The 144,179-nt window shown below is 36.6% G+C and overlaps 3 protein-coding genes across 6 annotated transcripts; 1 reads left to right on the plus strand and 2 right to left on the minus strand.

The window, feature by feature from the left end:
- Nucleotides 1-19,054: 19,054 nt before the first annotated feature.
- On the plus strand, nt 19,055-84,080 carry LOC145690049 (uncharacterized). 4 transcript variants are annotated; one of them, XM_081764552.1, is made up of 9 exons: nt 19,055-19,075; nt 28,489-28,633; nt 51,650-52,946; nt 59,694-59,885; nt 63,050-63,219; nt 67,437-67,570; nt 68,595-68,835; nt 73,634-73,788; nt 80,919-84,080. In XM_081764552.1, exons 3-9 carry the CDS (start codon nt 52,224-52,226, stop codon nt 81,074-81,076), a joined length of 1,773 nt encoding a protein of 590 aa, XP_081620678.1. In that variant the 5' UTR covers nt 19,055-19,075; nt 28,489-28,633; nt 51,650-52,223; the 3' UTR covers nt 81,077-84,080. The 4 variants fall into 4 exon arrangements, with proteins under 4 accessions (XP_081620678.1, XP_081620676.1, XP_081620677.1 ...); XM_081764550.1 differs by lacking the exon at nt 19,055-19,075 and adding an exon at nt 19,082-19,243; XM_081764551.1 differs by lacking the exon at nt 19,055-19,075 and adding an exon at nt 19,082-19,243 and having other exon boundaries at nt 51,653-52,946.
- A 4,104-nt stretch (nt 84,081-88,184) lies between these two features.
- On the minus strand, nt 88,185-96,698 carry LOC145690050 (solute carrier family 66 member 3-like). Its single transcript, XM_081764555.1, has 2 exons — nt 95,807-96,698; nt 88,185-88,747 (listed from the first exon to the last, which is right to left on the minus strand). The coding sequence occupies exon 1, from the start codon at nt 96,457-96,459 to the stop codon at nt 95,845-95,847; it is 615 nt and encodes a 204-aa protein (XP_081620681.1). The 5' UTR covers nt 96,460-96,698; the 3' UTR covers nt 88,185-88,747; nt 95,807-95,844.
- Nucleotides 96,699-109,239: 12,541 nt separating this feature from the next.
- On the minus strand, nt 109,240-139,595 carry LOC145690051 (solute carrier family 66 member 3-like). The gene is made up of 2 exons (XM_081764556.1): nt 138,747-139,595; nt 109,240-109,804 (listed from the first exon to the last, which is right to left on the minus strand). The coding sequence occupies exon 1, from the start codon at nt 139,448-139,450 to the stop codon at nt 138,776-138,778; it is 675 nt and encodes a 224-aa protein (XP_081620682.1). The 5' UTR covers nt 139,451-139,595; the 3' UTR covers nt 109,240-109,804; nt 138,747-138,775.
- Between the last annotated feature and the right edge of the window lie 4,584 nt (nt 139,596-144,179).

Consider the following 144,179-nt stretch of genomic DNA (forward strand, 5'->3'; position numbering starts at 1 on the left):
TGGTGTTATTTTCAAATTTTCGTACGTCGAATTCTGGCGGGTTTGTTCACGTATCTGGTGAAATGTTAAGCAATCTCATTGATAACAACATACTGCATTTGTTTCTCTTCCAATCTTTCATTATGGTTACTGATTAGCTAGTAAAAATGTAGTTTAGCTATTGGCCATAACTTTGACAAATTCTAGTTCATAATTACCACTTTTTATCCTTTTAGCAGAGTTGAATATTATTTTCCAATGAAAATTTCCCTAGAGAATTATGGATTGAAACAAACAGTAGCTTGCTATTGTCTATTTCTTCTGAATGCAAGAGTACTTATATTGACACATCATAACAGGTATCTTATTTGTATCCTCTCATTTATGAGTCACGACCTCTTCGCAAATCGGGGCTTCTTAAACGCCCACTTCCTATAGAGGAGCCAGCAACAGGTCTCTAACAGTTCGTAGTGACTTTGCCTCTACTCAAATGTCAAGGGTTTTATCGGCGCATCTATAATGGCAATTTAATTAATGGTGTCAGACAGAATGTCCGTGGTTGGTAACACTAGTACCAAAGTCGGGGCTCCATTTTCCCTGCGCATGTGATAAGAAACTTTAAAGACCATCTCTTGTTGGCCCTATTATAGTTCAGTTCAAAGCGCAGTTAATTTGTGTACCGGTATGGTTTGTTTCGTGTGTATTTTCGGCTTGGTCTCTCATAGTTGTAGTGACTCTCTTGCTCAATTATATCAAAATATATCCAGAATAACAGCAAAAATTGGAAACTAAGGTTAGTTTTACACGGAAGCATTTATCGTGGCATTTCTCATAGCAGATAGGCTGCCAAAAATCTCGTATAATATTTTCTGGCATCAAAAGTATATGGTGCTTTTACACCATAGATGTTCATTTTACTTCGACCTCACTCACCCTCGCCCTCACAGTAGCAGTTGGCCCTCGTCCTCGTTCACCCTCGCCCTTGCGAATGGAATTGTCCATCGCCCTCGCGCGCCCTCACCCTCGCTGTCGAAACTTGTCCTCGCCCTCGCGCACCCTCGCCCTCGCCGTCGAAGCTTGTCCTCGCCCTCGCGGTCAAAACTTGTCCTCGCCCTCGCGCACCCTCACCCTTGCCATCGAAGCTTGTCCTCGCCCTCGCGCACCCTCACCCTCGCCATCGAAGCTTGTCCTTGCCCTCGCGATAGGAGTTATCCATTATCCTCGCTCGCCTTCGCCTTCGTGCTCAAAACTTTTCCTCGCCCTCGCGCACCCTCGCCCTCATATCATTGAGGGCGAGGGTAATTGAGGGTGAGGAGGCCTCGAGAGGGCCTCCTTCGTAAGGATCAGAGCATCAATTATTCAACCTATTTGTTGAATTATTTCCTCATCGTCAGTGGCGGATCCAGGGGGGTGATCGGGGCGATCGCTCCCCCCAGAAGAGGAAACTTCTTTATTTTATATATACAAATAAAACGCATCCCAGAGTTTGGAGCTCTTAAAAGTAGCTCTAAGTAGCAGTATTACAACCCACCACCCCCACCAGAAGTCCGTCCTGGATCCGCCCTTGCTTAACATACATCCTAAAGAAAGGAAACTAAACATATCATCGTATAACTTACTGTGGAACACCTAAAATGAAACAACTGTTACAATGGAGATCACGGTCGATAGTGACGTTTACATCATTTATCAACAGTATCCAATGCCTTTACTTCAAAATGTTCCTTGAACTACGATGCAAGCATAAGTATTCAGCCACACAAGGGCGGCTCTCATGAGGGTGAGGGTGAAATCAAGGTTTGATGAGTGGCGGTAGAGTGACTGCCGCGGACTGTCAGAATTTGACAGTCAACGCGTTGGCCATCCCTGATGTATGTAGCGTAACTGAGGAATTTGAACAAATTCAAAGGGAAAGATCTAAAGAGCTTAATTTTGAAACTCCGTCAGCAAACAAATAAAATACTTCAGAACACTATTGTTGAATTATCACTCGGAAATATATACCCACTCTAACCTATAACATGAATGACTTCATTGATTTGAATGTGAATCTAAGTTAATTGGTATTTTAAAATATAAACTGAAATGTGTCAATGTGCTTGTAAGGTTAATTTCGATGCTCAAATATTGTTAATATTCACCACTAATAGAGATACATTTGTCCTACCTTAACAATGTTAAAATTTGTAATTTTTTTCAAAAATTGCCATAAATATGAAACTTTGCCTTAAGAAACTATCCTAGGGGCCAATTTGTGCACTTTATCACTTTGGTCTTGGTTCATTTTTGGCAGCTATCATTGTTGGAAAGTTTATTTTCAGTAATTCCCACAATTATGAAATGATATCTTTCAAACGTTGTCTCAAGGATTCCTTACACTACAAATACGTAAAGGCAAATGAAAAATGAAATCTTTAGTTTAAGATCCCACGATTATGCAAGCTAAATGCTAAAGGAGACAGAAGTGAATGATGAAAGAAATAGTTGAATGAGAATGTGGTAGGAAACTGGAGAATCCCCAGAAAACCCACGAACACGATGTCCTCCACCACGAACTTACTTGGACAAGAATCGAACATGCGACCCTTCGAACAAAGGTAATTTCTCTATCGCTGAGCCACCGTTCCTCCCTAAATGGCACGCTCAGAGCTTAGCGCCTCCAGGGGCCTTGGAAAGATTATCGAGCCTAAAATGATTTAGCACTGACTTTTATAAATCCACCAATTCAACAATTAATAATGTCGTGCAAACTTTAATAGTGCAAACTTTAAGATTGTAGTAATGAAAGAAAAGATGAAATCTTTAGTTTAGCGCCCCAGAGTTATGTAACTGCTAAAGGAGATGGATGAAATTGCAAGTGAATGATGATGAAAGAAATGGTGGAACGGGAAAGTAAGAGAACAAACCTTTATTTTCTTTAGCACAAATAATTAAATGTGTAGATTAATTGATTTCCAGAAATTTTATTATAATTAGCAATTAAAAACTGAAAGGGTGATCACAAACTTTTCTTGCTCAGGACCTCGCAACAATTTGTTACACGCTGCCATACATCATTAAAACAGGAGTAGAGTGACTGAATTATTTTGCTCTGTGGTTGAAAAGTAATAATGCAAAACAGACAATTATTGACTTGAAGAGATAGGATAGTTTAAAAATTCTGACTGGGGAATAAAATCTTCATTTTTACGTCCTACGATTATCGCAGTCTTGTAGCCAACCTGGAACGAAAGAGATTCAGCCCACTGAAGATTCTTCGCGAATATCATTTCAATGTGAATTTCGAACAAAGATCTAAGCTTACCTTCATGCTTATGTTACGTCAAACAACTAACATATAAGGTGGAAATTATTCAACTTTTTTCATAAGATGTAATCCAGCTGATTAAAATTTTATAAGCTTTATATGTTATATGTTGATTGATTAAGTGTTGCACCTAATAATATGTAGTCGTTACTGCTTGTTACATAGTATTAGCGTGTGTAATGGTTGTATGGGGGAGAGGAGTATTTAAACGCTAATATTCTAAAGTGAAATATTTACATAAAAATTAGGATAATTAAACATTTTCAATAACTCCCTCTTAGACTTCGACTCTGGTTATAGGTCGATTACTGGTGATTACTGAAAGTTAATGATATTGAAATATACAAAGGAAGTTAGTATAGTATCTAGCAAGCATGTCTGCTTTGCAGCAAGTCTCAGGTTCGATTCCCTTGAGTGAAGTTTGAACGCATTATGGTGGTTCGAATCCTACCATAAACTATAGATTTACGTACCATTTAGCATCGGCATCGGTGATGAATTATAAAGGGACATTAACTCTAATACGTCAGAATACGACAGATCGACTGATTCCCAGATATTCATAAGTAAAACTTATATTTTCCAAAACAGCAAATTACGCTAGTAGAGTGCTATTTTTTTCTAAATATAGATCATGAACGGTTTGAAATTATGTTTATTCTGTTGTGTGAGAACGTTTCTCTATAGTTAGAATTGAGGACATCTTCGAAAGTTCCCCTTCGGGAGGATGAACACTAAGAATCATGATATATAGGTGTATACCTGAATGCAGTTTTACCCACTTATCTTAATAGTAATCTATGTAAATGTAAGGTCACTTGACAGGTCCAAATGTAAGGTCACTTGACCAAAGGCTTAGATAATGTCCCCACAACCTCCACGATGCGGGGCCACCAACTCCAGGGATGTAAAATATATAGAAAATGTTTAGAAAGTAGAGGCGAATAACTAGGGGCTGCAGCGGGCAGGGGCTGTGTTGCAATAATAGTCTATCAAAAACTTCCTGCTCAAGTTCGAAAATTTAACACGGCGTACACCATAGTCTTAAAATTTTCACAGAGTATACGCTAGTCTTAAAAATTTCACAGGTTATATATGCTAGTTTTGAATATAGTACTACACGCCTTGAAGCAGAAAGTATGCGCAAATGACTAAGATTGAGCAATACACCTTCGTATACTCTCGACTACACCCCTGAATATATGCTTTTATTTTCTTAGTTTGCTTACATACGTGTGACGAAAATCTGGGAGGAACGCGACCACCCAAGCCCCTCTTTCCGACGCCCATGATTAGATGAACCATAGCCGAATACTTTAGGTAGTTTTGCTTCTTTATTTCTAACTTTTCCTATGCTTTGCTGACTAAATATCAGTTGTCAGGGAGCTTTAAAACTTGCGATATAGAACCAAATCATTCTATTTTAATATCCTATTTAGCGAAAAAAAATAATAAAAACGTTGATAATGAAGGGTAACAGATCACAGAAAGAAGCCTACTGGACGCCCAGAATAGTCTCCCTTTTCAAGACTGTGCGCTGCATATTCTTACACTATATTAAAAACGCTTTCAAAGATACTAATCTTAAAAAATAAAAATAAATAAATAAAATAAAAAAATAAATCTTTAGTTTAACATCCAAGAGTTATGCCATCGATGGCTAAAGGAGACTGATGGAATTGCAAGTGAATGATGATGAAAGAATAGGTGGAATGAGAAAACGGGAGGAAACGGGAAAATCCCGAGTCCCTCGCTCCCGTAGTAACACTTGGTCCTCACCCTCGTTCACCCTCGCCCTCTTCGTCGAAGCTTTTCCTCGCCCTCGAGCACCCTCACCCTCGCTGCCGAAACTTGTCCTCGCCCTCGCGCACCCTCACCCTCGCTGCCGAAACTTGTCCTCGCCCTCGCGCACCCTCGCCCTCTTCGTCGAAGCTTTTCCTCGCCCTCGCGCACTCTCACCCTCGCCATCGAAGCTTGTCCTCGCCCTCGCGCACCATCGCCCTCGCTGCCGAAACTTGTCCTCGCCCTCGCGCACCCTCGCTCTCTTCGTCGAAGCTTTTCCTCGCCCTCGCGCACCCTCACCCTCGCTGCCGAAACTTGTCCTCGCCCTCGCGCACCCTCTTCGTCGAAGTTTTTCCTCGCCCTCGCGCACCCTCACCCTCGCCATCGAAGCTTGTCCTTGCCCTCGCGCACCCTCGCCCTCGCGGCCAAAACTTGTCCTCGTCCTCGCGCACCCTCACCCTCGCCATCGAAGCTTGTCCTCGCCCTCGCGCACCCTCGCCCTCGCGGCCAAAACTTGTCTTCGCCCTCGCGCTCCCTCGCCCTCGCGTCACTGTGGGCGAGGGAACTTGAGGGTGAGGATGCCCTCGAGAGGGTCACCCTCGCGAGGGTGAACATCTCTGTTTTACACAGTAGCATTTTGATAAGCATCTTGTCGTGACGTAGCAAATAAATCACTGGAGAAGAGCGCAATTATTGCTCCGAAAATAAAAACAGAGATTTCCATCACTATCTCTTCTAAAGCCCTTTGTCGCATATGCTCATTATGATACAAAGGACTCTTTACTTTGTATAAACAAGGATACTCCTCATATTTTTCAATCAGCATAATAATAGCATCCCAACTCAGCTCATTTTTCTTTACTACAATTCAATTTCCCACACAAAACAAAGAGCATGGATATTTGGCACAAAATCTTTTGCTTCCTTTTAACACACCACGGCACTGCAATCGGACCATAGATGTTGCGAAAAATGCTACGAAATAGAGTAGGTTCTATCGACAAGAAATGCAATGGGATATGCCATGGCATGGGAAATGCTATAATATTTGCTATTTTACACGGTAGGATATCGATGATACGATTTTTGATACGATAAATGCTTCCCTCTAAAATTAGCCTAAAGTAGCAAATGTTATAGCATTTCCCATGTCATGGCATTTCTTGTCGATAGAATTAGAACCTACTCTATTTCGTAGCATTTTCCCCAGCATTTCTGGTCCGATTGCAGCGCCGTGGTGCGTTAGAAGGAAGCGAAAGATTTTGTGCCAAATATCCATGCTCTTTGTTTTGTGTGGGATATTGAATTGCAGTAAAGAAAAATGAGTTGGAGTATGGATGCTATTATTATGCTGATTGAAAAATATGAAGAGTTTCCTTGTTTGTACAAAGTTAAAAGTCCTTTGTATGATAATAAGCATATGCAGCAAAGGGCTTTAGAAGAAATACCGACTGTTTTTAGTTTCGGAGCCATAATTGCGCTCTTCTTCAATGATTTGTTTGTTACGTGACGATAACATGTTTATCAAAATACTACAATGTAAAGACACCCTATACTTTTGATGCCATAGAATATTATATGAGATTTTTGGCAGCACATCTGCTACGATAAATGCTTCCTTCTAAAACTAGCCTAAGAAAAGAGTTCAAAGGATTTTAATACTCTTGGTCAATGAAGAAACAAATATCTTCATAAAGTAAGCATGGCAAACGAGGAGCAACATGCATCAGCCTGTCAGTCATGTACCTTATAGGTCAGTCAGGCTAGCTATTTTACCTCCTACCTAATACTTCGACCACTGTCTGTGAACCAAAGGATTTGGGTGAGCCAACTACTCTATGAACCCAGTGGGTGAGCAACTAGTATTTTAAAAGTAAATAACGAAAGTGTTTTGTTGGAGGGCGTAGTTTTACTATACGGATCCACAGATTGAAAAATGTACGAACAAATTTGGAAAAAGTCTTTAATTAGCGTATTTTATGGGGAGAAAAACCCAGTGAACACCTGCGGGACTTCTAACCCGTTCCTTTCCCTACTCCTACTCCTATTTAGGGCTGTGCGATATCGAAATTTCGATATCGACATTCGATATTTTTCTGATATCGATATCGAATAGATATATCGATATCGACAATATCGAATATGGATATCGATAATATCGAATAACGATATCGACAACATCCAATATGGATATTCAACATATTGATTGGTCTTGAATATTCATGTTGATGGGGGCCGCGGTGGCTCGGTCTAGACGGACTTTTATATACCGAGACGAGACCGAGACGTACTTTTAAATACCGAGACGAGACCGAGACAGACCTCTATAAATCGAGACGAGACCGAGACGAGACTTAGGTCAGTCTCGAAAGTCTCGGTCTCGTCTCGAATATTGATGTTGATAGATACTATAATTGCCTTCACTCAAAATTTGTTTCGTTGCTGTGTTAGACAATATGATAACAGTTGACTGATGGACATTGGCGTATTTAGGGGGTGGTTATCGGGCTTAAACCCCTACCGAAATAAATTTGTAATAACTTTTTGCATTGCACGTATAACGCAAATGTTTCTTACTCGTTCCTCAAGCCTCTCCGGAAACAAAATCCACTGCTGATGCAAATAGAATTTTCTCTCTCTCTCTCTCTGTATATATATATATATATATATATATATATATATATATATATATATATATATATATATATATATATATATGGTCGCGGTGCCACCCAGGTCCGCTCTGCATGAATTATGTAACCATCCCGGGGGCCCAACTTTAATTTTAAATGGAAGCAAGGGGTGAGTGGTACCTCGTTCGATAGACCTTGAAAAACTAAAAACCGTTGTGGCAAAAGATCTTTCATATGGGGCACTGTATTCAAAATGGCCGCCAAGACATGTTGTCTCTATCAGATACAGTAAAACGTGCAGTACCACTAATATGAAAACGGTTGAACATAAATGAACCGAACAAAAACTCAAACAGAAAATGTCATGTGGCACATCGTTTGATATTGTCGCGGAGGCTCCCAGGGCCACCCTTCATGGGGCCCCAGGGCGCAACCTCAAAATTGTAAATGGAAACATGGGGTGAGTGATACCTCGTTCAACATATCTTTAAAAACTAAATAGTCCTGTTGCAAAAGATCGTTCATATGGGTCACCGTTTTCAAAATGACCACCATGACATGTTTACCTGTATCAGGTAAAACGTCCAGTATCACTAATATGAAAACACCGAACAAATATTCGAATAGGAAATCACAGAGGGTATTTATCATTCTGTAGCTCGGGAATGTTGCAACAGTCGAAAAGATGATTAGAGTGAAAGTGCCATAACGGAAAGGAAAAAATCTAACTCCTAGAAATTTACCCTAACCTCACTCCGTAACTGAGTGAAGCGGGAAGGATCGGTGAAATTGCAAATGAGAGCCTTAGTTTTTGCAAATTGTATCTACGAAACAAAGTTATTTGAAATGTGTTTTTATAAGAGATAAATGTCTCTGTAATGGGATAAACTACGTAAAATTCTTGTTAAATGGTACCTTCCATTTTGATTGAGGGCAATGGTTTGATGCAAAAATGAATCAACTGAAATGCGAAACTAATTTGTCGAACAATGCAATTTTAGAACAATGTTTACAAACGTTGGTTTTGTTCAACAGTCGTCTGCATGATATTGGTTCTGCTCTTTTCCTTCTATGTCTTCTTGCATGTGATAGAATATGAGTTTCACTCAGATGTCCACAGTTACATTCCGAATAACTTTCAATAATAATTTCAGTTGTGATCCTTAGTAACGAAACGGTACATACTGATGCAGATATGTCCCAAAAATCTTTCACGCATTGCGTTAAATTATCAGGGGCGGGCAAAATTTTGTTAAATTTGAATTTCACCTTATTTCACTTTATTTTTATTCCTCATAGTACCAGTCATTTGTACACACAAGTGCTTCAGACAAACCATGTCTATTGCAAATACAACCAGGGCCTAAAATTGAGTGGAGTACTCCACACTTTGTGGAACTGTAGGAAAGGAGTGTGGAACTGTAATTTTTAAAGTGTGGAGTGGTATTAATGTGAGTGCCTTACTTTTCTCGGATTATACATTTCAAAGCGTTTAGTGTGTCAAACTAAGTCTTACTGATTCAATACATTCATTATGCAATGGGGGGTTACTCAATTCCATATAACTGCCAGTATAAGACATTAAGCCAGAGTTAATACGTATAGGTGTCTCCTAGATGGCAGGGAAAACCATTGCCAATTTTGAGGTGAAGGAACTTTTTAATTATATTAGTTTTCAAACGTTTTCGGTTGCATTCATATAGTTTTAAAATATGCAACTAACTGCACGTTTATCTGTTGTTTCAATAGGACATTACATTTTTCCGATATAATGAAATGTGTTGTTTTGTAGATAAAAATTACACGATCCTTTGAACCCGTTATAGAAATATGTACTACCAAAGATAACATACATCAATAACCGCCAAAAATTTAGCCGAAGCACAGCGTTACGAAAATCAGTAGAAAGAGTAATGTTTCCCAGAGTGACTTCGATAGTTACTGATAATGGAAACATGAATACAGGAGAACACAAAGGAATGTGGAAAGTGTTAACTGATGAAAGAGTTGCTTCAGGTGAAACGTTGCCTCTGTTGAAAATTTGGTATGCTGCCCATCGCATTAATTTAGCATGGAAAGATGTCACCAAGAATGTCCAAGAAGTTTCATCTCTCATATAAGCAGCATCTAGACTGTGTGTTTTCTATCACTCTTCAGGGCAGCGAACGAAAGGTTTAACGATGGTAGCTTCAGAAAATAACTTAGAAGTTTTGCACTACCCAGAATATTTTGACGTCAGGTGGACAAAATTTTCATTCAGTATGCTCAGTACTCTCCTAAAAAATTGCTATCCAAGCTGCCTTTACTTGTAAACGGAAAGCCATGTATGTAATGAAGCCAATGGTCATCTGCGTAAATGGATAGAAGTAGATCGCCTTCATCTTCTGTGTCTTGTGACAGACGCTCTATATGTTTTCAAGAACTGCCAGCAGAAGTTTGAGAGTGATGAAATGTTTCTTTTGGACATAATAACAAATAAAAATAGAACTATAGCACAATTGGAGAGTATGGAAGAGAAACCTCTGTTAGGCGGGTGGGAAAAAACGTTTTTAAACGAACGTGTGCAAGAGAACGTCAACGAAGAAATACAGTACTCATTACATGGTATTCAACTTCATCATAACACACGTCGCAATAAATCTCATAACAAATATGTCAGTGAGAAAAGAGATTTTACTGTAGTACGCTACGAAGTCCTGGATTCCATAATTAACTTTGTTAGTCAGCGTTTGCTGCATGAAGACAGTATTGTTGCTTTGGAACCTTTGCGTGTTTTGCACGAGGATGTAACTGATGATGCCCTAAGAGAATGCCACAAAGTTATTTGTCCTGATACAGATCTTTTGCAGTTCGCAATGCAATATAGAGAGGCATCATCGTGTAGTATGTTGAAAAGTCTGGACGCTAAAAGCCTTCTCATGAAAATCTGTGGAAATCAGACATTTCATGCTCTGTCAACAAGTCTAGCCCGAGTTGTTGCTTTAAAACCATCTTCTTCCGATGTTGAAAGACTTATAAGTGACTACAAGATATTGAAAACATATAACAGACTGTCTTTAGCTCCCACTACTGTGAAAAATTACCTTCACGTTAATATAAATATGGGTCCGTTGCAAGATTTTAGCCCAACCCCTGCTGGCCAGAAAGTAAAGGCGTTTTGAAGTTGGTAGGAAGTGAAAGGAACAACCCTGGTATAACGGTGTATTTGTCTCGGCAGTAAACAGACTGAGACAGCGTGATGATCACGGAAAAATGACAGTGAAATTCTTATGTAAGAAAGAGTGACTTTTTTCTTCCAATGTGACTATTTTTCTTACCGGTTTGTTTCCTGTATTTTATGGTTTAATACAATACAATTAAATATGTATCCTAATGTGCCTTTATTTTGTTTGCTCTGGATGCCAAAATTTTCCTAAATAATAATAATAATAATAATAATAATAATAATAATAATAATAATAATAATAATAATAATAATAATAATAATAATAATAATAATAATAATATTTTGGGGGTCGCAGGTAAACATGATGTACTGGACAGAACACTGATTATATGTCTAAACAAATGCTGACTAAACTAGTTTTTCTATACTATACAAAATTTTTACCAGTGTGGAGCTGTGATTTCGTTGAATTTTAGGCCCTGAATACAAGTGAGGTTCTCATTTGAGATTTTACCATTCATTCCCGCTTCACCCACTTACGGACAGAGATCGGAAAGATAATTTTCTATCATTTTCCCTTTTGCATCATGTTAATTATACTTAAATAATCTTTTTCTCCGTTGCATTATACTCGAGCCGTGGAATGATAAATACCCTCCTCTGTGCTTTCCTGTACGAGTTTTATTCTGTTCATTTATCTCCAACTATTTTCATGTAAGGGGTCTAGTAGTACTGGACGTCTTATCTGATATAGGCACCATGTCTTGGCGGCCATTTTGAAAACGGCGACCCATATGAAAAATCTTTTGATACAATACTGTTTAGTGTTTCAAAATTTATCCAACAACATATCAATTGACCCATATTTCGGTTCAAAATTTCTAAGTTTGGCCCCCTTGAAAGGCAGCCGTGGGAGTACTGCGAGAACATTACTCGACGCGCCCCATGCCTTTTCTGTTTCACTTTCTGACTGTTCGTTTATCTCCAACTGTTTTCATATTGGTGGTACTGGACGTTTATCAGATACAGGCACTATGTCTTGGCGGCCATCTTGAATACGGTGATCAATATGAAAAATCTTTTGCCACAACGCTTTTTACTTTTTAAAGATCTATGGAACGAGGTATTACTCGCCCCATGTTTCCATTTAAAATTTTAAAGTTTGGCCCTGGTAACCCATGAAGGGCGGCCCCGGGAAGCGCCGCGAAAACACCATTCGGTGTGCCCCATGGCATTTCCTATTTGAGTTTTTGTTCGGTTCATTTATGTTCAACCGTTTTCGAGATATCTCCGTGGAAAGATTAAAATCGGCCATCCTGTATATATATATATATATATATATATATATATATATATATATATATATATATATATATATATATATATAGCCGCGGACCCAGTATATGATCAAGGGAGGGTCTAAGCCATGGTTTGTTGCTTTATCCAGTGTAAAGAAAGTAGGATTGAAACCCATTTTATCCAGTGTATACCTGAGCGTTAAGGGGGGCTATAGTCCCTATAGCCCTCCTCTATGATCTGCGATATATATATATATATATATATATATATATATATATATATATATATATATATATATATATATATATATATATATATATATATATATATATTAAATATGCTGAAATTTTGTACCAAGTTGGGAAATTCTAGATACTCTGCAATATCACTAGATAAACAATGTTGCTAAAAGCAAAATAAAGTTGTATTTTCTCAAATTGCGCTACGTAAAGTATTACATATTTCTAATTTAGTTATTTAACAAAACCACAATAGCCCATATAGTGTTTGTTTTATGGTGCAAGAATGCTTTCAAGAGAAGATGTTTTTCATAGTCTTTGGGCTACTTGTAATGTTAATGTTTAAGTCTTTGTTCCAGCAATATATGTAAATGGAAATTGTAACTGAAATTAAATGTAACTGATACATTTTCAGTAACACTAGTTGTTCCCCCTAAGCCTTAGGCCTGGTGTACACTTTAGATTAAGACCGTGCTTAATTAAAAGTTTTAATTACACACTAATTACATTTCACTTGCTTTAGTTTGACCACCGATCACCTCAAACTCGATCCATACCAAATAGCTATATGCAATTATTCAAGGACTTACAGTTAGTAATTCACAGTGTTCACTTTTCTTTTGTTTTGTTTTAGTTTAATGTCCCACAGTTATGCTAGAGCGGCTAAAGGAGACGTGGAGCTAATGATTATAATGGAATCCGAACCACTTCGGTCTTTCAACTTTACCCCTACCGGAAATCGAACTCGAGACCACGCGAATCGAAATCAAGAGTGCTAGTCGCTAGACCAAATGGGGGTTCTCACATTATGTTGATTTAAATAATTCAGTCAGTGTTGTCAGATCCGAAGATTAAAAAGTAGCGTGTCTGTGCTCCAAAAGTAGCGAATTCGAACTATTTGTAGCCCAAATATATAGAAATGAATACTGATGATGCTAATGAAATAATTTAATATGAACTGGAAAATGTGCTGGACGTATTGCAAGAAGAAATTATGATCGACGGACGAAAACAATTCTAGACTGGACACCACAAGACAAAAACAGCCTAGGAAACCTCTGCATACAAGAAGGTGTGACGAAATCAAGAGCCACTGAGGAGTAACCTGGAAAAGAATTGCCCAAGTTAGATAGTTGTGAAGACTTGGAAAGACCTTCATCCAGCAATGGATTGATAATGGTTGATTATGATGATGGTGATGATTTTGTTATATCTCAACCTCGGAGGTAAACTAAACCAAGTCATAATTTTGTAATTTTACATAAGCGAAAAACTGGTTCCTCAACTAAGACTATATATATAACTTTTACTAGGTAAGGTAGGGTAAAAGTGGATCCAAAATTTAATGAGAGTCATAGAGCGAAAAAAAGTATTTTTGACTATTTAATCCATCATGTTGCAGCAAAACTACGAAAATTAATATAAAATAAAACTAGAAAGTTAAGAATCACTTCTTTTGGCGAGTGAGAAAAAATAGATACAGATAACTCGAATTACCTATATACTTATATAATATGTATGTCCATTTTTCGCAAGTAATTTTTAATCAATATAAAATTTCAACGTAATGAACGCAAGATTAGTTTTCTCGAATAAAGATTGCATGCACCGTTGAGAGCTCAGGAATAAGATTAATCTATGTTACGGCACTGAATATGTGCTTACGTATGTATTACGACCTTATGAACTTGTATAAGAAACAGAATGCACGTAATATGAGACGCGAATTATGCGAAACATCGGACTTTGAATCTAACTTGTTTTGTGATCCAACTCGAGACCTCACATAGCAAAGATGAGTGTAGTAGCTCCAACCACAAGGTTCAGAACGTTCGTGTTATAAAGAGTCAATTAAACACAGAGATGTGAAATGGTAATAAAGCATTTCATCAATTTCAAACAAAATACGTATATTGTAGTAATAATTTACCCTATTTGTTAAGATAATGAAAGTTATATTCTGTTTTTAAAATGACAGCCAATGCAGAATGTATTGAATAATAAATGAGATATGGTAAAGTTTCAATTTCGGTACGATTAAATGCATTCGTGCTGCTATGTGTTGCGTTATCCGTTAGGAGGTATTGAACAATTCTGATTCAAAGGAAGGAAATAAACTACTGTGTAGTACTGGAGTTAATTTAATAGAGTTTAATTGTATATGCAGTACTGAGGCTATATGAGACAAAGTCTATTGCTGAAAGTGAAATATGGGCTCTATTAGGGTTTTAGGGTGATATACCCACTGATCATTGAACCTGGAATACGCGCATGGAAAGCATTCACAAGCAAATTAGCTATGAAGAGGTACACCATACCATAATTTTAATTCAAAATGAAAGGAAAAAATAAGCAGAAACGACAGACTGTACGAGAATAATACTTTCACTATTTGAATTTCACACTATTTATTTCGAGACTTTCGAGACGAGACCGAGACTTGGTACTCGAGACCGAGACCGAGACAAGCATCTGTTGACCGAGACCGAGACGGTGATTTTTTTACTCAGACGAGACCGAGACCGTTATCTATCAACCGAGACGAGACCGAGACTGTACAAAGTCTCGTCTCGTCTCGTCTCGATACCATCCCTAGTTCCGGGTTCGATCCCAGCCCCCGCCAAGTGAACTTTGTGGTGGACAAACACCGTGTGCGTGGGTTTTCTCAGGGTTCTCCCGATTCCTCCCACTTTCTTCATTTCATTCATTTCTCATAATCACCGTCTCCTTTAGCCTAACCGGCATAAACGTGGGACGTAAAATTTAAAGATTTCATTTCATTTCATTCATGTTGATATAAACAATTTGGTCTCAAAACGTTTCAATGGGGGATATCTCAGAATACTTGTTAGTCACAGAAAACAGACTTGTGTTCCTTCTAATCCATCACTCTTTTCTCCGAAAAAGTTAATAAAAATATTTATTGAATTGTCTTTCTTAGTTATATTGGTCATCATTGCGGAAATAATGAGAGTGAAACACGGTGACATAGAATATGCGTGTTTTATTTGTGTGTAGGTGTTTATTTCATGTATATGCATTTGTGAATGTGCACGTGTGGCGGTATGCGTTTGAGAGAGAGAGAGTTCTTTCTATATCATAACACGTGCGTGTGTTGTATTTTAAGCTCACGCACAAACAATACTTGATCCAGATATGAACGATAGAGGCCGTGGTGGCTCAGTGGTAGAGCGTTCACCTCTGGTGCATCAGATCCCGGGTTCAAACCCTGCTCTTGCCAAGTGAACTTTGTGGTGGACAAACACTGTTGCGTGGGTTTTCTCGGGGTTCTCCCGTTTCCTCCCACTTTCTTCATTTCACCATTTTCATTCATTTCTCATTATCATTGTCTCCTTTAGCCCAACTGGCATAATCGTTGAACATAAAACTCAAAAATTTCATTTCATTTCAGTTATGAACGAATGAAGCACCCGATCAACAAAAGCAAAATCGGGGAATCCCCGATTCTCTTTTGTGCTAATCATTTGATGCCTCACTGAAACAGGAAATCGATGCATATCTTTCAGTGCCATCTATAAACAGTGGTGCTATTCAGCCGGTTCGCACCGGTTCGCTAGAACCGGTTGTTAATATATTTCAAGTTTGCTAAACCGTTTGTTATATCCAGGCATAACAGTAAATTTTATTCAGTTATACCGAAGAACGAGCAAGTTTCAGTTTGTTTAGCTTTGTTCTTAGAAATTCTTACAGCTACAGGGTTAGATATATGATCTCTCAGAATAAGGTATAAGCGATTTTTTCTTAATTTCAAATGGGCTGGTTAGATATCAAGAATGAAAACTGGGATCACATGAGTGCAGTGGTGAGGGTTATTTACATTTGAAACGCATACATACCATTATCAATAATTGTTGATCCATTGCTGGGTTAAGGTGTTTCCAATACTTTTTGACAAACATCTATTTTGGATAATTCGTTTCCAAGATATTCGCAGTGCTACCTAATTTTGTCATAACACCTTATATTGGGTTGCTGTGTAGGTCTCTACTTGTCACTTGTGGCATCCAGTGAAAAAATTGCCTTTGTCTATCTTGTATGATTTGCTTCCTAATGGGGCGTTTACACTTAGTCGATCTAGTCGCACGACTAAATCGACTCGCTGCATTTGCCACTAAATCGAAGCAACTAGGCCTAATCAGATTGATGGATGTGTTCAATTATTTCAACCACAGAAAATAGAACGTCTTTTAATTCAGTTGCCAGTCGATTAGTCGCCTTCGATCGACAAGCGATTAAGTTGAAGTCCCGTTTACACGGTCGATTAAGTTGAAAGTGACGTCAATTCAACCGAATCGAACGCAAATCGACTAAGTGTAAACGCCCCATAAGAGAGAGGGAGAGAGACAGGGGCGTAAATAAGGGCCCCGCAGACCCCGCATTGTGGGGTGCCCAGGCCATCACGGGGCCCCCAAATTGTGATGTAGGACGTAGAAAAGGGCCCCATTCCACGTTGTTTGCGGGGTGGCCCCCAAGCCCTTAGTTACGCCACTGGAGAGAGATATCTTTCTATGTATCCATCTACTATCTCTCTCTCTCATATATATATATATATATATATATATATATATATATATATATATATATACTGTATATAAAACCAGTCACCAAGAATTAGAATAGCACCACTGCCTACAGATATGGAAGAAAACCTCCTTCACTGGAGGAAATCTCATGACGGTGAATTTCCAAAATTAGCTCTTCTGGCTCGTAAGTATTTGTGTAGGTACCAGCGTTCTATCAGAAAGAGTATTTAGTTGTGGATGCAATATCATAACTGATGCTCATACTGCACTTACAGTTAGTGCAAAACATGCTAAACAACTGATTTTCTTTCCATGAACAAAAGAGCTCGTTCCTAAATAGCAGTGTCATGAACTTCAATGCATCATACATTTCTAGTTGAATACTCAGTGCTAATAGGCATATTTCTAAACAAGACAGTTATTGTTCATTTTTCTCTGTATGTGTGATGTATGTGTTTGTGTTCTTCTAAGTTAATTCGTTGGCTTTACAAATTTAACACTTGGACTCTATTTTAATATCCAATTAAAAAAAAAAAAAAAAAGCACGCGATCAATCGAGATCTCTTTCATGTTATTATTAAATTGATAATCTTTTTGTATTAAAGAGCTTTACGCAAAGACGTGACATCTCCCACACGAACTTAAGAGGTTTCTTGTTATTGGTTTTGTGCAAACTCATATCTGCTAAGCCTTACGTCTTATACAATCATTCAGTTCTGCTTATGAAATCAATTTAGAAAGGTTCTAAGTCATTCCTAATAACAGTGCACCTAACAATGCATATTCTAATATTTAAGCAAATCCAAAGAAATAGGGAAGTGTTAATACTACTAAACAGAATATGTAGGTCTGTGTAGTGAAATGACAGAGTGGAGGCTTTTGTTTGTTTTAGTGGGCTGAGTTATGTGGCTCAACTTACATCTAGTAACCACATACAAATAAACGGAAAATTACTACTTTGCACAAAAAACTAGTAAATTCTTGTTTCCCTGTCTGTTTAGATTTAAGCAAATTTTAGCACAGGCATTTGATTTTTCACTCGCAATGGCAATACAGCACAAACATTCATTGTAGTGAGGATATCAAGTTGACTCCGATAAGGAATGCAGCCATATTAAGGATGAGAAATATTTTGGAGTTCATAGCTCCCCGGCTCTGCACTGGTTTTGGATTTATCTTCGAAAGGAACATCATTTCTGCCCAATACAATTTTTGCACAAAATTTGGTTTGATTCGGTGAAGAAGTGTAGCCGATAATATAAGTTAAATATACAATATTTAGGTGGATTAAGTAGACGTAGAAACATCCCTACCCCACAGCCGCCGATTTGGACTATCTCCAAAAGGAACCAAATTTTTAACCCATACTAATCCTCTGCAAATTTGGCTTCATTTTGTTAAGAAATGAAGTCAAAAGAGAAAATTAAATATTAACATGGAATGTTGAGAAGCATAGTCCCCAAGCCCTACATTAATTTGACTCATGAAACGGGGCGTTTTTCTGCCTCATACGAGTATCGTGCAGTTTGGTTTCATTCGGTTAAGAAATGCAAATGCTGCTACTATCGCGAGCCAAAAAGCGTTACATATATATATATATATATATATATATATATATATGAAGCAAAACCCGCCGCAATTTTTTCGAGGAAGTGTGAAACACCAATATCGAATATCGATATTGACGATATCGGATATCCAATATCGACGATATCGGATATCGAATATCGACGATATTGATATATCAACATCGAATATCGACGATATCGATATATCGACATCGATATTTTTGCGATATCGATTATCGATTTAAGATGATATCGATATCGACGATATCGATATATCGACATATCGCACAGCCCTACTCCTATTACTACTTATAGTATGGATCCGTATAGTAAAACTGCACGCATTTGAGTTTATAAGAAGAGTAATACAGTAAAAGTATAGAAAAGTTTGGAAATGTTTGTTTCTTTTAATCTTAAATTCTGTTAGCTATAAATTTAGCAAGAATTTGAGCTAAGTTTTAGTAAATCTTTTTAGCTAGATTCTGTGCGTCATTTAGTTACTTTCTAAAGTCACCTGTCGGCAACAGTGTATTCTTCTCTTCAATTGTTTTCAATGTGGTTTGTTATTTACATTGTTAATTGTCTGGATGTAGATGGAATAGCATTTAATTTTTAAGATATAAACGTTAATAATGTTCCATGTGCTTAGTGTAATAATTGGTATTGTGTTCTTAAGCTAAAACACTGAAAGATACAAATGAATTAAAGGATTAAATAAAAATCCAGGTATGATAACGATGCAATACAAATAATACTACGTTAAACTTCAACTATTCAAAGAGTTTGACGGAAAAGCGGGAAGAGGATCAGTTCCAATTTAAACGAAATAACATTCCTGCAATTGTATCATTTCTGTAACAAGACGAGAACGTAGAAAATATAATTGTCATGTGCATTTGTTAACAGAACTGCATATCTCTGTTTTTGTTAGCTTGAGCAGTTTACGAATTCGTGTACCATTTCCTCTGGTGTATAGAGCACATAATTTGCTTTTAAGGGTTGATTTCTTGGTTATTAGTACAGCGATGTGGTGAATAATATCAGGACGTTATAGAACAAATGGATTTTAGTTTGTAGCGGCAAAGCAATTTGAAAGGCGGTCGAGATGTCAATTCGGTGATTATTAACACTTTTATCATTTCCAAAGAGGACAGTGTCAAGTTCGGAACGCAAAACCCAAATCAGTGCAGTTGAAATAATGAATTTCAGTCTCAAACAAGACGAAATATTAATAGAATTTGTGAAGAATCATGAGATATTGTATAATTCGAAGAACAAAGGTTTCAGAAATACCCAACTAAAACAAAATCTTTGGTGTGAAATCGGCAATATTCTAAATAAAACAGGTATATTTTTAAAGTTAATTTAGGATAATTCTCTACATATTTTTGACTTGAAATAACTATTGGTGCAGGTTCAGAATGTCCCAACTAATTGCTTTCCTTCTTTTCCCTTTGAAATCTGGGAACAGTGTTTCATGTCTCACGTGATTGTTGTTCTCATTCACTGCTTCAGTTACATGTGATTACGTAATGAATCAGGGGCAAGTCTTTACTTTGACTCCAACTGTGACTTTAATCGGTTCTTATAGGTTTAGTAACATTGTGGCCCTTGTACTTACAGTATAATTCTTAACTTCGTATAGTAACATTGTGGCCCTTGTACTTATAGTATAATTCTTAACATCGTATAGTAACATTGTGGCCCTTGTACTTATAGTATAATTCTTAACAGAAGTCACAGTTGGAGTCAAAGTAAAAATTTGCCGAATCAGGTAAACAGATCGCGGTGCTATTCTAGTTAAGGCAAGCATACATGAATTTATGATGTAGTCCTATATGTCATTCATCATGAAAATACACTCCTTCCTCTATTGTTTCTTTTAGGAATTCAATTACCGGACAAAAGATTCACGTTAGGAGAGCTTAATTGTTACGGGTATAAATACAGCACACGGACAACTGCCATAAAAGCTTCAATTGAGAAAAAAAAAAAAACCCTACAAGCTCTAATTGTGTCTAACATACCTACAGTTGGGAATGCGTCCGTAGGAAACATGCTCATCAGCTACGGCGGTTATACGCATGAAGTAAGATACTGAACAGAATACATACCGGTACACATAGGAATTCAGATGATCATGGTTCCTTTATGGATTATTACGTGGTTAGAAGCATATAGTCCAGGAAATCTAGAGCAATTTTACCGTCAACCTGGGCAAAATTGCAACACAAGCTTTTTAAACAGTTTTCGATTAGGAATTACTATTAAATAACATATTCAAAATCCGACAAAATCGGACCACGGGAACACCCCCAAAAACGGTTTCAAAATGGCCGACCATGTTTTTTTTTAATAAATCGTAGACCTTTACGTTGGCGGCTCTAGTAGCCCTCTTAATTGACACAGAGACATGAATGATACCTCGTTGGAACGCTCACAGACCACAAATTCGAACGAAGTGACTTTTGTACCCATCATGTCCAACTCGTAGAAGAAAAGAAGAAGAAAGTCGATTTTTTTGTTTTTAATTGATATTTCTTGGACCCTGGCAACACTGTACGTCCTCATACGCCGGCAGAAAAATTCCCACGCGTAGACCAGACATTGGTAACAATAATATAAAAAAATGAAGGACGTAGGTTCAACGGTAAGCAGGGTTGGCAAAAACCATGGTTTTTATTAAAAAAAACAAAAAAACCCGTTTTTTTGGTTTAAACCAGGTTTTTTTGGTTTAAACCAGGTTTTTATGGTTTAAATAATTTGCTCTATATATTCATATCATATATGGACAGAAATAAGTTTGTTTCGCCTTGATGTTATTATGTAACAACCGGGTTATGCTCGAAGGGGTCACATAAGCTTAAAGCGGAATAAAAACCGCTTCTCGAGTTACATCCGAGAGAAATTGTCCTCCACTTAAACTCGGAACTGGGACTAATTGGCCACAAATGCGATACGTCTGCCGACTTACTTACGAAGGAATCCTGATAAAAATACGTTGTACTGATCTTTACATGCTTCTTAATATAACTGTCAAGAGTCATTTCAGAAGGACAAAAAGATAAACAGTTGCACAAGTGAAACCACTATACAGAATTACATATGGACAACTTCAAAGTACTACGGAGTACAGAAGAACTAATTTAGTTCAAGTTAGTTAACAACGACTTTTATTGGTCCAAACTAAAGAAATACACCGACTTAATCAATAAGAAAAGTGAATAAAGATACGAATTATTTGAGTCCACTTTGGCTCAGACTCATTTATACATAAATAGATACCAACGATACTTATTTCACTAAATGCCTCTCTTGGGGTCTGTATGACCCCCCCTCACACACACACACACAAAGTACGGCATTTTCGATGTATTTTATCAATAGTAAACATTGAAACGAAACAATATTTAGAATTTTTCTTTGATTGCAATTACATAACAATAATGACAACTACAAAAAATCACAAAATAAACATTTATAAACTTATAAAAAAAAAAAGTTGCTTTTGTAGTATAATCTTTTTGAGTAATGAATGGGGAATTTAGGTCTGAATATAATACGAATAATATACGGGAGTGAAACGTGATAACCCACAAATGTGTGTTCATCATGATTTTACAAACACTTACACTTTTACGAACATTTTTTTTTGTTTGTTTTTTTGGTTTAAACCAGTTGGTTTTTATGAAAAAACCAGCTGGTTTAAACCTTGGTTAAAACCATGGTTTAAACCACCTTGGTTTAAACCAGCCAACCCTGACGGTAAGGGAGATAAAAATTCGGAACCGCGGACAAAGAAGGGTCACTCTGTATATTTTTTACTGTGGTCTAACTTCTGTTCCTTAGATCTAGATCGTCCCTAATTGTCACAGAGACATGAAGCATACCGCGTTGGAAAGCTTATGGAACCCCCTTGCCAGTAGCGTATCATTTGTGCCCCCTGTGCTGAACCTGTAGAAAAAGAAGAAGAAGAAACCTTGAAAAAATTGGGAAAATCTACACTTTTACCTTTCTTGGGCTCTGTCAACCCTGATAATCATTGGGTATAGGGGGCACAAACGATACATCGTTGGAAATGGGGTTCCATAAGCTTTTCTACATATCATAGTCTTGCATGAACCTAGGCACTGAAGAACCATGGCTGATTCCCTTACACGTTTGTGTATCATCTGCAGAAGCCTAGATTCTGACGATAACCTCATCACACTTCAAGAAAAGGGAGCTGAAGGAGTGAACAATGCCAGTAAGGCTCGCGGTACAACATCTCGCCGCTACAAGTATGGTGGTTCATGTCTCTTGTCGCAAACGTTACATTGATAAAAAAGATATTGCGATTGCCCTAAAAAGAAAAACGTCATCGCCGATTCAAAAACGAGTTACTCGCTCGTCGGATGGGTCCTTCAACAGTAACAGTGACTGCCTGTTTTGCGGAACGCCTGTCTTATTTGATGACCGTCACGTGTTGAAATCAGAAAATGTGCGAGTGAAAACACAAGCATTGCCACACAGCATTTTAAAGTGTTGCAATGAACGAAACGATACCGGGTCATAAACTGTCCGAGGTCGAATTGAGTCCTCATCTGATCTTCATGTAGTAGATTGTCTATCACAGATCATGTAGTATCAACTTTCGAACAGGTAAATCAATTCCTCAACAATACAGCACCGACAATCAGTCAGCGTGAAAAAAATTCCGGGCTGGCCGACCTACAAATGATGAGAGAATCCGAGCATTTCAGTGCATCTGTAGTTATTTGGAAGAGCACGATGATGAGCAACTAACTGTGGGAGAACTTGTTACAAAAATGGGCACATTTCTCGAAGGGACTGATCACATTGCATATGACAGACGGCACATGAAGCGTCAACTAATGGACTACTTCGGTGAAAAAATTATAATTTCTAGTGACAGTGGAGAAAACGACTTCATTACACTTCGAGAAACTGCCAATCACATTCTACGGGCATATCGTGATTTACCACGAGAGTATGATGAAGAAAAGGAAAAATTAAATAATAGAAACCGTAGCTCGACTGATCAAAAGCGACATAAAATCTAAACTACAAACTGGAAGTGATACATATTTTTCACCCAGCGACTTGAGCATTCAGGAATTTCTTCAGTACATTCCACCTAGCCTTAAACTATTCTATGCCATACTTTTTGCCGGAAAGGACAATGAAACCAAAATAGCATCGATTGGCCAGTGTTTGATGCAAGCAGCCATACCAAGATATATGTTAGCTCCTCTGCAGTTAGGTGTTGCTGTGCAGCTGAACCACCACTATCGATCGAAACACCTGATTGACACGCTGCATCACCTGGGATTTTGCTCTTCATATGCAGAAGTGCAGCGGTTTGAACGCTGTGTTGCAAGTACATTTGGTAATCGTGTGATCGAAATGCCAGCAGACCAGACTCTCCTCTTTGCAGCGGATAATGTGGATCATAATCTCCAAACGCTGAGTGGTTTAGGCACATTCCATGGCATGGAAATGTTAGCGACCATTACTCCATCCACTACTACCAGTCTAACCATTCTTCGGAAGCCCGTCTCTGATGCTGATGTGAAGTCCCTTGGCAGTGTTCCCATTCACGCATACACTGAAGCCAGGGCTATTCTTGAAAAGGTCAACTGTGAACTGGTAACAGCACTATCACCGAACGAAAGCTCCCTGGATATTTTGTGGAAACTTTCCTGGCACTTTCCGTCACGCACACCAAACTGGTCAGGAATGATGCAGGCCATTCACGCAGATCCATCTCTTCATCATTCAGGGAAATCCACTGTTCTCTGCTTACCGATTATTGACCTCCATCCATCTGATATGTCATGAATCTATTCCACTTCAGTGTACCTGAATAATCTTGCGAGAAAATATAAAGTCACACCAATCATCACCTTAGACCAACCACTGTTTTGGAAAGCTTCACGTATCCTGCATGACAGAGCACATAACACCAGTATTAAGGACACGGTTTTCGTGTTGGGCTCATTTCATACTCTGATGAACCTTCTAGGAGCAATTGGTTCCCTGATGGATGGTTCAGGCTTACGTGAAATCTTGCATGAGGTTTTATGGAGAAAATTCGGTTGTACATATGTTAAGTGGCAAGTCCGTAGCAAGAGTCTTCCGTGCGCACATGACCTAACATTAAGTGTATTGCTTGGGGAGAATGTTTTTCTGGAGACCGATAACGGAACACACAGAACTATCAACGATGCTTACTATCTCTACCAGAGTCTGATGTCGGGTGAGATTACTGTAACTGGAGCTATTTCTTCACCTCTTCTTCAAGAAGCCTGAGAAAAATAGAAGCACGAAAGTCAGAACTTATTAACACATCAAAAACAAGCATACCAGCATGTTGACTACAGCAAGGAAATTTGTGGCAGCAGACCGAACAGGAAGCTGGGAGGATCATCTTGATGCTATAGCAGAGTGCATTCCCATATTCACTGCAGCAGGACACTTCAATTATTTGAAGTCGACGTGCTTGTACGTGCAAACAATGTTAACGCTGCCATCGGTTAATCCAACGTTCACGAAAGCTTTCAAAATGGGTTCGGAGTTATTAGAAGAAGCAACCGTTATTGGGCTGGGTTGTCCTCTGATATAGTCATAGAGCAGGTTCTAATGAGATCGCTAAAATCCACTGGAGGTCTAACGCATGGGAGTGGAATGTCGGAGATGCAACGATCTTTGTGGGTGCTCTCAATGCCAGCATGCTCCGAGTACAATCTGGCGATGCAAACTCTTACTCACACAGCATATGTCACTAGCGAACAACATAAAAAAGCCGAAACGTCAAGAATGTCACGTGATATCAGTGACACACGTCGCATTCTTGCAGGACTACAGCCCATTTCACCATTTGACGGAGACAAATCGTTGAGAAACATTGCCACTGGCGTCAAAGCGGATTCCTCTATCAACGTCCATAATTTATTTTCAGTTGTAGAAGAGCTTGCGAAGAAACTATCTGGCAAAGACCTGTTCACTGTGAAGTGGAAACGTGCAGATAAAGTCAAAACTCTAGCATCCCCGAGTAGTGTTAAAATCAGCAGCGGTATCTCCGTCGATTCGAATCTTTTGTTTCAAAGACTGTTAGTTGTCGCTAATGCAGGCAGCACATCTTTAGAGGAGACGTTAGCGCATGAATTATGTGCCTACCCACCAGCTTTATTTGAGTCACCCAGCATGATGCGTAAGGCAGACAAAGCCCCACTGGCCCATGCGATACTAGAGTTCAGCAAGCAGCAGACTGCATAGTTTGAGGAAACGGAGCCAGACAATATTCTGTATGTCTTAGACGGAGGATCTCTGTTACATAGACTATCATGGTGTAAAGGCAGTTAGTACGACAATATCGCTGCATCATTTGCTGAGTATACGGTTCGTAAATATGGCACATCAACCATCGTGTTTGATGGGTATGGAATTTGCTCACCATTGTTCATTGCAACTGTGCTACCGGGTGTGTAAGAACGTATTGTACTTGCAGAAAGCATGCCCTTCCATGTATTATTGCTAGTGGTGTGTGCAAAGAAACTGAATGTTTTAACTGTTTAAATGAATATGGTGAGGACAGTGTTAGCGTAGGCGATGACGATGACGATGTAGATGTGTAATTTGCCTCCCAAAGTATTTCGTCTTCCCATTCTTTTGCCTTAGAATATTTTAGCTTTATACATAGGTGTTATGTTTCTATAAAACGAATTGACTTGTACACTGTATTATGGTATGATCTTCTATTTGCTATTGCTTGTGGCGTATGCCAAGAAACTGAATGTTTTAACTGTTTAAATGAATATGGTGAGGAGTGCTAGCGTAGGCAATGACATGTGTAATTTGCCTCCTAAAGTCTTTCCTTATTCTCATTCTTTTGCTTAAGAATAGTTTTGTTTTATGTATAGTACTTATATTAAAGCGACCTTTGATTTAAAGAAAGAAACAAGATTTTTTCGTGCGTAGAACGATTATCAGGGTTGCCAGAGCTCAAGAAAAGTAAAAGTGTAGATTTTCCCAATTTTTAAAGCTTTCTTCTTCTTTTTCTACAGGTTGGGCACAGGGGGCACAAACGATACGTCGCTGGCAAGGTGGTTCCATAAGCTTTCCAACGCGGTATGTTTCATGTCTCTGTGTCAATCAAAGAGGATGCTAGATCTAAGAAACAGAAGTTAGACCACAGTAAAAAATATATAGTGACCCTCCTTGGTCAGCGGTTCCGAATTATTATCTCCCTTACTGTTGAACCTACGTCCTTCAGTTTTTTATATTATTGTTACCAATGTCTGGTCTACGCGTAGGAATTTTTCTGCCGGCGTATGAGGACGTACAGTGTTGCCAGGGTTCAAGAAATATTATTAAAAAAACAAAAATCAACTTTCTTCTTCTACGGGTTGGACATGATGGGTACAAAAGTCATTTCGTTGGAATTTGTGGTCTGTGAGCGTTCCAGCGAGGTATCATTCATGTCTCTGTGTCAATTAAGAGGGCTACTAGAGCCGCCAACGTAAAGGTCTACGATTTTTCCCAAAACTATGGTCAGCCATTTTGAAAACCGTTTTTGGGGGTGTTTCCGTGGTCCGATTTTGTCGGATTTTGGATATTTTCATCAGGTGAGTTACCTAAACAAAATACAGGTGTAAAACTAAAGGTTGCAATTTTGCCCGGGTCAAACCGTATTTTGACTCGACTAATAGACTTCGTATTACATTTTGAGACACTACTACATAGTCCGAGGTAAAATTTCCACATATTTTGATTATTTGGACATTCCTCTTCTGAATATGACATTATATATTGCTTACGTGAATTTTACAAATCTCTGGTGGTCTGATTGTCTAAACTGGAATGGGCATCCAGATCACAGTGAATGAGAACATAATAAACCAATGAACAATTACCTACTAACCGATAATTTAATAAATAAAATTTTTGATATTTTATTTGACTGACACTTAAAACACACGGTCTGGCATTTATTTCCAGTTGTACTATTTCGGGTAATTATTCTTGCGTTGTTATAATGTTATATTTCAATATTTAACAATTAAATATTGTTACAAGTAACAGCTTGATTCAAATTCATATTGTTGCAGATTAACAATAGTCTGTCAAATTAAAGTAGCGTTTATATATTACTTTTCTTGCTTGAAATGATTTCTTAGGACGTTCTGGACAGTTCCTACCCTAGTCCAAATCATGACGTGTAAATTTGTAAAAGAGAGACGTGTAGATTTATAAAAGAGAACTGACATGCTCTGAAAATAATTACATGCTATCCTATTATATGCATTTATTTTATCAAGAAATTCATTCTTAGTGCCTTAGAAATTGTCCCTTAGGGTGAGAGTTGTATCCATTGGTGCAAATTCACTTTGCGAGGACTTCCAGTTGCGTGCGCTTCCAGACATAAGCCATAAAAACGACTATGCAAAGAATAAACACAAACCACCTTGTGGGAAGTAGCCAATAAAAGAAAATGTTATCTAACTGGGGCAGGAGCGCAGCAAGGATGCGTCCGTCACGGAGCGAATCCGTCAGCGACGGAGAGTGTGCGCATAGACGAGGATAAGTGAAAAACCGTAATATCACGTTAAATCACAAAGTCAGAGCGCTTGTAATGGTTTCTCACATGTAACTCTATACTTGTAAACATAAAGTACGATTTTCGTGCGTCATGCAGAAATACTCCGCTGGTGAAAATAAGTAAGTAGCTCCGTTGTCTTTCGTACATATCCATTAATTTTAACACTAGTATAGTCCTTGTAATCGTCTCACACTTGTAAACATGAAATTCTGGGCTCCTGCGTTGTGAAAAATTTCTCCAATAGTGAAATTTAATCTTACACGATTTTCTTTCATATGCATTCACTCATTTTAACCATTTTTATGACAGACTATTCTTAATTAGTAGCTTTATAGAGAAAGTTGTAAATTTACGAAATTATATTTTGCAGATGGTGAATGCATCAAGAGGTGGACCTACATAAGAGACTGTTACGTTAGACGAAGAGGAAAAGTTAACATTGGTACTCCAAGTGAAGCAACGTTGAAGAGATGCAGTCTTCTGACGTTTTTAGATGACTTTTTGTTAAGAAAAAGGTAATAAAAGGAACATACATGCGTAGACTGGTAAACCCATGTGTCATTTCGTGCCAAGTATCTAACTTGCATGTACACCTAGTCACAACTTCGACTCTCGGTGGAGGTACGAGGGCGTTTCTCTCTTAATCTCCGTTAAGTTACCGGAGGAGAATTATATGAGATGGCGAAACGTGGATTAGGCATATTTATTCATTGCAGATTGCACGTCCATCATATCAAAGGACAGATTCTGGTGTTCAATCACTGTGGAATAGCAAACGTGAAGTGTCGAATGCAATCGAAGCGCCCGCCAAGTGTGAACTGCATGATGTAATTCGATTTCTCGAGGCGGAAGGGCATAATGCAGCCGCGAGATATCGTTGATTGATTAAGGGTTATGACGGGAATTTCAATTGATTGTGTGCATAAGTACTACAGAGTGCTTAAAAAAAAAAAAAAAAAAAAAAAGTAGACAGGGCCGGATATATGTTGCGGAAGACGACCTTGATGAACGCGTGAATCATGTGGTTCGTAAAACGGATTGGAATATGGTTGCTGAACTGTCTGATCTTCGAATTACGGATCTCAGCAGCCGCCTGGAGAAATCGAATTACATTACGTAGTTCACACTTGGCAAGCACTTCGAGTACACACGATATGTTTGTATGCTTACTACTCTGCAATAATTGAACGGCAGAGTCTGTCTTTTGCTATAGGAGATGCACGACATCCAATGAAGAGATTTGGCTTTTCCGCGTTTCTCCATCTCACGTGCTTCTCCTCTGATGGCTTAATGGAAGTAGGAAAAAAAAAAAAAAAAGCCGCCCTCGCATTTGCCTCGTATAAATATCCAAGTAGTGTTTCGGGTCCGTCTTTAAGCAATAGACTTCGTCTCATGTAAAGAGACATTGACAATGAACGGTAAGCTTCATTCAGACATAATCTGTTTTCTTTCATTGGTCCGATGGAACAGTTATTTTTTTCCCTAGAACTTACTGAAAGTTGTTGCCCTTTTCGTTGAATAGTATTTCTGGGTTTTAGAGTATCTTCGTAATAGGATTTGATCCACATAGGAGGAGGCAAAAAGAGGAGATGATGATGATGGATTGATGATGATGATTGATTGATTTATTATTATTATTATTATTATTATTATTATTATTATTATTATTATTATTATTATTATTATTATTATTATTATTAATAATAATAATAATAATAAGAAGGAAAGTAAGAAGGTTTCTCAAACATGCTGTGAATTAGTACGAGTGAAGTCAGGTAGCTACAGAAATTAATTCTGGCTGTATCTTACTTGTATCAGTCTCTAGATTTAAAGTTTGGAAATGAGCGCTAATCTTTTAAGTTATAGTTCCAATTCGTTGAAAAATGAGAGATTATTCGATAGAGCAGAAATCAAATTTGAGATGTTCATTTTAAAAATAAGATCCCATAAAGGTGAACACAATTCTTGGGGGCATGTGGTCTGGAGATATTTTAGTAACTTTTGATATATGATTATTTCTTCCCAGAGTGCCGGCACAAGAGAACAAATCGTAGAAACTATAGTTCTTGTATGGTATAATCCTTGATCGAAACAAAATACTAATATGTCCGTTATTTTCTTTCTTTTATTATTATAATTGTATTATGTCTTAAGGATTGTATTTCACGTTTTTATATTTATGCAAAAAAATTAAATGCATGATGTCTTTGAATACATGGAAATTCGCCGTGACCATAGTACTGCAAATTATGAATATGATAAACTATCAAGTGATACTTTCGAGTAAGTGGATAATTACAGTCATCTAGGGTCAACAAACACGACAGACCCTTAGGACAGACAAAACCACTTAGAAATTAAATGTCAAGTGAAAGCAGGTTATTATTCAGTTCTCCTTTTTTCTTCGCAAATTCTGTCTAAGAATTTGAAGCTTAAAATATATAAAGATTATAATTATGCCTTTTGTACTGCATGGTTACGAAACACAGTCACTTACTTTGAAGGAAGAACGCAGCATGAAAGTATTTGAAAATAAAAGAGGAATATTCGCAACCAAGAGGGACGGGGTTGGGGAATGATGGAAACTTCGTAAGAGGAACAGCGTAATTTATACCGTTTACCTGTTGTTCTCACTCTTCTAGTGGCTAGCGCGTGTGTCTGGTGCACGTGGTCTTGGGTTTGATTCCCGGTGAGAGAGTAAAAAATTCTTTAGTCTAAAGAAATAATCGTTGTACGTTAAACAAAAAAAAAAAAAAAAAAAAAAAAACGTTTATCTAACATTGTTTGGGTTATTAAGTCTAGAAGGGTCAGATGGATAGGTCATGTAGGCAGATTGGAAAAAAGTAGGAACGCTTTCAAAACTTTAACTGGGTACCCAGTTGGAAAAAGACCCAGGTGCAGATGGGAGATAAGATGGATCTTGTAAAATTAGAAATACAAAGTAGAGACTGAATCCAATTGGCTAAGGACAGAAGTCAATAGGAAGCTTTTGTGAATGAGGCATTGAATGTTTAGGGTACATAGACCATTGAGTTAGTTATCTCTGTGATATATTAGTAAAATTAGCCACTCACTGCTGAAACCCAAATTCCGTTTCTGAATTCGAAATTTGATTGAAATAATTGCTTATTTATTTATCATACACATTTATTGTATATGTATACAAAAGCTAATGGGCTTCCATTAGATGAAATACAATGGATACAGTACGGCGCAAGCGCAGTGCATATTTATGAAAAGTACACCACTGAAGCAATTACTGTTTGCTCTGTCTGCTAGTAAAGTTGTCCTGTTGTAAGTCTAATGACAACGAAGATAAATTGATGCATAGTAGCCTATAGTGAAGCACTGTCTTGTGGAGACTTTTTTCTGTAGTGACCGCAGCTGCTCGTGAAGCCTTATCTCTGCATCAGTCATAGAACTGTTTTGCTTCATGTCTTGACACATCAGAAGATTTAAGAAGGCTTCGTGGAGCTGCCTTCCGAACGCACATTTAAGATAACATCGAACATCAGAAGTGTACCAACAATGCAGCCAAACTTTAAAGACATGATGGTAAACAAGCGACAAGAAAGCAGCATTTGAAGAACTACAACACGAACGGTAACAAATGTTCGAATTAAAGAATAACAATAATAACAGCGAAATTAAAAAAAAAAAAAAAAAAAAAAAAAAAAAAAAAAAAAAAAAAAAAAAACCGAAACTTTTCGACAATCCGAAATTGATTTTTAAACGTAGTTACCACCTGACCCGAACCGGGTTTTTGTTATGTCATTTTCATTAGAAAGGAATTAAACAGACCGAAAATTAAACATCTTATGATCTTCTCATGGTAGATGAAGCTCTGTATATTAAGGTCCTCACTGAAAATAAGTTGACACATACGACAGAAACGGTTTAAAATGAGTTTTTAAACATAGATCTGGGATCTCACTGTGTATTGCGAGTTGCGACTATGTTCAGGAAGATAAGTCAATAGAAAGCGAATACATACAGCAGACCAAAGTATTCCTTGTAAGTCCGCTTTCGGAAAATCCGGTTTCCATCTTCAGCTTAAAACAGTTTGAAGTGAATTGAAAACATTGGAAGAGAAATATGGATGGGTAAAGAAGCTAAAAAGGAATATACAAGATATGAAGCACGTGGACTCCTGTCAAACAAAAGCCACTGTGCACATATTACTAGCCACTTACTCATCACTGTTCACTGCTTTTATGTTTCCTTCCAATAGGAGAAAATACGTGATAAAAGGATCACCCCAAATCGCATTTACAGAGGTTGTTCAGCCTACGTTTTGCCGATTTCGATCCTTCCTCCTCCCGGGCAGAATGGACTCACCCGACCTGGCTCGTGGCGTCCTGCAGTGTTGTGCAGTGGCTTCCTGGGAACGGAGTTGTTTTTCCGGACGACAATAACGCACAAAAGAGGACCATTGTTGTGAGTGTTGTGTTAAATTTGTTTCCAAGTGTGTTGGGTCCGCGGTGGCTCAGTGGTAGAGCGTTCATCTCTGGTGCTTGAGGTCTCGGGTTCGATCCCAGCCCCCGCCAAGTGAACTTTGTGGTGGACAAACACCGTGTGCGAGGGTTTTCTTGGGGTTGTCCCGTTCCCTCCCACTTTCTTCATTCTACCATTTCATTCATCACTCATCATCACCGTCTCTTTTAGCCTGACCGGCATAACTGTGGGACGTAAAACCCAAATATTTCATTTCATTTCAAAGTGTGTGGGTTTCCGCTCTGTGACCAAAATGCCGCCCAAACTAAGTAGGTTTTTCGAAGGCTATGTTGCGGCTCTTTATGACGCCCACTTTAGTGTTTCTGTCATTAGAAAACAGTGCAAGAAGAATGGTTGCAACATCAGTTTAAGTGGAATAAAAAATGTTATTAAGAAGTACAAGGGCAACGAAGCTCCACCATTTGGATCACCAACGAAGTTGCCTAGGAAGCGGGAATGCACCAAGGCCACCTCCACCATGCAGAGGAAACTTCGGAAAATGTCAATGCAAGAAAATCCGCCAACACAAAGGTGTATGGCTAATCGTCTTGATGTGTCTTTGGGGACTCTGAGCCGGACGTTACACCATCAACTCAAGCTGGAAAAAGTCATGAAAGCTCGCAGCCATCTTCTCACGGATGCCCACCAAAAGAAACGAAAGTGTAACGCCCGGAAGCTGTACTAACGGCATCTGCCAAAACAAAGGTGGATGTACGTCGTAACGCTCGATGAAGCGTGGATTTACCTTTCCGACTGTGGCAAACCGAGAGCCATCATGTACCGAGGGAAAGGCGCCAAGAACTTCAGAAGATGGGTTCGTGTCTGTAAAGAATCCTTCCCAAAAGGGTTCATGGTCGTTAATGGCTACTGTTACCGAGGTAAACTGAAGATTTGTAGGGTGGCGAAAAACTGCAAAATAAATTCGCAGTATTTTCAGGAGCAGACCATGCGGCCGATTTACGAGCATGAGATTCCAACACTGTACGGAAATGAAGCCAATCTGGTGCGCATTCACATGGACAAGGCTTCATTACATACCTCACGATCGTCCCTCGCATTCTACAGGGAGATGGAGGAGGCAAGTGGTATACAGGCGATACCTTTCAATGAGGTACCTGTTAAATCCCCAGATGCAAGTCCTATGGACTATTGTGGATTTGGATTGCTGAAGCGGGCTTTGGGAAAACGGCGTGTGACAACTGTGGAAGGACTTTGGAAAGCTGTGCAAAGGGAATGGGACAAGATTCCCCTCCCAGTTGTTCAGAGGAGCCTATTACAGTGGAAATTACGCTGTCGGGCTATTGTTAGGAACCAAGGGAAACACATCGAGCACTTACGGACCTGGCGCCATGGATTCTTCTAAATTTTTAGATAAGTCGAAATTGGCCAAATGTAGACTGAACAACCTCTGTATGTCTACTCTGTCTAAAGAATGACAGAACGTAGAATTAAAGAAGTCTGCTATATTCATAAAGAGAGACCTGCACCTAATTTAGACAGCTGAGATATAAATGCAATTTGGAGTGATCTTTTTATCACGTATTTCCGCCTGTTGGGAGGAATCAAAACTCAGTGATCAGTGAGTGCTAGTAATGTCAACAGTGATCAATAAGTGAATCTTGTTTGACAAGAGGTCATGTGTTTTTTGTACCATCCATATTTTAAATTCACTTCGAACTGTTTTAAGCTGAAGATGGAAACCGGGATTTCCGAAAGCGCTACTTAAAGGAATACTTTGGTCTGCGGTAAGTAAGTACTAGCTTTCTACTTATTTTTCTTTCTATGGACCCCTCGCGCCAAGTGAGCTTTGTGGTAGACGAACACCATGTGCGTGGTTTTCTCGGGATTCTCCCGTTTCTTTACACTTTTTTCATTCCAACATTTAATTCATTTCTTATCATCACCGTCTCCTTTAACCTAGCCGGCATAATCGTAGACGTTAAAGATTTAATTTTCATTTTTTCTTTCTATAGACCTGAGAATTTAACATTAGTTCTACACTTTGAAATGCGTTTCCTAAGGGTAGAAGGAATGCAGTAAATTTTTCGCAAACAATAACGGCTGCACCATGTGAAATGAATTTTTCAAGATTTGGGTCGAGCTTTTTCATTATTTCATTTTGGTTGAAGTACGAATCTTAATGGGTTCAAATATACCTTTTGGTGTTTCCCATAAACCTATTCTTCGCGTTCTAAGAACGGTCATTTAAGCGTGTTGTTAATAAACGAAGAGAAAGTTAATTAAACAGAAATAAAAATGAGAAATATGAAAAGAAAAGTAATTCTGGATTAGAAATACCTTACTACTAATAATCTATTTATTTTCATTTCATGATATTCATTCTCATACTAGTACTAATATTCATGATGAGAAAGTTACGATAAAAGTAGTATGTAAAAAAAGTCTATATACTTGCTTTGTAACGCAATGGATTATTTTTTTCAGTTTGCAAAATGGTAACGTTCTACATTGCATATTTTACTTCGGTTGTTTACTGTTTTTGGCCGATCTCGCGTGACAAGTATTGCTATTTTTATTTCTTAGAGGATGAGCTACTTGCTCATCAAATTTGGTTCAAATCCGACTAGTAGTTAGGGCCGCGGCGGTTCAGTGCTGTAGCGTTCACCTCTGGTGCAGGGAGTCTTTGGTTCGATCGCAGCTCGCGCCAAGTGAGCTGTGTGATGGACAGACACTGTGTACGTGGGATTTTTCGGGTTTCTCCCGTTTCCTCCCACTTTCTTCATTCCACCATTTCCTTCATTTCTCATCATCACCGCCTACTTTAGCTGGCATAATTGTGAGACGTAAAACTTAAAGATTTCATTTCATTTTTATTCCCTACCAGCAGTTTCTGAGAAATAAAGTACCACATGCATCTGGAGTGAAACTTATAAGCTTCCATGTGCTTACACCGGGAGGTAAAAATGAAGATTACCATATCGTCCAGTCGTTGTCAATTGAATTCGCACAATTACGGCGACTGCTGCTCCCGCTCTTAGATTTTGTGTGAATAATACTGCACTACTACTGAGTAACTATCACGTCTGAGAAACGCCTTGGAGAAAACAGAACATAAATGACGGGAAATTCCTGATTTCCTCTTATTCTAACATCACTTAATAATAATAATAATAATAATAATAATAATAATAATAAACCGAAACCTTAACAATTAACAAAAGGAACATAATTTAAATTATTTCTTTATTATCTGGTAATAGGTAAATTATACATACAATACATAAGTTGCACATGCAGTCGAAAACAAAATGTTAACTTACAATATACTTTAAAAAAATTAACATACAAGAAACAGTAACGATATTTAAATAATTCTTCATACAGTTATATCAACAATTATCAATTAAAAATCTCAAATGGATAATTTAACAATTTTGACGTACGGTACAGCATTCATGCCGTAATTGTTCATATAAACTTATGGACTTTGAGCTGTCTCTCCATGCTCCTTGCTCGGTTGCTACATAAATTGATGCACCAATGATGTCTGTTTTTTACTCCTAACCTCCCTTCTCCATAATTACAGAAGAAAGACTTCTTCTAGTTCTTTACTAGTGGGTAACGTTCTCATTATAGCCGACACGTTTCCACGTTGAATGGCTATACTTATGCGTTGAATCAGGAAACTTTTTGCTCGATTATCTCCTGATTTAATTGATAGACGGTGGCCAATTAAATCCAAAAATCAAGATTTTTTTAATAGCATTTTTTTCAACCCTGTACTCTGTAAGAACATACTAAAGTGTTCTAGTGGTCATCGCGTACTTTACTATGTCGAATATTGATCTACATATATAAAGAATGTCTCAAAAAGACGAGAGATTTTGAACCATAACCTGGCAACAAGTTAAAGCAAGTGGCGCTGTGCAACATACCAAACTGTCCAAGATACATCTTATACATCTTGTCATTTGGTTATGGAGCAGAAGAGTAGTCTCAGTGCGGTTTTTTTTTTTTTTTTTTTTTTTTTTTTTTTTTTTTTTTTTTTTTTTTTTTAAAGCAGTGGGTTCACAATTGCCGTAATGGCTAATCGCTATGTTGCAATTCTGGACACATTTGTTTTCGTGGGAACTAAATTGCGTTTCCCAGATTCATCACTATATCTTTTTCAACAAGAGAGAACAGTGTGCCATACTGTGCGCAACTGTGTAACAGTTATTTGGCACCGAGTAATTTTCTCGATCCGGTCTCGATCTATAACCTCGTAGATAACACAACTTGACCATGTATGATTGTATGAGATTATCCTAAAACAAAGTGTATCATAGTCAGCCTTCTATAAGTGAAGCACTGAAGGAAAGAATCCCTGAAGAAATCGCAACATTCCTGCCGATATGTTACGTTGAGGTATGGAGGATGCCTTTAAATAACTAGAGAAATGTTTATGCATAGACAGTTGCCATTTACTGGAAGACAAACATACATATCATATAATACTAAATGTTTTCAGCTATTTAGTATATTCTCTGTGTATCCGCTTCAAAATTTCCCGTCTTTTTAAGAACCCATTTTTGTTAATATTGAATTTTAGTGTACACAATTTTAACAGTAGTATTTTAAATGTCTCTTGGCTATTATAGTATGTTATTTCACATTTCAGCACTGCTTCCAGTGTTGTGATAGATGAGAAATGTGAGGACAGCAACAGCATCGAATTTGCGGAATGTGATACACAGGTTGTTAACGAAGAAAGTAACTTCACCCAAAACGAGGAGCTCTTCGAAGAACATGAGAATAAAAATGAGAAGCTCTTTGAGAGACATAAGACTGAGAATGTTTTATTCGTGCAGGAACATGAGGATGAGAACGAATTGCACTCGGAGGAACGGGAAACTGAGAATAATGAGCTCTGGGAGAGATGTGAGACGGAGAATATCCGTATTGCAACGGAACAAAATTTGAATAACACTCAGCCACCAAGAAGGCGGCAAAGGTTGTCATACGCTAAAGATCAATTAAAGTTGCTTCAACAAATAGTTCAGCGCAATTTAATTTCAACTCAAGATCAGTTGGATGAAACCGATCATTTTTTCATGTCTATGGCAAAAATTGTGAAGAAACTTCCTCGATATGAGCAAGCAGAACTGAGGATGCAAATTGCAACGTTGGTTGGCAATGCTGAATTACGACATTGTTCAAGGGAATAAAGAGACTGAATATCACGGTGGACTTCCAGTCATAAACCTAAGTTTCCTCGAGTAGCTGCATTATAATCAAGTGGCCATAATATTACAAAATGTTATCATAGAAAGTAAGTTATAGTTTTCTAGAAAGAGTTACGTCATTGTAAAACAGCAGTGGGTGAGAAGATGAATATATCTTTTAGTTTTTTTTCTCTTTCTTTCTTTTTAGCTTAACGGCATTACAATTAAGCGATTGTAATATGACGATACCACTATAACTTCCCATAGAAAGAATCATGGTTTTCGAGAAAATGTTGATTACTATCGTCATGAAGTAGCACCAGTGCCATTTGGAGGGCAACAGTGTATGTGTCGAGAATTAGTGCTTTCGTCTTTATCTCCCCCTTTTCTCAAACAGAATTTGTCACGGGCATGAGTTTCAGTGGCAGACACGTTGTTCTAATACTCAGGATCTTGCCGCGTAATTGCAAAACAGGAAAGGCTAAGATTGGTAATTGTGTAGAAATCTATTGTGGGGAAAATGTTATGGTGCACACTTAACACTGTTTTCCATCTTGTTTGTTTGTTGATTGAAAATTTATTTTAAGCGCCTAGGCTATGAAATATGGATCTATAGTTTAAATTAGAATATGAACAACTGTAATGTGTTCAATATGCTCTCCCACAGAGAATCGAACCTGCTACCTAGTGCACCAAAAGAATGCATGCTAGCCACTGGACCATTGAGGGGGAGATGTTTTCCATCTTGAATACTTAGAAGTGTTCAGACGGAAATAATGCCTTAGGATACATGTTTATTGCTAGAGATAGGCGCGAGGGAATTGAATTCGTAGCAACTCAACCGGTGGTCAGTTTTCGACAGTTTTCTTTTGAAATTTGGGCCATAAAACTTAAAGCAAAGGTAAGCAAAGCTACTGTTCAACCGTCCATGCACAACGAGTGATGAGAGAGCCACTACAGCAGTGCCGCTAGTGTACTAAGGACGTTCTATTGGTCCCCAACCGGCTTCCTTTGTACTCAAGCAGAAAATTTGCCCTAATCACTTTCAAGTAGCTCGTGTGTGGTGTCGTGGTGATGCGTTGTTGTCATCGCTAAACTTATATTAACGATGGATACATCATGTAATAATAATAATAATAATAATAATAATAATAATAATAATAATAATATCACTAACATAACAATTATTAAAGGAATCCAATATAGTAGTATCGACAGGGACGATTCAAAGACGGACTTCTGGGGGTGGCAACGAAAAATTATATTTTTTTCTCATTGGGCTTTTGCAGCACTGGTGTCTATACGTTAGGGAGGAAGGGAAGGGGGGGGGGGCGAACAACTTAACATCTTAGTTCGTATAAATGTTATCGTTATGCAAGTTATACGATATTAACAATATGTTGTATTTAAGAGTAAAATAAAATAAAATGAAATGAAATGAAATCTTGAGTTTTACGTCCCACGGTTATGCCGGTTAGGCTAAAGGAGACGGTGATTATGAGAAATGAATGAAATGGTGGAATGAAGAAAGTGGGAGGAAACGAGAGAACCCCGAGAAAACCCACGAGCAGGGTGTTTGTCCACCACAAAGTCCACACGGCGCGAGCTGGGATCGAACCAGGGACCCCAAGCACCGGAGGTGAACGCTCTACCACTGAAGAGTAAAATAAGTACTCACCATGACACTAATGATTGATTTTTTTCTTCATGCAAATTAAATTGAAATGAAATAAAATATTTCAGTTTAACGTCCCACAATTATGCCCGTTTAGCTAAGGGATGCGGAATATTAAGGCAAGTGAAACATGATGGAAGACTTGGTGGAATGAGAATGTGGGAGAAAACGAGTACCTCGAAAAAATCCACGGCCGCAATATTGTTCACCACAAACTTGGCCACGGATCGAACCAAGGACCCCATGTCAAAGGCAAGCGCTCTACCACTGAGCTGCCGTGCTCCTTATATGCAAATTGAAACGAAGAAACAATATAGTAACTCAAGGATCATGCGCAGCAAAATTTGCGGGAGGGATTATTTCATTTGTATCCTAAGGTCTCCACATGTTTTCTAAAGTAGCAGCCAACTACCAACAAAATAACGAAAGAAAAAAAAAAGAGTGAAAAAAGTAACGAAAAAAACTAGTTATAATAGATCTTGAAAGTCAAAAAGCACACACGCACTGTCTTTCTGTCAAGATTATAGCGAAGAATCAGTAAGCAAGAGGGTGAAAATTGCAACTGCAGATCAACTGGAAGACTTGTTGAAATATCCTTCTCATATAACAAAAAACATTTGTTTTTCTTCAATGGTGTTCCGCTTTCTTTGAAGCCACCTGAGAACGGTTTAGACGATCTTGCTATAATGAAGTGTAGTCCGTTGGAAGGTACCAGCCAACTGTCCCAAATATATGACGTTAGTCGGATTAGTGTGCGTGGAATATGACAAAACAAATTGCACATGTAGCATATTGCAACTGCAACAATGCAATTGGAAGAGAATTCAGTTCTGTGAATGGTTGTTTGCATAACAGGACATTGATCTCCAAATTCCTCAATCATTTTTTTACCCATGGGTAGGTGAATAAATCAAAGCTTTGATACAGCATTGAAAATGTACTAGTTTCAAACTTGTAAATTATTAGCGTTTCGCAAATAGCTGTCTCCATCATAGGTTAATGAAATAAATGCAACAAAAAATTAAGACAACTATAATTCCAACTTAAGGATCCGTTATACTGTTGTACTGCTTTTATATCAATTATACAGGTATATATAGCTAACTGAGATGGACTAAAATTAAGCTGAATAGTGGTGCCACCTTTTCCAACCTTGATGTATTATTCTTAATTGTCAAAGTGCCTGTAAAATGAATTTGCCCTGTCTACGAAGGCACTAGAAAATAGAGGTTACGCGCAGGGTTGGCTGGTGTAAACCAAGATGGTTAAAACTAAAAAAACGAAAAATGTTCGTAAAAGTGTAAGTGTTCTTAAAGTCTTGATGAACACATATTTGTGAATTATCACGTTTCATTCCTGTATATTATTCGTATTATATTCAGATCTAAATTCCCCATTCATTACTCAAAGAGATTATACTACAAAAGCAACTTTTTTATATGTATATAAGTTTATGAATGTTTTTTGTGATTTTTTTATAGTTATTATTGTTATGCAATTGCAATCAAAGAAAAATGCTAAATATTGTTTCATTTTAATAATGTTTCATTTCACTATTAATAAAATACATCGAAATGCCGTAATTTTGGGGGGAAGGGGTCATACGAACTCCACGAGAGGCATTTATTGAAATCAGAAGTATCTTTGGTATCTATTTTTATATAAATGGGCCAGAGCCAAAGTTGACTCAAACTTTATTCACTTTTCTTACTGATATCCAAATTAAGTCGTTGTATTTCTTTAACTTGGACTAATAAAAGTCATAATAAAATAACTTGGACCAAATTAGTTCTTCCGTACTCTGTAGTATTTTGAAATTGTCCGTATGTAATTCTGTATAATGGTTTCACTTGTACAACTGTTTATATTTTAGTCCATCTGAAATGACTTTACAATTATATTAACACGCATGTAAAGATCAGTACAACGTATTTTTATCAGGCAGTGAGTGAATCGGCAGACGTATCGCATTTGTGGCCAATTATTCCTGGTTTCGAGTTCAAATAGAGGACAATTTCTGTCGGATGGAAGCCGAGAAGCGGTTTGGATTCCGCTTTAAGCTTACGTGACCCCTTCCAGCATAACTCGGTTGTTGCATAATAACACCAAGGCGAAACAAACTTACTTCTGATCATATGTGATACACATACATAGAGCAAATTATTAAAAAAAAAAAAAAAAAAAAAAAAAAAAAAAAAAAAAAAAAAAAAAAAAAAACCAAAGAAAATTTTTTTTCAATAAAAAACATGTTTCTTGCCAACTCTGGTTGCGCGCAAACCCGATGTGGAACTAAGAATACGTGACTACAACCTAATAATAGAAGAATACACATCATGAGTCATTGATCAAATCTTTATTCTACACATTTAGGATTCATACGTAATAATGGTGGTCTATTATAATAAACTACTAATTCGCACCGAATACGACCTTCATACAATTCACTAATTACTGTCAATGTAGATACATCTTTCCATAATCCTACATTGATTAACATATACTGTTAAATCCGTTCAGCATGTACCAGATTGTATGACGTTTCCTGCCGTACTACTCCAGATACTTCATATACCTATACCTTCACGTAAATCTATTTGGGATTTTCTGTTTGCGAAGTTCCATATACACAAAACCCACTGTATATGGAACTCACACTAGTCCACACTAGTCATTAGCTACATCTACTTTTGATCTACCGACGTAATGGTATATATATATATATATATATATATATAAAGATAAGCGACATTTTTAAATTTTTATATTGCGATTATCTTTTTATTTTACACAGCACACTTAATCCTGAACCATCATAACACTTCCTGTTTTCCAGTTAAGAGTTTCTGGGACACACTGTATTTGTTTTTCTTCATTACTGAAATTCTGTTTTGTTAGTCACCGCACAGAACTGAGTTTCTCTTTACATTCATGGACTCCTTTCAAAATACCGTTAACGCTTCTTCACATGGCTTGGTGATCAACGCTTTCTAGGAATCCCTGCTTTTTATGTTTGTAACATGTCATTGATGTTATTCAGTGACACTATACAAACACCATAGTCACACTGGAATATTACTACTTGTGAGATCAGCCAAGTCAGTCAGGAAAAAGATGGGTGACTATCGGTAGTCATCAGATGATGATGTCATAATGACGGTGAGGCCAATTGAGGAGACACCCGAAGAAAGAAAAAAAAAAAAAAGCTAACTACGGTCTAGAAAGCCAGCGTTAACGGCAAGGCGAGTCGATGTAGTAACCACATATCACCTCAAAGGAATGAGTGCCACAAATCTGCTGGTAGCTCCTAAGGGCTGTTGCGCTAAGAGTTTAGTTTTTATTCACTGTCATTTTACAGCTGCTTGATTAAGATGCTCCTTTAATAATAATAATAATAATAATAATAATAATAATAATAATGCAGTACACCCCACTTATAACAGACTCGGAAATAGCAAATCATTGGATATTTCGAACATAAATGAAATTCCCGTTACACCGCCTATTTAGAACTTGGAAGAATGACTGTATATTACGAACATTATTTTCCGTAAAGACCGCTTATAGGGAAGTTTTCAGAACGGGATCGTGGTTTCTTTTCTTCTGCTTGTGGATAACTCAGGTACCGCAAAACTGGTTTTCATAGCTGTTGTCGCTGTGCAAGCCAGGCATGACTTACTCCTTCCCCTCCCAAGGGTCCAGGGTTCAAACCCTGCTCCCGCCACGTGTACTTTGTGGTGGATAAACACCGTGTGCGTGGGTTTCCCTGGAGTTCTTCCGTTTCCATTCCAAAATTTCATTCATTACTCATCACCGTCTCTTTTAGCCTAGCCGGCATAACTGTGGGACGTAAAACTCAAAAATTTCATTTCATTTCCCTTCGCCCCCCACTCGGGTGACAGCTGAAATTGCCTCAGGTGCAGATATTTCCGGCAACGCGCGTCCACCACAGTTCAAGATCAAGGTTAAAAATAAATCAGTTTTCTCTGGAGCTCATTGTGTTAGACACGGAGAGAAAGTGAGGCGCGGTTTTCGGTAGCTGTAAGGTGCTGCAAGTTGATTTTTTTTTTTTAAACTAGTGTTTGTGCATCACTAAATTGAAGGATGGTAAACAAAAGGAAACAACCCGTGAGTTCCAAAGAAGCGATCCGAATTTTGGAAAACTTGCAACGCTAACTTTTCGAACAACACGGTGCCGGACAATGCATTTTGGACATTTGAGGAAGTGGAAGCGGCGGTGCTGCGAACAGCAGCAGCAGACACGGTTTAGAGGCAAATTATAAACTTCTTCAAGCGTGCTTGAACAGAAAGGGAGAACTGCAATATGTACGATAGGCTACATAGCAACCCAATTAATAAAATTATCTTCAGATGTAATGCTATACTGCTGTATATATACAGGGTGGTAGGAAACTCCACCGACACACTTTTGGAGGCGGTTCCTAATACGAAATGAAAGAAAATAGTTCTAATAAACATGGGTCGAAAAACGTCTCCTTTCAGAGTTATGAACTACCGAGAATTCGAAATATTACGTTTCAAAACATCCTGGCTTAGAAACTATAGAGCGTATCCCAAGCGGTTTAAGGAATTACACATGAACTGATATACGCTCTATCAAAATATTCATGTTTCAGAATTCACCGGTACCAGCGAAACGAACGCACCATTAAAGGAGTTCAACTTCCTTTTCACAGTTCCTTTCAACGATAACGGAAGATGGTAAAACGGATATTTAGATAGAGTACATACTAGTTCCTGTGTAATTCCTTAAACCGCTTGGGATAGGTCGTATGGTTTCTAAGTTAGGGAGTTTTGAAAAATGATTTTTCGAATTTTCAATGGATCATAACTCTGAAAGGAGGCATTTTTCGGCTCATGTTTATTAGAACTCTATTCTTTCATTTCGTATAAGGAATCACCTCCCAAAGTTTGTCGGTGGAGTTACCTACCACCATGTATATATATATTTTTAAACGTATCTGCTTGTTATCTAATCCTTTGCTTTTTCCATAATTCGAAAAAATACATGAGTTTGTTTATAATGAAGTTCAGATATAAAAAAAACTCATTGTGTTGGTCCCTTGAAATTCGTTATAAGTGGGCTGCACTGTAATAATAATAATAATAATAATATAAAGTTGCTAAGATTTCAAGAGCTGTTGATTACCCCATTCACCTTCGTCTTGCAAGAGAAGTCCCTGTTCCGTTATAGGGAACAATATTTTTGTCTTTTTAATGCCGAAGTAAAGCTTTATTTTACTGCTGTGTGACGTCATTCACCATCACATTGCGGTTACTAGAATACGGTAGTTCTATCCAGGAAACCAAAGCTTAACTTACCAAACAGTATACTTAAAATTGGTGAATTATTTCCAAACTTGTGGCAGAAGGTATGCACTCTTTTTGATAACTTTACAAATTATTTCTATATCCATTCGCAAATTTTCATTGACCAACATGTTAAATTCATTACGTTAAGGTAGGGATAGTCATCGTAAAGATGTACTTTCTTTTTCTTTTAACAAATCTGCTGGGCGACTAAAATCCATTGCACTATGTTTCTTTTCAGGTTAGGATAGATAAACTATATCTAGATAAAAGGTACACACATTCTCTCACCTTCTTGTATCCTTTAAATTTCTACTTAATTACTTATCTAAGAACGCCGTTTCTACATATTAATGTTTCATGCTCAACAAATGATAATATGATTGGTTATTTAGTGAGTACACAGAGGCAAATAGAACTCAAGAACACACTTTTGGCATACACCTCACATTAATGAGTTCTCTTCCAAGTCGATTTGAACGCACATCTCCCATCATTTCACACATCTCCCATTTAAACCCTATGTACCCAAGCGGTTACTTTTACTTTCAAATAACTTCTCGAAACCGGATTATAGTCCAATAACTTGTATATTTATAAGTAAGTTGTCAGGGAGTTCCAATATATGTTATATCACAGATTGTGTTTGCTGATAAGAGAAACAGTGTTTGGCAATGTAATGAGTGGTGAAGCAGTTACATTTTGTTAATTAATATCTTGTTTAATGGTTTCTAAATAGAAAATGTCTCAAGATTATTGAATGACAAAGTATTATAGAGACGTACTATTTCCACTATATCGTCATCAGTAATGAAGGTAAATTTTATTCGAGCCTATTAGTTGCCAGTTTGTCACAAAAATATCTATTATTTAAGATCACTACAGTACTATAATGTGTATAACGTGGTAAGAAACAACACTAAGATATTTGAATACTTCAATACATACTAAAAGGCCTGCAGCAGAATCACGTGATCGGATTCCTTCTAACAAACAAGTAAAATCTAGGTTAACCAGACGGCAGTTCGTAAAAACAAATTCATTATGACATCATACAAAAATTAAATTTAATGTATTAAAGATACAATTATATAATTATGTTAGGTAATTAAAGATACAATATTATAATTTTGCAAGTATTAACAGTATATTACTTGAATATTCGAATTTGATAAATATCACTTATAATAGGCACTTGAAACTTGTGTGAAGGTCACGTCAACAATGGAATTGGAAATATACTTACTCAGGTCTACAACTAACTTGCTTTGTAGCGTCGCGTTGCTTTATATGATATTCACACTCCACGCAACCGTAAACTAATGCAACGTAAATGTTATTTAGGATAGAAGAAAAATATAAGAATACTCTAAACTCCTCCTGCATTCTATTTACAGTACCGGGTTATTCAAAAGCCAGGAGCAGAGTTATAATATTTATTTCTAATGATCGACAATAGGCAGAGACACGTACAATAAATTACTGATTAGAGGAAAGTTTAAAGTTTCAAACCCCCACATTTTCCATTCAATTCCTACAGCAGCGCTGTTTATATATATATATATATATATAAACGACGCCTCAAGGAAGGTCGTTTTGTGTGCTGCAGTATACAAAGAGTAAAGCCATTTTTACAGTGCAGTATGCATTTCTTTGTAAGTTCAACATAGAGCCATCACGTTGTAAACAGATTTACAATTGGTACCAGAAATTCGTAGAAGATATTTGCATATCCAAAGAGCCAAAGAGAAAAGCACTAGTCGTCCTCGCACGTCAGATAAAAATGTTGAGCGTATAAGAACTGCCGTCGAATGTAGCCTAGGAAATGCACAAGCAAAGGAACAGAGAACTTGGAATTCTGCAACCAGCAGTATGACGCGTGCTTCAATCATGAATAAAGATTAGAAGTTTGCTCTGCAATTTTGTAAGATTTGGAAGATGACACTTTTCCTGAAAGGCTATTTTTTTCCGATGAATCATTTCATATATCTGGTAAAGCGAACGCCACAGTGTCAGAATTTGGGGGATTGAAAATTACAGCGAAGTTATCAAACATGAAAGAAGGAAACTGTGAGTGAATTTTTTTCCTTTTTACGGAGAAAACTGTGATTGGAATTACATATCTAGACATGCTCCAGAACTGACAGTTTCCAGAAATTCAACAGGATTAGGATGATTTTATCTTCATGCAAGACGATGCTCCACCTCACTTCCACGATTTTCGGACAAGGCGTGTGTCTTACACGCCGGGCAATACGGTAGTTTTATGCTAGTTTTTTTGTCTCATGCAAAAGCACGTGTTGCAGATACTGAGTGCCGGGTCTGATTAGGCCAGCAGAACGTGGAAGTACAAGCTTCGAATTGTAACAATCGAGATGGAAGCAGAAATTCCAGTCTCGTTAAAGAATACATGCCTTTTACTATCGTTGAACTAGGAGTTGTGTATGCGTATAGTCGGAACAGAGAAATCCCAGACTGAGAGTAGAAAATGAATTAGTTTCCATAAAATAGTGAAAACATGATCACATTCATTAGATATTATATTATGTACGCTTTTCGCTAAAACGCTTAATCAAATAGGGAGTGAAAGAAGTATAAAAAATATACACCATGTCTTATCATAAATACTGTTCCAATTTTTTGAGAATGGCTGTACTTGTGCCCGTACAAGCGAACGACGGCAAGAGCGGTGTCGTGAAGCGTGAGTCATTGCTGAATGAACTGAAGAAGTGTAAAGGTGTCCAGTTGCAAGTGTTCAAGATGGAATGGGGCGAGTATGAGAATCTTGTGGCCGTGATAGCGTTGCATAAGGTAGGAAGATCACCAGAGGAGATTTTCAAAAACCCTCCAGGAGCTGCAAATTAGTTAAATAAAAAAAAAAATCATTTACCAGGGCTCTCATGGCTAAGCGGTTAGAGTACGCGCCTTTGGGGTGGGAGACAATTTCGATTTCTGGCGGGAGCTCATGTTGTTCGGATTTGACGGTAATCAGTAGGTCCACGTCTCATATAGCCTTACTTCTGAAAGAGACGCTAAACTAAAAATCAAATCAAATTCGTTTACTACACTATCCAGCGCTTTGTTGAGACTGGAGCTGTGAAATATCGCTCATACACAGTACGAACATCAGAACTTGTGAAAGTAGTGCTGGCGCGTGTCCGACGAAATCGCGTTAAGAAAAAGTCAGTCATGGCTCGTGAGCTAAAGATGTCAAAAATGTGTATGTCTCACACGTTAATCAGTGACCTGTGACTCTATGCTTACAAGCAACGCAAAGGAATCTAACAAATGAACTGAAGTGCCAGAGGCTCTTAAAAGCAAAACGCATACTTAAGCGTTACGCAGCAAATGGGTACTGATGAAAAGATTTTCAGTGTTGATGAGACTTCCAATGTCCAAAATGACAGGATATATGCCACATCCTCTAGAGAAGCTGGTGAAAAGGCTCCAAGAATCCAGAGGGGTCAGAATCCTCCCTCAAGTCATGGTGTGGTGGCATGTGAACTACGAGGCCAAAATGAAGCTCCATTTCTGTAAAAAGAGGATCAAAATGTCAGCTGTCACTCACCAATACTCTCTTCCATGGACAGAACTGGAGTTTCCAGCACGACTCAGCCCCAAACACAAGGCACGGACAACTCAGTAGTGGCTGGAAGCAAATGTTCCATACTTCATTTCCACTTCAGATTGGCCTTCTGCAAGTCCAGACCTAAACTTTTAGGATTACATTAGGATTTTAGGATTAGGACATTAGGATTGTGGTCCAAGCTTCAGGGGATGGATTACAATTAGAGATATCCCAGTATTGCGTAATGCAATTGATAAGTGGCCACAAAGACTTAACGACTGTGTGCATGCTAATGGTGAGCATTTTGAATAATTATTTGTGATTTTTTTTCATAATGTATCCATATAACTCATGTTATTAGGATATTAAAATATCTGAAACCATTTTGTGTTAATCTACTTTGGGACAGTATTTATTTTAAGACTAGGTAAATGCTTTTTTTTTTTTTTTTTTCACGGGTTGATAGTGTTGTGGGAGGAAATCGATCATTGGTTTTCATATTGTAATACATTGAACATAAGTGAACTCTTATAGTTCAAAGTCCTGTCATCATGTCCTGTTTGCTAAAAGAGTCTGATGAAAAATGATAGAGAACTACCATGAAAAAATAAGACGAAGATAGTGAGAGGATATGTTAGAATTCTGAGAAAACCCTGGAATACTTTGGTATCCACGACAAACTTACAGCGTCTGGGATCGTGTCACACTTCTAGTGTAAAGTGTAGTAACGTTTATGTAGAATAGAATATCTGATACCTGGATTTCGTTAAAGAAAACAAGTTCGTTTTAGAACGCGAGTCATGCTTATTTCGGGATATACATCACATCATTAAGGTTGGTTTAAAGAGACAAGTTTTGCCGATAGATGACAGTACAGTCTTAGTATCTCTCCCATATATTTTTTACCTTTCACGATTTCTCTTACAAATTTCAACCTAGAGACTTCAAATTTTTAGGAAAGGAACTTCATAATCTATCAAAGGCAATAATCCGTGCCGATTTTTTATTTAGATTTTTGTTCATTGTTGAAATTGCTTGATTGTTGAAATGGTTATCTAAATCTTTAACAATGGAATTGTTTCAACAATAAAGAGAATTCTAAATAAAAAATCGACACGGATTATTCCCTTTGATAGGTTATGAAGTTCATTCTCTGAAAATTTGAACTCTCTAGGTTGAAATTCGTAAAAGAAATTGTAAATTTTCGTGAAAGGTAAAAAATACATGGGAGAGATACGAAGATTGTAGTGACATCTATCGGCAAAACTTGTCCCTTTACACTAACCTTAACGGACTTTCTCAATATTACCCATCTATTCTCTTACTTCTTATTTGCATTGTCAAATCCAGCAGCAAATGACTTTTTTTTCTTTCAACTTAAAAGGTAATCATAGAATTAATTACTGAGGTATTTGTATGTGTATCTTTTAAATAGAGGCAGACAGTTCATGAGTTGCGTAATAGCTAGAAATTTCCGACATAACTAAAATTTACGAACTGTACGTACATCTAATGTAAGAAGTAGTATAGAATTTCTAAATTCTATTTTGAGAGCCGTTTGGTGAGTAAGCATGCTTTAATTAGGTAATTAACTAGGTTTTAGTTTAACATCCCACGGTAATTAACTAGTGTTGATCTGTAATTAGTTACTTTATTACTATCAACGATTTATTCACGTAAGTCAAGAAATATCTGTGTTTGTGAAATTCTCTGAACAACAATTGTGATTGTTCTTTCAACGTTGTAGTGACTTTATTATGGTCACTAAATGACTAGAGAAAAAGAAAGAAAGAAAGAAAAAAACGTATAATCCATTCATCTGAAGTATTCAGTACAACATTTCGAATGTGAGTGTAACTCGTCGACACCGTTTAGAAACATACCTAGTCTTAAGAAGCTCAAAAAACTTTTAATGGAAATAAGACAGGAGGAAAGATACAAGAATGTGGTAGGAAGATGATAAGTACGAAGGCACTGGGCACACACTGTATGTAGTTATTGCACTACATTTGAATGAGTTTTTATACCACTTACGACTAGTGCTAAGTAATATACTACTTTTAACTATCCGGAACATTCGAAGTGTCCAGTAACGCTTAAAGTCAATACGTTGTATTGAATACTTCAAACGAACGGATAGCAAGTAGTTTTTTTCTTATTTAGTAAATTTAAACAGCCATCAATATCTTAACATGGATTTATTAATGTCATTTATTTTATTGTTATTGTATCATTACAAATCTAATCTACTATACAGGGCTAGCATAAATGATTTATTCATTTTGAAAAGGCTGTATTTTCAAAAATATTACACGTACCCACATGGATGATACATGAAAACCACAAACTCACCAAGTTTATACACCTTCTATAAGTGTTCAGTATATGCCTTTTTCGTGACACGACACGTCTAGACGATACTCGAGCTCATTCCATATATTTTGTAGCATACGAGTAGTCCTGTCAATTGTCTGCACTGCAGCACTGATGCGTTATTTGAGCTCGACTAAAGATTGCGGTTGTGGGGGTACCTAAACATGGTCATTAACGTACCCCCATAAAGAAGAAGTTGCAGGGCGTTAAATCAGGAGATCTAGAAGGCCAGGTGCTTTTCCCTTTCAAGATAATGGACTCGTATGCCACACAGTACAAACTTGGTCAATTTGTGGTTCTTTTCAGATATATCTTTCATGTGTGTACCTGTAATACTTTTGAAAATATAGCCTTTTCAAAATGAATAAATCATTTATGCTAGCCCTGTATTTAGGTAATACAGATTGACATTCAAAACTCCGACAATGTCCGAACTTAAGGAATACCGGATGTTGGATAGTTACATATGCTGTAAATATTTAACAGAAAATAACTACCTGTGCAGTTCTTTAAAGAAAGAAAATTAACCATTAAATGAAAACCAAATGAAATGTTAATGTTCGCGAACTAAATAAAACAGTTCTACAAAATTTTAGTTGAACTGAATAAAATAATTCTGTAGAATTTTAATACAACTAAATAAAATAGTTTTCAAGAAGTTAAAAATGAATTAATAAATAGATCCTCAGAATTTTAATTCAGTGTCACAAAACAGTGTTGCGCCAACGTGCTAAATTTGAAGATGCACTACAAAACCCATGGCGAAAATTAAAAAGAACAAGATAATCGATGATCGGATTTTTCCGTGTCAACCTGTACTGGTGAGTTATGTTGTATTTAGGTTATTTTGTTTAATAATGTGTAGTTAGGACCACTAGGCGATTCTATATTACTTGGAATATATATATTTTTTTATATTTCTTTTCAGCAGTCTATTTGAAACGACACAACCAGAAACAGCTAGAAAGACAATGTTACATTGTGCAGCACTTTGAAGAAATAAATAAATAATAATGAACTTAGTAGTGTGAATAAGAGATTTGTAAATTTACAAAGGAGATGCAAGAAGAGAAATTTTAAATGAAGACTTCCGTTGCATAAACAGTTTCGTATTATTATGAGTTGCAACAAGTACACACAGCGTAGTGAATTTGTGAATAGTTCTAATTAACGTAGTTCCAAAACAAGCATAATGAGTGCAGATATATCTTCTTCAGACTTTGAAAACCGTAGTGCTCGAAGAAATGTTTCAAAACCGTGTACCTGAAAACATTGGAATCACACCGAGAACAAGCAGTGGGGTATTTTGTGTGAAAATGGAGATCTAGTTGCGTTTAATGATAATGATAAATTTGTGATATTTATTTTTGGAAATTTAGACACTAAAGATGAAGGATCGCAATGACTAGAAATTAGAATAGATATAATGGTAATAAAGAAAGAAAGAAAGAAAGGGGAAAAAAGACGTATTGAGTATAATTCCGAGTGTATAGTATTGAAAGATGAGTGGTACTAGTGAACACAATAAGAAAAAACAACGAACCAGATTCTGTGATACATATAATAATGAAGAATTACTTGGAGAAAAGTGGAAGAAGAAAATTAAATGTAGAGATTTAAACAGAGATAGTTTTACCGAATTAAGTGAACTTGGTGATGAATCTAGAAAGGAAAAAAAGAAATGGAAGCAAAAGGAAAAACGTAAAAAGAAAAAACGGAAAACAAAGGAAAGAGACAGTGATGGTGAAGGTAATTTGTCAGTTATTACTGAACTGCAGGAATCGAATCCCTGCAGATCTGATGGGACCAAAAAACGCAAAAAGAAACGCACACATTTAGAATCTGTCGATCAGTTGTTAAATTTATTGATAGAGAAGAAGAAGAAAGAACTTGAAGAGCGTGAATCAAATGCAGCAGATGATATTTTGGCCTCAGGGAGTAATGTTCCTTCAGTTCGTACTATTGACAGTTCACTAATTGCTAATAATGAGGCGAATTCCAGTTCACAAAAAGGAATTAAGCGTGACGAATCAACTTCTAAAAAACGAAAAAAGAGGAAATTCCGATCTATTGATGATTTGGATGATCCTAGATGCGAGACATATCATTCAAATTGTTCCGAGGAACAGCAAGAGAATGAGGATTTGGAAAGTATGATAGATGGTAAACCTGCTATAGATGACGAATTCATTACTGGACATGAAGTAACTGATGACGAGAAAGAGGTACGCTATATTTTGTTAAAAGTTAGTTCGCTTTCTTTTTTTAGGTATAAGGAAATTACAGTTTTGTTCTGGAATCCCAACACTGCCTTTGAAATCCGAACTTCCAGTATGTTATTTGTATGTGTTGTGTGCGTACGTTTCCCAATCGCTCGGGCCACCCATACGCTTTCTCGTTTAGTTCGTTGTCGGAAGGTGAAGTTTAAAATTATCTCGTGCGATTTTCGCTGCTAAGTGTATGTGCCTGTTTTGTGTCTTATTTAAGCTCTGAAGTTCCTATATTTTTAGTTCCATTAGTTTACATTTTTATTGAAATACAATAGTAATATATTGTTATTAGTATTTGTTTACATTTTACTTTAAAATCCAATGTATTTACTGATAAAATCCTTTAAATAATAAAGTAAATAACTTCTTTTCATTGATATAATACTTTCATAGATACCATGTAACATTGTCATCAACAAAGCTTAATCGAACCTTCACTTCCTGCTTCCACTCTCTACTTACACAACACAGCTGACTTTCTTCTTTTTCCTTTAGCTCAGTTGCTGCAAAACTGTATTAGCCTCCTCAGCTTTTTCAATAACGTAGAAATGAACTTTCATCTACATGCTTCTTCAGGAGTTCTAACCATTTCTTACTTGTTGGTGCTGTTAGTTTCCACAGTTTCATTCTTGATAACATTTTGAAATTTTAAACACTTTCCATTCGACGAATATACTATTTCGAATGCATTGTAACTAATTCTTTGCCAATAAGTGTATGGAGTATGATATACTTCACACAATGCAGTTATTTGTTTATCCAACAAACTACTCAGTTTATATTGACAAAGGAATACTAAGTTACTTTCACACAGTACTCGCCTCGTACTATGAGATGTATTAAGCTTCTCATTTCTCAATAACCTCTTTTCTTCTCAAATCTGCCACGATTAATATACCATTCCAATCGATACCTTCAGTTTCTTCCTTTTCCGGCGCAATATCGAAATGAGCTAACAAATTCTTCTGGCTTTGTGTTTAGATGTAATTCTCTTGATGCAACTCCGAAACTAGCACTAATAGTATAATTCAGCAATAAACATACTTGCGCAACATCTTTTTTAGATTCCTGTGAAAACGTTCAGTAACATTACTCGAAACGTGATACGGCATTGTATAATGAATCTTAATGTTATAAACTTCCATAGCTTGCACAAACTGCCTTCCAATGAACTACAAAGCCATTATGTACTAAGTGTTCATAAAAATACTGGGATATACAGCTCAGTTAAGTATCGTGGAATTGTAGCATTTATTCCTTTTCGAAGAAGAGAATATGCCGCTAGGTATCGAGAATATATATCACACACAATATGTATGTTTCCCTTATGACAACAAACTTACAAAGTCAATTGACCCCAAATATCGTTTCTGTTTAGCTGAAATGCTGTGCATTAAGTACTGAACAAAAACTATGTGCTTTGGTTTTCATACACATTTCACAATCATTGATGTGAAACTTGATATACCTTCTCATAGTTTTTCAATAAAACATTAAGAAAATAATATTGAACACTTTTAGAAAACCATAGTGATTATGAAAATCAATTAAAATGTGATTCGCTAAACTCGGTGGTACACACACCTTGAGTCTGTCTGGGAAATGAAAAGTACGAACCATCAACATTTCATTTTCTTAGGTATAGTTTTGTTTCGGATTTTTAGAACTACTTTGAAAAGATGAAGTTTGCATGTCACTTTCACTAGATGCACCACGTAAATGCTTAACGATGGGATCAAGCACGTAGCCAGGATTTCGTAATAGGGGGGGGGGGGTGACGAAATACTGTGATTATCACACCAGAGACTCGATCATTATACCTAGGTAAACACTTTTACTTTCAATATATATATTGGTTTGTTTAGCCAGGATTTCGTAATAGCATCCTGGCGTGTGACATGGTTATACACACGGGATTTAATCAATCTAAACTATTTTACTGGCAACATATCCATATTGGTTTGATAAGACAATAAAATGAAGATATGTCAGTAAGTATTTTAACAAACTATGAAGAAATCTCGAGTAAAAGAATAAGAAAAAAATTAAAAAGATATAGTCTTCCGAGGTCATTCGAACTCGGTTCCAGTATTTCTTTCAGAAACAGTGTTCCGGGGGGAGGGGCACTGCTGATTATATTCTATTTATTATATTATAGACGTTTTATTTTGGTCTCGTCCGGGGGGAAGCAGTGTTCCCCCCAAAAACATGTCTGGAAGAAACACTTCTCGGTTCTCCTTTTCTTCTTTTTCTTATCTTCGTTTAATGCCGTTCAAAGATAGCAATGAGATCTCTTCCAGCAGTAAAGACATCCTATAAAATAGATTAGCGTTGCCGCGAAATCGAAAATTTCTTTTAACAAGTGTAACTGGAATCTATGTTGCCATGCTCATATTATTGGTGATTGGGGGCATTTCTTAAGTTCTACCTGAGAGCCTAGCTTTATATGTTTAACGGTGATTCTTCATTTTCTCGTTTCTTTTTGTTTCATTCTTTATTTTTTCCATTTCTGGTCTCGAAGGTGGGGGAGAGTTCCGGACCCTCCCCTTGACCACGTGCCTGGATGAGATGACACACAAGTTTTGCAAATATTTCAGGATTCTAATCGAAAACTTCAGATTAAGTAGCTTGTGTGAAAAAATACACGAATCGGCTTAAATAAACAATCAAGAATAACTTAAACATACAAAGGTCAGTTCTTCCGACTTTTATAATAGTAGATCACTAACGCCACTGTAAGTAGTAGTTCACAGCAGGGCCATACTGCAACCCAGAGGTCCACCGGGAAGTACTTTCTAGAGGGCCCATTTACATGTACGTACTGCCCCCTCCGTCGACAATAAAACGGAGTCCAGAAGTGTCACTTGGATCAAGTATGCTGAAAAGTCTTAAAATGCAGATTTAAAACTTCCCTTTTAAACACCCCTGACACTGAATGATCTGACATAATGTTTAATCCCTCATTCTTCTCTTGTAACTGTACCGTACAATCATCTGCATAACCTCCATTACTTCACATCTCCTCCTTAAAAATAAAAAAGCGAACCTGTGTCATGAAGCCCTCATAGGCGCCTCTGGTACATATAGAAACTTATATATGAAGCATCAGAAGTAGTTTATAATTTGTACAGAGGGTCATGATGGCTCAGTGGTAGAGCGTTCTCCTCTGGTGCATGGGGTCCCTGGTTCGATACAAACTCGCACGAAGAGAACTTTGTGGCGGACAAACACCGTGTGCATGGGTTTTCTCGGGGTTCTCCCACTTTATTCATTCATTTCTCATCATCATCGTCGTCTTTAGCCTAACAGGCATAATCGTGGGACGTAAAACTCAAAGATTTCATTTCATTTTCATAATTTATACAAATGCAACACTTCTCCATTGTCAGGTATTAATAGTAGATTCCTGACTTTCTAAAGATGATAGAACGAATGATATTCTGATGTTCTTCTATCATCCCCAGAAGCAACACAACCTGAAAGTGTGCACACAGTATGAACCCTTGCAGAAGATATCTCCCCCCCCCACACACACACTTTCACACAACTTTCACAAAAGCGAAGCTGATTGCAGTAATCACAAACCTTGCAAAAGATACCTCTATTAACCTGCTGTCTACAAAGTATCAAAATAACTCTTTACTGAAAAAAAAAATCTATATTATCAGTAACATCAAAATGTATATTTTTCAGTTTTTTTATACGCGCCTTTGGCGTGGGAGGTCCGGGTTCGATTCCCGGCGGGAGCTCATGTGGTTCGGATTCCACGTTAATCAGTAGGTCCAGTCTCTTATAGCCTCGCTGCTGAACGGGACGTTAAACTCAAAATCAAGTCAAGTCTTTTTTTTTTTTTTTTTAATATGTTCTGTGTAATTTACTTTACAGCAGCAGTTTGTACATATATATAATCTAACCCACTTTCTTTTCAATGTGCTATACTAATATTATACATTCACATAATAACGTTAATGAAATACACGTAGGAGTGGCCCATTTAATACAGGTATGATTAAAGGACCCACAAAATTCTGATACTGGCAGTATGCGCAATTCAAAGTAAATATATAGTATATTGTACTTATTTCGCACAAGCCAAGATCATGGACCCACAAAAGACTTATTTCACATTGAATCACAGTCCTTAGAAGAAAATCATACGTAGGTAAATCATTTTAAAGTAAGGTTTGAACGAATGAATTTAATTTATTTTCTGTATACATTTTTTTGAGGAACGGAAAGAAAGCCGACTTAAATTTGCATCTGCACAAGGCCCCTTACGATGCCCTAAACATGTTTTTTAAAATACAGTGTGTCCGTAAAGTCATGATGCATTTTTGACCGGTCACAGGAAATCAATTAAACAAGATGGAATGTGGAATTTTCATCAAATAAAAGGAAAACTCTCCAAGTTTCATACCTATCTAGTACAGTTTGATTTGGCTTCCATTTGTCCTTACACACATGTAAATGATATTCAAGTTCTTCCCACACATGGTTAAGGACATCTGGTGTGACAGAGTGAATAATGTCTGTGATTCTCTGTTTTAACTTAGTAATGTCGTTGATACTTTCACTGTACACATGTTGCTTCACATAACCCAAAATTTAAAAGTCTAAGGGTGTCAGATCCGGGTATCGTGTTGGCCATAGCTTGACAGAACCCCTGCCTATCCACCGCTGGGGGAATGTATCGAGAAACTCAGGAACGATGTTGATGCAGTGGAGGAGCGCCATCATGTTGAAAGATGACACCTTCTGGAAATTGTGCCACAGCATACAATTCCAACATTTCAAGGTAGTCTGCCGTCACAGTCTGTTCCGCAAAGAAAAATGGGCCTATCACTTTATCATGTATTAGTCCACACCACACGTTCACTTTAGAGGTGTTACATTCGTACTCAACGTCGGCACGAGGATTTTTAACAGTCTATATGCGGACGTTGTGGTGATGAGCATGTCCACAGATATGGAATATCGCTTCATCGCTAAACACAATTTCCTGCAGAAATCATTCATCATTGTCGATCTCAAGAATCACATCTGTAGCAAACCTGAATCGTTTGGATCTATCCACCGGTTTGATAGTGCAACAGCTGCACTTTGTAACCTGAAAAACGTAGGCGTTTCTTGAACACTTATTGAACTGTGGTCTTGCTTAGGTGTAATTATCGCGCACACGCACACACAGACTTTTTAGGGCTTTTTAGGTAGCTATCCCTTATAGACTCTACCGATGGCATACCAGAACAGTTTGTCCAACGAACTGATGGTATCCTTCAACTGCTTATCTCACCAAATAATGTTATTTCTATGTGGTGGTGCTTCGTTGTACACGCGACGATATTCAAGTTGCACTTTGGTCACTGATTCGAATTTAGAAACCCACAGAACACACTGAATTTTCCTCTGTACCGTCCACATCTCGACCAGTGGGCGTGGACTACTAAGGAGTTCGTGATGTTGCGTCATCACCTGTGTGTGAACACGCTAGCACACCATACTACGAACATCGAGAGAGTTTTCCTTTTATTTGATGAAGATTTCACATTTCTATCTACTTTTCTGCTTTGTTTTCTTGTTGCTTACCTGTGACCGGTCAAAAGTGCACCACGACTTTACGGACACACTGTACATCGTTTAAAAAGCTACTTACCTGCAACTGTGATTGATTCTAAGATTTTACTCTAAAGGTATAAATATATTTCTTTTAAAAAATCTAGTTGAGTTTTCATTTTTTGTTCAGGACTCCGTGACCAAGGATCCCCCCAAATTTTAAAAATTACTGAAAACATTTTCACCATATAAGTTCAAAAATATGACATGAGTCACTTCTATATAAGACATGGTCCCTTTTGAACATGTTGAGAGAGGGCCCATAGAAGATTTGATGGGGCCCCTTGTATTTCCCGCTGCAGGAGCCCCAATGGTCTTAATCCGGTCCTATATATTTTCCATGCGGAAAACAACGGTGCTATAAAGTGTAAATTATTATTTAGTTTCAAGTTATGGCATCATTTGAGATTTCAATTTAGCCGAATATTTCAATATTAGCAAAATTATAAAGTAGGGTGGGGAATCAGTAACCTTTCAAGGCTTGAATTACGAAAAAATGTGAAAAGATCATGGGGCAACACTATTGGTTTGAGATTAGCCGACTGTAATGCCGGTACTCGACGTGTAATCGTCCTTCGTTCCGTTACTCCCATATGCGAGAATTGCGTGACGTGTGCTTTTTTGTACATATACCGTACTTTTACAATACAGGGCGGAGAGCCCACTAAAAATTTCACCGTTCAGGGCCCATCGGGAAATTTCCCGGTTTCCCGCCTGGCCAGTACGGCCCTGGTTCACAGAAACGTTTCCAGCAGCATTCGTAAAACAAAGAAAGGTCGAATGTTATTTAACAATCTCGATGATAGCTACTTTCTTCCCATCCACCATCTGTATTGATACATATTGTATCGTGATGTGATTGTTTGTTGCAGAGAAACCGTAGAATGTTCTTGAAAAGTTCTGCGAAATAAAGATTAGCTGTTCTTACATACAAATTTTGGTCCAGTTACATTTGTAGATGAATAAACAGTCAGTCGAATGGTTTCAACTTGGTGTTACAGTAATTAATGTAAGAGATTTACTGGCAATGACTTAGAAATTATTATTATTTTCAAGATTCATTACTATATTTATTCTGTTGTTTTGCAGGCACTGAAACATCTTCGTATCAAAATCACGTGGAAAATTTCTCCTGTTCATAAAATAGCTACACGTCTCTCCGCTCCTTTGACCGAATCCCAACGAAAGATCCTCGACAGGAAAGGCGTTGAGATATTACAAACCAGATTTTCTGAGAAAGAAGATAAAATCATAATGAAAAATTGGTATCGTTTTTGTAAGGTAATTAATGAGATTTAATGAATAACTGTAGAAATTATTTCTCGCTGACAGAATAATGCAGTGATATACGTTCCTGACATTTTGGTGTAAAAAGCATTTCTCTTGCAGAAATAAAGTAATACAGAGATTAGCTTATTATCACTCTGAAAGATATGTAATACATTAGAACTAATCTGAGATGTCTTCTCATAGGTAAATACACTTTGCCGAGTTTTAGCCAATGATTAGCATTTGCTAGGCGAATTGGCAAAGAGTTAAATTTAGGCAGACAAAATGCGCATTGGGTTAGAGGAATCGTCTTTATATGTATCTATACCTACTTTGTATGTATATACTTTATGAAAATTAAGAGAATGAAAAAATATCGAAATATAGTAAAACCTGTCTTTAGCGGAATCGACCGGAGGGATTCGTGACGATTTCCGTTAAATATAGGTTTCCACTTAATGAAGGAAGACATAAAAAAGTGCATGCATATAATGGACGTACTGAGGTAAAATAAAGTGCTGTATGTACTTAGTCAATCTACAGTATTTATTTTTACTTCTAATTAATATACGCTAAGTTACAGTGAATAGAATACTGTACACTCGTTAACTTCCTTTTTTCTTAATACTCAGAGAGGGTTTTTCTGTACACAAACTACACAATACTGGTAGGTTTCTCGAATTTCCATAAATGCATTAGCCTCAGAAATCATATCAGTGTCATTTCAACGTAAATTATAGCAGTTCCTTTAGATATTCGACAGCATGTTGATAAGTCTCTAACACTCTTCTTCTTCCATCTCAATACCACACTCTTCTTATTCCTCCACCTCATTTCCTCAGACTTTTCATATAATTCTCAGTTGAGACATCTATACCCACTGTATTCCGGTTTGTATATCACTGTCTATTTCGTCGACAACGTAGCATATTCTATATATTTAACCTCTAATAGGATATCTAAACACTTTTTAAACGCTGCATTCCGGAACTTGACATTTTCCGTTAAAAGACTTTGAATTCTCATGGTCTGCGTAACACAGTTTTCGTTTAATGAAGGAAATTTAACACGTTTCCCATCCCTAAACTCATGCGACTATGAAATATTTCCGTTGTAGACAAATTTTCTTTTTAATAAAGGGTCCGTTAAAGGCAGATGTTACTGTATTAGTTAAATTAAAACGTCTCCCGTACTTTCTGTGATAAGCACATAGTCCAGTTTATTTTTATAATATTAAAGTATATATATATATATATATATATATATATATATATATATATATATATAAAATGCAGTGGATCCAGAATTAACCAGACTAATTGATACTGAATTTGATCATATTTTCATACATATATGCCTATTTTAATTGAAAATAAATTATTCAAATTGTTTCATATGCCTAAAATGCAAGTAGGCTCAAAACAACTATGAAATGTAACAGAAAAATCTGATTGGTGGTCTTAGAGATTCGAATCCCGATTTTTCCTTTTATCAAATAGTTACCAATTAAACTACCAATGACAATTATTTTTTGCGCTTTATTGTTCGACATTTAACAATCACACACAATTGGAGTCTTTGGTTCGATCCAAGCTCGCGCCAAATGAACTTTGTGGTGGACAAATACCGTTTGTTTGAGTTTTCTCGGGGTTCTCCTTTTCCTCCCAAGGGCCGCGGTGGCTCAGTGGTAGAGCGTTCACCTCTGGTGCTCGGGGTCTCAGGTTCGATCCCAGCCCCCGCCAAGTGAACTTTGTGGTGGACAACACCGTGTGCGTGGGTTTTCTCGGGGTTCTCCCGTTTCCTCCCACGTTCTTCATTCCACCATTTCATTCATTACTCATCATCACCGTCTCCTTTAGCCTAACCGGTATAATCGTGGGACGTAAAACTTAATGATTTAATTTTCATTTCATTTCAATCACGCACAAGAAGTATAGTTACTTATATTAATATATTTTTCAGTTTTACTTCAAATACCTGTATCCTTTATACACGGGACGATTTGAAGTGAATTATATATAAAAAGTGTATACTATAATTATCTATAGTAATGTATATTACTATATGCTACTATCACTATGTGCAGGGTGTCTACGAAAATTCAAAAATGAAATTTCGTGACTTTTCCGTGACCTTTTCTTTCCCAAACCATAAAATTTAGTAACATTCTCTAGAGCGAATTTGGGTACGAATTGGGCCGAATCTTCATGCATGCGATAGAAGCGTGCTTTGCTTGTGATTTATGGCGTGTAAAGCTAACCATAAACATTTTTGATTGTGAATTTTGACGTTTTATAGAACAAAATTTTCCAGTCTATACTTATATTTGTACAGATAAAAAAAATCGTGACCCAAAAGCTAAATTTTGTGACTTTTTCATGACTTTCGTGACCGATAGACACCCTGTATATGTTACTATATATATATATATCATTATATTTCCGAGTATTACCGGCATTTGTGTTCTTTTTAAAGCCTGTCAGGTGCGAGAGATAATGTTCCTCATGATCACACTACCCGCGGAAATAGGGATAAAGGCAGTGGAACGGGACCTTTGAGAGGAGTCAATGAGCCTCTCCGCCATAGATTTCTTCATATTGAAGCAAAAAATTAAAACCTCGTGCCAATGACGAGAATTTGGCTCGTAAACTGACATTTTCAATCGAGAATAACTTTACGATGAGGACACAAATCGACCAATGTTTTGGTAGGGTTATATTGACAAATGCCCAAGCTTCTTATATGACGTCTATGTATGTTTATTTCCACCACCACTTACCGCTAGAATCATCTATTGGTAAATGGTAGAAGCAAAGTTGTGCACCTAATATTATTTTGCCTTGTGATAATTTGAGCGGTTGGTGGGGTGGTCTCTAACGGACTATGTTATTCATAGATGGAATTACGTAAAAAAAGTGTGAAATTTCTTTAGCCAATTAAGGTTTTTTTTTTTTTTTTTTTTTTTTAAGTCCAAATTAAAATTTCTGCTTAAGATTGTAAGCATGTAGTTGTTAAAGAGAGAAAGTGAGGGAGAGGGATGGGGGGAAAGGGTATTTTTTAACCAAGTCTATACATAAATCTGACTGCTACTAGACACTCACATTGGCGCTGAATAGTTATTTATGCATGTATAAAATACTGATATACTATTTAAAGAAAAATTCTTATTGTTGCAGGAATACGAAATTACGGGAGTGAATGCATTTTCAAGATTAGACAAAAATATTTTACCTTATGAGCAAAGAAGAAACTTCTTATTGTATATTGGAAGAAAGTTGCCTAACCGTCCTTTGTCTTGCATTTATAAGAGATTTAAAAACCTTGTACTGAAATATAAAAGGGGACCGTAAGTACAACTTATCTATAATATTCGTTCTTTTATGTAATGATTTTATTTTAATTCAGTAAATATGATAACATTAATGCTAGTGGTGAAGGAAAATTAGGCTGGTTCTGAAAAATGAACTATTCCTTCCTGTTTCGAATTGTATAGTATCGCTACATACGAGGTGTGTTCAAAAAGTATTGAACCTTTTTTTCCCCTCATAAACCAATGAAGCGTGGGAAACTTTCTTCAGTGTAGATGTAGAAGGGACACTCATGCGCAGTCGTGAATTTTTTCCGCCCGTAGAAAGTGTCAGGCGGCCAACGAGTAAAGATGTGTAGTGAGCGGTCGTTGGATTTCAGTTTTCTTGTAAAATAATAGAAAAACTCAAGCAGCGATATTGCCGGATTGGTACATTTGATTTTGAACGAGAATTTGGACATGAGGAGAGTGTCTGCGAAATTTGATTCAGGTTTTCATCGCACAAGCACAACATTCCTGTGTGTCGTCAGGCTGCCTACTCACCCGACATAGCTCCGTGTGGCTTTTGGTTATTTTCCAAAGCTAAAAATGCACTAAAAGGGGGCCCGATTTAAACCAAGAGAAGACATCATGCGGAATAGGACGACATGGTTGCTCACCATTCCAGAAACTGCGTTCCAGAAACGTTCGTAACAATGGCAGGAACGTTGGGAGAAATGTGTGCATTACCAAGGAGACTAGTTTGAAGGAGATTTGTGTTTCGGATTTCCAAATCAATAAATGTATTTTTGCCACGTCTTATATATAAAAGAGAGAGTTCCACGTGACTGGCCAACGCCTAAGCTCAACTGCTCAAGCCAGAAATTTCAAATTTGGACAGTACATATTATTTGTGACGTAAGGTAAGGTACCAACCACTGAGGATTTTTGTAAATTCGATGTGGAAGGGGATTAAATGAAGGTTACAGTTGTTATAATATTTCCGTGTCTGGGAATCCCTTCAGGTGTGAGACTTGAAATTTGATTTATGGACTTTTCATTTAAAATAACTATAATCATATTTATGCGTTTCTTGATCATCGATATAGGAACAGAAAAAAAGGTGTGGAGGCGGTTGGTTCTTCGGCCCAGTAGAAGATTACGGATAATATACAACAAGCTGACAGGCAGACACGTGATGTAGTATTCATTAAAGCGTATCCTTTCTGTTCTTCGTACGGTGACTTCAGCTAGTAGAAGATAGCGTGTAGCGAAGTGGTTAGCGCATGTGTCTTTGGTTCACGTTATCCGGGTTCGATTTCTGGTAGAATGTCATTGTCAGTATTTACCTAATACCATATTGAGGAGCTAATTGTATTAAGAGATAGTGAAGTTCAATATAGAAAGCAGGAATAACATATTGCAGGGGGCCCCACATTAAAGTATCCCGGTCGGATAATACCAGATGAGTTAATAATGGTGCGTAATTCTCTGAATAAGTCTGGGTGACGCCAGTGTGCCGATCATTGTGCAGTTATTTAGCACCTTGCGAGGCCTATTTCTGCTTGCCGTAATGTGACGCCGGCGTGCAGCCCAATGTGCAGGTGTTTAGTTCTGGTAAATATGTCGTGTCGAGTCGTGTGTTTTCCGTGCAGTAACGAATTGTGATAGTGGAAGAATATTTATGGGCTGGGTCAATTAAGAGCACACAAGAGGTCTTTACTGCCAGGTATCCAGGAACAACCACCTACGAAATGCTGTGTTCAGGACGTGGTGCAAAAATGGCGCCAAGGTGGGTCTGCGGGGAACGTGAGTAGGCGGAAACTAACTGTTTCGTCCGTGATATTCAGCATCGAATAATTCGAAACCTGCAAAATTCTACCCAGAAACTATCCTAGCAGGTCTGTACGTTACGAGTGACGTATCAGCGTGTGCTAAAGTCTGAAACTAAGATCATACCGAGTAAATATGTGTCTAGTAAACTGAAGAAGCCGGACACGGGTAAATGGGTTGCGTACTATAATTGGTTACTGATAATGATCGCGGACGTACATTTGGACTCTCTACTGTACTTAATGTTCGACGAAGTGTGGTTTCATTTATCGGGTTGCGTGAACGCACAGAATATGCGTCACTAAGAATCCATATATTCTGTGCGAAACATCCCTCTGTTGGGTGCAAAGTGCTTTAATTGTGTATACGAGCTCGTACTTGTATTGATGTGGAGTGTCTAGAGTTTGTGGAAAATAAGAGAAGGCCGAGGCAATATGGTTCGATTAAATTACGATTAAGTTAAAATGGAATAATATTATTTAGCAGATATATGTAAATAAGGGTAATTGTAGAGCGGTAGGGGTTGCGAATGAACCCTGAATTTGAAAATAAAAAATTTGATCAGAAGACAAGTATATTTTCGGTACCATCCCTCTCCTATTCGGGGTGGTAATATTGTTAATTTTATACCTAATAGTAAGTATATACAGTGCGGATATATCAAAAGATACGTTTTGATATATATATATATATATAAAATACATTTAAAACTTGAGGTCACTCGAGGCGTCTTCTCTAATATGGAGTCATTTTTAGAGCTGATGAAAAACTCCCCAAGTCAGAAAAATAAAGACCACCCTAATATATATATTTTGAGAGAGCACAAATGTCGTATGTCAAGTTTTTAAAAATTTTTGAAGAGACTGTTTCGAAGTGATAAGTGTCCCCTAGCAAAGTAGAGAATTTGAGCTTAGCGACAGCTGTTCATTTTGTATTACCAAGGAGCTATTTACAGTGGACATATGATAGTTGTGCACCTGACATAGCAGGTATAGGATTTATTTCGGGTTGTATGGGTTGTGTAGCTATGTAATAATAATGCATTGAAAGTTAAAGAAGAAAAAGACTACAACGAAACTCTTTAATTACTCATAATTAACTTTTCACTCATAACTTTTCTTGCAGAATGTGGTAGGTTTGAAAATAAAGCGAATCCCTATCAAACTGTTAACATAGAAATAAAATTTAAGGTAAAGAGGAAAAGGAAGATTTATATTTATCTTATTTTCCTTTCTTTCTTAACTTCTTACGAACAGCTCAATAGTTAGCGTTCTTGTTATCTGCCTGATCCCCAGTAGAAGTATACCGGGTGTTACATAAATGTGTCACCATATTTTGGAAACAGATTGCTCACACCAAAATAAGAAACTAAGTTTATATGAACCTGTAGTCAGACGCGCATAGTCTCGTAGTTATAGGGTGCCGAAAACTTGAAATAAGTGAACTTCAAAAGTTCATAGTTATGGCTTTTATACTATGGAAGTTATTGCAGTCGGGTCGACACAACACAAGTGTGAACTATCCAAATATCAATTTTTCAGAACCTCCAGTACTTGCACAATCGTTTTTAGAAGGCTGTTTGGGAGTATACCAGGGTGTCTATCGGTCACGAAAGTCAAGAAAAAGTCACGAAATTTAGCTTTTGGGTCACGATTTTTTTTTTTTATCTGTACAAATTTAAGTACAGAGTAGAAAATTTTGTTCTATAAAACGTCAAAATTCACCACCAAAAATATATATGGTCGGTTTCAGACGCTTCCAAATCGCAAGCAAAGCATGCTTCTATCGCAAGTATGAAAATTCGGCCTAATTCACACCCAAATTTGCTCTTGAGAATCTTACGAAATTTTATGGTTTGGTAAAGAAAAGGTCACGAAAAAGTCAGGAAATTTCATTTTAGAATTTTAGTAGACACCCTGTATGCTTAATCACTCTCCACCTATCTATCTAAAAATTGGTGTACAAGTACTAGAACATTCTTAAACATTGATATTTGGATAGTTCACATATCAGTTCCTCAGTAAAACCTAATCCCCTACTACGATAGGTCCCATAGTAGTGGAACCATGAACTTTTAAAGTTATCTTTTTTTCACGTTTTCGGCACCCTAGAACTACGAAACTATGCACTTCCGACCGCAGGTCCATACGAACTTTTTTGTCATATTGATGTGAGGAATGTATTGTGACACATTTATTTAACACCCTGTATACAATCTTGATCATAAGTTAAATTGTGAGAATTCTAATCTTGATGCTGAGAAGGGCTTAAATTCTTAACACATATTTTTTTTTCCCTTACACAGTTTTATTATTATGATTTTCCTCTCTCAGATATAATAACGAGAATGAACTTTTTTTTTCTTTTTTTTTTTTTTTAAGATTTGTAGCAAACCTTTATTATTTAAAGATAGTTTTTTTTAAAAAATACATGTATATTTACAGGTTTACAGAAGAGGAAGATACAATGATTAAAAATTTCGTTTTTAAGCATGGGCACGATTTTGCCAAATTAGAAGAAATACTCGGACGACATAGATTTTCCATTTATATGCGCTATAAAATACTTTCAAGAAGAGGTAGGTAAATCGTGTTTATCATTTTCCTTTTATTTCTATTTGCTTTTCCACTTCAAGAAGCTGTTCTGTTTTTGGAGAAATTGATATTGCACACTGTCTAAGGAAAGCTATCGTATTTGGCTAATTTGTAGATATAAAAATAACATTTTCATTGAAATTACGTTTTTGATTTTCGTATTTCCAAGTATATTCCTGGTCTTTGTGATGTAAATATCTTTTTGTCTCGTGCCAAAATTTCATTGCCTGCTTTGTCTTAGGAAACTACGATGCGACTTCTTAGTAAAGAAAACTCGTTTTTGCCATAATAGCGGACAACATCGTATTTACTTGTTTTCTCGGGGGTCTTCCGTTTCTTTCGACATTCATATTCCACTAATTCTTTCCTAATTATTTATTTTTCATTAATGACCCGTCTCCTTTTACCTATAGGGCATTAACTTGGATCTAAAACTGAAAGATCTCTTTTCATTTCGGTTCTGCGAAAATAAGTGAACTCTTGTCTTATAGTAGAAAACGTTATTGTGTTCTGTGTCGCTGGTTTGCACGTGTTAGCATCAAAACGAAACGATTGTACTATTTTGGATACGCTATTTATTAAAAGTGAATATTATATATTACGAAGTTGTAGATTTTAATGTGATTTGTAATATCTGTCCTAATCTGAATTATTTCTGTAGCTTAAGCTTATCAACTATTGTTGTATACAACATATATTTTGATCAAATAAATAAAGTTGTAGCAGTCTTGCACGAAATTTGTTTCGTATTTTTAAGTATTATATTTTATTTACTTCAAAAATGCAGCACTATATTTTAAACCTGTAATTATTTTATGTTACGAGGTTTTTGAACATAACATTAACCTGTTACTCTGAAACATACATATCCAATTGTATTATAAGTTTAACATTTTCCAAAAAAACTTCCAAGTCATCATATTTTATAGAATATGAATTTTTCGTAGTTTCTATGTGAACTTTCCTAACATCTTTTCGTTAAGGTGTTAATTCGATAATCCGTTACAGAATCACAAACTATACGGAGTTTGCAGAGCAAAAGTGAGTTAGTACGGGCAGTGCTAAAAGCAACAGAATGTTCGGAAATATCTGACCTTAAAAGTCAATACATTCCATGGGATGAAGTGGAAAGAATATCTGGTATACCTAGCCTTCAGGCACGAGTTAATTGGGGACAATGTGTCTATACTGAATTGTTTGCTGAGAAGCCGTACTCCACTACGGAAATTCTTATCAGGATTGTAAAAACGTAAGTAAAATGTGCTTTTATTTATGTGATGTGTTATTAGTGGTACCATTCTTAAACTGTTGTTTGAATTGATTTTATGATCTAGAGAGATGATAAAAAGTTTTAAACCTTGATCTGGGCAAGATACAACCATTACTTTTAGACATACTGGTTTCGATATAAAAGTTTTATGTACTGCAGAAATACAGTAAAAGGACGCTTTTATATGTTATGCTCTCTCATATACAGTATGTTTAGAAATTCGGCAACCAAACTCTGGGAGGCGATTTCTATCTTCATGTCCTTTATACCAATGGTTCTCAAACTTTGCGATAACGCGGACCCCCTGTGCATTCGGAAAGTGATTTGCGGACCCTCTGTTCATTCGGAAAGTGATCCGCGGACTACCCTTGCAATGCTATCTGAAATTTCACATGGTATTAAAAACTAAACTGATTAGAATTACCACTGACAAGAAAAAGGTCAAGAAAAATATTGCAATAAGTAATTTAATCTAAAGAAACGTGACTGTTTCCTAGTGAACGAAATTTCAATTGAAAATACAGTAACTTTCAAGACTGGAAATCAATGCACTTTTTTTTTTTTTTTTTAAGGAATTCACTTGATAAACAATGTTCTTAAATGTGAAGTAACTAATATGAGGGTTTTTTTTTTTTTTTTTTTTTTTTTTTTTGTATAATTGCACTGAAATCCGGAATAAGTTTTGTCACCATTAATCTTAGGTCCAATTCCACATTAACACGTTCGCTGCTGAGGACGCCCATCGGCGTCCAGTACTGAATTTGGCATATGCGCCGGACGCCTCTCGACGCTTGTCCCTGCAGCTGATTCACTTTCCCGCTAGCGCTAGTGCAGGTATTGGCGGAAAAGTGAATCATCTGCAGGGACAAGCGCCGAGAGGCGTCCGGCGCATATGCCAAATTCAGTACTGGACGCCGATGGGCGTTCTCAACAGCGAACGTGTTAAAACGATTTCGCTTTCAGGCTTTAATACTGCAAAGAGCAGAAAAGATCTGTTCACATAAGTAAGTGGTAGGAAAAGGCATCAAATGTTGCAATGCTTTTTTTAGACAACTCTTCATACTCTCAGGTCAGAAGTTTAGTAAAGTAAGAAAACATTTAAATTTACAAACGTAAGTATAATTTCTAATTGTTTCCTTTTTAGTAACTTAAAAAAAGTACTTCTTGCATAACAGCTGTGAGATCCATTTTATTATAACACATTTCAATTTTTAGGCGTCGCGGACCCCCTGGCTACGTCCCACGGACCCCACGGACCCCCAGGGGTCCGCGTACCCCACTTTGAGAACCACTGCTTTATACAATTCGTTTCTACGTTGCCGGAGGATTGTAAAACAAGCATATTTAGGTAAAGAGCTTACTAGTTTTACGATTGTTGTTATTGACAATAAGTTTGAATAAAGCTGCGCCGCCAAGAAAGAGACTTGGGATGTTACTCAGATTGGAAGTAGGTACTTGGGTTCGAGCGGCGCTTGTCTGAGGTCATTCAGACAAAATAAAAATAAAAGTTAGAATTCTAGAAACTACAGAAAGAGAAAAATTGGAGGGAAGAATGGGATTGGAAAGAAACAAACACAAAGGATCAAGGTACCTCATGACATTCCATGGCTCTGCTGGGCTCCTCGTCGACTTCCTTCGGGCTAGTCCGGGCTGTCTTCTCATTTTACGTCTTACGTGTAGAACTCCAAATGTCTGAACTATTTAGCTTAGAGGTGGCTTTGTCTCAGACTCGTGTGTCAGAGGCTACTTTTGACAGACTAAAAGTAAGGTCGTTTGACTGACCAACTAACTCTCTACCTACTGAAGTGAATCTACTGGTTAACTAACAAACAGTGCAGCTGTTAATCTTCTCCTGGCTGATTCTCGGACTGTATAACTCCCCCCGATAAACTCACTTCCGGCTTTCCCTGGGTTTATAAAGCTCAAATCTTTCTCGACGTAGTGATGATGTAGACAGAAGATCTCGTTTCAACAGGCCCTTAACGTCACAGAGATTAGAACATCAGCAATGCGGTCTCAGCTTTATTATATATATTGAAAAAAAAAAAGAAAATAAAAAACACTGACATAACGATTGCATAACAACAACAAATATTAGATAATACTGTAGAAAAACACAGAAATCCGCGGAAAGAAAACTGCATGAAATCCCAGACTACAATGAATTCTTTACTAAGATTCTGTCCTGTGATTTCTTTTTCTCGTGTCTGCTAATCCTTACACTGAGAAAAGTTTCACGTTTACCAGTAAATCAATAGGTTGGGAGTTCAGTACTGATCAATAAATGCTAATTTTTGGTATCTCTACACTAGTTATACCCTGTATGTAATTCCTGAACTACGTGCGATAGATCCCATTCTTTTAAAGCCTGTGCGTACAATGTTTCACATTTTCTGCGGTTTGTATATCTCTTTAAGAAGGCGTTTTCTGATCCATATTAATTTTTTTGTTTTCCTTAATTTGATATAAGGCATCACTTCCAGGAATTTGGTCATCGAATTCCTAAACATACTGTAAATTTAAATTAACTTTGGTTTAACAGTCGCTAGCAAAGGTAAAGACCATCCTGTACAGTTTTTAATCAATAACTTCTATAAGAAATGCACTTTTGTGGCCAAACGGCTAACAAACGTGCTTTCTGATCGCTTGATCTGTAGTTGGTCCTCAGTTGAGGTGCTAGACTCAGATGAAAACCTGAGTAGTGGTTGGGTTCCAACTTTGAACAGCGGGTTTCGTCATAGCCTCGGAGTTGAAAAGTTGTTAAATTCAAAATTTCGAAATGGAAACTATAAATTTTGAGTATATTTGTAACCTTTAAAAGGCTTGGTTTTCTTTTTAAGTTTAGCTAACTGGACTCAATCAGGCTGCCTTACTGCAAATTTTTTGTCAGAAGATACATTTTAGTTTACCTTATAGAATTTAATCTTATAATTATATTAATCAGTGCGACTCCAGATTTCTATAAGAGCGGTAAGTCGTATCAACAATGACAGCGAAATGAGCTTTCCCTCTCTTCCTGCAACCCTTTCCTCTCCCTTGCTGACTTTAAAACCTCTAGTGCGAGTTTTTTTTTTTTTTTTTTTTTTTTTTTTCATTATGTGTTACATACAGAATTATTGGGCTTAATTTTAAATACTTTACTATTCAAAAAGTAGAAAACAATTGATCTTCCCAACACTGCTCAACCTGTCTTTACTTTGAATTTCTTAATAGATCGTGAAAGGGGGGAAAAAAAGAAAAAGAAAGGAAAAAGATTCGGTTAGCACACATACTTACTAATAGCATGGGAGTCTACTTAAGATGCAGGATGAGGTTTAAGTATCTCTTCTTTACCCTAGCTTCTGCTTATTACACAATGTCTTACACAGAAACGGCTTTATACAAGATTGTTTATGACAGCAGAGTTTTACTACGTCGCAACTAGCTTCCAACTGTCGCTCTGCGTGTCAGGTCACACTGTACGATATTTTATTGGAGAACAGTTTGACCAAATCTATTCTATTTTTCGTGTTATATTTCCTGCAGAATATCGAATATGCGAGATTGTTACTACTTAAGTTCGTTTTAACAAAGAAAATCCAGTATGTCACCATTAACTGGACTGAATGACTGGACACGTTGCATCACATGAGAACAGTGGTAAATCGTTACCATACAGGGATAGAATGTCAAGCGGTAAAGGGACTCGCGATTGTTCTCCTACTAATTGATTATTGATTTTCGCCTTTTTGTTCACTCTGGGTAGGAAAGTGTTACAGTAACCTATAACAATCATGAAGCCATATGTAAACATTCGTGTACGCAGTCAGAATGAAATCTGGAACTATATGGATGAAAGTAGATTGTCTTAATCGACAAATAAATCCACGCTTTATACAGAGTACATACAAACTTACAGTATTCCTCTGCAGCAAGTTTCTTGTATTCTTCATATTATGTGAAGAACATAACACATGAATTCGGTCGTTTTGTTTCTACATCAGTTGCAAATGTAGTTAATTATGCAATTTATGATCGCTGGTTAACGTTTCAGTGATTTTGCTACTTCTCTCTGAATGGACGACCTTTCTCACGGCACCAGAAACTTGACTTTTCGCACCATGATAGGGAAGAATACGGTCTTCGATGTTTACTCTGTCTAACGTTTGTGGTACCAGCAGCAACAGAGTTACCCATTTTGTTGTATTTAACACGCCGTTGAATTCTTATCAGTCAGTAAAATCTTAAATTGCTTGTTTGGCTATAACTGTAATCAATGCCAGGAACAACAAATGCGATCCTCCTCACAGCTTTCGGAGCAATTTGACCACTTATAAATCTCACTTACCTGCAAACAAACGCTCAGCTGCTGTATATTTCCTGCAATGAGGTCTTTGCTGCATGCAAATGTATTACGTATTTCCCTATGATCGAACTCGACACCATAAATATGGAAGAGTTTTCTGTACACTGGTGTTTGCATTGTTCCTAATACCGGAATTAAGGACTTACATTAGCCAAGATCAGCGTAAAGAAAAACTATTTGTGTGTTAAAAATTTTGTGCAGGTATCGCTTGGAAATCCAATTCAAGTCTTCATAGTTAGCCAAACATGAATTATGAAAAAAAAAAAAACTTGCAAAACCACCATTCCTCAAATATGTCAACCATTATTTGCTGTTTACCAACTATGGGTGCTATATGGATTCCCATAGTTAAATCCTGCTAAACATTAAATGATGATGAATGCTCTTGTATCTTGGAGAGAAAGTAAAATGTTTCCTTTGCTTATTTTGCAGTATCTTCAAGTCAGAAGTGCGGTATCCTCAGGAAGTGAGATGGACAGACATTGCGATGGATTTCCCGGGAGTGACGTCAGTCTATTTATCTAAATTGTTCGGAAATTTGTTAGCAAAATATTTCAAGAATAATACTCACTTCAGAACATGGCGAGGTATGTGGATTACCCTCAATTGGGCGGTGTTATGCAACAATTAGTCAACACACAAAATTTTAAAAAATTAGTTAACCCTACTGGAGAGATCGAACATATGTAAGGAACATACTAAAAAATCCTGGTAACGAATTTGCAATCAGTCTGCCATCTATGAAGAGAAAAAGTCAACCCACATACCGTAATATCTTATGGGGTCGAGAAACCTATAACTACGAATTCCGCAAAACTGACCCGTTGTGGGTTGAATGGTTGTTGCATAACACCGCTCAATTTATATCTTAATACTAGCTGAGTCAAAAAGTTAATTAGTTGCAGGAGTTTATTTTGGTAAAAATTCGTGTCTGATATCCATCGAACACATACTTTGCAAAAGTCCAGATATTTAATGATTATGTAATGCACACTACCATGCAAAATATCCATGTCTTGTTTGTACGAATCAGAATGTGAACGCTCCCGCCAAGTGAACTTTGTGGTGGACAAACACCGCGTGCGTGGGTTTTCTCGGGGTTCTCCCGTTTCCTCCCACTTTCTTCATTCCATCATTTCATTCATCTCTCACCATCACCGTCTCCTTTAGCCTAACCGGCATAACCGTGGGACGTAAAACTCAAAAATTTCATTTCATTTCATTTCAGAATGTGGACGCATTTGGTGTTGCCATTCCTCGCCGAACAGCAATCATCCTCGGTATTCGTGTGTCTGCTCTCAAACACCATTCACCATTTCGTATTACCTATTGGGAAATTGCGTTTCCTTTATGTACTTCACGCAATTGGCAGTGAATTTCAGTGGGTTATATTCTTAACCACAGAAAATGAGACACTTCGTGGACTTCCAAATTTGACGCTACTAGAATGGACATTATTAGCCTAGGCAAATTAGTTTTATCAGTGGCACAAATTCGGAACAAGCTGATTTTTGGTACACATATTAAAAAACAGTATTAGAAACAATACTGGAGAGTTCAATTGATGTCAATGAAAATCTCCGCCATCTTGAAAAGAGCTGTTTTCGGCCATTTTTTCTTCACAATTTTGTTTTTTGTGCTAAAACTATGCAAGATACACAAAAATGTTATTGAACCTTTCTTGTAGAGCATTAAATTTCCAATAAATTGAAGGAAATTGCAATTCTCTAAAGCAGTGGCTTTTAACAGATGGTCCGCGGCCCCGTAGAGGTCAGGGGATATTTAGTACAGGACACGCAATTTAAAGTTGGGAACATAGTTTTATCTTAAACTAGCCTTCAGCAAACATTATAATATCATTCTTAAAATTTCTAACTGCACTTCGTCTTAACATATTTAGATAATTGGTGACAGGACACACACAATCTGTGCTTTTTTAAAATTTGAATTTCAATTACGATTTTTAATATTTAGGTTTTTTGGGGGGTATCATTCACGGTGGCGATAAACGAAGTCCTCCAAAAGTTGTGAGAACCATTGCTCTAAAACAACCCGATATATATATATATATAAATCAGCGAGTGTTTCTGCCACGTTGAAAACTTTTTCAACTGTAAACCATTCTTGCCGAGAACACTTACCGAAATGTTATTTTCAGATAAACTTGAACTTTTCCTCTTATTATAATGTAAAGTGTTTGGTATTTTAAATTGTATTTATAATACAAATACATCTCAGTCTGTGAGTATTACAATATCTAGAATATTAGACAACTTTGCTTATAATAATAATAATTATTATTATTATTGTTAAGTATTCTACTTGTTGGCAAGTCGTGGGACTAACGAGATTTTGTTTTTCTTAGGTTCGGACGTGGAAATATTCAGTTTCTTTATCTTCAGTTTCCAATATTTTCTTGTTTTTCAAATAATGGATCAGTTGTGTTCTTCTTCCTACTTCTCACTTTGCTTTCATCTTTCCCTCTGCGATCCAGTTTAAAAACTATGGGATGTGGACAAACGGATTCCAACATTTTTTTTTTTTTTTTTTTTTTTTTACACTTATTATAAAAAATCACTTCTTGAAGCCTGATGGTGATGTGTTTTTCTCTGTACAGATGTTAAATATTATTTCTGTTTTCTAAACATTTACCTAAACTATTTTAATGTATTGTCCTACAGGCTTGGGTTATTATCGCCATTAAAATTAAAAAGAATGTTTTTCCAAGTACACTAGATTTATTCTAGCAAAAGTATTTTTATTATAGAAATCTCGTTTAAAAAATCTTTAAAGAAGAAAAAGAAAGAAAAAAGATCTCCGTAAAGATGTAAATAGAATATATAAGGTCACTTATGTATAATCCTAATCTAATTCACTTATGTATAATCTAATTTCTAATCCTAATCCTTTAAGAAGTAAAGGATTTCTGTTGAAGGAACATCGACGTGAAGTTAATATGGTGCCTTCCATTTCAATTCAAACAGAGCATGTACCATCACCATCTCAGATATTGTTGAAACTTTTTTTATAGCAACTAGACATATTTTTAAGAGACCCATATTTTTTTGTTTTGTCGAAAAAAATTTTCCCGCCAAGTAATGGTCCATCAAAGACGGGGAGTACAATTTATGAATTGTAGAAGACATGGAAAATGGTCAACTTCGGAGCCTACCATTCGGCTATGGAGACAGGTAGAGTTATAATTCTTGTTGTGGTATGTACATAGGGATATAAATAAACTATATTTTATTATAGTTTGGTTTGCGTATGCGTATGTTTTTGTACATAAATTAACAAATGAACGTCAATTTATCTGAAAAGTCGAAGTTTGCGAATTTTTTTCGAGCACTTCCAGTTCGAATTTTAAAATTTTGTTTTCACGGTTGGTAAGACCTAGCTACCCGCTTTCAAAAAAAAAAAAAAAAAAAAAAAAAAAAAAGTATCGCTTCTGAGTGCAACCGTTTTGTCGCAAAAAAAAAAAAAATTTTCGAGAAATTGTAAAATTTTCAAAAATCGCAATTTTTGGGTGCCATTTTCTCGAAAACACCATCTTTTAAAATTCTGAAATTTTGTCAGATGGTTCAACTTTACATGAATAATAAACACACCACATACCATTCTCGACCAATGCTTTATGAATTAACTGCAGCCTTTTAGAGTTAGCGAAGTTTCTTTAACTTTGATGTCACAGTTAGCAACACTGTGAACAATTAAAGTGCAATGATTTGATGATGTTTGTGGTTCACATTCATTAAATGTAGAATAAAAGGTTTTCTTTACTTTTTTTTATTATTATTTTGTTCAAAAAGGCTCTCTGAAATAGTAAAATGAGCCTCCCCCTTCTTCTCCGTTTTCTTAAACCTAAATAATCTGAGGTGGAAATTACGATTACGATACACACAAATTTTAAGTTTACTTGAAATGGCCATCCAATAAATCCTGATGATCTACAAAAAGCCTGAACTATTACCTTAGTGATGATTTGGAATGCTCCAGACAAAGTCTCAATTAAGTGCGATGTCATTACAGTGATCGAAAAAGGACAAAAAGTTAAAAAATTCGAAACGTTTTCTTACGCGTTCCAAAGAAATTTACTGACTTTTTAAACAGAACAATCCCAACATAAGAATGGGTCACCCGGAATTTTACAGTATTCGACTAAAGTGGATCAGTCCGCAACCTGTGAGGGAAGTGTGTATATGTGTGTGTGTGTGTATTGTGCAAATTTTAAGTTAGCTGCTACTGCGTTGCTACAAATCAAAGGTGCAGCCTGTATTGAAGCTGTCATGAGTGACCTATTTCCTTTAGTAGTATGATCCATAGAAAATGACAACTGTCTTCAAGAATGTGGTGAATGTCCTGGAGTTGAAGGAATAAGTGTGGAGTCTTTAATTACTGATCCTGTTGAAAATGAAAGTGTACGTATGCCATATGGGAAAACAATAATCTCGTTATGAAACTGTGCCACTTTCTGTTTTCGTATCGTACATTGCTGGTTTAACTGTAAGAATTGTAATTCATGACTACATCAAGAAAATCCAAAGAGAATTAATTGCTACCGAAAAGCACCGTATAAAATTTCAAGATACAAATTCTATTTTACTTCATGTGGACTTCGCTGAAAACTGGACTGTTATTCTGCAAAATGAAATTGAGAGTTATCACCGGAATATGAAACAACTGACAGTTTTGTTGTAATAAACGACGATAAAACTCACAATTTGGCTCATGTACTCATAGCCATAGACAAAATTCTAAAAATACTCGAAGAAAAGCGAAAATATATTTAATAGAAAAAGGTTTGAATACGAGAAAATAAGTGTCTACAATTTCCCAAACCGTGTCAGTGATTTCTGATGGTACTGCATCCCACTTTAAAAATCGCTTTCAGATGTTCGAGATGCAGGCAGGTCCGATAATGCAGTGGTTTTGCAGTGAAACCGGCCATGCAAGGGTCTCTGCGACGGTATTGAGAGGGGGGATAAAGAATGTGGCAACCTTAGGCGAAAACAGATACACAGTATTAACCGCAGGAAGAAAAAAAATGAAATGAAATCTTTAAGTTTTACGTCCCATGTTTATGCCGGTTAGGCTAAAGGAGACGGTGATTATGAGAAATGAATGAAATGGTGGAATGCAGAAAATGGGAGGAAACGGGATAACCCCGAGAAAACCCACGAGCACGGTGTTTGTCCACCACAAAGCCCACATGGCGCGAGCTGGGATCGAACCACGGACCCCAAGCACCGGAGGTGAACGCTCTACCACTGAGCCACCGCGCCCCCACTAAAACCGCATAAAAATTCGTGAGTATTGTAATGACTTTGGTAGAGTCAATAATGGACCGAGATTTGTATCCCTTCATTAATTTTATTATAAAGATAAATACAAAACGTCTTTGATTGCAAAGATAATGCTGTTTCCTCGTTAATGTCCAAGTAGATGAGTATAGGTGTTTTGCACGGTGCCCCTTCTCTTAAGGCAGTCTCCAAGGCACCTGCCGGTTCGGTGAGTTTGAAAGGATAGCCCTCTCAACTCAAGGCAGCTTCGCAAGGCTTTGTTGTTGAGAGGATCCCTAGTCCAATGCGACCTCGGGAAGGATGGGTGTACCCCTAGTCCAGTACGACCTCAGGGCGGTGTAGGTGATATGATCAGTAGGACGACTCATGCTGGGTCTCTCGGTGTTCCTCCTTTTATTTGTCCTCCTCGGGTCCTTCCGTGAGGTCCGTCTGCTTTCGGTGTTCCGCGTTGGCTTGCTGTCTGCTATGTTGTTTGTAAATAATAGCACGTGTTGAGTTGATAACGTGCGTCTGTTGTGATGTGGGGATCCTTGCAGTATAGTGCAAGTACAAACTCCGGGTATTACTCTTGTTTTGTTGCCTGGAACTGAATTCGACGACTTCCAAAAGAAAAAAAGGGAAAGTATGCGACCGGTAACTGATATTCAACGAAGTCATCTTTGGCTTTCGGAAAATGGCGAAGATTTTATGGCAGTAACGGGTCACCGGTCCATGTCTTCATGCTTCCCCCAAAATCGAACTTCTGCAATTCAAAGTTTAGATTTAAGAAATCTGCAAAAAGGAACTTTTGTTACATACATATATGTATGATAACCAGTGGTGCGCAGCAGAAATATTATGAATAAATCATGAATTACGTGAAGTTGAAGTGCTGTTTATGCTTCCACATGGACCTTCAGCATTTGTGACTATCGACAATGTGCTACGCAGGGGCGGATCCAGGACGGACTTCTGGAAAGGGGAGGGGTAATACTCCTACTTAGAGCTACCTTTAAGAGCTCCGAACTCTGAGATCGGTTTTATTTATATATAAAATAAAAAAGCTTCTTCCCCCTAGATCCACTCCTGGACGAGTTGTGAGTGAGTCAACACCTATTGGAGCACCTGCACGGTTACATGCTATTAGCGAAGACGACACCAACTAAGCAAATGATTGGTCCATGTAAAAAAAAATAAGTAAATAAATAAATAAAATAAAAAAATAAAAAAAAGAAAACGGAGGAGTCGGGGGAGGCTCATTTTACTATTTCAGAGAGCCTTCTTGATCAAAATAATAAAAAAACAGTCAAGAAAACCTTTTATTCTTCATTTAATGAATGTGAACCACAAACATCATCAAATCATTGCACTTTAATTGTTCACAGTGTTGCTAACTGTGACATCAAAGTTAACGAAACTTCGCTAACTTTAAAAGGCTGCAGTTAATTCATAAAGCATTGGTCGAGAATGGTATGTGGTTGTTTATTATTCATGTAAAGTTGAACCATCTGACAAAATTTCAGAATTTTAAAAGATGGTGTTTTCGAGAAAATGGCGATTTTTGAAAACTTTACAATTTCGAATTTTTTGCGACAAAACGGTTGCACTCAGAAGCGATACAAAAATTTTTTCGGAAAGGGTAGCTAGGTCTTACCAACCGTGAAAATAGAATTTTAAAATTCGAACCGGAAGTGCTCGAAAAAATTCGCAAACTTCGACTTTCAGATAAATTGACGTTCATTTGTTAATTTATGTACAAAAACATAGGCATACGCAAACCAAACTATAATAAAATATAGTTTATTTATATCCCTATGTACATACCACAACAAGAATTATAACTCTACCTGTCTCCATAGCCGAATGGTGAGGCTCCTAAGTTGACTATTTTCCATGTCTTCTACAATTCATAAATTGTACTCCCCGTCTTTGATGGACCATTACTTGGCGGGAAAATTTTTTTCGACAAAACAAAAAAATATGGGTCTCTTAAAAATATGTCTAGTTGCTATAAAAAAAAGTTTCAACAATATCTGAGATGGTGATGGTACAATTTTTTTTGCTTGAGTTGAAATGGAAGGCACCATATCTGTGTAATGAAGCCGTAAATAACATGGGGAAGTCGTACTTCTAATTCCCTACTGTATTCTTTCAGGTCATTACCTTAATTTCTAGTTTTTGGTGTAACCTTTGAACTACAGAGTTTAAGGAATTGGCCTTCTCACCCTTATTATACTCGCTTTGTGAGTCCCAATGCATGCTTTTTTGTTCCGTATATCATATAATTGATGAAAGCTTTCAGTTATCTTCGAAGTGAAATGCATCTCTAGCCTTTTTCCTTCCCGTGAGTTTTCTGGTTTTTTACACTTCGTGGTTTCAAAATAATATATATGTATTTTTGCATGGTTAATTTAATACTGTTATTTCTTATTTTACAGAAAAAGTAATTTACTTATATCACAATTGGATTGAAGAGGCAGAGGAGACGATGAAAGAACGTCCTCGAACTATTAAACGATTGAAATGGGACCCCGTGGAAGAGCAACTTGTACCATTAGATGCTGCTGAGAGTAACGAAGATAACCGTGAGGATTAAAGATAACCAGTGTGGAAGCGTATAAGGACTCTTTATTCCTTTCTTGGAGGGGATGACATAGTAATTGTATTTCGAAAACTAAGATACTCGTTACATTCCATGCTAGTGCTGTGAAAACTATTTAAATATTTCCTGTATATAATTATTAATTAATTATTATTTAATTTTCAAGACGATGTGCAAACATTGGACTTGTTCATACTCATTTGTCTAATTCTCTTAGTTCATTAAAGATGTCGCATGCATCGTTTGGTTTGAATGCATAATACAGGTTGATTAACGGTTATGAACGGTTACATACGCCATCTTTTTTTATCGTCCATATATACGAGGATGATCGGAAAGTACGTTACAAAAGCCTACAGTGAAACGTGTATATAGGATTTCATACTGCCAATAGATAGTACATACATTAGGTTATTTTTCAACATACTTTCCATATCGGTTGAGGCATTTGTCACATCGTGAGTTTGAAGATTTCCTTGTGGTAAAAATCCTGTCCTGGCGTGTTCAACCACGCTGTTAGAAGTTTTCCACCTACTCGTGTGAAGCGAAGCGACAGCCTCCTAGGTGCTCCTTCCGAATGACATTCCCAATTTCTGCCATCAGATGCCGTAACGTGATCCTCCTGTTGTCCTGAATTAGCTCCTTCACGCAAGTTGTGTTCAAATCTGTTGATGACGTGCTGGGTGGGCCAGTGTACTCCCTCGTCAGTGGCGTTTTCTCTACCAGCCGCAAAAATTTCGACACCATTCTGCGACACGCTGACGAGACATTATAGTCTCTTCGTAAACCTCTACCAGCTGCCGGTGAATTTCAGCCGCGGTTACCTGTTTTGCCCACAGAAATCGAATAACTGAGCGGATTTTTTCGCGAGACCAGTTTTCCAAACGAGTTGCCATTTGTATTTACATACAGCCAGCGCCATCGGTGGCGGGTGGTTGAAGGTCTGTACGGTTGCCAGTTCCTTGTATTTAAAATTACCGCACACTCCTTATTTATCTATAACAGACGAAACTAAAAATATCACCCTTGTAACTTTAGTTTCTGATCATTCCTCGTATATTCGTTGAAATAAACTAGAATTTAAATGTTTATCTAAAGATCATACAGGATTCATATTGAAAAAGAAAGGGACCTTTTACTTTTGTATCCAGTTAATTTCTTATATATATATTTCAACACATTCTCATATATTACCTCGTTACGTAGCGGACTGTTGCAATATTTATCTATCTCCGGAAGGAGTTGACGCGTAAATAATCGGAAAAACACATGTATAAAGTAAACAGAAAAACTGTGATTAATGCACTTAGCCACTCAGTTCTTCAAATTGTTTAAATGCCCTTACTTTGTGAAAATTAAAGTTTTATATATAATCGTAATATTTAATAATCAACTTTAAGTAACAAAAAATGTAAAATTAATGTTCATTTCAAAGAAGTAAACAGAAAAACAATGCTCCATATATCGGGTGTTCAGAAAGTAACTATGCAGTGCATAAATTGCCGTATTTTATTTTCCATAAACCACTTGAAACAACGAAATTAACTCGAAGCTAAACTTTAATGTCATGGAAGTTGTAAGAGATGCTGGGACTGATCTTGCACTTGAAGACACAGTTGCACACGTTTCTGCATGTTCTTCAAGACGTTGTGCAGAACATAGGGAGTGATGTTCCGGATGTGGCACTGCATAGTTACTTTCTGAACACCCGGTATATATTAGTGAGCTAGGTGCTTAACACTGGTAAGGTTTAAACTTGATATTTTCATATAATCAACTTTTATAGACATCCTGCTGCATACAGAATTGTCTGTTGCAGACTGTTCTGCAATAGTTTGCGAGTTGTGCCATATAACTCTGTTTTAGTTTACAGTGCATCTGGATATGGAAGCTCCATATAAAGTGTACTAGAATTCTGTATACATGATTGTAATACAGTAAATTAACTGCCTTTATCTTCACGTCACAGTCTTCGTGATGCGACATTACTGTAAATGCAGTTGTTAGTTAATTCAAAGTTTTCTTAAATCTGTCATGTCATTCATAAATCTGAGCGGTTTCTTTTAACTTCTTAATAATGTGCCTTAACTCGACAAGGTCAAACTGTTACCGAAAATGAACCTAGCATTGAAAAAACAAAGTTACTATTTTTATCATTATTTAAGATTCAAACCGGTCTCAATATTAGAAGGTGTCGCATGCTCTGTGTCATAGAAATGAGTTAAAATCCTGAAACTTTTTTTTTTTTTTTCAACGGAGTTATATTTAAGTTGAAAATTTTAAACGACAAGGGATCTAGTAATGTATTATTCAAGGAACAGTTATGAAGGAAGAAAAAAATCAAAGCCCTGATGTACTTGGTAATCGCATCCTAAATTGCTAAAATCGATACGTATATAAAAAACATGGATTTCATAGAACATGTAAGTCAACATTTATAAATGTTCGTTTAACAAACACTAAATTTTCGAAATACAATAAAAGTTGTAAGATTCTGACCATTTATCTTACGAGTGGAAATGTGTGATAAATCCGCAAGGGTACACACTAGTACAAAAAACAGGGTTTGGTTTCCTGTCTAGTTGTTAAATTTTCATTGAAGTATTGTTTATACAAAACCTTCCATATTTGTCTCAGAGTAATTGTAATACAAGTTGGTGCATAACTTGTGAAGATCCATTACAGATTATTGTTAAAATGTTTCTTATAATTTTCAGTTTATACTCAATCGCCCTAATAATTAATATTAAATTGCTTATTGTTGTAAATTTAACTTATTTTGTTGTTTCATATTGCCTGCGTGTCTTAGCGTAACTTAAATTACTTTTGCAAATATTTTGTGATCTTTCATTATTTGATATCATTTGTCGTTGTTAAAATACCAAACTTGCTGTTAATAATGCTATTCCTGTGTATAATCAAAAGGTCAAATTATCTATGGTTTATATTTTGTAAAAAGAAAAGAAAGAAACAGTATATGTACATACTTCTATAAAGATTATTTTTTTTTTTTAGTTCAGAGAACTATTTTGTAATTAAATCAGGGGAAAATGATAAAATTATAATTTAAAGGTGCATATTAAGAATACATTATTATTTTCATTTAAATTTACAAATAAAATTGGTAAATTCAGAAAGGAAGAATGTTTTTTTTCTTTTAACATGTATTGAGTTCGATTTTGGGGTAGGGTGTTGTTTTGCATTGTAACCCACGATACCCAGAAGTCATACTTAAATGTATGGTCTCTGATTCGATTCTCCGAGAACTTAAATTACTATATAACGAGTACAAGCCCAACGACAGCTTAGTGCCTGATTGTGGTATTAAAGCTCGAGAAAATAGTCAACACAATACAGGGATCTTACCTAAGTAAAGATCACGCGTGGTTACGATCATGCATTGCTCTGCACACACAGGTCTGCAATAAAATTTTACCTGGTTGCGGTATCCCACTGACATTTATTATAAAACATAGAAAGAAGATTAGTTTATTTTGCATTTTTCTAAAAAGTGCCTAGTTTCAGAGATACAGGCAATTTAGTGATAATGACGCCAGGTTTGCTACACTGTGACTGACCATCAGCATACAAACTCTGTCAAGATGCCCTTACATCGAAAGAAGAGAAATGTTATTTTGCACTTTGCTGAGAAAATTCTCATATTTTTCTTGTTTCGGTGTAAGAAACAAGACTGAGTTTATTTATCGATGATCGCAGTGTAGCCAACCTGGCGTCATTATCACGAAATTGCCTAATAGTGCCAGTATCTCGAAACTAAGCATTTATCAGCAAACTAAAAAGTAAACTTTTGTCTTGTTTTAATGTTTGAAACGTGAGTGGGAAGTTTATCGGAATACCCTGTTTATACACACACGGTTGTCAAAAGAAACATCTGAAAGAAGTGCAACTTACTGGATTATTATGACGTTGGACCACTTCTCGCCTTCAAAGTAGCTCTGATGCGACGTGGAATATTGTCATAGAGATCGTGAATGGTAGCAAGCAGAATATTTACACTATTCTGCATGCAGTGCGTTATTCAGTTCCGTGAGAGAGGATGGAGCTGGAAATTGCGGAGGATTCATACCACCAAAACGTACCAGAGATATAATTATGTTCAGATCCGAGGATGGACAGGACGGGGGGGGGGTTATACTTCACCCGGATATTCCTCAAACCCCGCCGCAACAGCTTCTGCGGTCAGAATGGACGAATTATCATCCTTGGATGTGACGTCATTATCACGAATCATCATTTGGACCAATGCATTTGATTCCTTAAAATGATGACACACCGGCAAGCGTCACCACAGGACTCGCTGAAAACCAAGACATAACATAGCATACAGAGCCGCTGCATTGTTTCACGGTTGGGTTAATACACTGCGGATCAGACTTTGGGTGTCTGCCACACACAGACGACCTATAGTTTGAAATAAGATTAACGATTATGAATCTGACTATATCTCATGTTTTCAGTCGTCGGCAGTCTATTGTTGCATGTTCGTACCACTATTGGTATCGCGCTAAAGGGTAATGGTCCCTTATCAATGGTCTCGCTCGTGCAGATTGTCCTCGTATATCCATGTCCTGAGAGTGTCGACAGAGGTGATGCATGAGTTCCGTAATCCCATGAAGATTCTATGAGATCTGTTTCTGAAGATTTTCTTGCGACCACTCTTTCTTTTCACCCGTATGATATGACCGTCAGGTCTGCTATAACAACTCACTTTTTGGACAAACTGTGTATTTTCGCCGATTTTTAATCATCATGCAAAATTAATATTTTATTCTAGTGAAAGAAAATGTTATATTTTTGCTTTGCTCTGAACGCTTTAGAGCCGGTGAGAAACTACTACTTTTCTCTGCACACAGTTGTTCTCTAGACAGACTGGCGCCGTCAATAATACAAAGAAACCATTCTTTATTGATGCCATTCTCAGTGTTTTCATATGCACCTATTCAATAAATAGGAATTCGTCCAAGGTATAATATTCTCTTTTTTATTTGTGTGTGTGCGGATGCTTCTGGAGTTTCCAGCTTGCAAGTCGTATATACGCAAGTATGTGTATGAAAATAACATACGATTAAGCTGAGGTTCCGAACCACTGAGGCTACTGATGTCATATTACTTATTTTGTTTCATCGTTGCTAATTTGCGCTTGAACAGGACACGAGCTCTGAACCAGGTTGTTATCAACTGTTTCTTTAGGGTCTATTCTGGAAGCGAGTACCCAAGGGAGACGGTAGGTAACAAGTCCCATTTTCTTGTACTTTACAATAATTAATGTAAAATATGTTGAAAGTGTGAAATAATGAGGGTTGGAATAATTGGTAATAATAATAATAATAATAATAATAATACAGCAACAATAGAATTGCAATAAAAATTACATAAACAGTAAAATGTGACGAAAAAAAATTAACTCAACTAATGATCGACTCTTCATAAGATCTTAGTGGCTGGACTAGACTAATGTGAATGGTTTTTAACCCTTTATTTGGCATTCTATTGCGTTATCCGCACGAATTATAACTTCAGTGATCATTTAATTGGCATTACTGCTTTCATATAATATTCATATACATGATTTGCGGGTCGCTGTTTAGATACTTCTAATCTTCGTCAACAGAGGATAGACAAACTTAGTATTGTAGAAGCTTTCTCTTCTGCGTTCCGCGAAAGTTTTTTTTTTTTTTTTTTTAATTTTATTTGTGGTTTCTTGCTCTGTAGGAAGATATTTCAACGAAACTGTAGCTAATTACTGTAAGTATTCTTAAGAAATTTGACCATATTAGGGCAATGCTGGTCAGTAGCAACACATAAGACCTATTTTATGGTAATGTTGCTTTGAAATTAACATCCTGTATTTTGTAACCAAAATTCAAAAACACTTTAAAAATTAAGAAATTATGATTAGGAAGACATAGTTCAACCATAAAAGCAAACTAAATATTTTAATGGTAATGCTATCAATGCTTGCCAATTAAAGGGTTAAGTAGCTAACAGTTTTTGTACCAAGTCAAGGATACTATTAGGGTAGGTAAGTGCTTAGTGCATGTGATTTAGACTGGGTTTGAATCCCGCCAGATCTAAACCTTTAACATGTTTGAGTTTCAGTCCATACTAAATGTGATAAGCAAGATCTTCACCTGTGGAGAAGGAAATAGATGTTAGAATGACAGGGAATTGAAGAAGAACCATAAATGAAGACAAAAATTTACAAATATATTTCCTTCAATTATTCCACATTTGATATTTTCAGTTTATTTCAACCTTTTCTAACTCTTGTATGATCATGTCTTTTTCTCATATCCAATCTACAGTAAAATAATACATTATACACACATCGGGTTACAAAGTGTGATAGATTGCACTCATTGGATTACACGCTCGAAACATTAAAGTCGAGATTTTTTTTCGTGCATCAAGTGCAGAGCAAAAACCTAATTCAGTACTCTATAAGCTTACCAACTGTCGCTGCCAGCTTGAAATCTTAATGGTAAGCTGGGTTGTATTTGTCCAGGTGTTTGTGATACCAACAAAAGTACTGGACCCGATCTCATGGAGTTGTAGCAGTAACGAGTGCAATTACTTATATAGCTGACTGTACTTCACATCAGAATTTAAAGAATGCCTTCAAGGGAGAAGTTATTAGGTTCCCTGAAGTAGGAATTTATTTTGCAGGTGGGGGTACAAAGCCAGTTTCGCTGTCTGCCGATATGATTTTCCTTAAATGTAAGAACTCTGGAGCCACCACTAGTTATAGTTCTTCGTTGACCACTCCTACGTTTCCTAGAGGTTTGAATCGCCCTTTCTGTGTTGCAGTTCTTCATCAAGTTCAAAATTATCGGTGCATCTCTGCAGTTACAGTGTTATCTGAACTCTTCTCTGTACAGTTCGTATAGATACTCGTTCACAATGAAAGCACGCTAATACTCTGGGCTTTTTTGCACTATGTGAGGTTGCCATTTTGTTGTCATTTGTGTGACATCACATATGTGTTGCCAGATAAGCAAAACAAAGATGGTTGAATTGTTAGATTCAATGAGTCATTTATCTTTATTGTATGTGTTTCCTGTATATATAAAATTATGATAGGTACTGTTGAACAAATAACTTTATTGCTTTAATATACAAGTGTCTTTTTCTTAATTGCTTATTATACTGCTTAGTGATATTAGTACTGTTCGGTGATTACAAATGTAATACTTTTTTGAGCACAATGCATTTTCTTAATGGGAAAATAGTTCATGTGTGTTTGCACTTAATGTTCCATCAAAATCTTGTTGGTAATCAACAATATGGGTATCAATAGATATGTCCTAGATATAAATAATTTGATCACATATTCTCAATTTTTTTAACGCACACATTAGCTATCACAACTCTCATTGATATGACTAGAACCATTAAAAAGGCCGTGAATGTGACTTTTAACAGTTGAAATAGTCACACGGTGGGATAAAAAATTAGGTACAACAGTTACAGAATGAGCTACTGAAAGAATCCCGATTTTGTAATGTCTGCACAAAAATTTTCTTTTGTGTAAGCATGTACTATGATTTTGTGATTATGGTAATTGCACTTTCAACAAAAGACTTCCTTCTTAATGAAAAGTAAGTAACTTGGTAATTTGAGCGAATCTGCTGCTGATCCCCAAACCTGAAACGAAATAAACATATTTTATTAAACAGGGTGTCTACTATTTCAGACAAATAAAATTCCCTGACTTCAGGTTTTCCAGACCAAAACAGAAAATTTTCCAGACTATATTTTAGTGAAGTTAAGTAACCTCAATTCTCTAAACACTTGTAGTTTTATAATATCTATTCTCTTAACTGCGACAGCTGTTATAAAAATACGAACAACGCTAAAATAAGTACCAATTTATTCCTGGCAAGAACAATATTGTTAAATATAATGTATTTTTTGATGGTCTTCCATCTTCTCTTATAGCCATCCCTCTCCGCTTCTTGTTTTAATACAACTAATATATATTTATTTCAAATACAAAATGTGTAAATGACAAAACATACATAATAATACACAAAAATGCGTATAAAGATTTTACAGTTCATATCATGTACTTGCGAGGTACACCCAGTTACATAAACTGGACTATACAAGTGATTTACTTCTATTAGATTTTCATTATTCCAGAACATGAAGTAGGGCTAATACATACACGACAATACACACAAATGTATGGATTTACACAGAATCTTCTTACAAATATGCAATCTCTCCGAAAACGAAGGATATCCAGTTCAGATAACTTCTCTGATTTTAATGCTGTACGTGTTGCAAATCCGACATCAAGCTGCTTAGCCGAACACAGATCCTTACTACCATCTTTTAGGCAATCTTGTCATGTGCCAATCTATCATTAAACGGGTACGTTGTCACTATTCGTTCCTCGAGATCCTGTCACACTGCTACGCATCTGCAGCTACGTTCCAGTAGGGCAAGGCATCGGATCGAAGACACAGATAAGGAGATGTTAAAGAAGTGATAGACTTTATGTACAAGAAGAGAGATGTTGAAACAGCTGACAGTAGTCGATATCATTCTTTTGCATTTGAATACTTAAATAAAACCCAGATTTCAAAATCTTTAGTTCATTTATTATGCTACGCATGCCCATTACATAAACTTTCCCGTGTACTGTTGCACACAATTTATCAGTTTGAATATCCATAACTGTAATCTAGTATTCGAACGGTCAGTTGAACATGATTTGCTTAAGGAATTTACAATTTCTAGCTCATCAAAGAGAATGAGCCCAAGGAACTTAGCTGAAGCTGATCATTTCACTAGATATGTCAACTAATGATACGAAATAAATTTAGTTCCAAGATATTTTAAAGAAATAATGATCTAAGCACAATTAATTATTATTTTCCAATATTATGTGCACTAAATAATCTAAATAGACAACGATAATTATACCGAAACAAAATATTTTAGGAAATCTTATTATTTGATGATAATTGAGTACATTTTTTATACAAATCATAGTTAAAAAGAACAAAATTGGCATTACATTCATAGTCTATAGAGTCCAATCCTTATTATGTGGTGCAGATAGAGAAAATAACAGCACACTAGAAATATTATGAAAATTAATTATTTAACGTTGGAAAATTATAACGCCATTTGACTGATCAGGAAATAATCAAATAAAATATAATAAACGAAAAGAAACTGTAACGAAATCAGGTCGTTACAACCTTTCATCAGGTCTTCAGAACTTGCTGCTTCAATCGCAATGGATTTTTTTTTTTTTTTTTTAATTTAACAAATCTAATCATAAGGGATTTCCGAAGTTTAAGTATTTTATCATAAAGGAAAGCAAGCATTGGTGAGTCTGAAGTAACAGTTTGGAAGAAAGCTTATTTAGCTTCAAGCAAAAATATTTGTGAGACATGATTTAACAATTTTCAAGCTGTCACAAGGTGGTTCTCGATTACTACCTGAAATTGAATCGACATACTTCTTCAAGTGTGGTAATAATTGCTTAGCTTTGTCTACTATATTCACGTTTTGTATTCATTGAATCGGGCAGAACTTTTTAGAAAATACAAATGATCCAGTAAATGCCACAAAATATATCCTTCGCGCTGGAATATTTTTGAACAAGTTGTAGGTAGCCTTAGAAACACAGCTAAATTACAATCACAACTTTGGAAGGATGTTTTGAACGCACTATCAATAACATGAAGATCGCTGCTACCAATTTCAAGTAATCTTTTACTTTCAGGGCGATTACTTGCCAAAGTTTCCTTTATCGTATTGAAGAACAGGGTGTCTGCTGATACTGGAAATACTTGAATTATACTGGAATTTAATTTGGTATTGGAAATGTACTGGAATTTTGACCCACATACTGGAAAAATCATGAAACTGGTAATTTGTCAACAATACTTTTTTGTAATTGTTTTAATAATCTTAGAAACAGTTTTGTATCCATTGAGATTGTAAATTTTTCCAAGGGTTGGTAAGATGGCGTAGAATGTTTTACACAGTAGAGCGTCATGCTCTTTAATTATTTCAATTTAAATTTAAAAAACAATTTCAATCTTAGACACAATTTAGGGCATTGCAATTTTTATAGTATTATATTTGGTCTAGGAATTAATTCGTGCGGTTGGTACGCACACATTGAAGCTGTAGTACAAACACAAAATACATAAATACCTTAAGAAAAATATTGTCCATCGCTAGCCACCACTTTCGCCCATCTGTCAGGCAATGTACGGATTCCGTGGCGAAAGAAGTCCTCATCCTTGGAAGCGATCCAGTCAGAGACCCATGTTTCGATATCTTCTGAAGAAGTAAACCGCTGTCCAATCAAATCGTTGTTCATGCAATCGAACAAGTAGTAGTCCGAAGGAGCAACGTCTGGTGAATACGGCGGGTGGGGTATAACTTCCCATCCGACATTTTCTAAATAGGTTTTGACCGGTTTTGCGACATGTGGGCGAGCGTTATCATGTTGAACAATAAGTTTATCATGTCTGTTCTCCCATTCTGGTCGTGTTCTGGCCAGAGCTTGCTTCAAACGCATTAACTGTCGTCGATAACGTTCTCCATTCATAGTTTCACCCGATTGCAGCAGCTCATAGTACACCACACCTTTCATATCCCACCATATGCACAGCATAACCTTTGCACAGTGAATATCTCGTTTTGGTTGTGATGGACCTGGTTCACCTGGTTTCACTCAGGCCTTTTTTCGTTTAGGGTTCTCGTAATGGATCCACTTCTCATCACCCGTAATAATTCGATGCAGAAACAACTTTCTGCGCTGTCGTTGAAGCAGCAATTCGCAAATGGTTTTTCGTCTTTCAACGTCTCTGTCTTTCAATTCATGTGGAACCCAATGTGACATCTTTTGAATCATTCCCATGGCTTTCAAGCGTTTGGAGACCGTTGTTTGATCAACGCCTAATGCTGCTGCCAGTTGTTCCTGCGTTTGACACGAATCCTGCTCGAGCAATGCTGTCAATTCTTCGTCTTGAAATTTTTTTGGCTGTCCAGCTCGCTCTTAATCTGCCAAGCCGAAATCACCACTTCTAAACCGTGCAAACCACTTCTGACACGTTCGCTCAGCTAGAGCATGGTCACCATACACTTCCACCAAAATACGATGACTTTCAGTCGCACTTTTCTGCATGTTAAAGTAATGCAGCAGGACACCCCGCAAAAACACTTTATCAGGCACAAATTGCGCCATGTTCACTTAACTACAAACTGGTGTTGTTGACGCTTTAATCCACTGCCCTATACTACGAACGACACGCGATGACAGGAGTTTGCAACACACGTGTGGATACACGGAACTGTGGGACGCTCCGTTCGTTGTGCCATCTCTTGTCCACCCGCACGAATTAATTCCTAGACCAAATACATTATTTATTTATTTATTTATTTTTGTGTGTTCTACGTTTCTGCCTTCCTTTTTAATTAACAAAATAGTGTGGAAACAGAATTACTTGAAACAGGCCAATTCGTTCAGTTTAGAACGAGCCATCTTCTACAGTTACAATATCAACAAAAAGATTTAAAACAATTATAGTGAAGCAGTCAACTGGGCCATAGTGCTGTGACTTTTTTATAAAATCTCCCGCGAGGGAGATGAATAGAATAGAATAGAAATTTTTCCAAAGCAAGATTTGTATACATTTTGTAATTAGACATTTAAAGCAATAGGTGGAGTGGAGGGCTGTGAGGGGAGTTAGGAGGCCATTTAAAAATGTTAAAAAGTCATTGTATTTTTAAAAAATCACGGCTAACTAAATTTATTAAAAATATTCTTTTGATGGTAAAACGATTACAAACCTAAAAATCATCAAGAGTGTGATTATTCCTAAAGTATTTTTAAAAATAACTGTATTAGGTACTATAATTTTGCTGATAGTTGTACTGATTATACTGGAAATATACTGGAATTTTGAAAATGAAACTCAGTAGACACCCTGAAGAATTTCCCATTAACTGCTGGTCCGTTTACAGATATCTGAATGATATTTTCGAGATTGGATGTTTTTTAATACCTTCTGCAAATGCACAACGCAAATCTTCAGCTGTCGTATGTCCTAGGAAAGGAATACTGAATTTAAGTATCTAGTAACCACGTTATTTTGGTTCATATCCCAAAACGAACTAGTATGTCCATCTGTTCCTTTTCTGAGACTGTTTAAGCGTTCATCAAAACATATATACATTGGGACAGAAAGAGAGGGCTCTTTTTCCAGGAATTCTGAAAACCCTGTCCACCCCTCTAAACCTTCCGCTAACAAGTCTCCGCGACACGTGGTAGAGATTTATGATCCCTTCTGGCTAAAAACCAATGTTGCCTCAATTCCTTTTTCCTAGTTGATTTCTTTTTTAAATTTCTGTTGTTAACTGAGAATAGGAAGGAAAGCTTTCTCCTTATTTTGCCGGACTTTAACTACACAAGTGGATCGCAGGTACGGCAACACTGAGAGCAGTGACAGCTTAAACATTCGCGAGGACTAACCGAGGGTTGTGGGGGTGAAAAGAAGCAGTGGTTGGGGAAAGAGCCCTTTAAAGCTGTCCCGATGTATAACCAGTTCTTTGTTCTCTAAGACTTTTAGGAGTTCGATCTGGAAGAAAGGACCTAATCCAAAAGCAATAGTATACGCTATTTTGTCTTTCTGGAGTTTCATAATATTAGCGATTTCATTACTTGGAAACGTATGTGCGAATAAAATAACTGCACTATCTCCTTCTCCTAGATTGATGTGTTATAACTGAATTAAACACGACAAAATTTCAGTGCGAGTAACTTCGTCTTTACAAAGAAATGTGCGCATACTTCAGTCTTTAACATCACTCTGAGAACACATACTTCGGTCTTTCATATCATTTGAAGGTCACATACTTAAGAACACTGCGGGACAAGATTTTTTTAGAAACAGTATCTGTATGTAAAGTGCCCGCAATATAACTTTCGGAGTTCATTTTGATTCCTGAATTTGGTTAACCACATGTTAAGACTGCTACACCTCTCTCGTGAGTCTGCTAACGAACGATGCCTTTTGCCACTTTCGTGAGAAACAATATTACTCATATTACATAAAGCAAACTTTTGTTTACACAAAATACAGTAAGCCGAAAATTTGTCATCTGGTACTTCTCGGAGCCACTTCAACTATCATCGGTGAATTTCTTTTTCCAACCAAAACTTGTTAAACACAGATTTCTTCACCATAGTTACTGCTCAAAAGATTATATATATATATATATATATATATATATATCAGTACTTACTACAAGAAGTGATCTTGTTAAAAAGTTACAAGCATACCAAAAATATTCACAGAAATTACTTGCAAAATAATAATCAATATCACAAAAAACACGCTGAATGCCAAATTGCACTGAAAATGGAATATGGAGGAAATGGAATAGGAGTTTTAAACCTAACTAATGTAGATACGCATTATATTACAAATTACCATACATAGTTAGGCTCTAACTTATCGCTACATTAAAATGAACAAGATCAGAACAAATATTATTTAGGACTTTATTGAGGGTCACCGCTTGCAATAGTCTAGCTACACCCCTAGACATGAAGATTATTTTCTAACATGGAGATCAGAAACCACGAGCTCCAGACGCAAACTTCTTTTTAGAAGTCCTTTCTTGTATGATTTCTGGTGTAGCGAAAAATTGCTTTTCATACATTATACAGATAAAATGTAAAAGCAATGAAATAAACCTAACTTTGCCAAAAATTTCCAGAATATACAGAAAATTCCATGACTTTTCTCTGACTCTTCCAGAAATTATAAAATTTCCTGATTTCCCAGGTTTTCCAGACTAATAGACACCAAAGCTATCATAATTAAAATCTGGTTAATCATACTACTATCAACACACTTTGTTTTCCTCAGCGAACAGTCTTTCCAAGTATTGGTAAGGTGATCTCATAGAAATAGCATAATTATGCCTCGGCATATATACAAGATGGTTTAAAAGTTACTTTCCCCTGTGATAAGACAAAATTACAATACTTGTATTTATTGCTGAAGAAAGCAAATTCGTGATACATTGGTAAGTAGCAAATCGGTGATACATTAAATAGTAAAGGGTCGCGGTAGCTCAGTGGTAGAGCGTTCACCTCTGGTGCATGGGGTTCCTGGTTCGATCCCAGCTCGCGCCAAGTGAACTTTGTGGTAGAGAAACACCGTGTGCGTAGGTTTTCTCGGAGTCTCCCGTTTCCTCCTACTTTCTTCATTCCACCATTTCATTCATTTCTCATCGTCACCGTCTATTTTAGCATAGCCGGCATATCTGTGGGATGTAAAACTGAAAGATTTCATTTAAATAGTAAGTACCGGTACTGTATTACTTACTATTTAATTGTGCCACCTACAGAAATTTCTTCCTTACAAATTTGTGTTTCCATGTAGAGTATTGAATTTTATTTGTAAATTTTGCAAAATGTGGAGTGCCTAAACTTGACCAGAACTCTTTTGAGTAAGTAATATATATTTTGTAGGTACCAGTGAGGATTTAAATATCACTCATGAAGACCCCTTCGAAGTTAATAATATTGTCTTCGAAGAGAAAGTATTAGTTTCGATTTCCGTAGGAAATTCCCACGCGTTCCAGAACGCATATTAACCGTAAAACCACATCTTATTTTAGCTGGAAACATTTTAAATTTCATATAAACTTCTTACTCACCTCTAAAGCAGCTTACATCTCTTGCACCTCTATTCAGTTCAGATTATATTCCTTGGATTGCGGAAGTGCACAGCAGCTAGAAAAACAGATGAACTAAGTATTGTGCCAACTATAAAATTTGCCAGCAAGTAGACGTCCGCCGAATCCATGTAGATGGTGAAGATTCGAGTAAAATTCGAATACACAGATAGTCCCCACGTAATGAGACTAACAGCTGACGAATCCCTAGTGTTCAAAATTTCCTTCAGGTGCATTATTTTACTTGAAGCACCCACTGGTGTGGTAAACGGTATTAGCAGAGTCAAAATATTGGCTGGTATTATACCAAAAGCGAACCCTGCCATAACAGCTAGATACAATCCAAATGCACCGATGATATGAATATTTAACATACCGTTGTACTTCAGTACCAGAAAAATAGTTGCTATCTCTTGAATTGCTAATATTGGGTATTCCATATACACCATTATTGAATACCGGTTTACGTAGTTATAACACATAGTAATGGAATAACTCAGTAAACTCAATAATAGGCCACTGAGGCTAACACCCGTTGCACTTCTTTGTTCTTGAATGTTTAAAATCTGCGGAATCTTTTGAAACAAACATAGTAATATAGTGGATACATTTAAAAAATCGAATAAAAGAGCCATAGGTAGGCTTATACTGGTTTGAGAATTAACACTTCTTTGATTTTTCTTTCTTTGTTAACTAAAGGTGAGGTTTTATATCTTTAGGTGGAGATTTTGGTCCCGTTCACCTATATCATTGAGCGTCGTTATAAATACTTGTTTTGTCATATAGCAGTTCGGCAATATATATATATCAGTATCGGTTCGTGGACCACAGAAGTAGCGGTTGCAATATCAAAAGTATGTGTGTACGCACGAGTGTTCCCTATCCCGACGTTCTTGAGTTTTATCTAAATAATATTCAGAAAATATGAAGATAAAAGTCTCTTCAAGCTCTACTTGTATATTTATTGATTTAAGTACATCCTTTCTTTCAGTTTAACGTCCCATGTTATACCCTTTAGGCTACGAAAGACGATTATTTAAGCAAGCAAATGATGATGGAAGAATTGGTGGAATGAGAAAGTGGGAGTACCTCGAGAAAAACTACAAATACGTTGTTCTCCAGGGTAACTTTTTACTTTGAGCAAGGCGGTGATATCCTGTCACTATGAGTATTATTCACAGGCTAGCACTGATTCCTTGCTGTTCCTAATTCACATAGATGTAATTTTTATATTTTTTCATCAGATGTCGTTGCTGTTCCTGACTCAGATAGTATTGCCAAGCGACCGTTAGTGAGTGAAGGCGGGTTAGAGCCCCGCAGGGCATTTTGTTTTCTGTCTTTCGTTCTTGGGAAGTGGAACTGGAACTGCGGAAACCAGTTAAGATGAATCGGTACCTCTCACTGCCTTAAAACTAACTAACTCTATGGCCTATGGAACCCGGAGGTTCAGTGCCGCGTTCACAAAAGCTCTCCACTGACTTCTATCCTTAGCTAATTGGATCCAGTTTCTACTTTGTATTCCTATCTCTGCGAGATCCATCTTAATATTATCCTCCCATCTGCGCCTAGGTCTTCCTAATGGTCGTTTTCCGATTGGTCTACCAGTCAAGACTTTGAAAGCGTTTCTACTTTCTTCCATTCTAGCTACATGACCTGCCCACCTAAGCCTCCTAGACTTGACGACCCTAACAATGTTGGGTAAACCGTATAAACTATGTAGTTCCTCGTTATGGAGCTTCCGCCATTCCCCATTCTCGTTCCTCTTGGGTCCGAATATTCTTCTCAGGATCCTGTTCTCAAATACTTTCAGTCTATGTTCTTCCCTCAGAGTAAGCGACCATGTTTCGCAACCATACAGAACAACAGGCATGATTATCGTTTTATATATTTTAAGCTTCAAATTCCTCGACAGAATTCGCGACGACAAGAGATTTTGAACCGAATAGTAACATTCGGCTTCAGAAAGTAAAGAAGTATCGGTTCATGGATAACGTGTCAGCTGCACAAGCCCTGATTGAGGCTGGAAACAGAAGACTTAAAAATGCCATGAAGAAGGTGTCGCAAAATTAACACGTGTACTAGTGTTTTAGAGTTCATTATTGCACCTTTAAAATGTAACAGTAAAAAAGTGTAAGTATAATAAAGGTGGATCGAGAGAAAGGCATGGGCAACTCGGACCTCAAGAATTTTTCTTTTAATCAGTAAATCAAGTCATTTATTTCAATCATTTTTTTTTTTTCAAACTAAGTTTAAAACGTAAAAGGTTATATATACTCTCATTCTGTATTAATCTAAATCTTGTTACCAGTTGCCCATTGGGGTGAAAGGTGGCCTTTTCTTATAATTCATATTATATTTATATATATATATATATATATATATATATATATATATATTGTTGTATAAACCAAACTGTCCTATATTTTTCCATGTCCTGCTGGGAGGCCTGGATCATGTATTTTTGTTTTGCTGCTCTACTGGAAAGAAGCATTAAAGTAATATTATTTTTTTTTACTTTGAAAATGAAAAAAACAATAAATAAATGGAAGTTTTAGTTTAACGTCGCACATTGTGCTCTTTAGTCTAAAGGAGACAGATGATTATCCAGCATACAAACCAGGAAACTTGAACAAAGTGATGTGTTGAAAAAATGTAGGAGTATGTTTAGTACAAGGGGTCCAGAAGCTCGTAGAAAACACAAAATTTACAGGAGAAATGAATGATGCAAGTACTTAGACGTAACATAACGTAACCAAATCTAACCTAACCTAACATAAACTAACGTAAGCTAACCTGAACTAACCTAAACTATCCTAAACTAACGTAATATTAGTAGAAATAAGCGAAATTCTATCATTTTTTGGAAAATTATTTGGGATCCCTACACTAATATAACATAACCTAAAGTAACCTAACGTAAGCTAAACTAGCCTAACCTAACTTAAACTAACCAACCCTACCCTAAACAAACCGAATGTGAACAGAAACTACCAAAATTGTATCATTTTTTAGAGAAAAATGCTGGACCCCTTCTGCTAAACATAGGCCAAAATGTAAACTGCAACTTAAAAAAAAAAAAGTAATGAATTAAAATGTATTATAGTTCTAATAATAATAAAAATAGAAGTATTTCAAGGATTTTTGTACTATTAGTTCATAATTGTAAATGGTCCCATTCCTGGATATACACTTGTGCTGTTGTTCTTGAACAAAGTGAAGTGTTGGTATGTGAACTGTACATTTTAAAAGAACTGAAGAAACGATGTAAGTAGTAGCAATATTTCAAGGAGTTTTGTAGTATTATTGTCGGGATGTATAGAAAATAATGACATAACACATTCTACACGTGCACATTCAGTTTAGAGTAAACTGAATGTTTGCGTGTAAAATGCACTAACGAGGGAACCTATTCAAGTGCAACTCTGACTTCGAGTCGAGACTATGGTTGTTGGATACCTTGTCCCAAAAGAACATAACACGAAAAGTGATACATCCTCGATCGCAACCGTTGCAGAGATATAAGCGTGAAAAGTTCTAAATTGAGCGATATCCATGACTATACATTACAAAGTCAGCTTCCGGGTCAGATTTTTCGGAAACGGTCAGGTAACGAAACTCAGCGAATACATATCAAAGTAGTGTTGGGAGCCCACCACCTTTTGAATGAAAAAAATGTTGGCCCCGGGGCACTCGCAGGGTCCCAGGCGGGGTCCAACTCAAAATTGGCAAATGGAACCGGGGGTCAAGTAGCATATTGTATGAAAGCTATTGTTAAATAAAAGAAGATAGAACAAATCTCAACTCTCTATGATGACCCTGTGCAAACGGGCAACTGGTCAAAATGTCAATACAACCTACATCAGAAAATATATGGCCACTGTGAGAGACTCTGCAACAATTTGTTTAACTTCAATACCTTGCACTTTTAAACGTGTTTTTCTGTTTTGTTATTGTCACAACTTAACAGATTTAGAAGAGTGGCCATATATTTTCTGATGTAGGTTGTATTGGCATTTTGACCAGTTGCCCGTTTGCACAGGGTCATCATAGAGAGTTGAGATTTGTTCTATCTTCTTTTATTTAACAATAGCTTTCATACAATATGCTACTTGACCCCCGGTTCCAGGGTGCGAATTACCGGGGGGATTTTCCCCCTCAATCACATTTTGTTCCCCCCCCAAAGAAATCAACTGAAGTATCCCTACCGGGGATGCTCGCTTTCCCCCCCCAAACCATGCTTAGTATAATACCAAATTTCACTGATTTTTGACATTTCTTGTAAGTTTAATCTTCTAGCTGTATTTCGAAATGAGCGATGTAAACTATTCAGTTTTGGTCATTTCTAATTTCTCCACTATTTTCACCAGTGGCGGCCTCTGAGGCAGTGACGCCTCGAGAGGTAGAAGATTCAGAATATTAAAAGAAAGCGAGTTAAATATCATAACTGCTTCTGAATTTCTTCCTTTTTTCTGCCCGCTGCCGTATCTATTTAGTCGCAAGACCTAGCGCGAAAGACCTGGCGGTGGCAACTCTGCTTCGGTGACTGTCACCAGGCCCTTGCTTCTGAATGCTGCTTGGCATAGTGGTATCACCATATACGCGTCCTATCAGCTGTGTACGGGAAAGGCTTTCCATTGCTTCTAGCTCGTGACAACGAAAGCTTGTCACGCAGAGTCCGAAAGCAGCCGATATTTCACGATCTCATATATACTGCTTGGGGGTTGCCGCGGGTTTCTCACACCAGGTGAAATTTTCAGTCTCGTGGAGTAAATACAGTTTACGAGTATCGGAAAGATCTAATTGATGTTATGTTAGCAATAGAAAATTGTGAAGATATAACATTACAAACCACCTTAACTCAATCTTCCGCGTACAAGCTATTATTGAGTGAAGAAAATTTCGTATTTTGGTTGACTTTTTTTTCCACAAGATTATGCCACACGTATAAACTATTTTCAGCCAACTACAGAAGAAATGTACTGATCCTGTCAAGATCCGAGAACATCTGCATAATTTTGAACTTGGTATGCAGTCAGTCAGAGCACAAATTGACAACATTATTCAGGAAGTAGAAACCGAATTAGAAACTGCAAGAGACGGACCATGTGCAAAGATATGGCGAAGTGAGGCGTTCTATAACGACAAAAAAAGAAGCATTAGAAGTTTGTGATGCAATCCTAGTGGAGATCAAATCTAGATTTCACTTCACTGAGCACCTTGTAACTACGAGATTATTTGCTGTAGAAGAATTTGACAATTACAAAAAGGAGTTCCCCGATAATTATCTTAGTGAGATGGTTAAAAAATATCCCTTCTTGGAGGAAAAGAAATTAAAAAGCGAACTGAGAACGGTGTCATTCTTAATGTTCATTATAGACGACGAATTGTGCGACATGTTTCAAGAAACAGTTAAACTCTTAAAGTTATTGATAACTATGCCAATGTCAACAGCAGAAGCAGAGAGATGTTTCTCGATGTTGAACAGAATAAAAACTTTCCTAAGAAATACCATGAAAGAGGAAAGATTAACTGCGTTAGGCATGTTGTTATGTGAAAAGACATTCGTTAATGAGATAGATAATTTTAAATATATATATATATATATATATATATATATATATATATATATATATATATATATATATATATATATATATATATATATATATATATATATATATATATATATCGATGTCTTTTCCAGCAAGAAAAATCGTCGCATGGAGTTTCAGTATCGTGCATCTTAACTAGTCAACCAAACGTGTTCAGTTGAAAGTTCGAAGAGAATAAACAGTGCAAGTGAAGTGTTTCTTTATAAACAGTGTACTCGTGTTTTATTCAATATCAGTGTGTATGTGTCTTTTTTATCAATAAGATAAATAACAAGCTTAGTTAAATAAGAACATCTCAAGATTTATTCCCCAAATTTGATTTCTGAATTCACTTCAATATATAACTGACTGACATGAAGAAGAATAGAACTTCAGTGAAAGGAGCAAGAGAACCAGTACCTACCTGATTACTGATAATGTAAGCATAATCGATCATAATTAAATTGAAATTCTATATATGTTATAATAATAATAATAATAATAATAATAATAATAATAATAATAATAATAATAAAGTTCTGTCACTACCTAATAAATTGTCACCAGCCGCCACTGATTTTCACCGTTGTTTAGTTGAACTATATTATTATGACTACAGTTGTTACTTGCAACGGTATCCTCATACCCTTTAGCTCGTTGTCGTTCGTGAATTTCAATGTACTAATTGCGCATAACAAAGTAGCATACGGATTTATAAATGCTCTTAGCAGTTGGCCAAGAAGTAAACAAATAGTTCTTCCATCATACTTGGGCATGTCATATTCATCCTTTACATTTGTGTTGATCATCATCTTGTTTTAATGTTTGTTATATTTCATTTTAGTTTGCAAGGTTGCATAATATTTGTAATATCCAATAAATAGAACTTGCCTGAACATCACTGCCTTTTACAATTTACGGAAATGAAATGAACTTTTGAAACTACTCAAAATCTCAGTTATATATTCTCTCGTGGCTATATGTTAACGTACATGCTGACAATGCGTCCGTAGTGAGCAGACACGTTAGTGAAGGTGAATAAGCGCATAAGATTTGTTTTAGCATTTGCTAGTACAATTGATTGTCCGTGTTTGTATAAGCACTTCAACTGGAGCGGGCTTTTTAAAGTTAGCCCTTCACTTTCTATCTTTCTTTTGGCTGTACAGTTTACTGTCCACGCCAATAATGCCGTCTGGAAAACTTCAATGTAATGTATATACATCATTTGATAACGTAGCACAGAGTGAATCAACTCAACTGTAACCTAACAGTAAAGTAATCATTAAAAAAAAAAAAAAATGTTGATTTCCTGAACTCCATCATAGAATCGTTATTTGAAAAAAACATGGAGAGCGCAGCATTAGCGAGAAGTAGAAGCACAAACTCGGACTTTGAATTGAGAGCTTTTACGTATTTGGCTTTCGATTTGACCTTGATGCCAGAAATCGGGCCTAGCAACAATCCATTTCTCGTATGATAGGCTAAACGTAGATATATATATATATTTTCTTAAGTAAGTCTGGTTTAACTGATAATTTTAGTGGTTTTCGTAACACTGAAGTAGGTTTTCTTTCGCAAGGCTGTGTGTAAAAATGTAAAGTGGAAGATTTCAATATGAGCGAAAAAATTAGCTTATGCTTGTGATCATGGATATCGCTCGAGCCGCATTATTAAGTAAATAAACCCTAGAGAGGTACGGGGCAACAGTGAGTACAACATTAAACACATTCAGAAAGGTTAGATGTGGTATGTGCATGTCAAACAATATATACATAGTTATTGTCGGTATATTTATTGAATTAATAAATCCTTTGTCTATTACAAATGTCATATATTTATCTGTGTGGGGGGAAGGGGTAGGCATTATAGTATCAATTTGATTTATTGCACCTTCAGACTCTTAGGTCAGGTTGGAATAATTTTATCCCCCCCAATATAAATTGTCTAATTCGCACACTGCCCGGTTCCATTTGCCAATTTTGAGTTGGACCCCGCCTGGGATCCTGCGAGTGCCCCGGGGGCAACATTTTTTTCATTCGAAAGATGGTGGGCTCCCAACACTACTTTGATATGTATTCGCTGAGTTTCCTTACCTGACCGTTTCCGAAAAATCTGACCCGGAAGCTGACTTTGTAATGTATAGTCATGGATATCGCTCAATTTCGAACTTTTCACGCTTATATCTCTGCAACGGTTGCGATCGAGGATGTATCACTTTTCGTGTTATGTTCTTTTGGGACAATGTATCCAACGACCATAGTCTCGACTCGAAGTCAGAGTTGCACTTGGATAGGTTCCCTCGTAAGTCGTTATTTTCTATGTATCCTGACAATAATTCTATAAAAATCCTTGAAATACTGCTTTGTTCCGAATGACGTGTTTTCAAGTTATTAAAAACAGTCTTATTAACTTGAAGAGTTACAACAGTTAATCATTCTTCCAAAACCGAATTTTGGATTTATATCTGAACTTTCAAATGCGATTTCTCCAAAACGCTAAATTTTGACTTAATGAGCTTTACCCACCCACCCGCCAACTATTTCGTGCATAGTTGACTTCATTTATACTTCAGTTTTTCGTTAGACATACCTCCTGGTATTCCATGTTGGCATCTCCTGACTTCACGGCTTGTAGTATGACAATATCAAAAGAAAGGAAAACATTTTGCTTGAGAGAGAGCCGAAACTGGATAGTTTTTGAGGCAGTGAGCATTCTTAAAAACTGTTAGGTATAACTTCAGTTGACGTGAACACAAAATTAAAATACGAAATTGCTTTATGTTTGATAATTTTAGTTATTAGTATGTTTCAGTTCCTCAGTATACATATGCAACACTAGATGAAAAGGCTGCATGTACTGAAATATTCCTTAGATCTAGCAAAGGCTTTTGATTTAATTCCACACGAAGCGACTACTAGGTATTATTAAAATATTCTTTTAACTCAACACAGGATAATATTCCTGAAATTCTAAACATCCATTTGTGTAATCATATCGTTATGTTATGACTTTTTTAAAACTAAAAAGTTGTATTTTCGTAGGTTTTAAGGTCAATATGAGTAACAATTTATTCTTGTAGGACAAGAAAATAGATAATACATTTAAAGTTTTATTTGCAGAAATCGAACATTTTCTCTACACCGAGGATTTGATATGTTGTTCTTTGCAAGCTCGCTTTACTTCACGATTTGTTGTGCTTCTTATTTTAACAGCGTGAGAGCACTGAGCACCGTTGAATAGGTGATATAAGATAGTTTTTACTTCTCGTAAAATTTCATTGGTCGTGATGTCAGTCTATGCCTTTTACTACACCGGTGGTGCTAATTGCATGATTTGGTTTATATGCTGCAGAATTTTCCAGTTTTTCCTCCTTATAAGATGCTTTCATATAGGTGCGAAACACTATTCAATCTCTTGATTGCCTTTTTTTTTCTTCTTTATTTTCTTCTAGTCATTCTTTGTATTGTTACATTATTTTCTTGCAAATACAATAAAATTTTCACATTAATTTTGTCACTTTTCAACGCTACTAGTGTTTTCAATGAACAAGGACCCTGTTCCAGCTTTCTGCACAGGATTGTTAACGATTTTTCTCTGGATTTAAGTAAATTTGGATTGAAATATCATGTGATTAATTGATCCCTCTGCCTCCCCACAGCTGCATATCAGGAAGTCTCGATGTTGTATTTTCTTTCACATAATTGGAGTTATTTCTGTATGTAATGCTAATCTTATTAATTGAATTATGTAACGGCTTTTTGCTTTTTTTTTTTTTACTTTACAAAGCTTATCCCAAGTTATTATTATTATTGGTAATATGTCCCAGTAAAATCTCCCTGGTCGTCTTCTGTTTTCCTTCTATTTTCATTAATTTTGCTATACCTGAGTTAATGACTTAAATGACTTAAAGATATTTTCTATGGTTTAGATGGATATCTTCAATGTGAACTTTCTTTGTAATGTAAATATTAAGATTTATTTAAATTTTGAAATATATAAAACAAGGTACAATTTATATTTTCTCTAAAAATACACTAAGTTTTATTGTTACGTACATATTTTGTATTATTATATATAGTGTATTATTATATATTATTTTTCTAATAATTGTATTATTAACTGTAGCGTATCTCTTGTAATTATTATTATTACTAATTGTAATTGTAACTGTATCTCTTGACGAAGCCATGAATGCTAAGTTCTTACGGCGGAAAATGAAATAAATAAAGTACGGATTTTTGAAGTTGGAAGGTATGGCTTCAGTTGCCGCCTGTCGAGATGTCAACTAACTCATTAAAATATATGTTGCTATGGGCTTGTAAGTAAATACACTTTTACGGCTTTTTTCTAATTAAAAGATTCTAGTTTTAATGTTTAATGTACACTCATGTCCAAAATTATTGTAGGAATATAATTTGATAACGAATTCGCCCGGTACTTCTTATAATGTTAGTATGTGTATAATCGGCAAAGACATGTTTGTGGCAAATTTCGCATCAAAATAGCAGTAAATAAGAATAAAACGAAAATAAAACTTTCTTGTCCATTTAACAACATTGTTTTACTCATTCTAATTTTCGTATTTATAATTCTTTCGCTATGAAATTTACCACAAATATATTTTTCCCGATTATACACACAGTATCAGTATTAAAAGTACCCTGCAAAATCATTCATCAAATTATATTCTTACAAGATATGCGACAACCATGCAGTTATAGATATGCGACAATCATTTTGGACATGAGTGTAAATCCCAGGTTATCTTTTTACTCCAGTTTCGATTAATAAACTTAGTGCGTCAGTGCATATGGATGCCTACTTCACTTAATCTTTTATATATTGTCGGATTGTAAATGCTTCTGTTTTAAATATAGTTTTACTGTTATATGTATGGCTGCTTCTACTGATCTATTATTTTCCGACCATCTGAAGACGTACTTCCAAATTCTATTGATAACTTTTCTGGCAAAAATTTGTATTATTGATGTGTTTGTTTCATCTCTGTTGAAGTGTATTCTGGAATGAGATTGTTAGGAGTATATAATATGAAATATAATATAATGGAAGTGATAGGGTTTTCTAAACTTTCGATTCTAAAAGCTTTATATTATATGCCTGACAACTTTTCGGTAATTTAGAATGGGGTTGTCTTTTGTTAATCTTATGTAAGGAAAGTTATTATACGACTAGTTTATTGGATATTGTTTTAAAATTGGGTTGTCGGGGAATTATTGGCATCTATACTTCTGAAAAAGTAACTTTTAATAAAGTTTTATTCAATTATTTGGAAATTATTTTTAGCCTTCTATGAGTGGCTATTGAAAAATTCGCAGCCCAACTTAGGAGTGGAGGTAGAATGATGAAAATATGCAGTTTTAAAGAACGTATCAATGTATTAATGTAAAATGAAAATTTTAATATTAATAATGAAATTCTAATCGTGTTTCTCAGGCCCCTGAAGTGATGACGTGAGCCCAACCAGCGAGTTAAAGGAACATCGAGGTCAGATCTGTCAATTTTTTTTTTTTTTTTTTTTTTCACCTAGGAAAGTTACTGAAGCAAATTGATGAAGAAATCAATGAAATATTACGGGATTCTTCTCCGTCATATGCAGTGGGAAGAAGTGAATGGTCAAGTTTAAACGTGGCGATTTCTTGCCATAGAAATCGTGAAATGAAATTTTTCAGTTTTACATTCCACGGTTATGCCGGTTAGCCTAAAGGAGATTGTGCTTAGGAGAAATGAATGAAATGGTGGAATGATGAAAGTAGGAGGAAACGGAAGAACCCCGAAAAAAACCATGCACACTTTTTGTCCACCACAAAGCTCACTTGGCGGGAGCAGGGTTTGAACCCGGGACCCCATGCACCAGAGGTGAACGCTCTACCACTGAGCCACCGCGGCCCCATAGAAATCGTGGATGGAATTCTTGAAATTCGAATACTTTCAGCAAAACGTTTGGCAAAGATTGTGGGAATTTCTCGGGAACACGTCGGTAGCATAATTCATAATGACTTGGACATGCATAAGCTCTCGGTAAAATAGGTTCCCCAAAATCTATCAGCAAATCAAAAGCGTGAAAGAGAACATCACGGGAAATAATCTCTCATTTTGATCGCATTGCTGACCAATTTCTTTAACAAACTGTACGAAATATAGGTGTACCACTACGATCCTGAAACGAAACAACAGTCAATGGAATGACTGCACTCATGTTTCCTTTACCCCACGAAGTTCAAGAGAAAGAAGTCGACTGGCAAAGTGTTCGCAACATTCTTCTGGGATAAGGATAGAGTCCTACCCAGACATTTAATCCAGAGTATTACTGTGCATTATTCACAAAAATGAAAAGAAATTGAAAGTGCAACGCTGCGAGAAATTGAGAAAAGGAATTCTGTTGCTTCTGGACAATGCCCATGTTCATCGAGCATTTCAGACAACTGGCATTCCATAATCTAAGGTATCAATGTCTTGATCCTCCTCATTTCCCAGATCTGGCTCCGTCAGACTTATTTCCCAAACACACTTGAAATAACGACACACTCAATCTGATAAGGTGATTTCTGCTACAGAACAGTTTTTTTTAACTGGTCTGCAAAAATTGAAGCATCGTGCAAGGAAGTGTATTGAATTGCTGCGTATGTAGAATAACAAATTTCATCATTCCACGTGCACACCTAGGTTGAGCTATACATTATTCAGCAGACTCTCGTATTTCAGCTAGGTAGGTTTCTGACTTCTTGTCTTAAGTGTTGTTTACCCAATTCTTCATTCTTTGAATTTAGTAACACTTAGTATGAACCAATACCGTTTTCATCTTATTTGTTCTGGATGATAGAGTTGTAAACTTCATGAACATTAACATTAGTAGTTGTTTGGGAATGCGCGACATTTTCACTGCTGTTACCGTTTGTAATTAGGTTTTTAGTTTCAGAACTCGTAATCAAGGGTGTTTACTCGCATAAAATTTAGTTTCTGATTTAAGGAAATTTAAAAAATGAAATGAAATCTTTTAAATTTAACGTCCCACGGTTATGCCGGTTAGACTAAAGGAGACGGTGATAATGAGAAATGAAGAAATTGGGAGGAAACGGGAGAACCCCGAGAAAACCCACGAGCACGGTGTTTGTCTACCAGAAAGTCCACACGGCGCGAGCTGGGATCGAACCAGGGACCCCAAGCACCGGAGGTGAACGCTCTACCACTGAGCCACCGCGCCCCCTTTAAGGAAATTTAAGTTTCCATGGCCAGATTTCCGCCAATTCGTTGTTTCTTTATGACATTATCTTAATGGCTAATGCTCTTTTTCAAGATTCAATACTAAAGTTCCATTACACTTTTAAATGTTTTAACAGTTATCCATGTGCCGGTGCCATTTATACATGACATCGGTGTTTAGACTTTTCATTTAAAATACTTAAACGTGTATTTCAGAGATTTTTGCTAAAAGAAAGTAAAAAGCGGTAAGGGTGTTTCAGCATCCATATGATTGTTCGAATTGCTTGACGAGATTTCGAGTTCAGACCATTTTTTTAACGGAAGAACGCAAAATATTTCCCGCAGTAATGTGGATGGGACTTACTATAATAATTGCAACTCATGTTCACTTCCATGTTGAATTTCGAAAAATTCTTAGTGATGTTACGACTTATGTATGTCACAAATCCTATGTACTGTGGATATTTCAAGCTTGTAGTTTAAGCAGTTTGATCTAGGTGTTATTTTTAACTCAATACCACAGAAATAAATCCAGTTTCTAAACTGCAAATTCATTTTATTGCATAAATGGGTATCTTCACTTTGTAAATAAAATTATACAACTGTTGAACAAATAACTTTATTGCTTTAACATACAAGTGTCTTTTTTCTTAATTGCTCATTACACTATACTTTTCTAAATCAATAGTGATATTAATAGTGTTCGGTGAATACAAATATAATACTCTGAGCACAATGCATATTCTTAATGGCAAAATAGTTAGTGTGTGTTTGTACTTAATATCCTATCAAAATCTTGATGGCAATCAGCAATGTTGGCATTTATCAGGTACTTCCTAGATGTGAATTATCACACAATATTCAATTTTTCTACGCACGCATTGTCACAACTTCCATTGATATGACTAGACCTCATGTTTTTGAAAAAGGCAGTGAATGTGATTTTTAACAGTGGAAATAGTCACACGGTGGGATAAAAATTGGGCCCAACAGTTACAGAATGAGCTACTGAAACTATCCCGATTGTGTAATGTTTATAAAAAGATTATTTTACCCATGTGAGCACTTGGTGTGGTCTTGTGATGGTAATTGCACCTTCAGAAATACATTTTCTTCTTAAGGAATAGTAACTTGGCAATTAGAGCGCGTCTGGTGCTGCTCCTCAAACCTGAAACGAAATAAAAAAAAAAATTATCTCAGCTTGCAATGACAGATTTGGACATTAAGCTACTACTTAGACTTCCTTAGTAACCAGACTACCAAGGTGATCTGACAGGAACTAGCATAAATATGAATATACACAGGATGGCACAAAGTCACTTTCCTCTATGAAACAACAAAATTATATTTGTAGTAAGGAAATCTGTATTTATTTGGTGAAGAAAAGTAAGGGAATGCGCCGTACGTTTCTCATAATTTGAAATAAATTCTAAGCAACTATGATACATATATTCACATATTTTTTATAAAAATTTACTTTCGTTAAGTCATCAAAACATTTTAGATCTCTTGTTGTAAATGGACGTTAAAGAATTCAAAGATCTGAAATAACTATGCTGTCACTATGAAATGGATAGATTGTTTATCCATAAACAAACACTCGTTCCCGGCTTCATAACATCGCAGAAGGTTACAATCAGGACCCAATTCCCCAAAACTACAACTCTTGTAATACTAGTGGAAAATTTCTCAAAATCAGATATTGTACAATTCTACATACTAAATTTGTAATGATTTCATCGTATTTAGAAATGATTTTTACTATTATTTTAGAATTTCTACTTCATCATTTTTTATGACTCTAAAAAGCATATTACAGGATTTGTTTCTTTGAGAAATAGGCCCCAGAAAACTTAGTCAATGTTCTATAAGGAAATAGCGTCAACATCTACAAATTTCGACTATCTCCTCGAAAATCTACATAGGGAAAAAGGTTCCCTCATGGCTACGCAGTTAGTATCTGAGCCTTCAGCGCGGGTGGGGATCAGATTCCACGTTAAGCTACAGGCCCAAGTCTCACAATCTTAGTGTTTGATGGGACGTTAAATTTCAATTCAACCTACCAATCAAAGGTGTCTCACGAAAAAGAAGCGAACTTTTGTCCATTGATGTATCGATTTAAGAGACCTCATCACGGCGAAATTAAAATACCGCTAATTTTACAGTAATAATATGATATCTTCAAATAGATAAAAGATAATCGAAATGTGAAACAAGAGAGTGCTAGACAGTATTATTTTGCATGAGGTACCATTATCACGATTCACTTATCTACTTTCGATTTCCAGCCATTTAAAAAATTAGCATTTATTTTCGCGTCTCTCAATGCCTGCAAACGGAAAGCCACTAGGTGACTTGTGATAACAGTCCCTTATGCAAAATAATATTGTCTAGAGCGCTCTTGTTTCACATGTTGATTATCTTTTATCTATTTGAAAATATCGCGTAATTACTGTAAAATTAGCGGTATTTTAATTTCGCAGTGATTAAGCCTCTTAACCTCTGATAGACAGTAAAGAGGATTACATACTAGAAGTTTCCATTTCCTCCGCTAGATGTCAATTGTTGGGAGGATGTCTGCTCCCATAGAACAGCGAGATTTTTAACTTCTATCTTTGTTTGAATAGTAGACAATGGGATAGGATATCTACGGTTTAGTCGTTAAGATATTATCGGATTGACTCCATTAATGAACCCGGCCGAGATAATGCTCCAGCTATCTACTGCATAAAACAATCCAAAAATTGTGTTTTCTTCAAAGTTTATCGTGCGGCGTAACACAAGGAAGTAATTCGCCGCTACCTGTTAACATGTAAAGAGATTGATTCCATTACGAACTCGGTTGAGGTAACTTATTTATCTATAGCAAAAAACTTATTTTTAAAAGTGCTATCTTTCGCTCAAGAATTATCGTGTGGAGTAACGGACGCGTTATTACAATTTTATAGATAAAGCTCGGAATTAATGTCAAAATGTCATATAGTGGAATTTTCATGATATTTTCAGAAAGAGTACAATTTCACAATTTTAAAGCAATTTCTTGCAAATTTCTCTTCCACTTTTCTTTAGCTACGCATGAATGTATACTAAACATTTCGCTCGCTCTTATCTGCCCAAGCGATCGTAGTGTCTAATAACTGCAGTATAATGCCATTGTATGTGGCAAGTGGTGGTTGAGGGATGCTAATACATCTTTAGATCCTGAAATTTTGAATGACAAAGATAAACGATAAACGAAGATGGTTTAAAAGAAATAGTCAGGTATGGATAGTTATGAGTCGCTTGGTGTGCGTGACCGTTGCTGCAGTGTTTCAAGATTCAGAAAGTAGGCCTTTATAGAAGACAGAAGTTGGAAATTTTTTTCTGTGTGTGTTTGGGTGTAGCGTGTTTTCAACAGATTGTTCTATATTGTTTTGCAACTTATGCGAAGATGTGGTTTCCGCTGAGAAGCGCTATTTTGTTACACTCCATAAAAGAATTACAAAAGAGATCTTCAAAGACACGCAAATCAGCTGGTAAAAAGGTTCAGAATCTTCTTGGCATATTCACGAATCTCACTTCGCGTAATAAAAGTTTTGTGAATGATCTATATAAACAGGGTTCCTACTGATCTGGAGAAATCTATTTCTCTGATCTTCTTGGACATATGGCAGGAAATTGCCCGACTTTCATGATAGGTGTCGGATGATTTTGACATAAATAAGGAATAAATAACGCTGAACATTTATATATGAGAACATTTATTCTCTAATAATAATCAATTGCTCGTACGTACCTTCCACTTACCACCCATAGAAATCTGAGCAACATTGCATACTGTGATCATTAATGGTTGGCTAAGTTAAAATTGGTGTACAATTAAGGTTAGAAAAATATATCTTATAAAATTTCCGTGACTTCCCCTGATTTCCCGTCTTTTTCCCAGAGTTTTCCCTGACCAGTAGAAACCCTGGAAAAGCTCTAATTAACGCGGACATTCCTTTATGGAAATCAGAATGTTTCATTTAAAAACTTTCTCGGGATATACACAAAACAAAAAGTTCCAAGCGAATAATCTTTACGAAAGACCTACGTTGAAAGCGATTACAACAGAACTAAAACTATTACAACGATATATGTAAAAGTGTTGGTGACAAAAATATGTGAATTTCAATTGATGAAACATGTGATATTCTAAGCAGCCTCATTGTTAATGTCGTAATTGAAACTTCGGAAAGGGAAGAAAGCACACAAACTTATTTGATTACATCAGAAGTTCTGAAAAAAATAAATGGTACGGCAATTGCACAGCTTTTTACAAAATCGCTACTACTCTGTAGCCAGATTGAGTAAAACATAATAGGCTTCTTTTTGTCACAGATGCAGCTGCACCCTTAAGGTTCTTTTCCCAAGCATGCTTCATGTCACCTGTATGGAACACGGACTACATAGAATTGCAGAGGAAGTACGTTTTCATTTTCTTGTTGTTGATATGCTCGTGTCGAATATGAAAAATGTGTTTATGAAAGCTCTCTCGTGAACCAGTGTCTTTCGTGAATTAGACTCTGAACTTTCGCTCCCACAACAATTTAACTTAACGAGATGATGTTACAACTGTTCTCTTATTATGCTAAGAACTCCGAATCAAAGGAATCATTGATATTTTTGATGAGGATGATGCGTCTTCAATTAAGATTGCTCAAAATTTGCTTAAGAATTCCTTGAAAAAGGACTTAGCTTTCTTTGCTACACATTTTACGAAGTTGTCAGAAGTTATTAAGGTTTTTTTTTTTAAAAAAAAAAGAAAGAAAAAAAAATGATATAGTTATCTGAAAACCTTAAATTATGCTGTCAATGATCTGAATGTTGTACCTGGTAACAAAGACGCAGGCATTTGGCGAGAGTGCGATCGTGTTGTAAGCGCTATTTGGATTGGGAAAATTGAATAAAATGCTAGTGTTATGAAAGCTGATGCTAATGTAACTGTACACAATGATATGAAGCCTTTCCAAATTATTTGATCCTAGTATACCTCAGTGACATCTGTAGACGTGGGAAGGCTATTTCTACATATAAAGCGAATTCTTTCTACATATAAAGCGAATTCTTTCTACATATAAAGCGACAGAGGAGACAAAGTCTTTTTTTTTTTTTTTTTTTTTTTTGAAAATCTTAAATTTCCAATCCTTTCAGAAAAAAAAATGAAGTAACCTTCTTAAATGAAATACTACTAGCGTAGTGTAAAACAACTTTATTTTAGTATATCTTGTGCCTTGAACGTTCTCTAAACTGCTATTGGAACTGCATGTTGAATAAAGTGTGATAGTACGTTTGCGTTTACAGTTTTCTTTGTTATTACTGAAGAATGACGAATGGATTATTAGATGTCGTTCTTTACGGCTCACGCAAATTTCAACTTTCCAGGAATTTTAAATCTTAAGTACTGACAGCAAAATGAAACATTTCTTAGGATCCATGTTTTATTCGATTAGTAAACCAATTATAGCCTGTTATAGTATTCAAATATTTAACTTCTTTCCGAAAAGCCTGTTTTATTTTTCCACTTTGCCCGTCATTTCTGAGTTTTTATTTCGCAAGTTTGCGAACTACTTTGGACTTCTTATTTTGCAATTAATTCCGCGTTGTAATTATAAGTTTTTCTTGCGTGATGCTAATAAATAAATATGCAAAGTAACTCCGTAGTTAAGTTTCAACTTCATCTCTCTTTAGACACTTCTACAAAAATTACGGGACTAAATTTTTCTAAGTCCTTTAAAATAGAAAGTTTGGCAACAGTTTGTTCGAAGGGAGGAGAGTCGGAGTAGTGAAGCATTCAACAACACCTCGTTGTAAGATTTTCATCTACTCTTTTGTTAATGCAATGTTACTTACAGAACAAAATAATGCCTTCGGAGTCGCAGAAAACTTTGTAGTAGTTAAGCAAATACACACGCTTTTAGACCAAAAATTTTAAAAAAAATCTTACACGCCAAGGAGGGTTGCTAAGGAGTTCCTTCGCTATCAATTCAACTCAAAGATAATTTAATTTTACAGCCGTTTATATAGTCATGCGTGTTAAGGTCTTTCTCTATGTTAAGATTCAAAATTTTTGAACCTGATTCGAATCCCAATGGATGATTCTATTTATTATTATATTCCCCTGTTCTTGGCTTACAGTTTCTGATTTACTTCTTTCTTTCCTCAGAAGTAGTCAGGTTTAGCCCTTTCAGGATTTATGGTATTTTTTATACTATAGCGTAGTATCGTCTTTGACCGCTTATTTAGGTTCTATAAGAGGTATTTACTGCAGTTTTTTTTTTTTTTTTTTTTTTTAAATATTTTATTTATTGATCAAGGATGGACCAAAGAACACTCCAGATGTGTTTTTGGAACCGAATGGTCAACTTTGCGGCGCCAAGTGGGGGCGTGCTTTCTCAAGGCAAATTTCAAAAATTTTTCACGCACTTAGTTTTCAAGATATCAGATTGAAACTTTGCATACGGATTGTGTGTACCTTTGGGTATTTCTCTTTTGAGATCCCTACGTGAAACCAGGTCCGGAGGGGGGGGATTTTTTCAGAAAATGTTCCGGTTTTTCCTGATTTTTTCGGTTCTGGTGTATGATACAGAAATGTGAGTGGTACCGATGGAAAGGGGTCGTTATACTGAAGAAAATTACGTTTAAACAATGATTAGGCCAAATAGTAATGACAGTAAATTTATATATATATATATATATATATATATATATATATATATATATATATATATATATATGGCCTAAATTTAGACTTTCAACATTTTTTTCCGCCCTTTATTTTCAAGATACAAGGTTGAAATCTTGCACATGTATTATATATATAATGTATTTTTAAAAAATCCCTACGGCCCGGGTCAGAGGGGCAGTGTTTTCGCGGGAATTTGAAAAATCTGGATCTTTCCCGAATTTTCTGATTTAGGTGTATGATACGGACATGTGAGTGGTCCTGTTGGTTGATTGGAAAAAATTTCTCCCAACTTTAGTTTTCAAGATACAAGACTGAAATTTTGCACACACACACACACACACACACATATTATATATATATATATATATATGTATGTATGTACATTTAAAAAAAATTAGATTCCTATGTGAACCCAGGTCCGGGCCAGAGGTGCGCAAAAACTTCGAAATCTGCTGGTTTTTCCCGATTTTGCCGTTTCTAGTGTATAATACGGACAAGCGAGTGGTACAGTTCTACAGTATGCTTTATCCTGAAGAAAGAAAAAAAAAAAAAAAACTAGGTATGAACCATGATTCTACGATAAATAGTAAGGAAGCAGTAGCTGAGTGAAAGCCTAAAATTTACCTCAAAAAGTAGAAATTCTAAAAAGGTTAGAAAGTCGACAACCGAACAGCGTTGTGTCTGATGATTTCGGAAATACCAAGGAAATGAATAAACTATCTTTTTTTCTTTCTTCTTTCATTAAAGGTACATAAATAGGTTCTAAACTATACTAAAACACGAAAGTACTACAAGGAACAAATCCTGTCAAGGAGATTGGTTTATCAAAACTTAGTTTATATTTACCCTGTCCGTCTGTCCATCCATGAGACAAAAAAATCTGACTATTTGATGGTCACGATCGAATTTAGTCAGGATATAAAGGGTTACAAGGTAAAAATAGAGTTATCTTGAGGCAATATCCAAACCAGAAACCAAAGAAACTATTACCTTTTTTTTTTTTTTTTTTTTTTTTCATTGGTTACTAGAGACCAAACTTTTTCGCTAATGCGATATGTGCGAAACATTAAAAACATGGGTATATGTTTCAGGAAACCCCAAACTTGTTGTTTCAGAGCCAGAAATCTCGTTTATATTACCGCGAGTTTTTGCGAAATTCTGCATTACTTGCAATAAATGCGAATGAAAAAGTGAAATTCTTTCTAATTATTGCTAATAATAACTTTAAGGCGCATTTCCAATATTATTTAACCTAAAAATAGTTGCATTTTACCAAAAATGTGCACGACGCTAAATTAAGTTCTCCATAAAATTCGTAAGTTTGTATGGCGTAATGTCACTTTCTGGGATTTGACACTGTATCATTACTAAACAGTTTAAGAGTTAACCACAGGTCTTTTGCAGTCAGCTCGTTACGTTCAATATAGTTGCCAATCTCAAGTGTTTATGCCGAGAGATTCTTTTCAAATATTATATGATTGTTACTGACAGAAGAAGAAATTTAAAAGCAGTATTGGCAATGTCTTGCTGCATGTTATCATTTAACTAAGGATGAGGTTAGAGGAAGTGTTTAAATTTTTGCATTAATTTCTATATTTCGGTGAACACATTAACTAGAATGTACACTTAATCAAGGTATATCCTGTATTAGATACACTTCACTATCAAAAAATATACTGTTTATAGGTACAATCCGCGGCAAAAAACCTGCAACATGAGGATGTAAATTCATTGTGAAACTACGCCTAACAGCACAGGAAATGAACATAACGTCTAAATGGAACGAATCACGCCAGGATAAACCTCGGTCTCCTCCTGTGCACACACTTATTTCGGAGCAAAAGACTTCGTCATTTCACAATAAACTTTTATGCTCATGTTGCAGGTTTTTTGCCGCGGATTGTACAATATTAAACAAAGAAAACTTGTGCTACATTTAAAAAATAAATACGAAAACTGATAAATAATGCTACAAAATATCAAAATTGTTGCGAAAAAGTTTCTTCTCTGGTGATCACTATAACGCAAAAAATAAATACCGAGAAGTGATTCTTCTGCAATCGATTAAGCGTCCAAGAATACGTTTTATCTATATAATTTTCTCCGTACTAAAACCGGAAGCGATACAAATCCACTGCAACTTTCGGTTTTAATATCGATTTACATAGATCGAAAATGATAACGGGTAGCGAGAAGCGTTTTTTAAAAATCGATTTAGTGTTCTAAGTATAGGTACCATCCCCTCTTAAAGCCTTATTCAAAACAAAAGTTTCAGATACATAGACCACTTTCGGGTCTAAGGTTTATAGAGATAAAATAAAAATCGTAATAGATAGTAAGAAGTAGTTTTCTGTGGCAACAACTCTACTACTTTCGGATTTAACGGTGATCGCTATAGAGTAAAAGCAGTAATAGATGGGAAGAAGTGATTTTCTCTACTCAGTTAAGCGTCCCAAGATTATATTCCGTCCATACTCTATTTACTACAACCGGAAATGGTAGAAATCTACCACTTCCGGTTTCAACATTTTTACTATTATATTTAAAAAAAAAATATATATATAAATAATAATAATAAAATGAATTGACTCAATTTGTGTTTTCTGTGTTTTGTATGATGTTCCCTTTCCTTGAGATGACATGCTATGTTGAATGTATCACCGACTAGTGACACCGAACCTACTGGGCCCGTATGGGCTCGCCATCAGCAGTCACTGATACACTCACCAAGCCAATCATCTACGGAAAATAGAACTCAAATTTGGCCCGAAATATAAAGCTTCCAAACTCTCTTCCATCTCGACTCACAGTCCGATATCCAGGCCTGCAGCTCATCATCCACATCCCATCCGGAAATAGGCTGTGAACCACGACTACAGACACAGGACACCGACCTCCGAGTGGAGCTGGCACTGAGCACAAAGAAGATCTTGATGTTGTCTGTGAAAGCCCTATCTGAATTTTAAAAAAAAAAAAATCTTGAAACAGAATTTTGTAAATAAAAAAAAAAATCCAAACTGAGATTTTGATCGAAACTGATAAAATGAGAAATTTCTACAGATTCGGTTGTTTTCAACTCGGTCACACTAAGGAAAGTCTTTTCCCTGAATTTCACAGCTATTTCATTTCCCCAGTAAACTTATTCTGTACATACTGCTCTCTATTCTGATCATGCTTCGCATGCATCCCAAAACATCGACTACATATTTCTATGACTTCTTAAAATTATAAGCTAATTAGATTTAGTATTCGAAAAGAAAGATACGTTCACGGCTAGTAAGTTTTATTCTTTAAAATATTCATGAAGGTATTATTGGACAAGATATTCGATAACAGGAAAATATTTTACATTGAACTGACATACCCATCTAAATAAAATTAATAAAATCGATTTCTATACTTTTCAGAGCCGAAACATTCTTTACTTTTGCTCATATTCTCAAAATATTCATATTCCTTAATATTCATTTAATATTCTTGTCTTCTAGAACATTGACGTTGTATCGACACGCAAAAACAAAACAAAAGGACACAATAGAAAAATACAAAACACTACTGAAAATAATAACTTCACTGCCTACATGTTGTGGTTAGCTTATTTTTGCTTCTGTTTACATTTTCTTTGGTGCTTACACTCCTCTGTGCGTCGAGATTGTGGTCGGCGTAGAGGATTTACGCTCTTCGCGACCTCTCTTCAGCTCGGACCCACATGACAATCTAGCACAGGCAAAACATTCATGTACATATTGACATCACACTTAAACCTAAAGCCCTAATCTAACTATACTAACTTAACCTAAACAAGCATATATTTATTAAAAAAAAAAATCACACATATATTTCATAAAGCACCACACTTATTTTGCATTTATATTTTGTTTCGTATCCGCTACCACTTTCCTACCGAAGACGCAGTGGTCAATTTTGCATCAGTGTCGCTCTGAATGTATATTGAGATTATTAAAAAAAAAAAAAAAAGGCATTTACTAGTAATTATTAAGAAAACTGCAATTTCTAACTTGATGGGTATCAGAATTTTTTAAAATATTACGTAGGTTTAGCCTATTAATGAAAGTTTTCAGTTATCGGTACGCAAAACGCATGTACCCTTGCACTTGACAGTAGCCGTGAATCTGACACTTGTTTACATCTTCAACATTCGTAATTATTCTATTTCAAAACCAAAGAAAACATGCCAAAATAACTAAAAGTTGAATTTTGAGCAGAATTACCGGAATGAATACTTTCTAGACTTTGGGGAATCTAAAACATCTTTTATCACTGGGGAAAATGTGTGTGTAGTACACACATTTTTCTTGAGATTACAACAATCGCTCTGTGCTGAGATTCCAGCTTTCTTTCCCCCCCCCCCCCCCATCGAATGAAAACACGATGTCACATTGCCTGAATCTACATGTGTGCGGCGTTGAGGGAAACTTTACGAACTTAAAGCTTCATATTACGAATATTACACGTACACCAGAAAATATTCACACATGTTTGTCAGAACAAGGAAAATTTTGACGCCAAATACCTGGATTGAGTTTCACTTTCACTATTCCTTACTTACTTGAATCCTCTTCTTACACAGACTGAACGGATATATTAATAACAAAAAAAAAGGTTCCTGACGACTTTTCCACCCGAGATTCCTGGGAACCTCGGAAATCGTGGTCTCAAAACAGTTTTAGGATACTAACTCCTACAGCACCTATCCAGACAAAACCATCGAGCGTGGCTTGACTTCTTCTTCCTCGATGTCTGCACCACTACTCAACGTTCTCTCTCCTTCACCGTCTCCTCTGGCTTCTCTTAGGCTCTCTGGCTGATCGAGAACGCAAAATTTGCTAAGGAGCTCATTCCATACCACTAGGCATCTACATGCTAATATCCATTATGTTATACCAAATCACTTCACAATTGGACTATTTTCTGGATTAATAAACTGTTGAAAACACCAAACACCGTACGTTTATCTCCTATGACAATTTCCAATATTCGCCAGAACGAAGAATTTAACACAATTTAACGTGATCACAAATTATTCCACTTTTCTGCAGACGCTAAACGCTGCACGTCTGACTCTTGAAATGGCTGACGCCGTAAGACAAAGAGTTACAAGAAGATGATCCCTAATTGGAAGATAATCATGACGTAATGATCGGATGATAGGCTTCTGTGTGAAGATCAAAGAAAACCGAAATCTCAGCCGCAGCTGTGATTGTGGATTATCCAATCAGATAATTTTACTTCGAAACAAAGAGATGCACCAAGAAGAAATTATGGCTGACTTTATTAATTTGGAATTTTGAAGAAGATTTTACGAAATAAATTTTTTAGCTTTCTTGTGAAGATTCCCTATGCCGAAATATGAATAGAAATAAACTGAAAACCATTGAAAAAGCTGAAATATACACTTATTTGTCTAAAATAATAATATATTCATGAATAAATGCGTAAAATATATAAAATACAATTAATAATCATGTAATCTTCATATAACATCTATCGAAACGCTCTGTTGTACTAAAATTACGCAAAATTCTCGATCTACGGTTTTCTACTATAAAATAAAAGTTTCTCTTAACATTCTAAATAAATTTTAAAATTTTCCTACCAACATACAAGGTGCTCAAAAGCATCGGGCCATGTTACGTTATGCTGGGCATAAGGTAACATCCTCCGGGAGCTTCGGAGAAAAAAAAAAAAATCTGAACTTATGAGTTCTTCTTAAGTTGTTTTTTTTTTTTTTTTTTTTTTTTGTTACTACTAAATTACTAGACTATACAAGATAAAACATCCTTTTTTTTTTCTCTCAATTCTAATTACAACTATACATTCTAATCAATCCTAACCTAACCTTAACCTATAAACTAAGTTTTTTTTTTTTTTTCATCCTTCTAATAATTCTTTTCTTTTCTCTTCTGAGCAGCGAAACAGTTTCAGATTGTCAAAACTCTGAACTCCTATGTTTTCTCCCTGCAGAGTCTGCAATCTCGCCGAATTTCGAGATACAGATACCACTTGGTAAGGTCCGACGTATGTGTGCATAAATTTAGCAAACACCTTTTTGGGTATTGACGATATATGATGAGTTTTCACCATCACCAAAGAACCTTCTGTGACGATGTCTTGCTGTTTCCGCAGCTTTCTCTCCTTCTTCGGTTCTGTTGCCGGAACAGAAACTACAAATTTCTTGTCTTCATTCACTTGCACCGTCTCTTTGGGCCAAATGAAGTTTTCCTTGAAGCTCTTGGATGCCGAATACGTTAAGAAACGCTGCGCTGGAGTACATCCGAGAGCATCACACCAAGAGTGATTGCACAAATCTTGGGCTGTTTTTAGAAAATTACTCCATTTGGACTGGTTGTCACTGCAATACAGGCGGAGAATGCGATGAAGGTCACGATGTCTGCGTTCGATAATGCCATGAGAAGCCGGATGGTATGGCGTGGTAAGTATATGTTTTATCCGGTGTTTTTGACAAAACTCTTTCCAGACGCCCGATAAGAACTGCGGACCTTGGTCACTCACCAAATACTTCGGGTATGGTAGCTGATAATAATATCTCTTTTCAAGGACCGCCACAATCTCTCTTGTGTGTGCCGTCCGAAGAGGGAAGAAACACACAAAACGACTGTAGACGTCCAGGATGGACAAGATATATTTATATCCCTGGCTCTTAGGAAGAGGCCCGACCAGGTCGAGGCATTGCTTCTCAAAGGAAGAAGACGCCTCAACATGACAGGGCTCCTTTCTAATCACCCTGTAGGAGTATTTGGTTCGTGCACAAAGAAGGCACTCTTGAATATACTTTGTAAAAGTCTCACGCATACCTCTCCAATGGAACATGGCCTTAGCGAACGACAAACATCGTTTCACTCCAAAATGGCCTTTGTTGTGAATTGCCGAAACAATATTTTTCACTGAGCTGGAAGGAATGACCAGCAACCAAACAGAATTTTGAGAATTTCTGACGTAAACTAAATTATTCTCCACACGTACCCTAGTATTGTTTTGACAACCCTTCCAAATGGCATGTAGTTTTCTACAATACGGATCTTTCCGCTGTTCTCGCTTCAGTTCCGTGACATTCAAGAAGTCCGTGTCCTCCGCGGTCAAGAAATTTACAAAATGATCCTCTTCTGCCTGAGGAATCTCTGGAGGATAGCGACTCAACAGGTCTGCGATTTCATTGTCCGTGCCTTTGATGTGAATGAACTGAAGATCAAAGCGTTGCAGTTTAAGCAGAAGACGAGTTGTTCGCGCATCTAGGTTCTTTAAACTGAAAGCATACGTGACTGCAGCATTGTCACAGTGGACCGTAGTCCGACGACCTAATATGAAGTAAGAAAATTTCTCGCAGAGGAAAAGAACTGCAGCTAATTCCAACTGGAACACTGACAACGAGGCCTCGTGCGGTTTTATCCGCCGACTCGCATACGCAATAACCTCCGGATCATCCTGTCCCGGGGGATATTGCGCCACATAGCCGGCCAACGACTCCGCAGATGCATCGCTGTACAAATGAAAATCAAGATTGAAGTCCGGTTGCGCAAGTGCGGGAGGACTACTTAAAAGTTCTCTCAACTGATCGAATTTTTCCAGTAACTCCGGAGAGTATTCAATCTTTCGGTCCTTCTTCAGAAGATCATAAAATGGAGCTGTCAACCCCGCAAAGTCAGGAAAATGTCGCTTTCGCCATCCCACGAGACCAAGAAATCTTCGTAAAGCTTTCTTAGTCCGCGGCAGAGGAAAGTGACGGATGGCCTCGTTACTTTTGGGATTAATTTCGACTGAAGATCCTGAAATTATGTGGCCAAGAAAAGGAATTTGTGATTGAAGGAAATTACACTTTTGAAAATTGAGCGAAAGATTTGCCGAACGAAGAGTTTCAAAGATCTTTTCCAATGCTGAAAATGTTCGTCAATAGATGATGAAAAACAAAGGACGTCATCAAGGTATACAATAAGAAAGTTTTTGAAAGGTTCTAAGCCGAAAAAAGTATGCATGATTGATTGGAAAACTGCTGGAGATGATTTCAAACCCATGGTTAGACGTGTCATTTGATACTGACGACCTTTGTAAATGAAACTGACGTATTTGTAAGAGTCTGGATGGATCGGGACACTGTGATATGACTGCGTACAGTCCAATGAGGTGAAAATGGTTGCACCACTGACTCGCGCGATTAGATCGGAGATCGGTTCGACTTGAATCTTTGGTGCAATCACACGCTCATTGATACCACGCAAATCAACTACAGGCCTTAGCTCTCCAGACGCCTTACGCACAATATGAACAGGGCATCTGTAAGGTGAAGGACCTTCTATGATGATTCCGAGTTTCAACCATTTGTCCAGCACTTGCTCAAATTCTTTCTGGAGGTGAACAGGTACAGGATACAACTTTCCTACCACGGGAACGTCGTCTGAAAGCTGTATTCTATACGGCTCAACCTTCACGACTCTGGGATTCTCTGTAAAAAGACAACGAAACCTGATCAACAAAGAAAATAAACGATTCCTAGAATCCGAATCTAAATCAGTTCTCTGAGAAACAAAATTTTGAATGTCTTCTTTCGAAATAGCTGGTTGGTATAAAGAGTCTTCCTCTTCATCTGATGATACTTCCGCAACTGTGACTCGACAACAATGCTGCTTTTCCATGTTGATGGAGATGGTCTGACCAGAATCAGTCTCGAGAGAGACTTCTTTCGTCTTACAATTTAGAAGAACATGATACCGAATAAAAAAGGGAAAACCTAGAATGCAATCTGTTTTCAATTTCTGAATCACATAGACTGGAACCTCGAAAACGTAACCTTGAATCGTGAAATTTAGAATCTGAAAACCCTTGACTTGAAAGGATTCGTCTCCTGCGAAACCTCGTAAGGAAATGTTGGATTTTGGACGAAGTTTAGCCGACGGATAAATCTCCTTGATCCTCCTCCAAACGTCTCCAGACAACAAATTCGTATCCGCTCCAGAATCCAGAATGCAAACTAGAGTTAGACTTCCAACTGAACAACTTAACGTGGGCGAAGGATACGTTAGAAGGATACCTTTTTCCGCATTGGAGTCACACTCCTTCTCGTCGATCACGAAACGAATCGAGAACAGAGGCGTGCCCAATTTTGTTTCCCGATTTTCGGAATCTGCCAGAATATTGAATTTCGAATTTGGAAGGTTAGTATTAAAATCGAACGAGGTTGTTACCAAATTGGAATTTTGACTACTCGCTAACCGATCTTGTTCTTTCTGGGTAGTTGAGGAATCCACATCGCAGTCCACACTCTCCCCTAATGAGGGCTGCGGTATGCATTTCCCAAACTATTCCCGTTCGTTTCTGGTGGCTGAGCCATCGTAGGTACGAATGTCGTATATTGCGGAGGCCATCCAGTGGACATCGCCATGTTCACTCCTGGGGAAGAAGTGGACGTGGGAGCCGCCACTCCCCCTCCAGGAAGTAAATTCGGCGCGTATCCCGGATAGGCTTGCGCTCCTGCTGAATTCATCGCGTTTGGCGCGCATGTCTGAGATGTACCCCGCGGATACCCGTAACTCATCGCTGCTGGATAGTAGCGTTGGTTGTACCCATACGGAGCATTCCGATTTCCATTACTATCTCTTACCCAATTCGGTCTTCCTTGATTGGGCCACGGTCTTCGAGACTGAAAATTCCTTCTTCGACCCCGGTTTCCGGAAAATCGGTCATCTCCTTTGCCATTGGAACTTCCTTCCTTCCTCTTGCTTTCATCTTCCTCCGTCTGAGACGAAGTATCTTTGGTGGCTTGTTTCCCGGACTTTTCTGTCTTTTTGACGACTTTTGCCTGACGTACCTGAAAGCGTCTAAACTTCTTGTCCGTGACCGGTTCACTAGGCTCTGGATGTCCCTCTATCTCAGCTATTTTCACCATAAGATGTTGAATGTTCTTTGGCTCAACAGCCCTCAACAACTTGGCATCACCAGCTGGTAAGCAATCCAAGACTATCTCAATCAGTTCGGTTTCATCCGGGTGTTGTGCCACAGCATAATATTCTGCTACAATTTTCCACGCAAAGTCCGTTAATCGGCTGTACTTCGCTCGATCGTATTTCATCCCCTGAATGAACTTCTTTTGCAACCTTTCCATTCTCGCAGAGAAATAGTGTTCTCGGAACAGACGCACAAAATCCGCATAACTATTAATGTCTTGACATACAGTCTGAAACCATGTCTTGGCCCCAGCTGTTAAGCAACAAGGTACCAAGGTTAGACGTTCGTGTTCTGTTGCCGAAATCACCTTAAAAGTTTGTTCCAAATTTTCTAGAAATGTTCTAGCCAAACCATATTCACCAGAAAATGTGGGTAAGTGATTTAATTCAGAAAGTCTTAAATTTAGAGTTCGCTTGCCAAAGCCTTCCTCGCTTCTACTGGGGTTCACGGGAGAATTGTGGCCAACGACGGGGCTCTTTGCACCCAAGTGATTTTGACCGAAAATGGAATAGTGTTGGTAATTTTGTCCAGAAATTAAGTTGTCTGGCATTGATACCACCGCGTGACCACATATTCCCTCCTGAACTCCAGCACACGAAGGAGTCATGTCTGCTACACTACTAGAGGACACCACATGGTTCAACCGACAACTAGGATTGGAAAATCCTGACACCTGAGGTGAAACTAACAATGGATTCGCCCTCCTGGACAACGCCTGACAACCTATTGTCTCAACACAGGACGTATGTGACTTGTTTGAGTTCAACGTACGGGAAGATAATTCAAAGGGAAGGACATTTGTGCCGTGAATGTTGGTCGGCTGACAGACAGAGACAGTCACCGTGGGAATAGTACGAGTCTCCCCAACTGAAGAGACCGGTACATCCACTTGGATGTCCGACTCGGTCCCGTCAGACTCGATTTCATCACCGACAACAAAGTCTCGCGCTCGTTTACGACTACACCGTTTATCTTTTCTTTGGTTTTGTTTTCCCTCTAACGTCTGAATCCTGGCTTCAAGTGCCTGACACGACCTTCGGGTACTTAGCTCGAGATGTGAGAACTCCTTAGTCAAGTCATCACATCGTCGATTCTGCGCTTCAACCGATAACCGGAGACCTTCCTCAACGGCATCCACCCGCGCGTCTATTTTACTCTGATAGTTCCCAACAGAGGTATATAAATCGCGAACTTCCGACCTAACAGCCTCTACGTCTTCGTTCACATGGGCTACTTTTTCATTAATTGTTTGTAACAATTCAAATTTTACATTATCGAATTTTTCATTCATTGCCTGAAAATTACTATTAATGTCCTGGAATTTCCCGTCAACCTTTTCGAATTTTTCATTTAGGGTTACAGTTAAAGTTTGACTGAAGCGTTCCATCATGGCCGCAAAGTCCGTTAATTGCACATTTGGACCGGAAGCTACGTTTCCTCGACTTCCTTCCTCCTTATCAGAATCATTCGGGCTACCCCGCGTTACACGTTCGCCTTCATCACTCTCAGTTTCCGGAGATTTCGGCAGTGGCAACACTGTCACCTGCTTCGCCAGGCAAGGCTTACATAACCACGGCTCACTGCTTTTGTCTAACTCCTGCACTTGTTCCTCTGACAAACCATAACACTGGGCATGTACCCATCTAAAACAACCGTCACAATAAACACTAAACCCTGCAATTTCATCAGAACAGCATATGTATTCACTCGGATGACGAGATTCGTTACTTGATCTGCTACCCACAGACATTTCCACTTTCATGAAGGTTGTTTCCCACAACATCACGCACATACAGATTCAGAAGTGACCATGTTTCATTCAATGTAGCGATTGTCGTAATGATCCCCATTACAAATACTCTGCTGTGATCGTTTGTTTTCCTTAGCGCTCGCGTAGGATTGAAACAACAGAAATCCTGGATAAGGGGTCGCCATTTTTACTATATTTAAAAAAAATATATATATATATATATATATAAATAATAATAATAAAATGAATTGACTCAATTTGTGTTTTCTGTGTTTTGTATGATGTTCCCTTTCCTTGAGATGACATGCTATGTTGAATGTATCACCGACTAGTGACACCGAACCTACTGGGCCCGTATGGGCTCGCCATCAGCAGTCACTGATACACTCACCAAGCCAATCATCTACGGAAAATAGAACTCAAATTTGGCCCGAAATATAAAGCTTCCAAACTCTCTTCCATCTCGACTCACAGTCCGATATCCAGGCCTGCAGCTCATCATCCACATCCCATCCGGAAATAGGCTGTGAACCACGACTACAGACACAGGACACCGACCTCCGAGTGGAGCTGGCACTGAGCACAAAGAAGATCTTGATGTTGTCTGTGAAAGCCCTATCTGAATTTAAAAAAAAAAAATCTTGAAACAGAATTTTGTAAATAAAAAAAAAAAATCCAAACTGAGATTTTGATCGAAACTGATAAAATGAGAAATTTCTACAGATTCGGTTGTTTTCAACTCGGTCACACTAAGGAAAGTCTTTTCCCTGAATTTCACAGCTATTTCATTTCCCCAGTAAACTTATTCTGTACATACTGCTCTCTATTCTGATCATGCTTCGCATGCATCCCAAAACATCGACTACATATTTCTATGACTTCTTAAAATTATAAGCTAATTAGATTTAGTATTCGAAAAGAAAGATACGTTCACGGCTAGTAAGTTTTATTCTTTAAAATATTCATGAAGGTATTATTGGACAAGATATTCGATAACAGGAAAATATTTTACATTGAACTGACATACCCATCTAAATAAAATTAATAAAATCGATTTCTATACTTTTCAGAGCCGAAACATTCTTTACTTTTGCTCATATTCTCAAAATATTCATATTCCTTAATATTCATTTAATATTCTTGTCTTCTAGAACATTGACGTTGTATCGACACGCAAAAACAAAACAAAAGGACACAATAGAAAAATACAAAACACTACTGAAAATAATAACTTCACTGCCTACATGTTGTGGTTAGCTTATTTTTGCTTCTGTTTACATTTTCTTTGGTGCTTACACTCCTCTGTGCGTCGAGATTGTGGTCGGCGTAGAGGATTTACGCTCTTCGCGACCTCTCTTCAGCTCGGACCCACATGACAATCTAGCACAGGCAAAACATTCATGTACATATTGACATCACACTTAAACCTAAAGTCCTAATCTAACTATATTAACTTAACCTAAACAAGCATATATTTATTAAAAAAAAAAAAAAATCACACATATATTTCATAAAGCACCACACTTATTTTGCATTTATATTTTGTTTCGTATCCGCTACCACTTTCCTACCGAAGACGCAGTGGTCAATTTTGCATCAGTGTCGCTCTGAATGTATATTGAGATTATTAAAAAAAAAAAAAAAAAAAAAAGGCATTTACTAGTAATTATTAAGAAAACTGCAATTTCTAACTTGATGGGTATCAGAATTTTTTAAAATATTACGTAGGTTTAGCCTATTAATGAAAGTTTTCAGTTATCGGTACGCAAAACGCATGTACCCTTGCACTTGACAGTAGCCGTGAATCTGACACTTGTTTACATCTTCAACATTCGTAATTATTCTATTTCAAAACCAAAGAAAACATGCCAAAATAACTAAAAGTTGAATTTTGAGCAGAATTACCGGAATGAATACTTTCTAGACTTTGGGGAATCTAAAACATCTTTTATCACTGGGGAAAATGTGTGTGTAGTACACACATTTTTCTTGAGATTACAACAATCGCTCTGTGCTGAGATTCCAGCTTTCTTTCCCCCCCCCCCCCCCATCGAATGAAAACACGATGTCACATTGCCTGAATCTACATGTGTGCGGCGTTGAGGGAAACTTTACGAACTTAAAGCTTCATATTACGAATATTACACGTACACCAGAAAATATTCACACATGTTTGTCAGAACAAGGAAAATTTTGACGCCAAATACCTGGATTGAGTTTCACTTTCACTATTCCTTACTTACTTGAATCCTCTTCTTACACAGACTGAACGGATATATTAATAACAAAAAAAAAAGGTTCCTGACGACTTTTCCACCCGAGATTCCTGGGAACCTCGGAAATCGTGGTCTCAAAACAGTTTTAGGATACTAACTCCTACAGCACCTATCCAGACAAAACCATCGAGCGTGGCTTGACTTCTTCCTCGATGTCTGCACCACTACTCAACGTTCTCTCTCCTTCACCGTCTCCTCTGGCTTCTCTTAGGCTCTCTGGCTGATTGAGAACGCAAAATTTGCTAAGGAGCTCATTCCATACCACTAGGCATCTACATGCTAATATCCATTATGTTATACCAAATCACTTCACAATTGGACTATTTTCTGGATTAATAAACTGTTGAAAACACCAAACACCGTACGTTTATCTCCTATGACAATTTCCAATATTCGCCAGAACGAAGAATTTAACACAATTTAACGTGATCACAAATTATTCCACTTTTCTGCAGACGCTAAACGCTGCACGTCTGACTCTTGAAATGGCTGACGCCGTAAGACAAAGAGTTACAAGAAGATGATCCCTAATTGGAAGATAATCATGACGTAATGATCGGATGATAGGCTTCTGTGTGAAGATCAAAGAAAACCGAAATCTCAGCCGCAGCTGTGATTGTGGATTATCCAATCAGATAATTTTACTTCGAAACAAAGAGATGCACCAAGAAGAAATTATGGCTGACTTTATTAATTTGGAATTTTGAAGAAGATTTTACGAAATAAATTTTTTAGCTTTCTTGTGAAGATTCCCTATGCCGAAATATGAATAGAAATAAACTGAAAACCATTGAAAAAGCTGAAATATACACTTATTTGTCTAAAATAATAATATATTCATGAATAAATGCGTAAAATATATAAAATACAATTAATAATCATGTAATCTTCATATAACATCTATCGAAACGCTCTGTTGTACTAAAATTACGCAAAATTCTCGATCTACGGTTTTCTACTATAAAATAAAAGTTTCTCTTAACATTCTAAATAAATTTTAAAATTTTCCTACCAACATACAAGGTGCTCAAAAGCATCGGGCCATGTTACGTTATGCTGGGCATAAGGTAACAACATTGAGAAAACATCACGCCATACAAACCATTCCTTCACGTGGTTATGTACGTCACTGTATATAGATTAAAGTAGTAATTGCATGCTTGCCCGTCAAACTCAGTACGACCACACATTTATAAAACCTGTAGCAGTGACACGTGTACATCACGCGAAGGATTGATTTGTGATGCCATACAATGTGTGAAGGCTGGGTACGTCTATGATATCCAGCCTGAATTTATCTTTCCTGGGAAAAATATTCAATTAGCACAGTGATTCTTATTTACTTTTAAGTACCCGGAAGCTATGCCAAACAGTTGAATTTCCAGCGAACACTCCATCTTTATCCCGTTCTTTTTCACGTTTCTGTCCTATAGTCATTGCTACTGCCTTAGTTCAGTTTAAATTAGTACTTCATGAAATTTGTGTCGCTATTCCCTGGTGTTTCTTGGAAAGTTTCAATAGACACCATGAATTATTTAATGATTTAATTCAAACCCAAAATTAATATTTTTTGACAAAGCATTTGTTAATTTTAACTAGTGTTCATTCATTTATTTTTCAAATGTAAACCAAACCAACCCATGCCGTACACTAGCTAGACCTATATTCTGACATTCGTGCAGTGGCAAAATCTAAGCGTATTTCCCAAGAACGCCGATATTCTTGATACATTACCTAAGGGCACTGCAAAAAGACCTAATACACCAACAACGAACCTATTAGGTTTCTAGGTCGCTAACAAAATTACTTACAGTCCTTGACGGATCATCTTTTGAAGAGATGGTGGCAAGATTTGAGCTAGTTGCATCTGGATAGTGTTTTGGAGGTCCCGAAAGATCGCAATTTGAATAGAACGGGCTGTACCGTAAGTGAAACAAGTGGGGGATTTACCCCAGACCCCACGCTATACAGGAGCGATGCCATAAGACGCCACTGGCTGTTTAAGCAAACCTTTTTCTGATACATTCTTGGAAATAAAAATATAAATGAACCATTATTTTGTAAGGCACTTCTACAAGTGTTACCACTATATATTTGAGCTGATTTTGAGTTTAACGTCCCGTTTCGCAGCGACGCTATATAAGACGTGAACCCACTAATTAACGTGGAATCCGAACCACACAAGCTCCCACTGGGAATCGAACCACGCCAAACGCGCGTACGCTAACTGCTTAGCCACGAAAGAGCTCGTCATATTTATTTGCCTGTTCATTAGCTTACATTATAAGGATATTCCGCAATTACCCTTTACAGTTGTCAGATATGGATACATTCTCTATATGCTATCAGTAAGGCAAGTTTCAACAGAGTAATAACTTTTTCTATCAATAATTGTAAAAGTATTTCGGAATAAATGTGTATCGATAATGTCCTTATACTCTGTCGGCAATTTGTTATACAACTTCATACAATTCATATAGTCAGTTTTACTAAAATTTGCATAGTTCTGCTGGATGATATACATATTACAATTGAGTGGTGTTATGAGACAACCCTTCAACTCACAACGAGCCAGTTTTGAGGAAATCGCAGTTATAGGTTTCTCGACCCCGTAAGATATTACCGTATGTGGGTTGACTTTTCTCTTCATAGATGACAGATCGATCGCAAATGCGTTACCAGGACTTTTTAAGATGTTCCTTACATGTTCGAACCCTCCAGCAGGGTTAACTAATTTTTTTTTTTTTTTCTTTCTTTTTTTTTTTTTTTAATTTTGTGCGTTGACTGGTTGTTGCATAACACTGCCCAATTCTACCTAGTATTGTATGAGTGAATCGTATTTGCTAATGTAGGCCTAGATAGATTCTTGAGTTCGATTACATACATATTCAAATATACTGGTAGTTATTGGTGCAGTCCCCCTCAGGGTGGTGGATCCGACCATATATATATATATAATGTGTGTGTGCATTACATAGTATTTTGACTCAGTTTCCTGCCCAACGTTACGCTACATCTTAGGAATTTACAATTGTGTCACTTTTGAACAAAGAGACGATTATCCTTGTTTCCCCTACGAAGTTAATCACACTAACTCTCCTGATTCATCTAAAGAACCGATTACCGGCTGATTGCAAAGTGGAATTATAATTTTGAGCTGAAGAATTTCATCAAGCTCTAAATCAAACTTGGCCGATAAAACAGTAATGGAGTTGTCGCAAATTGAAATGATCACAAATCGCACGGAATCAATAAAAATATATCCACAGAAAGCTATATTTGTCCATATATCCACATTCGTGCTTACTTCTATTTTGTAGTTGACCATTCATTACAACAGTTATTACTTAATCTGTTGATGATTTCACTGTGGCAAAAGAAAAACAAAAACCTTACTTCTAGTTTTGTCTCGTCTCATGGAGAACACTATCTGAACGAAATAGTTATCACTCCATATAGTGACTTCCTGGCACATGTTCGTGCATATTTTGCATGAATAATCAAACTTATGGCCATATAAATTTAACAGTTTCGAAACTTTACGTGATTTCGTACCTGAAAAGAAGAAAAAAGCTTTCTACAAGTAAGAAATAACCGGCCATCGAACAAAAAAAGCTCTCAGACGCATGTGGCGAGAAAAAATGAAGAACTTAAATTTTACGAAATTAAATACAGATCCATCACTCACAGTGTCATCAATGCAATTTACCAGACACGGAATGCGTGAACATATATCGTGCACCAGCCACTGTTAGCAGATAAATGAAAGTGAAAAGCTTTAATCATCTATCTTCCCAGAAGGATATCACTACGAAGTGAAGTGAACAGAAGACAATGTGTTAACTCACGACGTGTAACAATGCGTGTCCCAAAGGTAATGGACCTAGAAGCAAGAAAATGTCGAAAGTAGTGAAATACAGGGTGGCCCAAATGTAGGTATACAGTCCCGTACTGATCAACTGTTTTTTATTATTATTATTATTTCTTATTGTTATCAATCAGATAAATTTAGCTTATTATTTGTTCTTAATGTATTTTTACTGATATCTTAAGCTCGGAAAATCCGAAGCAAAGAAACCTATAAGCTAGAATGTTATACTTGATCAACGCAGGGGTGTATATCTACTTTTGGGCACCCTGTATATTCCTCAGGAAATACTAAAGTACAAGGTAAGTTTGGCTTTTCGTATATTCTTTTGTTTACCCACATTGTGTACGTCGAACGTAGAAAATAGCTGTAATACTGTACAAGTGTCAAATTAGAAACTATAATGAAGAAAGTCTTTGGCGTTACCCGCCTCTATTTGCCTCCGCCCGATACACTAACCCGCGCTCACGCTGAGCCACCATGCGACATCTATGCAGTGATTAGAGATTAGAATTCCATTGTGTGGTGTAACTCATGTTTACAAGAGCACTATAAAGCACTCCCTATTATAGAATTATGTTAAATTCTTAGAGGGGATTAGGGGGTTATCCCTATCAAATACCTGGCCCTGGGATATCAAAAATTACAAAGCGCATACGAAAATACTTCTTTCTTGAATTAGGTTGCCACACACAAGGAGGATTCTTGTATTCATGAAATATGATCTTTTATCAGGAAATGCACTCTTAGTGCCTTCGAAAGGTTTAAGAGAAGAATCGCATTATTGGGTTCACATGGACTTTATAGGACGATAAAACACTATAGCGCATAAAACACGAATTAACTTAAAAAAACACAAATCAACTTGCGCTAAGGGGACACGAGGGATAGCAAGATGATGTCTGTAGGGTGCGTAGGGAAAAAACACTTTACATGGCGCAAAAACACTGCCTTGTGTGGGGCACAGCTTTGCGACACTTCGACGATACCTTTGCAAACTGCCATCAGATAGCACTTCACTTGATCATTTCTTTGTTACGGAATACTACGTGGTAAAAAATAAATAAATAAATAAATACGTATTTCTACCTTATTACATATGAGAAAATTAAAAATCCCTATATATTTTGATTACTTGTACAAAAATGAAATAAAATCTAAGTTTTACGTCTTACGTTTATTCCGGTTACGCTAAAGGAGATGGTGATAAGAAATTAATGAAATGGTTGAATGAAGAAAGTGGGAAAATCCGAAGAAAACATACCATTTCAAATCGTCCAGGCAAACCACAATTGGACCCCATCATAGTCTCAGATTTCATTTATTTATTTATTTATTTATTTTTTATATGGGATCTACATGCAATATTATTAGACCCATATTTTATCTTTTTGCTGAAAAAATATTTTCCTTCGATATACAGCCTTCCAAAATGGCTGCCCTCCTCTCGGATTGCTCTAAAAACTGAAAAACATGTCAAATTAAAAATTTTATTGTAGAGAAACGAGTGTACTTAGTAACAATCGCAAAAGCAGGAAGACTATAAAGTTGTATGTTTCGGTGGAGGGCCAAAATTCGTCTATTGGTCCAATAGGAATCGCGCAATTTACTCGCAATGTTGCCAACTTTGGTGAAATTTTTGCTAACTTCAAACATATTTTTTCTGTCCTCACGAGCAATATCAACCATCTGCTTCTAGCATCGAAATCTACTCCATAAGGCCTCTTGAAAATATAAAGGACTCACGTTTCTGATTATTACATCCCACGTTATAGCATCATGAAAAGCTGAAAATTTCAATAAGACGCCAGGTTTGGACGCCATTTTCTCAAAAAACCCACCTTTTAAAAATCTGAATTTTTTTACATGTATTGGAGAAGTACCTAACTATTTAATATCCGTTAACCGTTCCTGCGGCTGCAGCCCCTAACATTCGCAATTGATTATTGAAATTTCGATTTTTGTACTTGAAATGTAAATATTTCCTATGAACATTTAGATCCTATACACAAGGCGAATAGAAAGGGAGTATGAAGATTTTGAGAGATGAATCCTGACATCAAATCCAGTAGAAAAGTTCCTATAAACATGAGTCGAATTCCGCTTCGTTTTCGAGTTACAAGGTTTCCAACTCGGGACCCAAAATCGGCTCGTGACAATGGAAAATAAAATATAAATTTCGCGTTAAATCAGAAACTATGTGTTAAAGTTATGATGAAGTTCAGAAAGTTGACTTGCATCAATATGATAATTTTTTACGTACGTTGCAATTCGGCTGACAGTGTTGCCAACTTGGTAGAACTTTTATTTGTTTCCAAATGACACTACGTGGTTTATATTTGATATTTGGTATTCATTAATGATTGTAAACATCACATGAAGCACAATTTTACCCACATCACCATAGATTTCGAAAACTTACATGTATGTCATTAAAAGGTTTATCTCGTGCGTTATTGATAGTTTGCAACATTACGTGTGAATTTCATGTGTGTAATGTTTGCCATGATTAGTAAACCAAAATGTCGAATAAAAACTACGTCTGTGTAAGTTGTCATAATAATAACAATAATAATGAAAAATATCTTTTATTATTGCAAAACCTCTCGTAACTGCACGCATCAAGTTCGAACTTGTTCAAGAAGTTCTGCTGCAACCACGAGAGTTTATTATGTGATTCAGTGTCGTGAACATCTTCCTAGTGTTCTCTAGAACCATGAAAATTGTTTTCACTGGTAACATAATATTGTAGTGCACTAGTTACAGTGTTAGTGTGAATAACAATGGAGAGGTCCTATTACAGTAAGGACCGTATTAAATGTGTTGATTATTTTAAAAGGCATAAGATAATTGTGTACAGAAAGAATTCATGACAAAAATTTTATCTTGCGGTAAAATATATGTATTGCGTACAGCGCGTCTGCCAAAACGTAGTAATAGGAGAGGATGATTATTTGTGTAAAGGGTGCTTTGAATATTTACCGTGAACGACGTGAATGTCTGAGATATTGGTAACTACGAAAGAAGGTGTGAATATTAAATTATGCACCAGCAAGATAAAGAATTTGTTCCTCTGAATGTAGATTTGGAAACCATTAACCAGACAGTTAGCATGCTGAACATGAATGTGTCGCCATTAAAAACAGCAGTTATCGGTGAAACCTAGACTACGGTGAAGGATTTACCTCTCAAAATTTTTCATACTGCCTTTCAAATCGCCTTGTGTACAGGACACAAATAATCATCCTCCCCTAATAGTACGTTTGGGCAGACACGCTGTACGCAATCCATATATTTTACCGCAAGATAAATTTTTGTCTAGAATTCTATCTGTGCACAATCCTCTTATGGCTTTTAGAATAATCAACATATTTAATACGGTCCTTACTGTAATAGGACTTCCCCATTGTTATTCACACAAACACAACTAGTGGACTACAGTGTCATGCTACCAGTGAAAATTTTCATGGTTCCAGAGAACACAAGGAGATGTTCACGACACCGAATCACACAAACTATCAATAACGCACGATATAAAAACTTTTAATGAAATACATATAAGATTTCGAAAATTGTGGTGATGTAGGGAAAATTGTGCTTCATGAGATGTTTACAATCATTAATGAATACAAAATATTAAAAAAAAGAAAAATTAAAATAAAATAAAATAAAAAAAATCCACAGTGACATTTAGAAACAAAAGTTCTACCAAGTTGGCAGCACTGCCAACCGAATCGCAACGTCCGTAAAAATTATATTGATACAAATCAACTTTCTGAACTTTATCAAAGCTTTAACATATAGTTTCTGATTTAACGCGAAATATATATTTTCCATTGTCACGAGCCGATTTTGGGTTCCGAGTTGGAAACCCTGTAACTCGAAAACGAAGCGGAATTCGACTCTTGTTTATAGGAACTTTTCTACTGGATTTGATGTCAGGATTCATCTCTCAAAATCTTCATACTCCCTTTCAATTCGCCTTATGTATAGGATTTAAATGTTCATAGGAAATATTTACATTCCAAGTACAAAAATCGAAATTTCAATAATCAATTGCGAATGTTAGGGGCTGCAGCCGCAGGAACGGTTAACGGATATTAAATAGTTAGGTACTTCTCCAATACATGTAAAAAATTCAGATTTTTAAAAGGTGGGGTTTTTGAGAAAATGACCTCCAAACATGGCGTCTTACTGAAATTTTCAGCTTTTTATCATGCTATAACGTGGAATGTAATAATCAGAAACGGAAGTCCTTTACATTTTCAAGAGACCGTATGGAGTAGATTTGGATGCTAGAAGCAGATGGTTGATATTTCTCGTGAGGACAGAAAAAAAATGTTTGAAGTTAGCAAAAATTTCACCAAAGTTGGCAACATTGCGAGTAAATTGCGCGATTCCTATTGGACCAATAGACGAATTTTGGCCCTCCACTGAAACATACAACTTTATAGTCTTCCTGCTTTTGCGATTATGTTACTAACTACACTCTTTTCTCTACAATAAAATTTTTAATTTGACATGTTTTTTCAATTTTTAGAGCAATCCGAGAGGGTAGCCATTTTGGAAGGCTGTATATCGAAGGAAAAATTTTTTTTCAGCAAAAATAAAAAATGTGTCTAATAATTTTGCATGTAGTTTCTTATTTTAAAAATGTAAATCTGAGACAGTCGTGTGGACTACCCTGGACGATTTGAAATTGAATCACTCCGCTTATATTTCTGTATTTCCTTTCTCAACTGCAGCATACAAGTCATAAAATAAACTAAACACTTCCATATTATGCTCTAGTGTGTTTACCTAATATTGCATCAATGGTGTATGTTTAGTACAAGGGGTCCAGAAGAACGTAAAAAACACAAAATTTACAGGAGAATTGAGTGATGCAAGTACTTAGACGTAACATAACGTAACCAAATCTAACCTAATCTAACAAACTAACGTAAGCTAACCTGAACTAACCTAAACTAACGTAATATTAGTAGAAATAAGCGAAATTCAATCATTTTTTGGCAAATTATGCGGGATCCCTACACGAATATAACATACTAAACTAACCTAACGTAACCTGAACTAGCCTAACCTAACTTAAACTAACCAACCCTACCCTAAACTAACCGAATGTGAACAGAAATTATCAAAATTGTAACATTTTTTAGAGAAAAGAGCTGGACTCCTTCTGCTAAACATAGGCCTTCTTTTTTTATACTCTCATGCTGACATTTCGCTTGATTCTATTTATTTCTATATAAAATTTATATCTTGGGGCCACCATCTACGGAAGTGCATCTAAAGCTTGGAATCCATATCATCCTATCAGAAACAATTTTTAAAGGCATTACTAGTTGATTTTGCGAAGAAGTAAATAAGCAATCACTTTATGCATGGATCCAGATAGGAAACCTGCACCGAAATGAGGTTCAATTTCAAATGTAAGTACACGTGATTCGGAATCTATATTACCCTAAGTGTAAAATTTTATCTTACTTAACTAAAAATAGATTTTAGATTTCATACGAACTTGACACTCACCTCTACAGTAGGTTATATTTCTTACATCTCTATTCATCCTTCTCCTTAGGTTTACGGTAGTATACAGCAGCTAGAAAAATAGCTAAACTCAGTCCTGTTCCAACAGTAAAATTTGCCAGCAAGTAGACGTCCGCCGAATCCATGTAAATGGTGAAGATTCGAGTAAAATTTGTGTACACAGATAGTCCCCAAGTAATAAGACTAACAGCTGATGAATCCTTAGTCTTCAAAATTTCCTTCAGGTGCATTATTTTACTTGAAGCAGACACTGGTGTGGTAAACGGTATTAGCATAGTCAAAATAATGGCTGGTATTACGCCAGAACCAAATCCTGCCATAACAGCTAGATATAATCCAAAGCCACCTATGCTATAAATATTTAACATACCGTTGTACTTTAACACCAGGAAAATAGTTGCAATCTCTTGAACTGCCAATATTGGGTATTCCATATACACCATTATTGAATACCGGTTTACGAAGTTGTAACTCATAGTGATGGAGTAACTGAGCAAACCCAATAACAGGCCAGTAAGGCTAACTCCCTTTGCACTTCTTTGCTTTTGAATGTTTAAAATTTGCGGAATTTTTTGAAACAAGCACAATAATATGGTGGATACATTACAAAATTCGAATAAAAGAGCCATAGGTAGGCTCATACTAGTTTGAGCACTAGTACCTTCCTTTTCCACTTCAACCTCCATTTTTTCCAACGTCAGATGTCAACTTCCTCCACCAACAACACTCCACCGAAAAATAATTCAGCTGGCCTATCCCAGGACGAACAAAAATTGTCCCAGGAAAGCCAGCTGGCCGGGTCAGAACAGGTGACTATTTTCGTTTGTCATTTTTTATATTTGAAAACTTTACCAACCATCTTGCCTCTCAGAGCTCGTGCATTTCACATAGCATGACTATTAGCTTCATTCCATGTAGGTTTCAGATAATAAAACCAAAATATTCGTTCTAGATTGCGACAATCGCTAAAACACAATCATTCGCTCTAGCTTTTGTGTTGGGTTACCGTCCTCAATTTTTTCCAATAATGATGCGGAATGATCAAAGGATGTTTAAGGAATAAAATAACAGTAAACGAGATATCTAATTCGTGACCTATAGCGTCATTCCGCACGCGCTCTTAAAAACTGCGGAGCTTAATGTAATAATCAATTATAAATGTTATGGCTATTATTGCAACCTAAACTGTAGAGTTTCCGTTCCGTTTACTAAACTGTTAGAGAATGGGGCGGACAATGTTTAGTAGAAGGAGTCCAACATTTTTGCAAATAATAATAATAATAATAATAATAATAATAATAATAATAATAATAATAATAATAATAATAATAATAATAATAATAATAATAAAAGTTACAATTTCTGTATTTCCGTTTATATTAGGTTAGCTTAGGTCAGTGTAGGTTAGGTGTGGTAAGTTTAGCTTAGGTTGGTTTAGTTTATGTTAGTGCAGGAGTCCAGCATAATTTTCGAATAAATGATAGAATTTCGTTTACTTCTATTATTATTAGGTTAGGTTAGGTTAGATTTGGTTATATTGTGTTATATTTAAGTACTTGGATCTCCCATTTCTCGTATAAATTTTGTATTTTTTACGTACTTCTAGACTCCTTCTGCTAAACATTTACCAATGAGGGCCTTAATCGCATATTCTGATGACAAACAATTCTTCACTTTTGTTTTGTTTTGTAATTGATAGATAATTAATGTATTACTTTCCTTGGTTACGAATTCATGTATTATTTTTCATGGTTACGTTTAAAAAGCCATAAGGTTCTATGTAGAGTCGTTTTTAGGGCTGTAATTAGGATATGATCAACGTCTGATTATAACTTCTGTAATCAGAAACATGTTAGTAAAGATCAGTGTTTCTTCCAGATATGTTTTTGGGGAGAACTGCATTCCCGGAGTAGACCAAAATCATACGTCTATAATATGATAATAAATTGAATAGCGCCGTGTGAAAATAAAATGTGCACCTCCGAAAAAGTAAGTGTGGCCCCCTGGAACCTTTTTTTTTTTTTTCTGAAAGAAACCCTGGTGAAGATTACGATTTATATAGGAAAAGGGTTTTCCGCAGGGTTGTTTAAACATAACAGAAGAAATCAATGTAAGAAATAAGAGGTTGATCAAAATTTTGTTATGGTTTACAATGAGTTATCACTTCTGTGTTTGCTGCGTAAAAGGTGTTAAGTTCAAAATGTTCTAAACGTTGGAACTAAAAAAACCTTTTTATAATACTTTGTGGGGAACAATATGCAGATACTTAAAACACTCAACATTTCACCAGCAGTGTAAAGAGCTTAATAAACTTTGTTTTTTAAGACTTCACACAAGCAGAAAATTTTCAATTCCAATCTTTCTCACATGACTACGATTTATTATTTTTGGCCTTATCTTTTATGCAGCAAACACAGAGCTATATTATATGCGATATTCATTTTAATTTTTAGCACTATGTTATTAAATTGTATCAGTATCATTCACTACGGCATATTTGTTTAAAAGTACATACTTCTATTTGTAAAAATATGTTTTGCTCTTTATCCATGTTTTGCTCTTTTGCTATTTTTAAAACTTGTTTCTGAAATAACAACATTGTTTCATTTTTCAAATTACATTATAATTTAGAACTACACGATATACTTTATAAAGGAGTAAAATGTGACCATTTTTTATATTCGTTTAAGTGTTTAACAAACACCTTAGGGGACACAAAACTTCGCACATGAGATTGGCTAGCGACTATAGTACAGACATATTGCTAAGAAGGTAAAACGGAGGAAAAGCTATTTCTGTAACGACAATTAAAATCATACATTCTAAGTTATTAGTTTTCCATTAATATTTAGAATAGTTTTAAACTAAATCTATGCCGTATTCTGCCTTTTGTGTCTTATAAAAATGTAAAATTATTAACCGTTTTCGAGAAAATTACGAAAATATAATAAAATGTTATATTTAATTCTACTCTTTCCGATTATCAGGGAAAACAGGACAGATTTCGCGAAAAGTACAAGAACACAAAATTGTAGAACATAATTTTGGTCTTTACAAGTGAAAAGAGATTATCAAAATCGGTCCATAAATGGCCAAGTTATGAGCGTTTAAAGGTCATAATCCGCCATCTTGAATCCAATATGGCGACTAAATAACCATGAACCAGATCATGTGACCAGAAAGAAATTTTCTTTCTTTTAATTGGGTAATAACACCCAGCAGTCAAAATGAGGGGACATATAACTGCACACGTGACATGGGCTAGCGCCTGGACTATTAAGAAAATAAAATTTTACCCGCATTTCTCAACTTACACCGACAGTGGTCGAATTTTACTATAACTTCTAGTTTCAATATTTATCTCCATATAGGAAAAATGATAACAGATAGCAAAACAAGCAGATTTTTGAAATTTATTCGGCATCCCAACAATAGGTTCCGCTTTATCTTTAACCCTCTATTCAAACCGAAAGTGATAAATATTAACCAGTTCCGGTTTTAACGTTGATCACCATAGAACATAAACAATAATAGATAGCAGTGACAAGAGATTTATGGGAATTGATTCTCTCAAGAAAACATAATCTTCATCCTCACCTCTCCACTAAAACCAGAAATGGTACAATTTTACTAGCACTTCCGGTTTCATTATTGATATGCAAGAGCAAAAACTGTAAGAAATTGCGAGAAGCAGTTTTCTGCAATTGATTAAACGTTCGAAGAATATTGTAAAATTCTGTTGAAGTAGGTAAAAGGGAGAGCAATTATACACGGGAATCGCGGTTTCTCCCACTACCAGTTTTATTACAAAACTTCCTGATATAATACAGTTTTAATAAATAAGTAGAACGTTTTACTAAAATTTAGGAAAAGTAGGTTTCCCTAGACCGGATAGCCAAGGGAAGGATTCTCAATGCTCTACTACAAGCAAAGAGAGTTTGGAGCCCCACAGAATTCCACAACAAACTAAGCGGAAAAAGGAGAAGCACGAAGCCTGCTACTGACTGGGTGGTTTTGTGGTAAGGAATCTCTCAGAGTTCCACTGCAAGCTATGAGAGGGGCTAAGTTCCGAATAGAGCTCCACTGGAAGCTAAGTAGGCAAGAGACCTCAGCCAGAACTTCACAAGTTAGGAGGTTTGGATTAGGTTAAGGTTCTATCAAAACTCCATTGCAAGCTAGGAGAAGGGACTGTACAAGCGAAAAACTGACTGATGCAAGTTGCCGTGACCCTTTGCATTTAATAGCTGCTTCTGTGTAGCGGTGGCGCTAGTGATTCTCCTCCATCACATAATGAATGGTGACGCTGATGTTCTGCCGTTTGCTTCTGGTAGTATGTCGTAGTAAATGAACGTGTTATTGTTTAAAATAGAATTATGCGCGGGATATTACAATATATTCCATCTCTGATTTTATTCCTCTAGTGAAACTGAAGTTGTAGAAATCTAGCACTACTTCCGGTTTGAATATTAATCTTCATACAGCAAAAACAGTAAAAGAATTTTTGATATGGTTTCATCATCCCAGGAATAAGTTCCATCTCCTACCTTATTCCTGTATTACAACTGAAGTTCCAGATCTACTAACATCAGTTTCAGTCTGCAGTTGGCAGTTTGGAAGCCTATTGTAGTTTCACAAAGTGGAACGAAACTCATTTTCCAAGCATGTATTTCATAATGTACAAATTCTAGGAGGGATTTGTTTTTACTGTATTTGTTTTCCTTAATTACGAATGTAGTTAACCTTTATAATTTCTCAAAATAGTACAGAGGTTCTTCATGGCTAAGTGGTTGATGTACGTGTCTTTGGCGTGGGAGACTCGGATTCGATTCCCAGTGGGAGCTAATGTGGTTCGACTTCCACGTTAATCAGTAGGTTCGCGTCTCATATAGCTTCACTGCTGAAAAGAGACGCTAAATACAAACTCAACTCATTATTGTAGTGCATATTTTAATTTTAAAGAAAGGAAACAACATTAATACAGTGAAACCTCTACTAACGGACACCTCTTTAAAGCGGACACCTCCCATAACGGACATATTTTGTAATCCCCAAACACCGTAATAGGAAAAAACATATTGGCAAACCTCTCTAAAGCGGACACTCTCTAGTACGGACACGGACAGTCTTTCTTGTCTATTATAGGTATTATTTACCTTTTATTACGGACACTTTCTCTAAAAACAAGTTGAAAAGTAGAGTATAAATACAGTTTTAGTAATTCATACTATGTCACCAAGGAAGAACATGAGGGTGTGACATTTTGCCTCCTCAACTAACTGTTCAGCAACCCTGAGGAAGGGTCTCTGTTTCACAACACCCTTATATCCTTTGCTTGTATTCCACTCCCACCTAACCTGCTTCAGAAACAAAAGTGATTGACAGTTGCCCACTGTTTGGAATGACACATCATTCTAC

The sequence above is a fragment of the Thermobia domestica genome, chromosome 7, assembly GCF_964235325.1.
Source record: "Thermobia domestica chromosome 7, izTheDome1.hap1.1, whole genome shotgun sequence".
Lineage (NCBI taxonomy): Eukaryota > Metazoa > Arthropoda > Insecta > Zygentoma > Lepismatidae > Thermobia > Thermobia domestica.

Coding starts and splice junctions, on each gene's coding strand:
- LOC145690049 (XM_081764552.1), top strand. CDS start 52,224: ATGAGTGGTACTAGTGAACACAATAAGAAAAAACAACGAACCAGATTC. Junction 59,886..63,049: donor ATTGGTATCGTTTTTGTAAG/GTAATTAATGAG, acceptor TTATTGTTGCAG/GAATACGAAATTACGGGAGT. Junction 63,220..67,436: donor CTGAAATATAAAAGGGGACC/GTAAGTACAACT, acceptor GTATATTTACAG/GTTTACAGAAGAGGAAGATA.
- LOC145690050 (XM_081764555.1), bottom strand. CDS start 96,459: ATGGCTCTTTTATTCGATTTTTTAAATGTATCCACTATATTACTATGT.
- LOC145690051 (XM_081764556.1), bottom strand. CDS start 139,450: ATGGAGGTTGAAGTGGAAAAGGAAGGTACTAGTGCTCAAACTAGTATG.